The sequence below is a fragment of the Lepeophtheirus salmonis genome, chromosome 1 (genome assembly GCF_016086655.4).
Source record: "Lepeophtheirus salmonis chromosome 1, UVic_Lsal_1.4, whole genome shotgun sequence".
In the NCBI taxonomy this organism is placed as follows: Eukaryota; Metazoa; Arthropoda; class Copepoda; order Siphonostomatoida; family Caligidae; genus Lepeophtheirus; species Lepeophtheirus salmonis.
In genome coordinates, this window is record NC_052131.2 from 410,637 (window position 1) to 554,815 (window position 144,179).

The following is a 144,179-nucleotide window of genomic DNA, read 5'->3' on the forward strand; positions in this document are numbered from 1 at the left end:
AATATTTACAAAACTTATATCCTTAAAATAATAATTGCTCCACCGACCACATGGGTTATGAACACGTTTGTTCACGTTTAATTCTTTTCTTCCCAGTTTTTTTGGTGCATTTTCAAATCTACATTAAAAAAAACTTTGAGACTCTGGAAATCGATCTTGTTTTATGAAAAAAATCAATTAATAAAAAAACTTGCCCTCCAGAGCCCAGGAATTTGGTCTGGTCAGAATGAAACATAGACATACATACGTAACTCAGAATTCTGAACAATTTTTATAATGTTTAAAGTCTGTATCTGTCTCAGTTTTTTAAATAAATGCGTTTTTATCATTGTTTTCTAAGTGGGACGTAGATCACACACAGATACATAAAATATTTTAAATTTATAGGATTTCATAAAAGTATAATACTCAACTCATAAATTCATATGGTTGTTTTCGTATCATGAAGGATATATTTTATAATGTTTTTTCCATAACTTAGAAGAGTAATAAATAGTTAAATACCAGTAATAAATAAGAAGGCATAAGAAATCAGAATCATAAATTGAACATTATTTTTTTCCCCAGTACCAACGCCGATTCCGACTTATCGTCTCATCAGTAATTGTAATATAATAATTTTTTACCATAATTAGGTATATCAATTTCGAAGATGTCAATAGATTAATAAAGTATTTTTGAAAGATCACTTTATGAAGTGTATTAACATTTTATTCCAATTTTTAAATTTCAATATAATTTTTTTTGACTTTCAAAATATTAATGATGGATTTGGGAGATTGTTCAGACTATAATTTAATTTAAGAATTATTTATTCTTAAATTGAATAAGATTCGCGAGTATGCTCTGAACTTTGGTCCTTTGAATCTTCTCCCTGACACGTTTTCCCAAATGATATAATGTATGCCTTCATAACATTTTAAATAGATTTAATTAGTGTGAATGTCAGGTTTGATTTAGGAGATAAATCAAAGACATGATCATTAATAGATTGAAATACCTAATTTTTTTTAAACCAAAATTTTTTACACTGTTTATACTAATGCAGGTGCGCACGCAGGATTTTATTTTAGGGGGCTTGTTTTTTTTTTAATTTCTCCTTTTGGGAGGGGGGAGGACTACTCCCCTTTTTAATAAATGGTATTTATATATTTTTCACACAACCTTTAAAAGAAAGATCAACTTTTCCTATGATTTTTATGCCCTTTTTTTTAGAAAATAAATAATTTTCTTCTTAGTATATAGATAATCTAGGCAGCGCGGTCTCCCAATCGAGAGAAGGACCGGAACAGTATGTTGTCCTTAAAATCAGCCCTGGGTCTAGAACAGGATCCTCAATAGATCTCCTTTGATTCTACGAAAAAAAATTCCAAGATTTGTTTATGTAAAATTATGAGAATCTGGAGATCCCCATGAATGTCGGAACCAAAGTAGGTTTCCTGTCCAATAAGGCTTGAAAAACATCCAGTCTAGTCACACATGTCGGTCCCAAAAATAAGAGTAATATAACTAAATCTTAACTCTACTAACATATGTTTATTTATTTATACTGAGCATGTAACATAATTGATATCTGTTTTAAAACTTTGTTCTTAAGTTCCATATTTTATACAAAAAAAAATCCTGAAATTATGGAAAAGAAAATAATTTTGGTGTTCTTTTTTGAACCGTTTATAAAATACAAAAAAAAATAAAAATCAAAGGAAAGTTGAATTGTGTCGAAACTACAAAATATATGCTTCTATTACAATTGCTAGATTCGATGTATTAGTTTAGCTTACCAAATGGATTGTAATATTTTTCCAAATTAAATAAAATTTAAGATAGCTAGTCTTGGAAAAAAACAAAACATTTGAATTATGTGGCATTAATTAAGACAAATTAAATGAATATTTATTAATAAAATGTAAATGGGGTCAAAATTGCTAGTAAATTCTATCTACCAAAATGTTAAATTACACAAATCACCAAGACAAACATTTTATCTTTAATAACTATTTTTATTAGGCAGCGGCTGAGGCGTTGATTACGAATTTGTTATTCGTTTTTTCGTATCAAATCTGTTGTAAAATGATTTTTACGATGTTTGCTTTATTTTTTCTTGTATATAAATGAGTGACGGCAAACGAGTTGAGCTTTTCCGAAACACTGCGGCCTCAGCTATTAAGAGGGGTACGAATAATGTCCACAAGGAAACCAAGGACAATACTGTGAGGACGGGTGAGCTTGTAATGGCTGATGAGGCCTCAAATTTGGCAATAAGATAGTGCTAAAGTCCACAAGCCCCAAAATTACATCTAGGGTACTACTTTAGTTTTCTTTCATATGGATTATTGACCAGACTGATTACTAAATCTGTCTCCTCTAGACTTTTCTTTCTTTGGACTAATCAACAGGTAAAATCTCTATGGTTAATTTCATGTCCAAAGTTATGTTCAAATCAACCGTCTCCAAAGCATAATCTAATCTAGAGCTAGCCTCATCACGACCAGCTACTCGAAGTTTCATCCTAGATTGAAGTTTGTAATCAATGCCAATGGTGGATATTTTGAATGAAAATTGTCAGTCTATATATCTGAAATATATTTTAAATAATCTGAGCCAATATCATACTTTACTTATTGATCTTGATCATTTTAATTAATAATACATCGACCCTTGTAACATGTACCTCTCCACTTGCACGTTATTTAATTTGTTGACTTATGTTCCTCTAAAAATGAAAACCTGAAGAATTACTAATTCCTCAATAAAACACTTAAGAAAAACATTTTCACATCCACATTGTTTCTGATACCGCATGAAATATGCTGTCATATTTGAAATTTACATATAATTTTACGGGGTTTAATTCCTTGTAAAGAGTTGTTGTTCTCTCTGACGAGAAACTTTTTTTGATTAACAAACATTCTGAAAAACTCTAGGTTCAAATAACTTCATATAATAAATGTATTGTTTGCATAGTTTTTTCAAAGAACGGTATATTAGTTAATCAACTATAGAAACCCCTATTTAAGTATATTTTATCATTCTCAAAAATGGCATCAAACCTCCAAAATGAATAAAAAATGGAAGAAATACTAAAAATATTTATTTGAATGCCTAACTTAATACGATTAGTATTAACGCTTCAGCTGCTACGTAATGGAATCAAATATTCGATCTAAAGGCCTATGCAAGGGGTTCCCCCTGAATATTTTTTTCTTGTAACGACTATTTAATTTAAAAAAATGAAAATTGCAAAACTATAATGTGATATCGTACTTCAGAAATTACTCTAAAAATTATACAAAATTGATTAGTAAATATACGAATGAATATAATTAGTAACCCCATTAGTTTCATCTCTGTTCCTCATCGATTGATCATTTGATAAATGTATTTTGACATTTATTAGTAACAAAATATTTTTACAAGATGGACCATGAATAATATAATATCGAGTCAGCTCTAACATAAAATTATTTGATTTTTTTATTAGTTATTTAAAGGAAATTGTAAAGAGTCCAACTATTGTTTATGGACCTCAATAAGACATATATTGAGAAACTTATAAATCCAGTTTAATTGTAGCAATTTTATGGGGAAATTGTTAATTTAACTTATTTCGAAATACACAAGACTTTAAAAATATATATATAACAATTTATTCGATGCACACATGGAACTCATCATTCCTTAATAATCAATTATTTACTGAGGAAGATATTCAAAAGAAAAATCACTCTTTTAAAGCTATCCATCAATTTTTGAACTAATGACATTTTCTTCTTTTAAAAAAAGATGAAATCCTCATCTTTGATTTATCACGAGGTTAAGACAATATTAGTAATATATTTCGTTAAAAAGCATGACTCATATGTTTCTAAGAGGAAACTGCATTCCGAGGCATATAATAATTTGTATCTCTGAGCAAATCAGTAATAATACTTATAAGCATCTGTGATATCATTAACATATAAAACGGCCTTTCTCATGTAAGGAAATGCCGGTTTGTCATTATTATCATGATATTAGTACAAGTGGAAAGTAACAAGTCATTTGGAATAACTCCTCTGAAGTTGAATACACATTTTTGACATGTACAATTAAATGGGCAAAGCATCAAATATTATTATTCGCTGGGTTAGGAGATTGTGAAGAGTAATAAATAAGAATAATAATGTAAATACTAGTGATGGATAGTTAATAGCCTTATGATAAGGATGGGTGGGAGGGGCGCCTTCGACAAATTAAGAAATAGATGTTCATTGAGGCATCCTGATTAAGCTAAGAGGAAGGAGGGAGAACGACTTAGTCAAGAAAGGAAAAATATAAATAAAAAAGAAGAGGAATGAAAAAAGGGTGTATTTATTGATTCCCTTTAGTGAGTTGAGACGAGAGGGCAATCTAGAGAAAGAGAGAATAAAGAAGGAAGAGACAGGGATAGAAAGGGAATCTCAAGGAAAAACAATATTCGACCAAGAAGGGAGGATCGAGAGAAAAAAAAGAAAAAAAGAAGAGGACTAAAGAGGGAGTGAGCAGGGAACACTAAAACGAAATGACTATGAAAAGATATCTTCTTCTAGCGTGCGCTTATTTTGACTGAAGTGCAAAATAGTTTTTTTAGATTAATAAAGTAAATTAATCTAAGTACATTGGAACTTAAACACCTCATATCCCACCCATTTCAAAGATTTTTTTTATAGAAAATGTAACTATTAAAAATTATCATTTCATTGACATAGAAGATGTATTTTTAATTTGACCCAATTTTATAATGAAACATATGTCAACAGTACACTTTAACAGAGTAAATAAAATGGAGCTAATTCACAATTCAATAAAAACAAATTGTAATTGAATAATTTTTTGAAACACTTTTCTATTTTTTATTTGGTTCAGGGGAAAAATTTTTAGCTTTAGATATTTAGAAATTTTTATACCATTTGATTGAAAAAAGTGGTAAGTAGGTGTTAATTAGTTACAGCATGACGATTTTCGAACCCATGTCAGTTAGATGGAAAATTGATTAGATCTCGCTCATTTGCAGAAATGGACCAAGAGTCATATTGTGGATTGTACATAATATATGTGTTTCATTATAAAAATCGGGTTCAGTTAAAAATACATTTGTCATTGAAATGATAATTGTTTAATTTTTTTTTCTATTAAAAAAAACAAAAAGTTATTTTATTAAAGTTTGAGCATTTAGTTTATTAATATTATAAAATTATTTTGCACTTCCGTCAAGCACAAAAAAAGAGGGGGTTCCATATTCGTTTGAGTGTTCCCTGGAGTGAGACTCCAATTATAAAAAAAAGTAAATCAAGCTGAGAGAAAGAAGGAAGGAAAGAAAGAAAGAAAGAAAGAAAGAAAAGAAAAGAAGAAGAAGAGGAAGAAAAGAAAAAAAAGACTCGAGGAATTCTGAACGGAATTGCCATTGGAGTAACTAAGAAGGTGGAGAAGTGGAGTCTAAAGGGAGAAATATAAAATATCAAGGCTGGAACAGAAAGAGAAAGAATGTGAAGGATCCAGACGATGGATCCAAGGCGTTTGTGATTGTTTAGAAGAAGAAAGTGAGCCTTGTGATCCTATGAGGGTCTGACTCTGCGAGGGAGGCCACTGGGAACGTGGAAGTGGGAAGGGACTGGAAATGTGCAGTGATATTTGGAGGAACTCTTTGCTCCTGGTTTGGATTTTGTTCCTGTGTAGCCCTTGTAACTTGAAGGCCCAGGATGTAGTGGCTCGTTTCCAGGATGAAGGGAGTGGATTGGAGGGGAGTGAAGGTCCTGCCTTCAACCATTTAGTGGTGGACAAAGTAACGGGTCGTGTGTACGTAGGAGCCGTGAATCGGCTCTATCAGCTGAATCCGGATCTCTCCCGTCCTGTGACAGTTGTTACGGGCCCTCAAGAGGATACCCCTCAATGCTCCGTCCTCCCTAAATGCGCCTTTGCAACTCGGCTCACAGACAATGTTAACAAGGCCTTGGTGATTGACTACGCTGAATCCCGCCTCGTGTCCTGTGGCTCCTTATTCCAAGGGGCCTGTAGTGTGAGGAGTCTGAGAAACATCTCGCATGTGGAAAGAGAAGTACCAGAGTCGGTGGTTGCCAATAATGCGACTGCGTCCACAGTTGCTTTTATTGCACCAGGACCTCCGGATCCCCCTATATCTCGTGTGCTATATGTAGGAGTTTCATTTACTGTGAATGGGCCCTTTAGAACAGATTTACCCGCTATCGCAAGTAGAAGTCTTGATGGAGACAAACTCTTTCAAATTGCGGAAACGGCCGTGACAACGGGAACCCGCATGCTTGTCAACTCCTTAGCTAGACAAACTTATCCCATCAATTATATCTATGGATTTAGTTCTGAAGGGTTTTCCTACTTCCTTACTACTCAAATGAAACGCACTGGAGCTTCACCATTTCATTCTCGATTGGTTAGAGTTTGTCACGACGATCCAGATTATTATTCTTATACAGAAATTCCAATTGAGTGTATTAGCTCAGATCCATCAAAAAATTATAACCTTGCACAGGCCGCTTATGTAGGGAAACCAGGATCTGATCTCGCATCTAATTTAGGTATTACAGCTCAAGATGACGTTCTTTTTGCTGTGTTTTCTGAAAGTGACTCATCGGAAGGAGAAATCTCTTCTAAGCCTTCAAAAAACTCTGCTCTATGCGTTTATGCTTTGAAATCTGTTCGAAGAAAATTTATGCAAAATATTCAACGTTGTTTTAGTGGAACAGGATTCAGAGGACTTGATTTCATTTCTACGAGCTTAAAGTGTATCAATACTCGATTGTCACAAATTCGTGAAGACTTCTGTGGTTTAGACGTTAATACTCCTCTCGGCGGTGAACTACCAGTCATTGCTGAGCCTGTTCTCACCTTTGACAATTCTCTACTAACTGCTGTAACTGCTACATCTACCGGTGATTTTACTGTTGCATTCATTGGCACAGGAGATGGCTACCTTAAGAAAGTGGTCGTTTCTTCTGCAAACTCTGGCTTGGAATACTCGAGTATTCAAATCTCAGAAGAATCAAAAGTCAACTCTGATATAGTTTTTGACTTAAAACGCGATCATATTTATGTCATGACTGAAAAACAAGTTTCAAAAGTTCGAGTTCAAGATTGTTCCGTTTATACAACTTGTGGAGAGTGTTTGGGAGCAAAAGATCCATACTGTGGGTGGTGTTCATTAGAGAACAAGTGTTCTCTAAGAGGAGACTGCAGAGATGCTGCCATGGATCCCTTGTATTGGATTTCATACAAAAGTGGTCGCTGTACCACTATAACTCAAGTTCAACCTAACGAGCTTCAGCGAACAACTGCAAGAACTCTTACTCTAAGCATAGATAATCTTCCATCTCTCTCGGGTCAATTTCTTTGTGTTTTTGCTGCCTTGGGGAAAACACTTATCACTAATGCAACACTAACTTCAAACGGGGTTACATGCACAACTCCCCGTAATGACCTTCTACCTCTTATTCCAGCTAATGAGCATCATTTTACTTCCGTTCTCTCTGTCAGAATGTCAGAAGGCCCAGATTTTGTGTCAACTAATTTCACATTCTTTGACTGTAACACCTTTGATACATGCAGTTCGTGCGTCTCTTCTAATTTTCCATGTGATTGGTGTGTTGATGCTCATCGTTGTACTCACGACACGGCTGAATACTGCCGGAACGATATTCTTGTAACAGGAGTAAAGCGTGTTGGTCCATCAATTCGATCGGGGCCGGGTTTTTGTCCTTTAATAAATGTTACTAATGATGATGGAAGTTCTGAAATTCTTGTCTCAGCTGGAATTAGTAAAGCTATTCGTGTCAAAATATATAATATAGCCAATTTTATAAGTAATACTCGCTTTGTATGCCAATTCAATATTGAAGGAAGAGTTACTAGTGTCAATGCTCAAATGCTAGGAGATATTATTTACTGTGATGATATGGAATTTTCTTATACTTCTCGTGCTCCTAACATTACTGCCTCATTTGCTGTTATTTGGGGGAGGTTCAAAGCCTCTGGACAATCCGGATAACATCCATGTTTTGATTTATCGTTGCAAAGAAATGGCGGAAAATTGTGGAATGTGTTTGTCATTGGATGAAAAGTTTGAATGTGGATGGTGTCAGTCCTCTGGGAAGTGTGAAGTCAAGGACAAGTGTGGAAAGGATGCTACATCTTGGTTGGATCGTGAAAAAACGTGCCCAAATCCTATGGTAATTCCCTGGTTTAAGATATATTCATGATTCTTTTTTATAAAAAATCAAAAATAATTAGTGGGATTTGATTATGACTGTACTTTTTAAACTTTTTACAGGTCTTGGATTTTCATCCGACTACAGGTCCATGGGAAGGAGGAACTAACATTACAATTCACGGTATAAATCTTGGAAAACAATTTAATGATATCTATGGTGGCATTACGGTTGCCGGAATACAGTGTGATCCCTATGAACATTTATATCAAAGAACGGAAAAAATTGTATGCAAGGTTGATGGCCCTGGAACGAGGAAAAAAAAGGAATGGACCTGTGATTGTTAAAGTAGCAGACTTTAGAGGAGAGAGTAGCAAGGACTATGAATTCATAGATCCTAGATTAACAGCTATTCGACCTCGTAGAGGTCCTCAGTCAGGAGGGACTCGAATCAAGATAATAGGAAAATATATGAATGCTGGCTCACATATAGAGGCTTTCATTGGAGATTCGCCTTGTGAAATAGTAGAGACTCGACCAGACAAGGCCATCTGTATCACTTCAGCTTCCAAGTCACTTTCAAAAGAACCTGTGAAAATGATATTTGACAAAGGCACACGTGAGTTGGAAAATCGAAAATATGAATATGTGGAAGATCCTATTGTTGATTCGGCATATTCTGGGTCACTTGGGGGTGGAGTGCAAAAAGTTCCCAAAGGAATCGTTTCCGGAGGAATAAATGTAACAGTCGAAGGACAAAACTTCAATTATATTCAAGAGCCTATATTCTACGTGCATTATCAAGGAATGCGCTATAAATCAAATCCTTGTAATGTTGTCGATAATAAGAAAATGTTTTGCCTTAGTCCAAGAGTTGATTCCTTAGTATCAAAACCCTGGAGAAATATAGATCAACCAGAGCCTATCGATCTTAACTTTGGATTTGTGATGGATAATGTAGCTCGAGTGCAGAATCTCTCAAATGTTTTGAATTCTTACCTTCTTCTTTATCCTGACCCAGAGTTTAATAAGTTTGATGAAGAAGATGGTATCAAATATTACAAATCTGACTATTTAACACTAAATGGAAAAAATTTGAACCGAGCTTCCAAAGAGTCTGATATGAAAGTACGGATTGGTAAAAAGTTTTGTAACGTGACATCACTTTCGTTGTATCAACTCACTTGTAAACCTCCTGAAACACAGCCTGAACCTTTGACTGATATGCCTAATGATTTGCCTGAAGTCATTGTCATGATAGGGGATAATTTGGAGTATCGAATTGGTCGTCTAAGTTATTCAAGTGGAAATGATGCACATTTACCGAAGCCTGTCTTAGCTGGTGTTATTTTAGGTGCCTGTATACTTTTGCTAATTGTGATTGCCATTCTCATTCTGTATCGTCGCAAATCATCTGAAAGTACTCGAGTTCTAAAGAATATGCAAGAACAAATGGATGTTCTTGAATTGAGGGTGGCTGCCGAGTGTAAGGAAGCTTTTACTGAATTACAAACAGAGATTACGGAGTTAGGGACAGAATTGCAACAGGGTGGAATACCTTTCTTGAATTACAGGACATACTGCGTTCGCATATTATTTCCATCTGTTCAAGATCACCCAGTTCTGCAATGGGATCGCCCTGAGTTGCAAAGAAAAGAAAAGGGCTTGCGAATGTTTGGTCAACTGATAATGAACAAGACCTTTTTAGTTTTATTCATAAGGACTCTTGAATCTAATCGATATTTTTCCATGAGGGATAGAGTTAATGTAGCCTCTTTGATCATGGTAACTTTGCAAAGTCGTATGGAATATTGCACTGATATTTTGAAGACTCTACTTAGTGACTTGATTGAAAAGTGTATTGAAGGCAAGTCTCATCCAAAACTATTACTAAGGCGCACTGAGTCGGTTGCTGAAAAGATGCTCTCTTCCTGGTTCACGTTCCTGTTATACAAATTTCTGCATGAATGCGCGGGAGATCCTTTATATATGTTATACTGTGCAATTAAGCATCAGGTAGATAAAGGTCCTCTTGATATGATTACCCATGAGGCTCGTTACTCCCTTAGTGAAGAAAAACTAATTCGTCAACAGATTGATTATAATCAAATGACTGTGTATGTCTCAATGAGTCCTCAAACAATTTATATGTCCGGATTAGACCCCCAAGGGGAGAGTATGGATATATCAGTCAGAGTTTTAAATTGTGATTGTATTAGTCAAGTTAAGGATAAGGCCCTCGATACGATTTACAGGGCATTCCCCTATTCTCAAAGACCCAAAAGAGAGGATCTCGACTTGGAATGGAGAACAGGAACCTCAGGGAGGCTGATTTTGTATGATGAGGACTCAACGACCAAGACTGAAGGAGATTGGAAGCGAATTAACACTTTGAATCATTATCGTGTCCCTGAGGGAGCTCTCCTTACTCTAGTTCCCAAACAGAGTTCTATGTATAACATATCCACAATGTCCGATAAAAGTGATCGTCATTTGTATCATAAATACGAAACTCTAAATTTGGCCAAAAGCGGAGCTGGTAATGGAACTTCTCCGCCAATTAGTAGAGCAACTAGCCCCTTGAATCCAGACTACGATTCAAACGGATTAAAAATGTGGCATCTAGTTCGTCATGATTGGGGCGATGACAAGGATGGCGACAATCGACATAATAAAATGGTGTCTGAAATCTATTTGACACGACTTTTGTCTACGAAAGGCACTCTCCAGAAATTTGTAGACGATTTATTCGAAACCATATTTAGTACAGCACATCGAGGCTCCGCCTTGCCCTTGGCTATTAAGTATATGTTCGACTTTTTAGACGATCAGGCATTAGCTCATGGAATCAATGATATTGATGTAGTGCACACATGGAAGAGCAATTCATTGCCACTTCGCTTTTGGGTAAATTTAATTAAAAATCCCGATTTCGTTTTTGACATTGGGAAGTCAAACATCGTGGACAGTTGTCTTTCAGTCACGGCGCAAACTTTTATGGATGCTTGCTCAACTTCGGATCATGTTTTAGGCAAAGACTCTCCAAGTTCTAAACTCCTCTATGCCAAAGACATTCCGGTTTACAAAGATTGGGTGGATCGATATTATAGTGATATTAAAGCTATGCCAGTTATTAGTGATCAAGATATGAACGCCATGCTCGCAGAAGAGAGCCGACTTCACGCCAACGAGTTTAATCTCAACTCTGCTCTTCATGAGTTATATTCCTATGCTGTTAAATATAATGAACAATTAATATTAACTCTTGACGAAGATAAATTTGCGTGCAAACAAAGACTTGTGTATAAATTGGAACAAGTGCATAATGTTATGCAAGGTGATCCGTAATTTCAATACCTTAGAACTCTATCATCATGTCTTTTTTTTTTTTTACGGTAAACGAAACTAAAATATTATATACAAACCACCAATACCATTCTACTTGTTTAATATCGTTATTATCAATACATTTATTTCTCAAGATGATAAACTTTGTGACAATTTTTTTACAACAAATAAATAGTACAGCTTACAAGTCAACGTTTTTGATGATAATAATAATATTAGCTCTCAGGAATGAGAAAACAAAAAAGGATAATATAAGAAATCTCATTTAAAGAAAAGTTATTTATCATTGTTGTTAATATATCTACATATAATTAATAAAACAATTCAGAGTTGCATTTGTCTTACCCTCTCCCCATCTCTCTTCCTTTCCAAATATCCTCCTCTTATGTCTCTTACCTGTTCATTACAAATGAAGCTGTCAGGTATTTATTAATCCAGAGCGTGTTTATATATTATAAATAATATTATGATGACCCTTTGCCAACAATTCCTTTACAGATTAGAAAAACGCTCCATGAACACGACAAGGACAAACAGCCCCTCCCCCTCATTTGATCAAAGTTATTAATTATTACTTACTACTATTATAATTACGTAATTAATGTCTTTTTGTATCAAAGGAAAAGGCCAATTTCTTCAATTTGAATAATGATACAAAGAAAGAAAAATGAAAAGTAGAAATTGGACGCAATTTTATTTATTTATTTTTTTCTAATTGATTTTTTTATAGTTGTAAAAGAATGTCCTATTTATTTTAATGCATTTTTTTAATCGTGAGATATTTAAGTTAGAACTATTATATATTACAATTACTACTACATTTATTAATAATAAAACAAAGTTGTGAAACAGAATGAAAAGAAAGCATTTATTTATTATTTACAGGTTAAGACTTGATATGATAATAATGTGGGGAACTAGCACACACAAAAATCTCTTAAACGAAGAAAAATTCATATAATATTTATCGGTCAATTGTAGGCCTTGTTTTCAAATTCCTGGGATGAGTTGAGAGACTCTAGAATATTAAAATTTAATTTAATTATTAATTTATTTGCCCTCCGTCTGGCGTTTAAAATCAAATCTGATCAACCTAATTATTTCATTGTGACGATGAGAAATGCAATTTCCTACGCCTCCAAAGGATTGCTCTGAATGAATGAGAATATGCCCCTTTCTCAAATAATGTTCCCATGATCATTAATGTCGTGGACCTCCAGAGCCATGAAAGGCATGTTATTCTTAGCCAATTCCTTCATTCTGAAATGGAGTGAGTAAGAACGTCAGACAAAGTGTATGTAGTTACTGCCACAATCTTATATAATTTTCTTCCTACTTTTCGTTGTGTCTTTTTTAAGGGCTTCTTTATATTTAACCCTTTTATCTAGATTATCAGCTGTCGATATTTGGATTTTTAGAAAGGGGGTCGGGGGATCATCAATCATCCTCAAGCTACTACAAAAGAAAAATCATAAGGAAATTGAATTGGATCAGTGAATGTATCAATCCTCTGAGATCCATGAATCCACTTTGTCCTTCCCGGTTGAAGTCCTCACAATCATGTATTCACATCGATTAAAGAGTACCTGAAGTTTATGAACTCCCTTCCGCTTCATTGTCCCGGCCTAATCTAATTTATCAATTTGACAAATAAAGGACTCATTATTTTCAATTCAATCTATTCCAACTGTTTATCCTTCTGAGTACTCTAATCCCAGCCTAAACTCACTCAATGTATCGCTACTTTATATTAACAAATTTTTTCTATCTATGACGAGATATCGCGTCTGCCCCTAAAAAAGTAAAAATTGAAAACGAGATGTAGCGTGTAAAATCCGATGAAGAGTTAAAGTTGAAAGTCAATGACCTTTTAAGTAACACAACTTCACTTATCTGCACTATGTCCTACTTGGTATTCAATATAAAAAAGTCTCTAAAAATAATTATTATCACTAACAAGATGAATAAAATCGCAAAAAACTGTGGCAGTGGGAAATCCATCTAAACAGAGGTGATAATCAGGGCCTCATTCTTGAGGCTTAAGTCTTAGAAAGTCCGAGTCACAAATAAAATTTGACGTATTCCTTTCTCCTCCAAATGCAGAGCCTGTTTTACAGTGAGGAAAGATAAACGTGAGGGCCTTTTTCTTACCTATTTTTAAATTTGAATTTAATTTCGAATTAATTTAATTTGGAAAATTAATTTCCAATCTTGTTTTTAAATGCATAGTTTCGAATCCCCATTTTTCAAATGACCTTTTTTAGAAATCATAATTTTGATGTACTTTTAAAAAAAGTGTTTTTATGTCTTGTACTTTTAAAAAAATTAAACTTTTTATATTGTTGAAGCCATTATAATTTTTCCTTACAGTATAATATTTGTCTATAAAAGGATATGTTTTCAATTAAATCTATTGTTTACTATATATCTAAATGAAACTATGAATTACATGACTGTACTTAAAAAAAAGATTATATCTTCATATGGTAAAAATTTCAAAGCCATCAACCTTGAAATATTTAATGTCAAACTTATTTATTTATTTTACTAGACAGCTCATTTTTTACCCATTAAGTTAAGTAGTTCTTAAACTACTTAACAGATGGATACATTTAATATATCATTGAATAGCTATTTTGCAATGCAACCAACTTTTTTAAATTCTTTTTTAGTTCTGTTATAAGAAAGTATGGTTGACTTTGACCCTATTTTTTGACCTTAAATAACTTAATGATAATATCCTATTTAGCACTGGCCTTGTAACAATATTTCTATTTTTACAATTAATGGAAATTTGATAAAATTACGGCTTAACATTCGAATTTAATAACTATTTACAGTTAATCTCTGAAAATTTTACTTGAGAAGAAAAATATCGTGAATTGCGTATAAACTAGGTCAGAGCTAATTCACAAACGTAAAACCTCACTAAAATTATAGTATTCAAAATAACTATTTCTCTGCGATATGGAACATATAAGTTAGGATTGGAATAACTGTCTAATCGAGTCTCAAGTCCCAAACCCTTTGACAAGTCGAGTCATTTACGATCAATGACTCGAGTCTACATACACCTCTGTTGCATTCCCTAAACAAATTTTTACCGTGTGTTGTTGATATATTTTTTAACTTTTAGGACATTGATGGAGTTCTCCTTGTTCAGCCTCTTTTTTCTTTCCTCAAAAAACCTAAAAAAAGTTATGTCCATGGGGTAGGTATTGACGTCCTCATACTCTTCATCCCAGTTTTCAGTCTTGCCTTCCTAGAATCCCCATATGAGGATTAATTAATTATATTTTAAAAATTGATTTATCCTTACCTTCTTAACTATGCTTGCTTCCCGACTTTTCAAACCTGAGTCAAGAGATTCCTTTGGTTCATTCTTTGTCTATACAAAAAGAAGGATATTAAATTTGTCCATGAATACGATCTGGACTCTATAGTCAACCTTAATGGTAATAAAAGTAAAATAATCCCACCATGTAACCATAAACACATTAGACTGGGACGTTTCGGGATATATACAAAGGTTAAGCTGATCCCCAGTTGTTTTTTGATTCCACATTCCTGGGAAAAGGAGTTGAAGAGATTGTAAGCAATACCCATAATCTATATCCCAGACCTTGAGTATGACGTCCTTTGAGTAGGAAATCAAGTAATTGTACATTATCTTTAAACTTTTTATTGCGGATTTGTGACCAGATATAATGAGTTTTGGCTTCGATGTCACGAGTGCATTCCAAACTCGGATCAACTTGTCATTACTTCCTGTGATCAATAAGTCATCCGCATAATCGAAGCAAGATACTCCTGTACTGAGTTTGAAAATGTATGGTTCAAATTTATGATTCAAGTTTTGAATGAGAAGGGATATAGTTTTGCATTTACTAATGGTGATTATAGTTTTAGATGAGGGAATGTATCGTATTCCAGTTATTTCCTCACTATGAATGGATGAATAATAAGTGACGTTGACAAAATCGTTGGGTTGGAAGATATGTGAACAAAAAAAAAACATTTTTGGAAATTAGTTTTTTTTAAAAGAATTAAATTTTATTAGAAAGTCAGAAATGATCTCTCTTGATTAAATATTCTACTGACTTAGAAAGTTAAAGATAATGCCAACTACCATATTGTTTGGTTTGATAGTTTACATAGATTTTGTTCACTTATCTGGCCAAAATATGCATTGAACCGAGCTCACTTCATCTTTGAAAAATAGAGCATTTTTAGGTTGATGAAACTTTACAATTGTGAGCCCACCCGAGTCATCCCCAAAGAAAAGAATGTCATAACTATCCGGCCCATCGTCATTTTCTATAAATGTCATACAAGTGGGAATACTTTTTATTCCATATGCCCTATACTCCTCGTAATGAGTAGAAGCGGATGCGTCGAAAAAATGCATTGTTCTTAAAGAAGTGGAATAAACAATATGCTTAGAGGATCCCATCCATATTGCATCCGTTATCCAACCAGGATCTGTACTTCCAGCTGAGAAATTCGAGTCAGGATCACTATCAATATCAATTTTATACTTCTTTTGAAGTCTAAATTTTTCGTCATACAGTCCAGTACAGCCATGTTTACTTGTGATTATGTAAACACAAGTCTTTCCACTCTTTATGCAAATCATTTTTCTAATCATTTCGTGTCTAGTGTGTTGCTTCAAGTATCTTCCTCCGTGATGAATAGGCATAATCTTTAGGGTAAGGTGAAAAAAACCAATTAATTTATTAGACTGAAGTATTTTACACTTACATTCCTTTTCTTCATGGGTATATGAGCTATTAAACAATTCAGAAGATCCGTCCAAGTCATGTAGCTTTGGTCAGAGCTAACAGAATAAAATAAGTTGAGAAGTGTTCTCTCCAATTCTTCATCTTGTGCCATACTTTTCTCTCTATTCCCTTTTTCGATAAACTGTCTCCAGGATTCAAAATCAATTTGTTTCAAACATGACTTTTTCTTGGAATGATGTAACTGATAGGTATTGAAGAACAATTTTTTTAAGATCTTGTAGTTGATAAAATGACAAATAATTCCAAATTAGAGCGATTTTATCGTCACAAGAAGGATTCAATGACATATTATTTGATATTTATATCCTTTTTGTGGTCCTAAAATAAATAGTAATGTGAGCATTAGGGATCTATCAGTGTTCCTTGATCTATCGATTAAATAATACATGGCGCTCTCTACATTATGTTGGTAAGTATATAATATTTTCTCATCTGATAAGCATTTGAATAATTAATTTGATTCTCTGGAACCATTAGAAATTTTGATATAATTGACGTAGGAAATTACAAATAGGAACCAAAATTATATTTTTAGATTCGTTTAGAATTATTGCTACCTTTTCTTATTCAATTTACATGCTTTCAATTAGAACTAGAAAAACATATCTCGGAAAAGTAATGGGGCAATTTTTAATTAGTGATAATTTAGGAAGTAATAATTGAGAATATAATTACAAACTTGAAATAATAGTACAAACTATGATAAATAGTTTAATTTCCAATATAATTTCCATTTATGTTGACAATTACTTCCAAACAAGATTGGATTTTACGACATGTTTCAATAATTGATGATGCTTTGGAAAGTGAAGCAGTCAATGACTCATTGGATGACTAACAGATAGGGGCATACTGTCAAGACAGTTAATGGAAAAAAACGGTGTATACTTTGATAAATAAATTTGTGGTCCCCCTAGAGAGCTGGTTTGAGTATAAGATGCAAGAGCTGCAAGTCTCAGACTGAAAAGGTTTTTTTTTCAAGAATAAAGATAGTAAAAAATTGTATTAAAAGAAATTTCAAATTCAATTCATTTCTTTTTAAACCTTTTATGGTTCTCTCCCACTTTAAAAATCATTTCTGGGCCCCTGGTTGTCCACATCCACGCTCTCCAATAATGATTCAAAGAATTCAGATCAGGTGAAGAGGGAGACCATGGCTCTTTCTTCCAGAAGTTAATGAATTAACAAAACATAAACTCTGTATTTTTACAGTAGTATGTGAGGGATTAACATCGAATTAAAGAAAATTCTCTCAATTGCTTTAAGGATCTTCCAATCCCGTAACTACAAGAGGTACTAGGGAACCATAACTCTACTTCAAATGAAATAAATAAAAATATAATTTAAATTATATTCTACTAAAACAGTAGAATTGTGACCACATTTTAAATTCCTATACTTAACAATGTTTATTTTTAAATGTGTCATCCAGAGCTGTAAATACAGAGGATTATATTAATAACCTAAAAATGATTCAGTTGAAATAAATTGTATTTTCTTATAAATAAATCAAATCAATTTATTAGTTTGATAAAGATCTGATTACTGGACAACCTATATGTGTCAAAAATACAATAATAACAATTGCATTAATCAATGTTTCGATTATAGAAACAGCACGTGCTCATGGATAAAATAAAATACATAATACATTAATATATGCCTTAAACTTAAATCATAAGTGAAATTCTACAAATAAGTACTAGCATTTATCAACTTTTTGTTAGGCATGGAGTCATAAAATGAGAAAAAGGTAGAATAGTGAATTTTTTTAACTGTACAATAGGACTTGGTTGTCCAAATTCAGTCTATTGATTCCGGAATTCTTGTCAATAAGAAAACATTTTTGGTGGAAAATAATCAACAAATATTTATTTATAATAACTTAGACTCTTGGGGAAGCCTTTTTTTTTTATACTTTTTGGCTCTCTTTTATTGTTAAACTACCTTAACTGATCATCCAAATGGTAATAACTAAATAATAAGTCGTGAAAGGTTAACAACGGGATTCAAAATAATCCATAAGATGGAGCTCTATGTTTGAGGTCTGTTTAACTTCCTGCACAAACACAAAACTCGATAGGATTGACTGAAAACATTGTGAAATGTTAAAAATCAAATCTCCAAGCAAAGTTTATATTACAAGAAATGATGCCACAAAGTCATTTAAACTTCTCGAGGAAAATTCAAGTTCCTCTTAGGGCTTAAAATTTGAGATCATGTCGTGATTTTACAGGATACAGGGCCCTAGTGGCTATTCTTGTACATCAAATAGTCCATATGAGGCGTTTTCACTGACTTTATACAATGCATCATCATAATTGAAGGAAACCCAATCTTGGGGGCCCATAGTTTTACTACATAAAAGGAACAAATTTCGAATAGATCTTTATCAGAATGATTTATATTCTTATAAAACTAGGCTTTTAAATCCATTAAATGGCCGATATTAATAATCCTGATGTAAAATGACTCAAAAAAGAAAAAATAATTGACCAAAATATTCGAATTGTAATTTGTAATAGTTAAGTATATTTAAAACATAGATGGTGTTCCAAATATATATATATTTAGAGTATTTATTGTCATAATAATAATTTCTTACAAATAATTATTTGAATTTAGAGGTGTCAATAGATTAATCAATTATTTTTGAATAGATTACTTTATGAAGTATATTAATATTTTAATTTAAATATAATTTTATTTAGCCTTTCATAATATTAATGATGGATTTAAGAGATTATTCTGACTAGATTTCAATTCAAGAATCACTAATTATTTATTTTTAATTTGAATAAGGTTCCTGAGTATGCTCCGAGATTGGAACCCTTGAATTATCTCAATAATTCAAGTTTTCCGAAATAATATAATTTTATGCCTGTATAACATTTTAAATAGATTGAATTAGTGTGAATATATGGTTTTATTCAGTAGTCAATTCAAAGACATGACCATTAATGGACTGAAAGGTTTAATTATTATTCTTAAAACTGATATTTTTTGCTAAGACTGTAAAATAGTTGGAGCTTAATTATGGCGGGAAATACTGTGTTTTCGATTGTTTTGATCAACTATCTTTTTCCTTTCGTGTGCTGTCGTGACGTCAAAGAATTTCCCTTGCTATTGCTCAGTATCATCACTCAATATATTTTATCTCTATGGAAATGAGGCATGAGATATAAACTACGTGATTTATAGTAATCCCTGAGTAAAGAAGGGATCTGGGTAAAGAAAAAACTAAGTATCGCGATAAGAAAAGAAAAAACAGTTAATGCGTGTGCTCTTTTCTCTTTTGTGTTCCTTATAGAATAATGCGTGGGGTGATAACATCTCCCTCTAAAAGAAGAATTCTCGCTTATCTTTGGTGTAATTGTTTTAAAAATGCATAATAAAATAAACATTTATGAATTTAAATATCATTAGAATATTTTACCTGCACTAATGCTATTTTAAATATATAGAAAATCGTATAAAAGGCAGCTGATATAACAATAGTAATAGCATATGTCTCGCACACACCTTCTCCTCGCGTTCTTAGATAAATTCCATCTCTATTTATGAAATGGTGTTGTATGTTAGGGCCTGTTATAGAAAACTTGATAATGTCTGGAAATTTCTTCTTCAAGAATTTTTAAGTGTTATTTGTCAGAAAGTATTGCTCTATTAATTTCTTCCCGTTCAATATAATTTTGGATTGCAAAGATATCAACCAAGTAACCCATTTTGTGAATTTGGTTTCTGGCGCCCAAAAAATCATTAAACTGAGATTTAGATTTTTGATTCAGAAATTTTTTTAACTCATCACGAAGATCCAAAGCACATTTGAAATCTTTGCCTCTGGAAAATTATCAGACATTATTGTGAAATAAAACACCGAAGTTCTTTCTCATATCCGAGAACTACATAACATTAAAATTAAGAAAGGGACCAAAATGGCTCAGCTACAAACTGAAAAATGTCTCGCAACTATAGAGAAAACATATGTGCGGTATTCCATTAGATGATGAGGACAATAAACCAGTAAGAATCAACTATATTATTCCATAAATAATTATTAATATGTAAGTATAGGATTTGTAATCCAAATATCGTGTTATTGGAAATTATATTTAATTATTAACAAAAATAGCAAGGAAATAAAGAGATATATTTCAATAAATCATTAAATTGTTTCATGTAAAAAGGTATCCAAAAGTATGTAAAAATGTATAAAGAAGTTTGTAATCAGTAATTGATTATTGTAACAAAGTATTTCATAAACTGCTGATAACTAAATCATGAATATGTCCAATTTTTATTGATCCAATGGAATTTTATTCTTCAGCATCCATATTGGCTCAATTATGAAAATCTTGGAATGTGATTTTTATTTGGTAAATTGAACTTCAACTACTCATATAGCCACAAATCTAAAGCTCTTGCTTCAAGAACATATGGTACTTCTGATACAATAAAAAATGACTTCATTAAAACAGAATAAAGTTGATGATCTCCCCTCCCAAGATGATGATTTTGAGAGCCTCCATACGAATGTGTTAGAATACGGAAAGAGGAAATAATTTTTAATCAGTTCCATGGAGAAATCCATGGAATTGACAGTCTTTCACCTCATCGGTTACATTCTATTCATATAGTTCGTTTTAACGAAAACATGATTGAAATTTGTTTGCTGGATGTGAAATATGAACAAATGAAATAGCTTTTCTTGAATCATAACAGGTTTATAAGATAAATGTGAGTGGAAAGAGAGGTCGCTATCCTGCAACTTCTTCATAGGCTTACTAATACGAATTACTGAACATTCTGTAAAGTGGAGAAAATAAAATATAGGTTGTAGTTCTGTTCTCCATCATTTATAATAGTAATTCATCTGGACTCGAGTTCCAAATTTTGAACTGGACAGGGTGTTCATTCCGATTATTTTGAGGAATGTCCTTTTTCACATAATCCCCTTTCAAGTTTCCAGGGGACAAATCCATTCTACTCTAGGCATAAACTAATAGATGACTCAATTAGCATCAATTGATTCTTTAATTAGAGGATATTCACTTATGCAGATAACATATCAAGGACTAGACCAACGAAGAATCCTCCATAATCATGAAAAACAAAAGATTATTTTCTCCAATCCTGTAGTTGAAACCTGTCGACTATCATCCAGATTGTAATTATTTAGATTTCTCATTCAAGATCCTTCATTTTTCAAATTTTTCAAATAATATTTATTTCAAAAAGTTCGTCTGATGTGAATATCAGACTAACTTTTTGATATCTTTGTAAGAAAAGAAAAAAGTGCGAGGAGATGGCGGGAGCGATGGTTTGGAGATTTTAGGTAAAAGGAAAAACTAGAACTGACCTTTCGAAACGCGCACACAGTAGGTTTAAAGCCACAGTCCTTTCCATAAAATGTCTCAATTTTTGGCAATATATAAAAATACTGCTCAAATAAATGTATCCTTTCCATATTAGTTATTCAGAAATTTTTGATGATATTTCAGCAACCGTTGACTTTATTAGTCTTTTTTTTTTTATAGTTTGGGTAATTCATATGTACTAGTAAAAAATATGCAACGATCCCAGTCTATAGCTGCTCTAGAATATAATATAATTAAAAACATGATTGCAAAACAACCTGCTAAGAAGTATAAAGTTATAAGTGTTTTTTCGCTTTATTTTGACAATAAAATAAAAATAGTTATGAATATCTGATTTGGATCAAATATGCACCGTTTTGTTGGATAACTTTTAACAAGAGATGTTTACAAAAAATTTAAAAAAAAGTTGCAAAGAAAATTTCTAAAATTTAATTTCAAAAATAAGCTTATCTACATCTACAAAAAATGGTATGTTTAAACATAACTAACTTGTGTATCAAAATGTAGTTAAGAGGCTTTAAAAGAAGATAAGATGTAATTTGTTTCTCGAACATATCAATTTTTTTGTGTTATCTACGTAAAAGCCCTATTTGACTCCATATGTGGGAACAAATAGATGTATTTGACTTTTTTACATTAATTGAAATGTTCAAAATAATTTTTCTATTAATAACTAATTCTTTAAATGTAAAAATGATGGCTAAGACATGTAATGAAAAATCACCCAATTTCTTGGGACAAACCTCCAAAGGCAAAAATACAACAATAGCCCCACTACGCTACTTAACAGTTTCTGTAGTTCTCCAGAGGACTCTGTATTTGTAATTGAGTATATTATATATTTGTCCCATGCAACCGAGGACAATTTAGTTTTTTGAAACAAGTACAAAAAAATGGCAACTAGCTCCTGAACAGGTAGTTACATTCATTCCAAATTTAGAATGATAATAGCAGATTTCTTTTTTCTCCTTAGATTTAGTAAATTTGGACAGTAATTTAATTTCCTTGTCAATGAATATTCTGAGAGAATTTCCATCACTCCATCTCACTGAGCATTCCATTGACAAACACCATTCGAGCTTCTAAGTTTGAAGAATTTTTCTTTTGTCAAGCCTTTAGTCCTCATATCGGCAATCATCTCGGCAGTTTTTAAAATTTTGATTACCGTACTCGTTCTCAACCATATTTTTCCATTGCGCAAAATTGAAAGTATCCATCAACATCACTATGAATTAGTTCCTGCAATACTATTAGCTCTTCTAGAATATTTCTTTGGGAAGGATTTCCTCATCAGTTCCCCTTCCAAACACGGCTCACACAAGTATTGACATGGAACTTCCTACATATTCAAACCAATGACCATTTATTTCTGAATTAATCTTTTAATTCCATGAGATCCGAGATGTCCAAACCTTTCCCTCTATTTTCTAAATTCTTAAGGAATTTAGATTCTAGCCATCATTGCTTTATTAGAGTTCAATCTGCAATCAACTTGATACAATCAATGGACTTGAGTTGCCCTCATTAAAGATTTGTTTTCATTGTCTATAACAGTGCATTTTTTATCTTTGAAACTTAAAGTAGTTTTCTCTATGGTTCTGTTAGAGATACTCAATATAATATAGGGTAACCTGGTATATTTTGGAGCTATCACCCATGCTTACAGAGCCTTTTTCTTTATATGATAAAAAGTATTCAAAATCTTCTTCTTTGCCATATGACATGGTGCCCCAGAGTCTACAATCCATGTCATGTCTCTTTGGGCTGGATCCCACATCCTATATTGCCCCTATGGCGGCCGAAATTCATTCCATGGTTAGTATCGAATTCTTGGTTTCCTCTACTTCTAGATAAATTCACCGATTCCTTGTCTCTGACAACTTTAGCCAGATTTTTCCAACAGTCTTTGTTAATATGAAAAAAATTTCCACATTCAAAGTATTTACGTAGGACCATTTTTCTTTTTTCTATGAGAGATTGCAAGACCTCTTTCTTCAGCCTCTGCTGATTTCTTCATTTTTAGATCCTTCTTTCTTAATCGTTCAATGGCAATATCTCATTCTTGAACTTTTTCATGGGTTTCCAATGCAATAACCAGAAAATTGTATCTCTTCGAAAGGCATGCTAATAGGTAAACCACTGTGTCCTCAAATTCTAATGGACTTCCAGAAATAGCCAATTAATCGAAGATTTCAGTCGTCACTTTCATGTGTTCTTGAAGGTCACCTCATCAATTAATTTACAATTGAATAATTTTCTTTTGAATTTTAATTTGTTCTCTCAAATCTTCCGATGAAATTGTTTCTCATGAGTTTTACAAACCTCCTTTGGATCTACTGAATCGCCAATCCTATACAGTAATGAGGGAGTAATAGGCTGAACAACAATTGCCAGTCCCTTATCCTCTATGATTTTATACTTCGTCAAGTATTCCTCAGCAGTAGGTGCTTGCTTATTTTCGTTCACAACCAACCAGAGATTTTCCTTCATCAGAGTCATTCGAGAAATGGTAAACAAGTATAACTTCATCGACAATCAAATCTCCATGTCAATGAATATTCTGTGAGCATTTCCAACAAATGTATGTATTTATACATATTATTTATGTATTGACTATAATTCGCTAGATAATTCGGAGTTATCTCTACAAAGTTACTTCCAGACAGGTTATGGAAATCCTAATAATCTGGTCTAAGGGATCATGAGTGCGTTTAGTACGATATTTACTTTTCATTACATTGCATTGGTAACATTGCAAGATGTTCATCTCACCTGGATGAATTATCGACGTTGAACAAATATTGCCCATTATTCTATGTCCGTATTATCCACAGATTCATGAATAAAAATGAATAAGTTTTCAGATTTGTTCAGTTTTCCAATAAGAGTTACTCTTATGTACTCAACAAGTTTTTCAGTCCATCGTGTATTTCTTCAAGAGGGTTTGAGAGTAAACAAGGCTCTAGGTGAATCCACCAGATGACGTTATTTATAACAGCCATACATTTTTTCTACTTGCTTTCTAAAAAAAGTTATTACTCCTCTTATAAAATTTTATAATGACTATTTGGTTCTATACATATCAAAATATAGAATTAATTTTGCATTTTCGAATATTTATTTAGTTTATAGTTCTATATTAATTTTTTAAATACATAATATAACACTGTGCATTCTTCCGTCTTACTCTACAATCTACATATAGGTACATATAACAGTTAATATCGATGATGGTGCATAACGTGACCTCTCTTCACCAATTCCTTCAACTCCTTCTCATCACTGCCACACCTCACAATCCATGTCGTGTGGACTTACGTCATTGTGTCAGTTTGTATCAGACCTGACTAACTCCACGTTCCAAACTGTTTCATACTCAGCCAGGAATTCTCCTAGAAGTACAGCTCTTCTTTTGACAAGCAAGTCTGATATTCCAGACACTCTTACTTTCTTTACTCCCCCTTTTAAAGTCGTAAGCCATGAGTATAAAGTTTATAGAGTCGGTTTAATCGATATCCACCATCACCTCTTCCATTACACTATTAACCCTTCTGACAACTGCAATTAACTCTGTCAGGCTTATATTAGCGCCGTCTTCTTTCGTTCGGATCCACGCCCATCTTCAATTCTTTCTCCATCCTTTACAATTACCTGACCAAGTGCAATTGAACTAGCGTTACACCAAACTTCATACCTGTGAGTGCCTCTCACACTCCATGTGCTATGAGCTGGCTCGGACTCTATAATTATATCTTCGATATCACGAAGCATTCCAACAATTGGCTCCAGGACGTTTACTCCATGACCCTTCACCACATGATCTCTTCAAAAAAGTTACGACCACTCTGAGCCACTGGGAAGCGTCCTACCAGCTTCCTAAAGAACGAGAACACTTGCCTTCTTGTTGTATTCTCCCTCACCTCTGTATTCACCTCACCGAGTCTTCTCCATCTCAATTTATCATATTGATCCTTATACACCTAAAGTCCTTATCCTTAGGTACGTCTTATCAATTTTTTCGTGGCCATACTTCTTGTGAATATTTCTCACTTTCCCTGTTTCAATCTTGTCCAAGTTAATGATTATATATTCTACGTAGTGATCAGTTGCTTCCACCACTTCCTTATCCCTTGACAAAACATATCCCAAGACAGATTACTTAATTTGTGGAGCACAATTCAGCCTGAATCGAAGACGAGACATATTATACCATTCTCCCTTGTAATTCACCTTCGTTACTTATGAGTATTCCTTGTCAACCTTAATTGGCATTTAGTCATCATGCAAATCCAGAAGAACAGTATTATCTGAGAACAACCTCAACTCCCGTAGTTTTTCCCCACATACATCCGCGTCTGCCCACTGCAATAAAAATAGTCTTTCAACTCCCTGAAGTCCAAAACAGTTCTCACTTCCCTTTCCTTTTTTTTCCGCCGGCTATGAGAGGAATCACACCACCATCCTTGCTACTGCTGACTTCTAGCCAACCCTTTTGGATCCATTTATTTATCTCTTGGTCGAATTTTCCCTTAATCCTCTGAGGGATTGCATATTGCCCGACTATATTGTTGAGTCTCGGTTTCTTCTTCCAATCCCACTTCACGGTCCACTCCCCATCCTCGACTTTGACTAACATAGTTTTCCCCACGAACACTCTCCGACCTCTCTTCGCTCTTAACTGAAGTGACGCTCCGAGCACTACTCTTCCCGTGTCGACAATAACCATGTTCCTTCCCAAAATATTGTTGCACAACTTTTTTAACAAACTTTTAGGTCTAAGACCCTCCAACACGTGTATCTGGCCTCTAACTTATATTGGTACAATTACTTTGTCATCTAGTTCATAATGGATCCCTCCACCGCCGTTACTATTCTTTTAGATATGGTGCGCTCTCCATCCCAAGCACTCACCAATATAATTGTCTAAAACAGCCAGTGTCGATCAATCCCCAAACTTATTTTTTTTTCTATGGTCTTTGGAGTTATTGCACCTATTTGTCTCCTTGGGGTGATACTAGTACCGACAGAATCCCCCCTCATGACGTTTCCTTGTTTCCTTCTACATTTGTTTGCCAGGTGCCCTACGTCTCCACAAGAATAACATACCCCCTTTCCTTGCACTCTATCCCTGGCGAGGATTCATCTAGAGCGAAGGATTTCACTTGTCAGAGCCCGTGCCATAGTTGCAAGGTCGCTCTCACTCATCTACTCCAGGTGTTGCTCTCATACGCGAGTTGACATCTTCGGGCATCATTGACATTAATTCGGGATGAATTAGACCTGACGAATCCGAGACTCCCATCAGACTAATGAGGGTTTTGATTTCGGCCAAACGAACATTAACAGACTCCCTCAGTCTCCATTTCTTAGCCTTGAGGGTCTTGCAAGCCTCAAAAAGACTCATCGAGAATGCTTTCCTCAGCGCCTGTATGATTTCCCCTTCTTGTTTCTTATCCTCCTTTGTTAACTGATCGTATACACTGAATACCCTTCCATCCAAGAACAGAGGTTTGACTCTTGCCCTTTCCTCCAGTTCCAGCAATCCCTTAGGTAGTTCCACCTGACTACTCCAGACCATTATATCACTTGACCCGTCAAATCTGGAGTAAAGTTAACTCCTTCCTTGGGAAAGAGATACCAGGATCGAAACAATAAGGCGAGCTTTTCATGGCTGTGATAGCTTGTCTTCCCTTGTTTGCCCTAACCATGAACTGTAACAATAGACAATTTGGACTTCTATCGTCCTTTATTGATACTGATCTAAAATAACAACAAACAACGGGTACACTCTAATCATAAAGTAAAAAGAGGCTATCAGACAAGCAAGCCATGATTTATAGAAAAATAATACAGCTCCAATCAGCATCAAAGTAATATTTACATTAAATATATGGTTATTTATCTTGGAAATATTTATTGATGTCCTCTTATGTAAAGAAAAAAAAGTGGATCTTATTTGTTTAATAAATCAATATCAATGTTATAACAATTATTTCGAACAAGTTAAATAATATTATATGTATATATATATTAATGCTATTTTTAATAAATATACTGTATGATTTTATACTATATATGACAGTTTATGCGTGTTTCGGCCACTTTTTATGAAAGCGTATTTGTTCTTTCCTTTCCAGTAGACTCTAGTTTTCCTTGCGAAAACGTCACAAGGGAAAAGCGTTACAAGGCGAATCCTCCTGACACGGATAAATAGGTATTGTTCTTATATTATTAGTTTTATTTTGCTTATCACTTTTTTTATTTTGAATAAATTTAGAAAACGTTCTTATTCGTATAGTTATTTTTGAGACGCCAGTCGCTTTTTGATTTATAACTCAACCCCCTATCTAGTCTCTTTGAGCTTCAAAAAACAGTTATTGTATTTTGGGTACAGAATAAACGCCCCTTATAAGACCTGACCAGGTTTAAAAGAGGTACCATGTAAAGTAACAGCCTTCTAAGTCCAACGGTGTGGGCAACCATAAAGGACACACATAAAATACATTATAAAATACCAAGGTTAACAGAAATACAAGGTTAGACCATCATCTAATCGGCCTTGCTAGAATTTTCAATCTGATGTATTGTACCAACTGCTGGACCAGACAGACAGATTCTGACGAAACACGCAAGCACTTATATTCTATGACGTCACTATTACTATAATTTTCAATTTAATATATCGCAACGACTGCTGGCAGGAAAAACAGATTCTAACCAAACACGCAACCACTCATCTACTTTGACGTCAATATTAAAAGCGTGTTGGAAGTCAAACATCAGTCGTACACGCGCTATGGTATAACCTTGTATTTCTATTAACCTTGATATATACTAGCAAAGGGTTCTCCGGCGTTGTTCGGCCAAGGAGGGAGCGGAACATCACATTGACAATGATCAAAATAATTGAAAAATTATTCAGAAAATAATTCTATATACATAATTATTCTATTATACTAATAATTATAATATGAATGTTATGTTGTTATGGAGAAAATTCCTGATCATTCTAATTCTCTTGCTATGAGAATAACGATGTAAAGAGAAATGGACTATATTTTAATCTAGATATACTAATCTCAATATATCAATTCGGTCAAGTAAGGTAATCCACAAAGTATCACCATAGCAAAAATGGTTCTAGAAGGATTCACCTTGAACCTTTTTTGCCTTGTACGTATTTGCCTTGTCACATATTAGTCTCGTGATGCTTTTGTGCTTGGGACGTTTTCGCCTTGAGATTTTTTTGCCATGGATAATAATAGAGAGAATAGTTTTAGTTATATATTTGTTAGTTGATTTTTTACCCTTGTATTCCAGCTTTGAGGAATAAGAAACAAAAAAGGCAAAGAAGCTAGACGATCACGTTCCGTTGCAAATAATCATTGGCATTCATGGGCAGTCCATTTTCATTTCTTCAAAAAGCAATGAAAATATATTGAAATCTCTACTTATAAACTAGAGTTGTAGAGCAAGATAGGTCCATTCTCCATTAAAGTATTCATATATTAGTGAATATAATATATCAACACACTTTATTAACTTATCAGTTCTAAAAATCATAGATTTTGCAGTGCTATCTTCGAACCTGTACGTGTGCTTCCCTCTCTGTGCCTCGGGAGTAAATTATCTTGCAATCTTATCTGTTTATATATTTTTTTAATAATCATTGATAATATCATAAAATCTTTAAATCTGAAATGTTAATACCAAATTTTACTATAATTTTCTTTCTGTTTTTTTTTTCAACATATAAGATTTGTGAATATGTATTTATACTGTTCATGATAAATTAGATATATATTCCATAAATCAAGAAGTAATTTGTACTACAAGGTCCATGCCACTGATGGACCATATGAAGGTATACCCTCACTCATCCTGTTTTTCGATGAGTGTTTCAGGATGTAGTGGTAAAAAGAAAGAGAATATTACCTAGCACCGGTAGAAACAATCGATGCAAATTTTGTGGCAATTAATTCACCCCCTGTCAAGATTTTGGTAGTGCATGTCAGTGTTGACCTAAAAACACAATTTAGTCTAAGTATACCAACATCAAATGCATAAATTAAAGCAAATAATAAGTATGTAATTTTTTTTAGCTTTCAAATTTTTATTTTGTGGGTCGTATGAAGTATCATTGCGGGCTGGACTTTGTTTATAATTTTTTTGTTACTGCATAAGCTTTAATTATGGGTATTTTTTCATAATACCCGTATTAATTGGAAGGGGGGTGGAATTGATTGGTCCCATTAATATTAGAGGCTCCTGATATAACTTTTTATAGTTTAAATAGTGTACAATTGTGAGTTACTTACCATGCCCTAATTACGAATACTATTAATTAATAGAAAAGGGTGCAGGAACTGGCTGAATTGTATACCCTTAAACTTTTGGGATTTTCTCTCTCCATCTAGCAGGAGTATCGTTTTTGTTAGTGGGTATCAATTTTATGATAAATATTACGTTGTTTAAGCATATCAGTTGAGCGGATGTCAATATTGTCTTCATTTTTATTCATTACTGCGCTGATTTTTTTGGAATTATCATTATCTGTAAAAGCAGGAGTTATTACAATACTTCTAGCAGATTGAATTTGTAATACAATTTTTTTTTATCCTAGAGGGGGGAGATCCTATTAGCAATACTTATTTTGATTTTTTGTTTACCCTCTTCGTTGGGCTAGTTTCTCAAATTATCGCACAAGAGACATGTGATGATGAGTTTTTTTTGGGTAATTGTGAATATTTTATGTTATAGTGACAATTTGGGCTATAGGGTTTATCGTTTGAGCACACCACATTTCCACTTTGGGCTTCGACTCAAACACCTGCACTTATTTTACTTCTCCCAATATAGTAATGACAAAAGATTTATCAGAACAAGATTAAATAAATATCTCACTTTAAAGATAAAAGTTAAAAGTGATAGGTCAATGGGCTTGGAAAATATAACATGCTAAAGGTACGTGGACAAAACGTCGACCGTCAAAAAGTCGACCGACAGAACGTTGAATGGACAAAATGTCGAATAGACTAAACATCAAATCGACAAAACGTTGACCAGACAAAACGTCGACTGACAAAAGGTCGATTGTTGAATATAAAATATAGGGCTACTCCAAATGGTGTCGCGATATATCTGATTCTGACATTTCATGCCTGAAACATGACCCAGCAGCACCATACTACCATTAAGAGGCCCTCCCAATCCCCCTTATACATGTTCGGGCTGTTTTGAGTCACCGCTGTGTCCCAAAATGGGATGAAACCTACCACCAATATTTAAGCAATCACTAAATCCCCTTATCACCCACATGTACCCCCCCTCCCAATGTTTGGGCTGTTTTCGGGTATGGCCTGGCCCCAAAATGGGATGATACTCACCGTCACTATTTAAATTTATGCCACTTCTATTTAAACCTCGAAAGGGATCCACAATTTGAGACTGTGAGCCCCGATGGTACTCGAAATAGCCCCAAATTTTGAGGTATAAATGAGGGTTTTTGAGGTTTCCTTACTGTTAGTTTATGTAGGGGTGGCGAGGTAAATATCTCGGGCTGAAAATGTCTGAAGTGAAATGTCGTAAAAAAAGTTTTAAATATTTTAAAATGTAATATTTTCCGGTCCACGTTTTGTCCATTCGACATTTTGTGGGTCGACGTTCTGTCACACGACGTTTTGTCTGTCCACGTTTTGACCTACTACCCAAGATAAATTAGTCATATAAATAAAATCATATAATAAAATTTAACATTTAATTATTTTTACTGCTAGAATATCTATAAATTAATGCATTAACATTAATTGGCTATTTATCGAGAAGTGGCATAGTTTCATAGTTTTTATTAATACAATCAATGGTTTAGTTGAACAAAGGATAGATATGCTGTCTTATTTCAAAGAAGCACTACATATTTTAAGACATGATACCTAGAAAAGAGTCAAGATAATTTTTTTGTTTTGAAAATTCTATTTTGAATCTTTAACTACACTTACAACATTAATCAAAGCCTTCCTTTCTAACAAAAAAAAATGGATGATTGACACGGAATACGAGATAGATATCAATGGAGATGTGCAGACTCTCCATGATAAATCTTTTTTCAATTATTCTGATGTATATTCTATAATTAAAAATACATTTTCTTTTTGGCGTTAAAGATCCTCGAGTGTTTAAATATGGGAGTTACATATTGATGTTCACCGTAAAAATGATCAGATTTCATGTATCTTCAAATAGGATCTTAATCTTATCTTTTCTTTTACTTCGAAAAAACGTCTTTGTTGAAATAAAAGTTTCCCTCTCCGAGATACCAATACCACAAGAAGTGTTTTTCTATTCGATCTAATTAGATTTTTCAAATAAGAACTTAATCATATTATTTAGAATTACAAATGCTTGAGAGTAATTTTTATCACGAATTTTATTTTCTATTCAAGCTACTTTTTTTTAAGTGTGTGTTTTATTAAATGTAATATTACTTAACACTTCAATTAATAGGTCATTAATTCATATTTAAATAAATAACTTGATAACTGTTGTTATGATGGCAAATATTTTATCCTCAGTAAGTAACACAAAGTTCTTCATTAAACGTTGAAAAGTTTATCGACAATTTTAGGGAATACAAGTAGAGAAACAACAGTGACTAGATTTGCAAGTTGTTGATGGTATTTATCAGGATATTGGATAACATACAGGGTAAATACTCTGATAATTTTTTGGCTTTGTATGGATCAACTTGAACAAGTTGAATTGTGTCAAATAGGGAAAATATTTACGTTTAAGTTGTATCCTTTGGATATTTGTTAAACAAAACGTTTTCACTGAATTAAAACTAAGTATATTTACAAAATACTTTTGTTGGTGTGGGTAAAGAGGCTAAAAAGGAAAGACGAGACAAGATGGTTGAAATCAAAAGTAAACAAAAACTATGTAATGGTAGGCAGCAAAACGTGGACTGTAAATTAATGTTGATTACTCATTACTATGAAAAGGTTTAGTGATTATTTTTTTGATATTCTATTTCTGCCGTCCTTTTTATATAAACAAACTCTACTAATTATTTAGTTATTTCATCATCATGAGCGAGCAACAATCAAAAAGGCAGCGCATCTCAGATCTCCTAGATGCTGGAGTTGAAGTGGGGAAAATTACGGACATTGTTAAGTGTTCTATGATCCTGGTTTTTAAGTTGACCAAGATAAAAAAATGGGAAATACCTCTCTCGGATATCAAGGGAAGGGCATAATTTAAAGAGGGATAAGAAGTTTTTGTTAATTTTTGGGAATAGTATTAAGGAGGATCCGACTAAGTCGATGAATCACCTCGCCAACGACCTCTTTGTGACTCCTAAAATCCTCAGGAGGTCTATGAAGTCCAACTCAGGATTAGTTTCTTTCACAAAGACCCCATGCACACCTTCTGAATGAGGGCATGAAAGCCAGGAGGCTTGAGAGGTGCAAAAAAATCCACACATGGATCAAGGCAAATTGTTCAGTTGTAAATTTTTTTCAGAGAACAAGATTTTCAGTTGATCAATTCTACAAGCGCCGGAATGATCGCTGGCTTGTGGAAACAAAAGAAGATGTCCAATGGGGTTATCCACCAAATATATGGCATCGGCGTTGTGGTCTTTAATGGAAAGAAGATACCTCTGTTCTTTTTCAAGGTTGCACAGAAAATTGGCCAGGATGCCTACTATGAGGTGCTTAGGTACACCATCCCGCCATAGGCGAAGACCAACTACCTGTAGAGTTACTACATGGTGACTCAGAACGGCACCCCCTCTCACCCACGTCAGCCAAGTGCAAAAAGTTCTGCGTAGGTAACAACTCTCGATTCTAGTCCAAAGATATATGGCCCCCTTCCTCACCAGAAATGAACCCACTGGACTCTTCTATATGGAGCACACAAAAGTTTTATAGATAAGAAACTTTCCATAATGTTCTTCAATGACTACAATTTGCATATCATATTGATCTACTTTCAGGGATAAGTTTTATGTTCTTATCTTTTTTTTATAGATGGACTTAAAGATGTGAATTGTGTCAAATAAGCAAAAGATTTATGCTTAAGTAATATCCTTTAGATATTTGTTAAATAATTTTTTTTCACTGTAGTACAACTAAGTACATTCAATAAATTCATATTGTTAGTATGGGCAAATTGATAAGACGATGAATAATTCACTTATAGTTATTTTTTTTTTTTTTTGCAATAACTAGAATCTTGTTGTTATTTTAGAGACATGTATCCTTAATTGATGCATGTTCCATGCTCACTATTTCTTGGGGACTACTAATAAATCTCGTCGATCAAAAGTGTTGCATTTTATTATCTGGTCTTCCACGTCGTTACCTTTAATATATCACGCAACTTTTCATCCAAAAAGAAACAGAAAAAGGCCCAAAATCATCGGACAGTTAGCCAAACAAGTCAATCACACCAACTGCTATTTATTTCTTAAGTACTCTCAGAAAATCATTGCCATGTTATATCTCTACAATTTTTAAAAGAATTACATACATACATATCATCTTTATATTAAAATCCTACATAGTATTCTATTGGATTCTGTATTACCGGGCCGTCAGAAAGTCTTGAAACATAATGAACGTTGAACAATTAATTACACCTAGCGGCTTTAAATGAAATTTTAGATAGATTTTTTAAAAACTTGTTTATTATTCATTAGAGAATATTATTGATGAATCTGAGCTCCTTCAGCCTCAATCAAACGCTCCTCGCGACTCCGAAAGGCGTGGAGTAGTTTATAACGTAGCGCTTAAACATTGATGGCCACTCTTTCTCAACCGATTGCTTTAGGGACTCAATACTGCTATGATGTTGTGTACAGGCCTGACTTTCAATTTGCCACCAGATGCTGTAATCAAGGGGATTCAGGTCGGGGCTCCACAGTGGCCAGAGGTCCTTTGACTAGGACTTCATTTTTTTTCGCCATCCAATCATGCACAATTTTGCCGTACAGGAGCCCGTCCTGTTGAAAGCAATAATCGGCTTTCTTTTATTGCTTTGTGATCTTGCGAACCTAGGTAAGCACTATTGTTTGCAAAATAATCATGAAATCCTTGCTAGTCAATCCCTATCCAACAGTAAACCAAATTGGCTTCATCATTTTGTGACCTTCAGATGAAACAATGCCAAACATCATTAATGAGACCGGATGTTTGGTGGTGGACACTTCACAAAGGTTACATTTGACTTCCCCAAAACAAACGACGCAATAATTTTGGCGATTGTACAGGGCATCTTACAAGAAGAACAAAATTACAAATTGCTAATGTTCGCTAAATCAAATAGTCAAATAATAAGACAATTATTAAGAATTCAAGACTAAATAAGCTGCAATATATCACCAATATAATTTACATTAATTATTTCAAAAATAGATGCTCACACCAGAAGAATTAATGTTCATAACTTAAACATTACCAGATTGAAGTTTGGCAATCTTTCTAGATTTGAACTCGTTTTCAGATGATCTATTTAGCATAGAGTGTCAAGGGGAGAATCGTCAATAGCTAAAAATGATCTACATGACTCAAATTTAAATTTCTTCTTGAGAGAGAATGCAATATATCCCGCAACAAAGAACAATGCATTGCTTTCTCCTTTAGTGAACATTGCTTCAAGATCTGAAGGCCACTAATATGTAAAGATAGTATCGTGGAGGATTTTTTTTTCAAAAAATTAAAAAAAAAAATACAACTTTTTTTTGTTGGCTGAGAAAAAACCCACAACTATAATTGTTACGTCAGGATCTGCCAACACATCTTTGACCTCTCATATAGTCATGTTATTAAATTTCTCGAGAGATTTGATCCTGATCTTCTTTTCTGCCTTCAGAATTTGTCGAACACTGATATAATAGTTTGTTGCGCTAAGCTCTCTATACCAGTCAGGTCTTTCCTCGATCTCGTCAGACTGGAACATGGCAAGCAAGATGTACAAGAAATTCTCATCTTCTTTGATCAGTAAGTACTCGGCAAGATCTGCTACAGCAATATATGTGTATTTATTTGCAAGAAAAGTTTCTGCAGTAAGGCCCCTTTCTCTGCTTTCTTCCCATACAATTAGGAAGTCTTCAAACTCCTTGAGGAAGGACAATCCAAGTTGTTTTTCTTTTGTGACCGGTCTTCTGGTTGTATCTCTTTTCTTCTGTCCAACTTTTGGAGTTTTTACAGTTAAAACGTTCCATATAGTCCGAACAAATTCAGCAAACTCAGTTGTGTCTTTTATCTGCGTAGAATTTGAGAGCTCCAATGGTGGACTCAAGAACAACGGTATCCCCTAACTTTACAATTGTCTTCTCAAGAACTGTTGGATAGAAGGATTTGAGATAGAGTTTCTGCAATTTTGGCTGACTTTGTCTTATTTTCGGTCGAAAATTCAACTCTGGTCATTAATAAAAACAAGTTTCACGGAGCTGTATCTTAAGCTCAATTAGAAGCTTCAAAAGCCTTTGAAGGAGTTGTCAATAGAAGTATTTACTTTGAAGGACGAAAATAGAAAACTCAGATAAATAAGAAAATAGGGGACCGTCACCATCGCAAAGAAGTTATGGTAGATCACATATCAGTTTCATCAGAACCTGATTAATTTATTTGGGACACATAACGCCAATCCATGTTACAAGGAGGGCCATATTTACTTCGATCGTAAATTTATTAGAGGGACAACGTTGGAATTTAGATGGAATAATTTCTGTTGCATGTGACAGAACCGCAAACTAACACCGTTTGGAAAGGTGGCATGATTCAATATTTAGAGAACTATTTACTGAGATCATTACAATGGTACATTAGTATGCTTCATGCTAATGAGTCACCCCTTCCTGATTTATTTTTGAGTTTAGATAGTGGCAATTTGGGTCCTACATAATATTACGGACAATCGGAAAACGATTGGTTGGTTGAGAAAATGAAACTGTCGTTCCTTTTTCTACGGTGACTGGTAATTTGCCTAAATTGCTGAAGAATGTGGTCGATCAACTAAGTACAGATAAAAAAAGATGTGTATAAAATAGGTCAAGCCGTTTCAACTGGTTCCTGTACTCCTGAGCTGGCAAACTGTAAATCTGGAAAATTTGCACACTTAAGATAGCTTACTACTGATAATCGTTTAGTTAGACTTTACGTAAGTACTCCTAATCTATCAAAAAACTTGCAAGTGCTTGTCAACTACGTGTTTAAAGTCTACCTTCCAGTGTGTTTCCTAATCAAGCAGAAAACGTCTTTTAAGGATGTGTGTAAGAATTTTTGGAGCTGAATATTTGCTTTAGATTTTTAGCTAAAATCTTATGTCTGTCGTGGATCCTGTAATTGAATAACAGAGGTGGAGGTGGTGGCTGTAACAGCCACCACCTCCAACTTGACAACATATCGCTACAGCGTCTTGACAAGGAGTTTGCAGGTAGGAACGAAAAGAGGCACAAGATATTTGGTTTCCCAGACACAAATTTGCAAGACTAGAAAAGTAAAGCTGACTATATGTTTGTTTGTTGAGCTATGAATGTTCCTTAATTAAGTTTACCAACTTACTGCATGTCTCTATTATCTGATTAGCAACTGTTAATCAAGCTGTTTTGTTACTTTTGGTATATGAATGAAGCAACAACTTTTTTCTTTTCATCGAGACTACTTTTCAGATACAAACAGATTATATTACAGGTATATGATATTTATTTATTTATATACACTTTATTTTCTCAAGTCGGTTTTTATTAAAATATATGCGCTTCACTATATGACTATTGTTAAAATTATAATAGTAATATCAGGACTAACTGTTATACATTAACTTGCTGTTAAGCTTGCAGCAGCTACATCTTTTCTGTATTGTTAACTATTTATACATTTTCACTATTCTCACGAACGTTGACAACCCAGTCATCCCCCCAAGTGTACAAAGCTGTCTAAGCCACTGACTATCAGAATAAACTACCTGATGGGATGTCATTATATTTCAACCGCCTGTGGGTTTATACGACGGAATAGACAATATAAATACAAATTAGCGTTTCAATTATTTTATTAAAAAAATAAAGATTTGGAGGTTTAAAAGTGTTCCTTTTCATAAAAAAAAGATGATTGTCCAAGTTTATGAATATTTAGAGAACTAATGATCGACATCCGTGCAATGTCCTTGCTAGATACGGTTTGGGATTTGCGTTTATTTCCTTTCTTGCATCTAATCAGGAAGTATTAAATAAATGGAGAGTGCACGTCTGGTTTTTTTGGTTTTTAATTATTTATATACATACCAATGTGAAAATCCAGTGTGGAATGGGAAACCGAAAATTTAACAATTTGAAGAATGTTATGGAGGGAGAAAGAATAATGCTCATGACGTTTCATTAGATCAGCTACAATCAGCTGTTACAAGAGAGGAAGGATATAAACAAGGACATTTTCTAGTATTATGTACTCCGATGTCGATCCCCAATTCTATTCTGAGTCCAACAAGGACTTACAAATTTAAACTCTGCAACAAATCATCAGGGTTACGCTCCGTCTTTTATGAGCAAACACGAATGTTCAAACAGGCTATTAATATAATTGAATCTATTAAGGAAAGGATGTTCACTACTCCGGAATTAAATTATAATGATAACTGCTAATGAAAATAAAATTCTTTATTAATACTACAATTACAAATTAACAGTCCAGCTAAAAACAACCCGGATTTACATGTACGTTTATATAAGTTGACTTAACTTGCACTCATTTTTAAATCCATGAAAATGTGGGCGTAGGTAGAGCAAATTTCTGAATATATATATACTAAATATTATAGTCGAGTTTTTGCAATATAAAGGGAGCGGGGATCAAATTGTTGCCAAAATATTTTTCTACAAAAAACAACACAAAATATACATTTTTTAACTTTTTTATTGAAAATCAAAACTATGACGAGCATATAGGTATAGAGTAGCCATTCATTCGATATAATCACCGTTCGCATCAATAACGGCCTCAATACGAATCGGCTGCAGGCTCTTCTGACCATCTCATTGTCCATTTGCCGAATACCTCCTTGATGGAGTCCATCAGGCTAGCCTTGGTGCTATGGGGATGTCTGTTGGTATGTCTCTCGACATACCCCGAGACAAAATAGTCCAAAAAATTAAGGTCGGGAGAGTTAGGAGGCCACAAATCCTTGGTTACGACGTCATAACAGTTCTTGGTTAACCACTGCATGGAGATTTTGGACACATAGCAGGGTGCTGAGTCCTGTTGCCACACCCAGGGCCTGTCTCCGTCCTTCATGGATCTGGTAGGGTCATCCTCAACCATCTTCTTGACCTTGTCGACAAAGTCGGTGTCCCTGACCTTCCTGTCGGCGCCCTCCTCCTTGGGTGCCCTCTTTATGGTGGCATCAACATCCCAGGTGTCCTCTAGCTTCTTACGGATACGCTGAACAGTCCGTAAATTCACTCCTAAGGTTGAAGCAATTGTTGAATTGGAGATTTCCCTCCATTATTAACCAATGCCATGACTACGGCGGACCTCGAAAGCTCCTCGTTCCACTTATAGCTCTTTATCTCCTCATATGATGACAGCATGATGCTAACTGAACTACTTATCGTCAGCTGACGAGAATAGTTTTTCTATTTGGTAACCGGTTTTTTATTTGATAATGCCGTCTTCAAGTTATCAAGGTTTAAAGTAGGCGATAATTTGATCCCCGCTCCCTGTATATGCCTGGTTTTTAGCAGGTAGTAATTAGGTGGAATCGAATGCAATTCTAAAAACTTATTTTTTATGTTTATGATATACTCCAAAATAACATATAAAAGTTTGAGTTAAATTGAAAATGGGCAGGTCTGATTTTTTTGAAGTCAAAATGTCGTGGCCTTATGGGTAAAAACTCATTTCGTTGTCTTTTTTAATAAAATAAGACAAAAGGATAAAAGAATGATCTATTAAATGGTTGTAAAAGTAGATTGATATCTTCAAAAATATTCAAAATACAGCAATTTAAAAATAGGGTAGGTGGAGTCGAGGTTGAAACTTTAGAAGGCTCTAAATTCGGAATTGAAGGACAAAAAAGGCTGAAATTTGGGATTTTTGGCTTTTTAACTATTATTAAGATATGTCCCAAATTGAAAAAAAAAAATCAAAGATGGTGAGTGCAGTGGTTCCCAAGCTTTTTTGAGTTCAACCCTTAAAATATGTTACTAGACAATGTGCAACCCCTACACCCCTCATTGAGAGATGAATTTAACATTTGGAGTTCATTTAATTCAAAAAGATGACTCAAAGGTCATATATATACCCTATTAAGTTCAACCTAGAGATAAATAATATAAGTTATTTGACTATATTGATCAAAAATAAAATTTTAAATCTACATATATTATATTGAAAAACATAAGAAAAAAAAACAAGAAATACAACTAAGAATTAATAGAACATATTAAGAAATAAAATCAGGGCTATATGTGCAGCTTGGAATAATTTCTATAGTATCAATTCTCTTTTCTTTTATGTTGTATAAAGTTAAAATTTAGACTCACAAATAAATAACATTACAACCGGGGGATGTGCTAATAGGGATAATAGGTTTATAAACGAAGCAAGACGTATATGGACAGTGACGAAAATTCAGTGTAGAATGGAAAAGTAAAAAAAAAGAGAAAAAAAAAGGGAAATCAGCCTGACAAGTTAAGGAATGTTTTAGAGGAGATCAGCTGAGACAAGGGAGGAGGAGGAGAAGGAAATAAACAAGAACTTTGGCAAGAATTACTCCAATATTGATCTCCAATTCTACTCGGATTCCAACAGGGACTCACAATTATAACTCCACAAGAAATACTCAAGATTATTCTCCGTTTTTTATGATCACACACGAATGTTTTTATCAGGTTTTTAATATATTTAGGAAAGGATGTTCACAACTCAGGAATTAATTAATAATGACAACTAGTGATATGTCGTTGGCAAACAATTTGTTCTTTTCAATGACTCTTATTAGTGAATATACAGAACCGATTCAGTTTCATGACAAACGCACAAATGACTCATAGAGCATGGTTAATAGAAATACAAGGTACGATCCTCTTGTAATCGGGCTTGCTAGAATATTCAATCTGATGTATTGTGCAGGACAGGAGGATTTTGACAAAACACGCAACCACTCATCTACCATGACGTCAATTTTAACAGCGTGGGGAAGTCAAACATCAGTCGTACACGCGTTATGGTATAACCGTCTATTAACCTTGGAGTATGAGTGATTTGTTCATGTGTACTGTAAATTTTCCATATCCAAAATATTTCACTCTACCTTATTCTAATATTGTTATCTTCTTTGGCTATTTTGTTAAGTTATTCTATATATATACAGATGAAGGAGCATATATTTGTGTAACGCACGGTAGTGCATTTTCTTTGCTACTTTAAATGCGCTCTCATTCACGCCCAAAGTAATCAACCCAGCAAGGGAACTAATTCACCAAAAAAAACTGATTCACCAAAAGAGCTGATTCACTAAAAAGAACTCTACCACTAAAAGAACTGAATCACCAAAAGTACTGAATCATCAAAGTAACTAAATCCTTTATAGATTATTCGTGTTTCATACATTCAGGTAACAGTTCACTTGAGTCTAATTAAACTATTGAATAAAAAAATCACAACTAAGCTGCTTCCCTGAGCATCATGACTCCCATATAATATCCAAAAATATACCCCGTCCCACAGGTTGTACAGGTGAAGTTCTGGGCCTCAATGTAATTTAAACTCCACTACTGCCGCGTTTCTAAACATCAAGGACCTCTTCTAATATGATATCATGGACCCCGACATACGGATTGTGCAAGTGAACTTAACTAATGATAATTTATTAGCTAAAATGAACGCTTACATTAATAATGGGTTAATTAGAGTCAAATTAAAGATGTTATATCATTATTTATGTGATATGGAAGTTTTAGGATATAAGGAATGTTGAACTGACATCTGAACTTTTTCATTAAGTTATCTTGTTAGCCGGAGTGTATTATGGGAGATTACAAGGGATCCTTGATGCTCAGAGAAGAGGCTGTGCAAGAATTTAACCTGCATTGGGCGCTATAGTTCACCTGCACAACCTGTGGCCGGGGTGTGTTATAGTATATAAAATGGATTTTTTTTTATCGCTCACTAGTTTTTACGAGGCGATTATTTTACGGCACCCTTCTTAACAGAATAATTTTACCGTGCACCTTTTTTGGGGAGAGCCTCGTCACCCGTCTATTCAATAACATCCCTAATCCTTATGCTTCAAGAATTGCATAGCTATTAGAAAGTAACATAATGGCAATGTATAGTAATCTCAGGGGCGTCTGCAAGGGGTAGGGTGGGTTTGGGGAGCTGTAGCCCCCCCACACCCAAAAAAAATGAATTTTTGCATTTTGATAGAAAATTCAATTTTCGAAATCTAATTTAATTTCTGTAATATTTTTAGAAAAAAATGTAAGCTTTCTAATTAAACTCTAAAAATGTACCTTTTTGAGAATTGGTGTAGATTTTTGAAAAAAATTCCAAAAAATTAAATTTTTTATAAATATGTGTAGATTTTTGAATTTTTTTCCCAAAAAATTAAATTTTTCAGAATAGCGATGGATATTTGAAATTTGTTTCCAAAAATTTAATATGTTTTGAATAATTGGATTTTTTGAAAAAATTTAATATTTAAAAAAAAATTTATTTATTCAATTTCCCCCAAAAAAAAAAAATATATATATATATTATATATAAAAATCCTGTGGACGCTCCTGAACCTATATTAATTGTAACTCTCAACATTTGGTTCAAAAAAGAAAATAATAAAGTACTGAAATTTAATGATAATTGACTCACTCTTCTCAACTCCGGGGCTATTCTTCAGTATAACAACAACTAGTTAGAGCTGAACGAATCGGTGTTCTGAGCACAAATATTAAGGGAAGGAGAAGTAGAAAATCGACAGTTGTTGAGAATACCAGATAATTTCAGGCATTATTTTCTTTCTCACTTTCGAGGAAAGGTTGCTAGATTAATTTAGTACCAATCAATTTCCCTCACTATATGTATTGTCCATATATTATATAGTTTGTATCAAGGGCAAAGACCTATATGGCATCCCTAGATTTTCTCTCACAAAAAGTAATTGTACTTATTGAGATCATTTTTTTAAAATGTACTTATTAAACCAACATCCCTAATTATCTAAAGTACTTGTATGTACATATTAGATATTATGTACGACGATTTCCTTCTTATTTATCTCTTTCTACTCTTGAAAATGGTTCCTTCTTCTCCTTCCCCTAGCTACATGAAGCATGAGTCATTGAAGGTCTACATGGCTTTGTCTTGATAGTATCAATATAATAAAAATACCTAGAAGAATGTACATTGCACATACTCATTTATTTACCTATAAGTATACCAAACAGAAAATAATTCATTTATATTTGTATGAACCATCGCCTTCCTATTGTCAAATGTAAGGAAATTATTCGCTACAACCATACAGATCCTTTAATCACGTGATACAAATGACGTCTTATTTATACTTTATTGGAAGCTTTTATAATTGGCTAATCCATAATGGATAATAAAATATGAGTATTAAAAAAATTGGAGGGAGGGGGATGAATCAACATCGAGTGAGTGATGAAAATCTTTTCGTAAGGATTGGAGACTTCCTGGAATTTTATTATATTTAGTCCTGTTCCGTCAATCTCCTTCTTCTTTCCCATTATAGAAATTCAAAAAGAAAAAGGCATGATGAAAGAAAGTTTTTAAGGGGGAGAGAGAAATGGTTAGCTATATACTCCGCCACAAAAATCAATACTTTACTTGAGCCTATATACATATATATACTTGAGTATGTCCTTAGGAAAGCCATGGCTTCAGTGAAATTTATCAAATAAAGAACAGTCTCGTGAGTGAGGAGGAACGACAAAAATATTACATATTTATAACTGATATTAAAAGGACAAACAACTAAACATTAAACATACATATATTATAACATTTCCTGTAAATTTGTTGTCTTTAAGAAGTAAGTCGTCATTTATTATATATATTTATTTATTTCAAGACACTAACGAAAAATAAATTGATTTATTTTTCTTTCGGATTTTTCATTATATTTTATATCATTCCTACATAATTACAAAAATTGATTTAATAAGCATACTCGTCATTTGACGAGTATCCATGTTTTATGAATTGATGAGCATGTGGTTTACCATATTATTATTTTAATTATTTTTTATTATCATTTCACATCATTTGAATATGTTTGGTCAGTGATTAAACCATCATCCAAATTTGAAATTTGAGACAATTCCAATTTATTCAAAATCTTTTATTTCCTATTATTCCATTTTCCATTTTTCATCATTATTGTAGAATAACGACATGGAACCTTCAGATGAGACTCTAACTGAAGATGTTGTTTTTTAAAAAAAATTTATGACACTAATTAATAAATATATCCTTATATACTTACTTACATATCTATCAATATTCAAATCACGGTTGTTGATAACTTGGATGATTGGCTAATATACATATTTGTTGCAATTATCATTATAATTTATCTTTACATACATTACACATTAATTTTATAATTTATTTCTCTTTTTCCTTCTCTTCTTGCGGATTTTGTGTTGAAATTTAGGACACACACAAAATAATTCTAAAATTAAAAAGTATAAGTACATTTACAAGTACATAATAAAATATGTCTGAGCCAAGCAATCCACCGGCAACGGCACCTGACGGTCGTCCCCTGGGACCGGATGGCAAACCCCTTCCTGGCCCCCAGCAAATGCAACAAGTCATGGCACAACGACGCATGGCTCAGCAGCAAGCTCAGGTCGACGAAGTTGTAGGTATTATGCGGAACAACGTAGAGAAAGTATTGGATCGTGATGCTAAACTCTCAGAATTGGACGAGAGAGCGGATGCACTTCAAGACGGGGCCTCGCAATTTGAGAAGCAAGCAGGGAAGCTCAAGAATAAGTTCTGGCTTCAAAATATGAAGTTTCTCATCGCAGGAGGGATCGTGGGTCTCATTCTCCTCATTTTGTTGTACTTTAAATTCACTGAGGACACTCATCCCCAGTATGCCTATCCTCCCCCTCCTCCTCCTCCACCACCTCCACAACAAGGCATGCCACCTCAAGGCGCACCTCCACCTCCCCCTCAACAACAGATTCCTTCTAATTAGGAGTCTTAAGATATAAATAGTCCTTCTTTGTATCATCCTCTTCCTCAAGAGAAACGAGAAAAAAATAACTAACTAAATCAAAACATTAACAATAAATACCTAAATTACTAACAAGAAGGAATTATAAATCCAAAAAATGATTGAACAGTTATCAAATCAAGCTAATCACACATGTTAGCAAATTTTAATTTTAATTACATTTTTGGTAAGAACAAACAAAAGAAAAGGATTTTATCCTTCCTTCCTTCCTTTAGTTTCATGTGTGTGTGTCTATTCTTTTAGAACATCACATTGAAATCAAGTCAAAAAGGTCCTATCATCCCAAATAATATGTAATAATAATTAATTAATAATAACTCACTTTCATTTTCTAACAGGACAGAAAAGAAAAGGGTTCAAAAATAATTAGTCATTTGATGAGTGAAAATATTATTAAGTTTTTGTAGAAAGGGATTTGATATATGGGTCTGGAGAAATGAGATCAAAGTGATGTTTTTTTACCTTCAAACAAATCAATAACTTAATAACAATCTCGTTTCCTCAATCATATATATATATATTTATTTATTTGTTGAATATATATCAATTATATAATTATCATTAATTTTAATATTAATAACAAAATAATTAATACTCCTTCTTTTTTTCATTTTGTCAATTACAAACGATTTTTTTTTATCTGTATTCTCTAATCGTAATCATAAAACATAATATCCACATTCATTAGATATTTAATTAAATATAAATGCATTGTTTTCCTTTTCATATAAATAATAATATATACTTACATTCTTAATTTTGAAAAAAAAAATTGACTTTATCGACATCCTTAAAATTAATTATTTAATTAATTAATCACTCATTTTTAGATTTGTTACATCTTTATTTATTGTTACGTAATATTACTGCATATATTCAAGTACAGAAATAAATACAAAACAAAAAATACTAATTAAATTGTTTGTCAATAACATAAATCTCGGAACAGGACCTCGGAGTTTCACATTGATTCTAATATCTATATATATATTTCTCATTATGTTTATGTTCCTACGTTGTTAACGATCCTTTGATTTTGTTAGAGGTAAATAAATCCTCGAAATGGCAGACACTGAGAAAAAGGAAGATAAGAAGCCGGATCGACCTCTTGGTCCTGATGGAAAGCCAATACCTGGTCCGGAGCAAATGAGGCAAATCCAAGCTGCCCGTAAAATGGGTCAACAGCAAGCTCAGGTGGATGAGGTCATTAACATTATGCATACTAATGTTGAGCAAGTGTAAGTTAGTCGTTAGTTACTTCAATCTATATATGAAATGAAGAAACCTTTCAAGCCAACCCTTGTTTTAAGGCGCAATTCAATATCACATTTGACTGTAAATGCAATTTGATTAAATTATATTAATGCATAGATGTAATGTCCCTGAAAGATTGAATGTATTTAGAAATATGATGCAACTCAATGATGATACTCACTAGAGACTCAATTGAGTACACTTTTCATAATATTGTTACTTTTTATTATATCCTTCTAGACTGGAACGTGATAGCAAACTGGGTGCACTGGAAGAACGAGCGGATGCATTACAAGATGGATGTGCACAATTTGAAAAACAGGCTGCGGCAATGAAAAATAAGTTTTGGTTAGAGAATTTAAAATCCATGATAGCCATGGGCGTGGTCGGGGTCATACTCCTAGGGCTCCTCTATTGGAAATTCTTCGCCTCTCCCCCACCTCCACAATATCCTCCACCCTATGGGTATCCTCCTCCACCACCGCCACCACCACCCCCTTCAGTAGCACCAGGGCCTACCGAGTCTCCTGCTGGAGATACTGGATCATCAGGGGACAATTCAGGGGCGGATTCATTGACTTAAAACATAACTTACCTTTCTAATATAATTTTTATTATCATACCGTGAATCAAGAGGGTGAAGATCCTTGTTCCATGACAAAAATTGCTCTCCAAGACCCTGCATTTTTTAGCTCATTTAACCAATAACTAATATACTAGCATAATACATATAATTTAGGTACATTACCTACAAATTTCAATTCATGTTAATCAATTGTTATTCCTAAAAGTATATTATTATTAACGTCAAATTATGTATAAATCTATTTATTATAATATTCATTAGTTTTTTTCCCAAAATATATATACATAAATGCTATTGTACATTCAAAGTAGGCATTCATTGATTTTGTTTTTTAATTTACACATTCAAAAAGACAATGGGATCTATATTGTATAGTTATAAATATATTATTATGTTCCTTTCTCTTTCCATGAATAATTAATTCTTCCTCATAGATATATAGCGATCCTGATCTCTCGTAAAAAAACAAATGTAGTGTGTCAATGAGCAATTTATTTATTTCCCTCAAATATAAAATGAAAATAATATGTCAATACATACACAGTTTAAACTATGGATTAATACACCTTATCAACTTAGTTATTGAAAAAAAGGAACAAGGAAATGAATTTTGAGAAAAATATTGGCATTTATCTTAGATATTATCATAATAAACGGTTATAATTATGAAGCAGCATAGAGAAGATCATTGATAAATATAATCTAGATCTAGGTTTCCCAATCTTTATCTTACCATGTACCCCTTTACCATTTTGACTCATAACTCGTACTCCAACATTTTTTAAACTAAAAAAGCTAAGTAAAATTACAAAATTCCGTTCAATTTATACTTATCCCTTATGAATTATAAGGAGACATTCCATTTTTACGTCTCCAAATTAATTATATATCTATATAAAAAATAATATACATACAATCAACCTAGATAATAGGATTTTTTTTTCGTTCTAATAAGAACCCTGACTTTGCTTTTGATTTGCATGTCAAGGCCTACACTCTAATAGTGGATTTTCACCGACGTCATAAATTGCATCATAATTGAAGAAAACGCCTTTTTTTTGGGGGTTGATATTGATGCTACATAATATGGACAATTTCAATATATCTTGAATAAACTAAAAGGCTATAAGAATTTAAAAAATAATCAACACTTGCATTGAATACTACTTGATGCTATGATATACAGTGTAATTGAATTAAATAAAAAGTAATATGTATCGAAAATCCCTATGAAATATCTAAATTTGTACTTTTTTATTTTGATGATGATAAAAGTTGAAGTATGATTAGAGAAAAATATCTTATTAAATACATTGTAATTGTTAATTTTTAACTATAACATGGAAATAAGATTATATACCGATGTAATAACATATTTTTAATGCATTCTATGGTCAAATTTATATATATTAAAATTCAGCATTAAGGTGATAGATTTATGATAGGCAGTAAGGTTTATGTCCTTTTATTTTTTGGTCCTATTTTGATATCAAATAAGCATATATTAAATATAATTTTACTCATGGTATCCCGTTTGACCCCACGTTAGAAAAATTAATTGAGCTAATTGAGGAGAGGAGAAAAAAAAAATCTATATAGCTTCTGAAACATTGTGCTTACATGTATTGAGTAAGTCTACATAAGAAGTTCTACCTAATTTTTTCTTAGATTTCAGGAACTTTTATTTTGGTGATTTTTTTCAGTTAATATTTTTTAAAGCATAGATTGGCCAAAAATACAAACACGGAATATAAATTTAATAGGCCATATGGCCTACATTTTAATATTTAATAGAAATATAATATACGAAACGGAGGAGTTATGAGCCAAAAACTAAAATACACCCATTTGACCCAACCCAATGACATTTTGGAAAAATAAAGATTATAAATTTATTATTGTTTTATTTTACGGAAACCTTAAATGTAGCCCTATGAGAAAGACAAATGTACCTCAGGGGTACATGTATCCCAGGTTGGAAAACCATGGTCTAGATGAATCGTACATTCTTTATGTATCAGTATTCAGTCGTAGTATATTATTTTTGTAATCTTACTAATAGAAGTAGAAAAAGAGAAGGGTATAGATACTAGATGGCGTCGCTGTTCCTTCTTTTTGGCAGGAGAAGAATAAGAAAGAAAAAGAGGAAAGAAAGAAAGAGCTATAATAAGGAGCAATAGAAGGAGGGAGCTGATCGAGAGAATATAAAAAGAACATGAATGAATCCCTTATCACTGAACCTCGAGCCCAACTCTTCTTTTTAAGCTGCTGCTGCTGCTACAGAAACGACTAATTCCTCAATTCAATATTCTTAAATACATCTATGTTTTAAAAAAAGAAGGAAGATATTATTGTCACATTTAAGAGGGTCCTTAAGCTAGAAATATAATCACGTTAGCATTGATATACACCACCTTGTAACATATTTCCCTGTGTGTGTGAGTGTAATTCAGTAAAATGAATGTCGTGAAGAAGTGTGCAAAATGCGAAAAAACCGTATATCCAATCGAAGAAGTCAAGTGCTTAGAAAAGGTAATTAGAAATTAAATACTTTGGTATTTACATACATAGTTCGTTGCTCCAGTGGTTTTGAAGAAATTATGATTATGCATTCATCCATTTGTTAATTCATTTATGGTAATGACTGACACAAAAACCCAAGACCAAAGTCGCGTAGATTTCCTCATCCTCAACATCAACCTATTAATAGAGATTGGAGTCATGCCAGGAAGCTTCTAATGAGAAGAGCTTCCAAAATAAGGAAAAATATCTTTGAACAAATAATTAAAATATTTTTTTGTCAAACAGGATTTGTAAAAAAAAAAATATATATATATACAACCAAGGATTTACATACAGCATAATCATTTCTTCAATGTTAAAAATATGTTTTACCCATCAAACTTTGCATTACTATATAATCATATAATTAATAAGAAAAGCTTTACATAACAAATTATGACATTTCAAAATTTCAACACCTTGAATCAATTAACTTTAGAATAAGAAATATTCTGCCTTCCCATAAATAGTTACTTATACATAATATGTAACTGTTGAAGTGTTTTATCATTTGTTTTATACTAAAACAAATACCACTTAAAATGTCATTATCTACAACTTTTATTTCAGAGTCTATCATGTAGCATACATATGAATTTAACAATTTAGCTATAAGGTAAGCTACTGCTTTTCAGGCTTGTCAAAAATACAAAAATGTGTCTAGAGTTATTGCATCTGTTCAGAGAGTCACTCTTGTAATTTTTTTTTTTTTTTGATGATACATATTTATATATAAAAGTTTTAAAATTATGTTATCACCTGAATGATTTTTTTTTTCCATAATGTCACTAGTATCCAGTTTTATACAATGTTGTTCCTGCCCCCTTCTGCTTCTTCTTATATATACTTGAATTGTTTATGTGTTTCTTAATATGTTCTAATTTACCTTATATTTCTAATTAAGGTAATTAGAGGCAATTATCTTTATATTATTAATACATCTTTATCTCTACATAATATATAAGCCTCTATTATCCCTTAGAAGATTGATAATATTGCTAATGACATGATATATTGTCTTATGAGTTAAACTAAATTTGAGATTGCTCTCATTTGGAGAGCGTTATTTGCGATTATACACGAACAGATTATACTTTTATGATTTAAAACAATTAAGAAATTTACTTCATTATTTATGATTTTTATATTGAAAAAAAAAAAAAAAACACATTTGTAATTACACACTGTGTACCAAATTAATTACGTTGTGAATGTAAATTTGTTGAATTTTTGTTCATTCGTTTTCTCGTCAACATTTATGACAACATATATATTTAAGAAAAATCTCCTAATAGTTTCTAGAGAAATCACTATGTGAAAATGGTTTCGGCTAACAATAAGAAGAAAAGTCAATACTAATGAACTTTGTTTGGTAACATTTTTTTAGTAAAATGAATCTAAGACGATCATTTATTAAAAATTGTTGTGTTTTAATGTTTAAAAGAAAGAAAAAAAGCATGTACATTTTTTTTTTCTTTACAACTAATTTTGCTGTATCTTTTTAAACAATTAGGTATGGCACAAGGCATGCTTCAAGTGCCAAACATGCAACATGACGTTGAGTATGAAAAACTATAAGGGATTTGAGAAATTACCATATTGTAATGCGTAAGTATTTATTATTTTATACACGTTTGTAACATGTATGGTTGTTAATTGCCGACCTTGTTCACCAGTACATACATAACTGGTGATTTATTGTTAAATTCCTACTTTGGTTCATGATATATTTAAAAATATATATATATATTCTTTTTGATTGAGTGAAGCCTTGAGAAGAATAAATCATTTATATATTTTGTGAGAATATGTATTTACATATGATTTCATTGATTACAAGGTTGTGCAAATTCAAATGAATATATCTGGTCCGTCAACACATAAACAAATAAGGATGCCTTTCTCAAAAATATATCTATATTAGACTTGTATTCTTTAAATAATTATTATTTTCCATTTCTATTGATAAATTATTCTGATAAGGCTTCGAAGAGGGCCATGGAAAAACTTGCAAATATTCCTGATTTCAATTTAAAAATGAGAATATGATAAATGTTATTTGTATTGGAGTCAAATAAAGTATTTTCAATCAAATAAAATTATCCAGACCAGCAGTTCTTAACCTTTCTTCCTTCATTACCCAATTTCAGAATCTCAATATAGTCATTCTCATTTTTCTCCAGATTTTCATTTTAATTACCAACTACTAATTGAGATGCAACCATTTTAGTTTGATCTGTTAAAATTAGACATTTATGAAGTATTTAGGAATGTGGGGATTTTAACTTTATAATGCACCAAAGAATATATATGGGCAATTCTTAGAATATTCAATTTCTACATTACCCTCACCAGAAGTACTGTAAATTCTTCATTTAAAAATTTTCATTTCATTTTTGCGTTCCAACAACAACAACATATATAGTGATTTCTAATGGAAGTCTTTAACAAGATCTAACTCTGTCTTCAATTAGGAATCACTGATATAGCTTATATTCCTGTGTATCCACACCCATCTCAGAAATTTGAGTATAAAACCTAGTGACAAAAGGATAATACTTTACCTATTTTAAGTAGTTAAGTTTAAGTAATATTGAATAAATAAACGTAGGTATACAATTGAAATATGCATTGGGTCGTTAATATTGATTATGAAGTTTTAAAATAAAATTGGAATTTTTCATTATTTATTTATTTTGAAATTGTTTTTCTGTTGACTCACCACATTTGTAGGTTCATGTCAATTTTATCTCTATAACATGCAATTTAATTCAATTTATTTCTTAAATAATTAATGTCAATAATAATTTTTATCTCCCGCAAATCCCTGCAAATTAATTAATTAATTCCCTACACGAAAAAAAAACAAGTCATGTCTTGAGAAAAGAGATTTGAATTAAAATAAGATGATAATGATTAGTTATTACTCACACTAACTTCTCAACGTTTTTAGGCATATTCCCAAAGCAAAGGCTACCATTGTGGCAGATACTCCAGAAATGAAACGTCTCGCAGAAAACTCGAAGAATCAATCTAACGTAAGTATATTGAAATGTGATAAGAAAAATATGTTGAAGTTTTATTTGTATAAATAGGTAAAATATCATGCAGAGTTTGAGGCATCTAAAGGAAAGTTCACAGCCATCGCTGATGATCCCGAAATTCAGCGGATTAAAGCAAACACACAGACAATAAGGTATGTTATAATAAATTATCATTTTCTGTTGAGTTGGTTCTTGTAAAGATCTTTACTTTTATAGCAATATATCCTATCATGGCATTGTAGAGCAGAAAGCAGCACAAGAAAGGATGAGGAATCTGAATGAGGAAAACTGTGCTCCACCACCATTAAACCGAGGTATTTCACTTTTTTTTAATTCTCAGAATAATATTATTTTCATGCCGAATTACGTATATCCTTTTGTAAATTTTATCTTCCAGCAGATAATGTTCAAAATAATAACGCAAAATCAAGTTACACAACTCCAGAGGTCTATACACAGGAGCAACAAGACTCCAAATCCGTTCCTCAACAAACTAAAATGCATCCGACAACAATTCATCAAGCAGCTATCAAAAAGGTAGACACATCACGTAGTAGTCATGGAAGGCAGACGCCAAAGGAACAAGATGCTTATACCACTGGTGGAAGGAGAGGAGTTCAACAACAACAACAACCTCACCAGCAGCCCCATCAAGTCATCTATGATAACAACAGAAGGCCAGCAGCTCATTTGCCTAATCATTCGCATCATCAACAGCAACAGCAGTCTTTATATGGAATACATGCAGAAGATCCTTATCAGCAAAGGCAAAGTGATGCTAAGCAAAAGTCGAATGTAAGTTGTCTTGAGCCATTCTCTAATTATTATATTATGACCAATCAAGTCATTCTTCTTTTTTGTTTCTTACATATATGTTATAGAAATGTTATCAAGCGTTGTATGACTACGATGCACAGGATCTTGACGAAGTCTCATTTGTAGACGGTGATTTAATTATTAACTGTTCTCACGTGGACGAAGGGTGGATGACTGGAACAGTTCATAGGACAGGGAAATCAGGAATGCTTCCAGCAAACTATGTTCAAAGAGTTAATTTGTAATGTAAATCTCGTGTCTTTTTTTTTAAAGAAAAAAAAAATTAATTTATGAGCGAACATATTATATTTTATATATACTTAGAAAGGGAAAAAAAGAGATTTTATATATTATATTATATTGTATACAACTATGCTTAACATATATGACTAACTCTTTATTCATTGTATGCTATTGAGGTGATCCAATAAAAAAGTTATACATAAATATCAGTAGATAGATCTTTCATCCTTAGTTGGAATCTTTATCTCTCTATGAAGTTTACATATTATTAAATATTATCATGATTATTAATATATATATTTTTAAAAAGCTTGAATCAAACATTTTGCATAGATTTATTGAATATTAAATAAAGAAAAAAGATACAGATATTGATATATATATACACTAATAAGCTGTCATTAGACTTGCTTGTACTTTATTTACCAATATTTTTTTAGCCAATGAAAACCTGGTTCGAAATACTAACATATTTAGCTAAAGACTTGATTTAATATCTTAGTACCACATACATGCACTAAGGACGACTCAGAACTTGGAACTGTTCCCTAACTTAAATGTGAAGAAAATAAATATTCTATCTAACACATCCGTGTATATAGTATCTGTATATGTTCAATATGATAGATATTTGACTTCATTATATTGCACCAAATGAGAGTTAATGAATAAGGAAATATATATGCAGAATTAATCAGAACTAAATTTGTTTGTTCATTGAAACAGTATTTCAACATCTATAAATACATAATTTACTCATGACACAAATTAAATACGATAGTTTACATATGATGTAACTTCTAAAAGAGTTATAAACAGTATAAATATATCCCTAATTCTATATGATGAATCATTACAACAATTTTTAAAAAAGTAATACCATATTATGACCTTGTTCAAAAGTTTCCTCATTCAAGAAATGTATTTGTTTTGAGGATATTTGCACACAGGTAGGGTGCAAATAACCTTGTTTTAGAAGCAAATTATTATTATACTATCTATCGAAGAAATGAGAGTAGTTAAAAAATAATAGGACCAAAATGATTTAATGTCAGGCAAATATTATTAATAATAATTATTATCTGTTCACTTCCTACAAGTATTTTTTTTTTTAAATTGCACTTACATATTTTAATACTATTATCTTATTTAAATTCATTAGTTAATGAGGAAGGCCTTCTTTATCGTTAAGTTATTTTTCTCAATTAACAGTTTATCAGTTCTCTGGTACTCATACAAAATTATTTTATTATATTTACTATCTAGTAGAGAAAAAAACTTGTATTAAAATGCAAATAACTATGGAAAGAACGTCATTTATTTTAATCTAAAAAACCCAAAAGAACAAAGAAAAAATATTTTCCTCTGAATTTATGTTTTGTCTAAAATGTGTTAATTCATAAAAAAATGCCTATAAATATCTGGACAAGTAAAAAAAAATCATTCTTTTCCAAATGATACAGGATAAATTAAATATCAAATGTGTTAATGAATGAAAAATTATAATTAGCTACATAGTTACAATGCACTGGATTTCATTATTACATGTTCTTTGATATCATTACATAAAACGAACAATAAAAAAAGTTACATAACAAAAAATAATTCAAAATAATATCAAATTAAAAGAAAGGATTAAAATCTTCCGATGCCTTTGTGTTGCTCCATCCAGACTGATTTTGAAGAAGTTCATTCATGGCTGGTTTTGAAGATTTCCCAGCATGAAAAGGATTTGGTGGATTTTGTTCGAAGGGATTGAGGACTGAAATAATATAAAAAACATATTTTATAAATGAGAACTTTAGAATGTTTGTCAGTGTTGACTTACCAACCGATTTTCCACCAGAAACGAGATTATCCAAATTCACAAGATTTGAGTGTTCGTTGAGAAGGGATTCAACTGTTTTCTTAGGTTTATTTGTTATAGGCTCAGACTCTAGTCTACTTTCAACATTTTGTAATAATTCCGATTCTTTATTCTCATTATTAGTATAAATAATTAAGTTATCTCCACCTAATAAAAAAAAGTTCCAATCAAGCATAGGCGAACTTTTATATATACTTTGAACATACTTGGAGCATCCTCAATTGAAGGATTTGTTGGATTTCTAAGTAAGTCAAATGCAGAAAGCGGATTTTCTGCCACTTTATCTGTTTCAATTGCAAGGGTTGGAGCCCAAGGGTCATTTTTCTTTGTGGACATGGAGGTTTCTGTTGAGCTCCAAGGATCTTGATTCTCTATAATAAATTTTAAAAAATATATAGTGAGAGATATTCAAACAGTGAAGACATTCTAATAAATATAATTTACCGTTTACACCATTATCTGACAATGGTTTTTGAAGCTGCAATTGCTGTGGGGACCACGGATCATTAAACGGAACTATGCTGTTGGCCACAGGTTCTTGAGTTTCTGATTGAGTCTCTGCTGTTGTAGAAAATCCCCATGGATCTAAAGAAGCAGCCGTCCTTGCTGGTGGAGGTGGCTGTGGAGGCTGATTACTATCAAAATTAATATCAACCAAATCGAGTAAAGCCGAATTTGTAGCACTACTGGTTTGTGCAGACGTTTTCTTGGATGCCTCAGATTCAACTCCATCTCTGAATATATATTTTTTTTATAATAACAAATTATCTTAAACATAATAATTACAATAGCTAAAGAAATATTACTTAATCTTAGATTTCTGAAGAGCAATGGCCAGCCTCATGTCATCAGATTTTGATTTTGTTTCCTCCTTTTCTGCTTCTTCGCGAGACATGGCTAAGGCTAACTGTAATTGTAATTCCTCTTCACCTAACGTGAAAAATCAATAATTCAAGATTATAAATACCCCATGATATTATAAAACATAAATAATATAATATTTATTTTACATTATACTGACTAATATCTAATCGATTTAATTTATGTCAAATTGGAGCAATTCAAATTCAAATTTAACTGTACCTGCAGTTTGAGGACGAGCTGACTCCAATTCTGATGAAGCAATCTCTTGAGAGGGAGATGGCCCTTGTCTATAGTTTTGCCCTTCAAAGCGATCTCTAGGTGTATTATACTGAAATATTATCTACAATAAGTTTTGAGGTTACACATGAATGGGGATGGGGGGATGGACTGGGATTGAATTGGAGTAGTTATTTTTAATATTTAAGAAGGATGGGATTGCAAAAATAATTATATAAATATAAAAGAAAGCATTCAAATTGTGTAATACGATATACATTTAAGGACAATTAATATCTGATCAAAATTAGCTCACTTGTTCTAAAAGAGGACTAATTTGAATTATGTTTCATTTAACTTGTACATGTATTGTACGTATAAAAAAAAAGTAACTGTAAAAAGATACAAGAATATATAAAACAAGTTTTTTCATATATTTAATTTCAAGGGAGATTCATGGATAGTAGCTGACACATTTAATTATTTATAATTGCTAAATAATATTTACTTACAATAGTATCGTTTCCAATTCCAGCAGTAGATTGCGTAAAGCGTTCCTTCGCTTTTAAGGCTCGGATCCTTTCATTTTTAAGTCTTTCGTCATCTTTCAAAAGTGAAACAAGTGCTTTTGCCTTTTCTCTTACATTGATTCCTTGATCCTTATTATCCTCAAAATACTGGAAATCTTTTAATGTTTGTATCGCAAAAATATTTTCCTTGCATTGTTGAGCAACCTGAAAGAAACAGGGATATCATCGATTTATCAATTGATTGATTGATTCAAGCACATAAAACATTCGAAAAATGATCTTCAACAAGGAAGGCACTCACACACCTTATCACTTCCAGTTTTGATCAGATATTCTAGAAGAACAAGGGCTTTATAAACATGTCTCCAATTCTTTCCATGGTCATTCAGCCTTTTCCATACCATTTGCATGATTTCAGAGAAGGCAATAGCATTGTATGTCAGATCCGCGATCTCTGACATAACAGTGGAGGATGGACCCCATGGATCATTAGATGTGGCTTCACGTACTTTTACCTATAAATAAAAGAAAATAATAAAGTAGTAGTTGTTGAAATTGTCCCCTATAGACATTAAAACTTTTTATTTTTATTATTATTATTATCATCATTATTATTATTCAATGGTTGGAAATACAATAAAAGAAGGGGAAGAGGGATGATATCGTTTTTGTCCTAACATGTTATTTGTCCTTTTTTTTTTTTTTTTTTTTTTCAAGGAAAATATTTTTGGAACTTTTTTGTTTCTTAAATGAGGGAGAAAATAGGAAGAGAAAAGGGGAGCCTAAGGAATGACCTTGATATGCAAGTTTGATTTAATCTTATCCCTAGGGTTTGCTTTAATTTTCAATAAATTTAAATAAACATATAGATCAATTAAAGGAAAAAACCGTCCCTTATGTTTAATACATATAAAAATGAAGAGGTTAAGTGCCTAATTAGAATGAGATAATATTTAGGCGGACAGAGTGGATACGTTAATATGCATATAACGTAGATAATTGAATTGAAGAATAAATATATTCACTTAACTCACTCTTTTATTTCTCTATAGAGATTGAGTGACGTGAAAGCAGAGGTATAAAATTCAAGAATATGAAAATTATGACGTAGCCCTATTTGATATTTCAAATGAGAATGGACTCATTCCCTCAACCCGACCCCATTCATTATTTGGACATTGGATGTGTGAAACTGAAACTGACTTAGGGTTTTTGTAAGGGGTTAAATAAAAAGAGATATCGTATATTGCATTAGAGAATGGATTTATGAGGTCTATTCGAATATTAGTAAAGCGCATCCATGAATCAAGAAAGGCTGAGTAAGAGAAGCTTAAAGGAATGCACAAGGCGTCCATGGCCATTGACTTTTTCATATTTCTGTTCTTTGTTGTCTATTTTTAGTGAGTTTGACAGTTCCCAAGAACAAAGCAACTGCCAACATGATTCATTCAGGGAAATGCACACCCAAACGGCAAAAGTGCAGTCGGATTAAGACTATGACGTCATTGCCATTGCTAATGGAGCCCCAACTCAACTCAATGCGAGAGAGAGATTCCAACCATGACGCCACTTGAAAGGAAAAGGTCGAGAATGACATGGACTCGGTCAGAAATTCCTTACTTGAGCATCCGTGTAATTGTGAGCTACATTCTTCAAATTCCTCCTGATACCGGATATATTGACGGCCATTCTCCGAAGCCTCTCCTTCTCCTTCCTTATTAAAATGAAACTGTAAATACTCAATCGATGAAACACAGTCCACTTCAGTCTTCAACAGTCTTCAACCCTCACTCACTCCATTGAGAGCCAAGAAACAGAAAAGAGAAAAGAAGAATTTAATTAAAAAAAAAAAAAAAAAAAAAATAGCTAGAAAGAGAAAAAGGGAAAAGAAGAAGTAGATCAGAATATTAAGAAAAAGAGGAGGGCAAGAGCGAAGATGAGCTGAGGAAGGCAGTGGTGGTGAGTGGTTGTAGTGAAGGAGGAAGAGGAGGAGGAGTCGGTCCTGCTAGTGACTGCTGAGTACTGTCGACACTACTAGTTACTACAGCTACTGCACAATACAGTTACATGGACTTTAAAAGCCAAAGGAAAAAGATTCCTCACTCATCTCACGCTATAAAGACAGAAAAAGAAAAGGGTCTTTAATAGGGGGTATGCAAGTTAATATAACTTGTAAAGTAAGGTACATTCTGCAATAGCTACTTTGTACAGACTTACATGTCCCCGCATTCTTTAGTATCTACTATATTTCTTGGAATTATGTATTAATATTTACTATTCATGTTCGGTAACTAGATGGAATCTGGGCTAAAAGGGAAGGGATTGCCGTTTCTTATTTGCTCCGTCATGGGCGGAGCTGTCATTGTCAACATCATATTTCTTTAAAGTCACACAACTAGTGTTGGATCGGTCCTAGGACTGATTGCCTAATCATTCTCCCCTCCCACAATTTTTATTTTTCGGTCCGATCCTTTTTTATAATCCAACGGTCCTAAGGACGAAAACATTGGTCCTTCAGCCCTAGCTAGCTAGCTATCTTTTTAATTTCTTCATTCCTAGCTAGGATATAAGTACTAATACAATAATGGATGTTAGCTAGAACATATCATAATTCATAATACGCTCTAGTCACACTCTTCCTACTTTTAACTTCTAGTATCTTTTTTGAAAGAGGTTATGAATTATGATGAAACTTGAGAGACTCAAATGACGTAGCTAGTAGTAACTACGTCATTTTAGCTGTTGTAGTTTCCATAATTAAAAGACCGAAAAGGACCAACAAATTTTATTAGGCTAAGACTGACAGGACTGCAGTCTTTTTAGGGTCTTTTAGACCCATCTAACACTATACACATCCCTTTTAAGTTCCACTCAATCCTAGCTTAGGACTACATAAAAGGGGAGTCTCCTTGTCATACTTAACGCGTGTAGGTATAGAAAAAAGGCGAATATCTTATATATCTACTAAAGCTGTGGTTCTTAACCTGGGTTCCATCGAATCCTTGGAGTTCGGTGAGTCAGTCTCAGGGATTCGGCGGAGATCAAAACACACATGATTCATGATAACACGTTCCACATGACCAATTAAGAAGGGTTCGGTGAATATTAATATAAAATTGGCGGGGTTCCGTAACTCCCAACAAGATTAAGAACCAGTTTACTAAAGAGTCCTTAAATATCTACAAATTTTTATTACGCTATACTACTATTAGGTAGTAATTACCATTTCATTTATGAATTATGAGTATTTTTAAATATATTTTTTCAGATAGGGAAAATGCATCATTGTTTTAATATTGCTTAGATTTTTGTTATAAAAAACCATCAAACAATAAGATTTTAATCAGTCACTTTTATTGCTTAAGCCTCTTTTGCCTTGTGATTTTGACCATCTTTCTAGAGATCCATATATTATAGCGAATACTTAAATGATTCTCGTGAAATCAAATTTTTTAAACCATACCTACTTTCATATTGCCTGAATAGGTAGTAATACAGACCAATAAATAATAGTTCTACAACTGATAGTATGAAGGATTTTGAAAATTATACTGGCTGAAATTTTTTTAGAATAATGCATTTCCATGTCCAAAATAGACCTAAAGAGAGAAATAAATAGAGAAAACCCACATAAATAGGCCATTCAAATTTTGAAAAAATCCCATTTAGGTTCTTGTTTTTTTATTTGTTCTATTGTATTAATATTTTGCTATATTTTAACTATGGTCTTCAATCAAACAACTTATAATAAGCTCTTACGGTAAAAATTTAGTAATTACCTATAATTGATTTATTTATGTGGAGATCCCAGGTCTTTATGGGAGTAATATTCCCATATGTTGACAAACAATTTAGTATAAAAAAAAGATTCAAACTCATTAAGTTTTGAAATTGTAACAAAATTCAGATATTTTAATAGAAGTATACAGAAGTTATGAGGTCACATATATTTTTTTGAAATACATGATCACTCAACAGTTCCCAATAACTATTTATTTGTAATAGCATAATAGAGTTATACTTCGCATACAAAAATGTCGAGAAAAGAGGTATGGAATCATCAGAGACGCATAAGTAATAAGGAAATCAGGGGTGAGCTCCTAAGTACTTATAGAAGACATACGATGATTTTGTGGTAGATATATAGAAATTTATGTATACTTGGGAATAGAGACAATGATTCACAAGGTTAGAAGTAACAATCATAGACCTTGATGTGAGGTGCGTATACACAATCCATCTATTAAAGGAGATGTTCTCCGCAGAGTGAGAAACAAAGAGGCAAGATCTCTTGAATAGAGTATGACGTTAAAGAGAAGATCAGAAAGTGTGTCACAAGGATATCCAAGTGGAATAATGTGAAAGACCCATCCAAACGATCAAATCCATGTAGTCTATTATCTCACCTCCCATCTTTGAATAATATGTAAATTGAGCTGAAATTGATACTTACACGCGTCCAAAGGTTTTGTGAATCAAAAAGAAGTTCTAAACGCTCATTCGAGTTTTCTAAAGTATGACGTCATGGTTCAGAACTGACGTCAGTTTGCCGTTTAAAACATTACATAAATCAGTTAAAAAGCATACTTTACTTAATACTAACACTAATAGATAATTTAATTAAAATAGAATATTAATAATTCAATAATAAAGATGTTGAGGTCCATAGGAAGACTCTTATCTGTTAATGGACCCATGCGTGCAGAGGCACGGTCCATGTCAGGCCTCGTACCCATAGTAGTGGAGCAGACGGGCCGAGGTGAGAGATCCTACGACATTTATTCGCGTCTTCTCAAGGATCGAATAATTTGCTTAATGGGACAGGTGGATGATGTCATCTCTGGACTCATGGTGGCACAGTTGCTGTTCCTCCAAGCCGAGAGTGGAAAGAAGCCCATTCATATGTACATCAATAGCCCTGGAGGTAGTGTGACGGCGGGTCTTGCCATCTACGACACCATGCAGTATATTCAGCCTCCCATTGCCACTTGGTGTGTGGGTCAGGCCTGTAGCATGGGAAGTCTCTTACTCACTGCAGGAACTAAGGGCATGCGGCATTCTCTACCCAACTCCAGAATCATGGTACATCAACCCTCAGGGCAATCACATGGCCAGGCATCGGATATTCAAATTCAAGTAAGTTAAGCCCTCATTACTAATTGTTCATTCACCATCTTTATATTCATTTATAACTCTACTTTATTATTATCTCTTAAAGGCTCAAGAAATCCTGAATCTCAGAGCAAGACTCAACAACATCTATGTGAAGCATACGGGTCAACCTTTGGATATAGTCGAAAAAAGTATGGATAGGGATAACTTTATGAGTGCTGATGATGCATTAAAGTTTGGCTTAATTGATAAGGTCTTAGAGACGCCGCCCAAGCCAGGCCATGAGTTATAAGATTTTTTTAATGACATCAGACATTTTGTACATCATTTTAAATACCTCCTGTAAACCGCGTTTCATTTGTTTATTGCTATTATAAAAATCACATCGGAAAGTCGTCCCAATCTTTTTCTCATTTTTGTTATAAATTATCCTGTTTTTGCCTTTCGTCTACTCAAGTTTAAGCAACCAACATGATTGTTATGAGGGGATTTTCCTTGAAAATTGACTATAATGATTTTGCATCCCACCCAATAATTTAAAATGTGTCTTTAATTAATGTATGATGTGAATGAAGTTTCCCGTTCATTTCACTGTTACTTCTTCTTTTACGTTTCCCAGCCTTAAAAATGTCCAAAATATTTTAAATACCAAAAATTGAACTTATAGTACTTACATTGAATGTTCAAGGGTATAATTTATTTTTCAGGTTACAAATTGAATTTAAATTATTTAAATATAAATATCATTTTAAGATAGTCAACAGATAAATAGAAATCCTAGTCACGCCGTTGGCCCCTCCCTGCCGACGCCCCTGGTACCAGAAAATAAATATACCACTTCAAAGAAACGCGGAGGTCAAAATTTACTTATCTAATGAGATATAAAGGCATTAGGGTCTTAATAATATAAATGTTACTGCGAACTGTTATGAAGCTACTCACCTGTAATAGCGATATTGAAGCGGTGGCCTTCAGCTCTCCTTCGAACCAATAAAAACAACAGCCCATAAACGTAGTAATACCTCATAATATCCCAATCCAGCTGTAGACTGGTTATTATAGGAATCGTCATTGCTATTTTAGATATTTCAAGTATACCTACAAATAGATTACACGTTTTAAACAATTTATCAAATCTTCCCTCTTTCAAAAAAATTCGTCAGGTTCCTGATAAGAATATAGAGCTTTTTCGATTATTGAAAAAACTGATGAAGTTCAAGATGTATTCAGGAAGCAAGGGGCTCTATAGCTAACATAGGTAAATGTTATGTAATTCGATTTATATTTATCAACAAGTATTCTCGGAATATCATAAAAAATATGAAAAAACCACGTGAGAACATTCTAAAAGAGCTGACCAATAAATGGAATAAGCTAGGTTTTAGTACTTACGTATTTCCTAGGACATAACTGATCGACAAAAAAAGGGTATATTATGAAAACGATATTTTTTAGACTTAAATGTCAACTATGAGATCTCACTCTAGGTCAACCTAAGATTGTACAACGTCGAGCACTGGTCATTACTTGACTACTTTCAGTTACTCATAAACTTATTATGTCGCAATAAAGTGATGAACCTCGTTGATTGGACTTTGTCTCTTAATAATCTTAATTACAAAAGAATCCAGCTCCTGGGATTGGCATCTCTGTATCTCAATTATAAATTAAAGATTATTATTTTCTCCATGAATTATTGACATGATCAAACTGTATCGAAATGCACTTGAAATAACATTTTTTTTTGCATTAGAAAAAGAACTACTACAACTTCATAATATTAATGTCTATGGTGACTTTTATGAGCCGACTAATTCTTTCAACAAGAGCCTCAGAGGACTCAGACTTCAAGGAAATGGTTATCTGTATCATATAATTCTAGAATTCCATGTCTGTATACATAAATATAAAACACTAAATTAATTCTATTAACCTTGTATGAAATATATTTTGTATTTGTGGGTCCTTTATGTGTTTCTACACGTTTCCTGGTCTTCCGTTTTTTTTTGGTCATATTAGAGGTGCTTATACTACACTCAAACCACAAAAACCGTTTTTTGGAGCTCAAGGAGACTAGGTAGGGGATTGAGTTATTAATTAAAAAGTGATTGGCATCTCAAAAAACAACTATACGAATAACTACAGTTTCTAGATTTATTCAAAATCTAAAAAGTTATTGGTAAAAAAATAAATTGGTGAAAATTGCAATTTCACTTTTTACATTATGAACTTTGACCTCGTGGATCAAGTTTTATCTTACTCAAATTGAATTCATCTTTTATCTTTAAATATCTTGAAAATGTATTTAAATGTGCTGAGGATAAAAATCTTTTTTCGGAGATATTTCGATTTGAATTACAAATAAAAGGCTGTCCATTTTATAAATATTTAATTTTAAGTTAACTTTTTTTATAATATGATGAAATAATAAAATATTTATAAATTAATTATATGATTTTGTGTGTTGACGGTAGACTTTATTTTATTTCGAATTCAAATCAAAATACATAACCAAAACAATTTTTTTAAATTATATTAATAAAACGAGCATTTCTGGTTAAACCCTCAAATTAAAATGGTAATCCTAACAATTTGGGGAAATATTTTAGAAGAGAGAAGCTGACGTGTAGTGCAAATCCTCAACAAACTCTCCGTCATTCATGAGCACATGTTCTTTCCTCCAGAATAAAATGATAATTAGGGATGGTCGAAACGCAAATAAAAATAACAGTTTTACGATTAGAAAAGAAAAAAAGGATTGGTACTTTTGTTCTTTTTTCCATTCTTTAATAGATCATCATGCTGTTAAAATCTCTCTTTGAATAATGAATTCATACCTATTTTTGGACTAAATTTTTACAAATGGATATTAAAATAATAATAGTTTAAATATAATTTTACTATATTAACAGCTTAAAAAATTTAAAACTCTGCCTTTGTTTCTCATAACAAGAAAACTCACCCAATAAATAAGGCTTAGGATTTACAGTCCTATTTATAATGTAGGTATTATTTAATAATATTTCATTCCTCCATAGCTCTCTCCGTAGTCACGGGCCTAGCTTTAGAGATATTTGTAACATATTGAAATCTTAATATAAATCCAAGGCTAAGGCATTAAATCCCTTAAATATACTTAAAAAATAGATAACATAGTTGGTAAATATGGAAATAAAATCAGGGAGTAATGAAGGGTAATAGTATTTATTCCTCTCTAGCTAGCAATTAATTACTCGTATAATTGGAGAGCATTTTCCCCCATTAAAAACTTATTATAAAATAACTACAAGAATGATTTTAATTACAGGTAACATATGATTCCTAAATACATTTTCAACATTCCCTCCATTCAGTATTTTGAAATGTTCCAGAGAGTCAAAATATAGTCATTTTTACTTCTTTCAACATGAAATTCATTTTATAATTTAAGCAATGGACACTCTCCATATTTGCTTACTCATTTTTCCATCTAGATCCCTTTCAAAGAATGGTTTTATTCCTATGAATATCCCCCCCTTAATCAAGAAGCATATGTTAACTCCATCTATTAATGAATATAGATGTTAAAAAATGGTTTAGGACTCCTTTCAGACGGTTGGTAAGTATGTATATAACAATATGTATACCATACATATTGTTATATACATACACAGTTTGTGAAAAATTACTATATATACAACAGTTAAAATTCCTCTGCGTATTGAGTAATATCTGAACAAGAAAATAAAATATATAAGGTGGTTTATGTTTTTTTATGTACTTATAGGATTTTATGTATAATGACATACGTATGTTTTCAGTAAAAAGACTGAAAACCATTGGGGTTTCTACTTTTTTTAACGGAAATAAAATAAAATTACATACTTACATATATTTTGACGAAAATAAATATTAAAACGAAACCGTTTTAATTATTATCATTACAATTACAATATATATATATACAACATTTTGAATGGCGCAGACATCCGAATCACCTCTATCACAAATTCGAAGGAATTCAGCATTATAGGTTTCTTGGTATTAGAAAGATAAGTCTAATTGGTCTTAACTTTCTTAATCACCTGTATCCATTTCTCTCTATCCTTGAGATTTTATAAGAACTTATATTCTTTGTTTTTTATATCCCAGATGACCTGCTTTAAATCCCGGGTCACTCAGATGGACTGGCATTAAAATTAAAATCTATATTTAATAAATTTTAAGAGTGAAGCAGTTCTTACAAATAATATATTAACTTTCCCACTCACCTTAACGTATATTCAAGAGAGCAAGTATATTAAGTTGTACAAAATAAGAAAATTCACTTTGACGACTAATGTATAGGACACAGAAAATATTTTCTCTTGCTCCTATCCTTTTCTTGTTGAAACCATCCTACTTTTTTAAATGTTTCCTTATCGTCAGTGTGATGTTATTTATTTCGAATGGTATCTATTGAGCTAATGAATAAGAGATCAATTAGCAGTTATAAAAAAATATAATCATGGAAGAGTTTTTTTTGTATTTACAACCTGAATTATTTTGTTTTATTTCCCTAAACTGTTATTCCTTTATTTTGAAAAGAGTACAATAAGTATAAAGTTATTACCAGTGCTTGAAATACAAAGAGTAAGCCGGTGGATTTGTTGTGAAGGGATGAGTATAAGTACTTGTTGGACTCAGAGTAAAATTAAGGATCGGTATCAGAGTAATTCCTGCCTATATCATTGCTAGAAACTACGCTTCTAGCAATCTGTGTGTGCTCATTTCGCTTGCAGGTAATTTGATAAAAGATCATGAAAGCTAAGCTGCTCTATTCAAAAGCATTATCCAAATTGTGAGGGGGACCTCCTTAATTTTGGGTTTCTTAAATAATAATATAGTTTAATTAATTTTATAATAATTAATTGTTATAATGAGTAGAGAGATGGACAAATGGATCTAAGAAATTAATTTAATTTTGTAACTAAATATAAATTTAATTATTATGTCACGTACAAACTACAAACAAACATGTATGTGGTACTAGCATAATATCTATTCATGGTGCCCTATTAGAAGCAGATGCATGATCCTTTAACAATGGGTCTAACAGGGATACTTAAATATTCTCCTCGTGTATTTTGGGAACAATGAGTTCTTAAATATTTTTGTACAAGTCTTTGACCAACTTCCACTTTTAGACAAAAAAATAAAAATAAAAAAAATAACGAAAATATTGAACATTATTCATTATACATACATTGACTTTTTAGGTTCAAATGGCATTAATTCTACAGAACTTCGTTATAATTCACGAAACCTATCAAGTACATATTTTTCTTTTAAAAATGTGCCAAATAAAGTTATTAGTTTATAAAAAATGTTTTTTTTGTTTAACAAAGTATGGGGTAGGAGGAGAGAGATTGAAAAAATGTGTAGGAAATGCAAACATGGAGAATGGGAGCAAAAAATATCAAAAAATGGTGTAGATCCCCTATGCTTGTAATTTATAGAGTCACGTTAGTAAAGCTTCAAAAAATTATACTCTTCAAATAAGAGGGGGGTAAGTATTTAAGCCCTGGATTAAATTGTTATGAGTGGAAAATGTTTTTCTTGAAGGATGCACGATATTCCTTCCGGATTTCAAATCGATTAAAAACACTAATCGTAAGCAGAATGAAAAAAAACCTGCCTTTAAATATCAAAAGTCCTTTAATACAGGGATTCCCTTAAGTGGGAGTTGCAAGACACAGATGCTGGGTTGCGAAATGCATTCCAAAAACAGATACAATTTTTGTTTATATTTATTAAAAAAAAAAAAAAATGGTATAATATATACATATGGGTTGATATTAGAATGAAACCATGCAATTGTGGTCGAGCGTTTAGCTATTGTATTGAATACGCCTCAGCTAGAAAAGACATAGCAGTACTTAAGTAAAGAAAATCCTTCCTGTATAACCCTTTTTCAAAATAAGAGTCACTAAACAAAATAGCTTACACATTTCTCATTAGTTTTTTCTTTTTTTCCTCCACAAAAAATAAAAATAAATAACATCACCAGTAGCACTGTAACTAGGTAAAACTCTTTTGGCAACAGCTGAACCAAAACCAAATCGCGAGGGTTATAGGAACAGGACAGGCTAGTGGATAATGAGAGACCAGTGGAGCTTTAGATGTAAGCAGAAGTAGAGATGCAAACAGGAGAAGTCAGAGGAGGTAGACGGCAGACAAGAATCCCCGTCCTCAAGTAAGTCTATCTTCGGCAGAGGTGGATACCTCCATGGCAATATTCATCACAGTCTGTACAGCACGCCAAGGATTGAAAATATTAAGAGGAATTTATCCAGTATGGATTTACGTGTTTCCTAATCAACGAACGACAACATCCCCAATGTGTGATATGCATTGAGGTACTGATACATAAGAGCCTCAAGCCGGCAAAAATGCCCCGACAGTTGAAAACCAAGCATCCGTCACTCGCTGATAAACCATCCAAATTTTACACAGAAAGAAAAGAGTGGTTAAAGGCTAAAAGCAAGTCCTTACCGACTAAATAAGAATCCCAGCCAAAGCTCAAAGGGCATCATATGAGGTGGTATATTTAATTGTGCAGGCTAAAAAGCCAACCAAAATTGGTGAAACCTTAATTAAACTTGGTGGTATAGGTATGAGTCGGGTCATAATGGTAATGCTGATAAATTAGCCCGTGAGCTGGAGTCATTGCTGCTGTCAAACTTGACTATTGGCCGGGGTATAACAGACTTAACCCAGAATAAAAGGAGGAAAATATGCTTCAGAACTAGATGAATCACCGTTATAATGTGCAACATTATAAACCACCTCCAGGTTCGCTGCGGATCGCAGGTTGAAAAGTTTGGGAACCCCTGCTTTAATATATGTATAACAAATTCCAAATCCATATTGTTGAATATATAGGGCAATGATGGCCCCAAAGCAAAAAAAAAACATTTTTTTTTGTATTTTGTTGTGGGATGTTGACATTCTTCCCCTCTGCTAATTATGTACGCTGATTGGTTGAACTGTAAATAACTTTGTTAACCTGTGCAGATATTTTATAGCATAAAGAATTATATAAAATAGGAGAGAATGACGTAATTGACTAGGAACCCTATAATTTCGGACCTTTTCTCTCTTGCTCTCTCTTTTATGAGATGAAAGGTTGAGAGATGCAATCAAGTCACAGAATGAAGATTTTGATATAAAGTCCCTTAGGACAGTAATAAAAGTAATTTGATGAAATATTTTTTTAATATAAGTCCAACATTTGAAACTACTTTCAGTTTCTTTAAAGAAATATTTTAGTCTAAATAAACTACATAATAAAATTCAGCTTTTGAAATGAATTACATCGTCGTAAAAATAGGTTTTTTATTATTTGATTATTGAGTCAATGTGTTGCATTTAAGTTTCTCCAAAATATTATAGATTTCTCCTTCTTTTTGTTATGTTGGTGGTGATCACCCTATCTGCATTCAGTATAGTTATATAACGGTTCTTGGATAATTGGGAGAAAATATTTTTGCAGAAGGACAATTTGCCGAACGGGCAATTCGCCGAAGAACAATTTGCCAAATGCCAATTTACCGAAGAGACATTTCGCCAAAGGATTATTTGGGACATTTGGCCAAAAAATCATATTTAATAAATACTATATCAATATGTGGGATTGCTTATTTTAATTCAATTAAAAAAGATTGTATGATAAATTGCCCGATTGTTATTGTTCAATTGCTATATATGTCATATAAGTAAATTAATTAGTGTTCTTATCTAGAAAATATTTTTTACTAATTAGGTATATTCATCATTGATTATTGTTGGTTGTGGTGAGGCTCACCACTGAAAAAATTTGGTCGAGGCACTCAAAGGTGGGGTCCTAGGAGAGCACAAGAAAATGAGTCACGTAAAACATTGTAAAGCTCAGTACAGTTGGAGCAATCTGGAATCTGAATAAAAACTAGTTATAGAAGCAAGATTCCGATTACAGGTAATGAGAAGAAGGGGAAATTGATTGTTGAATACTTCCACTGGAATCTTGTTATAAAGGAGAAACACTTTTGTTCCTCATTTCCCTAATTTGAGTCCTGAAAAATTGATATAAATAGCGCTACAGTACTAAATTTTCAAATTACTTAAATTTCTATCTTATAAATGTCCAAAATCTCTACGAATGAAATGGATTAGTGATTTTAATGCAAATATAGAACTTACTTTTGTTCTCACTGCGGCCCCTGAAGGCTATTTGTTGTCATTCTTGTGTAAAAAGAATCGAAGCTGATAATAAATGCAACCTACAAAGACATTTGTACACCGTCAAGCACAAAAACATCCTTCAACTTAAGAGAAATTTAACCTCCGGCATTCACTGAAATCCTTATATTCCATTTTTTAAAAAGGTTGGACTTATAATCAGTGGTCTTGAAAATACTGGAACAAAAGTGCCTTGAAAAAATGAGCACTGCATTTGAGAGAGAGAAAGGAAATGGACCATGCAAAATTATACGGATAAGTAATGATATAAGCCCATTCTGGTACAAAAATGAAGCAATTAATGGGGAATTGACGGAAAAAGTTTTAGAAAGAAACGAATGGCAGAAAACAGTTTCAGAGAATAGCAGATTTACATATATATCGGATACACCAATCAAAAGGAAGATATCGTTCTTGGGATAGTTTAAAAAAAATAAAAATAGTGAATTTACGGCAAATGAGATTTTGGAAAGAGAAAGAATTTTAAAGAGAGTGGTTTTTAAGAGAAGAGAAATTGGCCCTAGGGATATAATGGACCAAGTGATTGAGTGTTGTTGTTTTTTATCAATTTTAAGTTGCATTATGTGCATAAAGATTTTTCTTATATGGACACCGGCCCATATCAAGCGGAAATTAATTATAACTGCAAAAGTTTAAGTTCTGTTATATAAATTTAGATGCACAAGAACACCATTGCCTAAGGATTTTACTGTAATATTGAAGAATATTGTATTTAATTTGTTATAAAACCAAAACGAATGTTTTTTTATTATATAATAATAAGTTAAAATATAGTTGTACCAAGGTACCGAAAACAAAAATATATCATAAATATAAAACAACCCTTACAATTTTAAATTATCCTTGTAAAACTGTATTTTTGTTTCATTTCAAAAAACTCAATTTTCAAAATTTTAGGGCGTTTTTTGCTCATTTTGGCCAAAAAATCGCCCTAAAATCTTAAATCTAATAATGCCACACCACGTGGAGTGGTGTTTGCATCTCGTTCAAGAGATCATGGAGCTGGAAAAGGTTGAAGGCCCATGACGTAAAATAAAAGGTGTACTACCTTTTACTTTTTTACACAAATATTTGATATATATTAATAAAAATTTAGGATATTTAAAGAAAAGCCTATTCCGGATTGTATAGAGCTCCAAATCAAATGTAGGGTTGTATTTGTGTGTGTGGAAGGGGGAGTCAATTTGAATCCCCTTCTATGGATTTGAGAAGAACGTGACTTGATATTCCATGGACTACGTTTCATAGGTCATGTGGGGCATACTCATTCATATAACAAACAATAGATCCGTAAAACAATAGAGGCTCAACAACAATAGAGAGGCTAAAGGGGGAAGGGGGGTCATGTGTCCAAAGATTAAAATAAATAACTGAAATAAACAATAGAGACTCAATACATAATACACAGATGGATGGCACAGGGTTTTTGCTCTCTCCTACACACTCATCATTAGAATGATGATCAATTTTATACGCATAAATAAACCTTTTTGAAAGAGTAAAATCCGCGTGCGTCTGAGTTGATTTTTGTTTCAACTTTGTTTTTAATAAAAAATTGAGCGTCTTAAAAAGATTTTTTTTTGTAAAAAAAGAAAAAAAATCCTCAACTCATGAAAGAAAAAATATATGGAATGACTCATTTTGAGATTGAAGAGAAAGAGAGAGACAGATTTTTATTTTTTTTTGAAATTCCGTTGAGAAGGTGGAGTTTTTTACCCCCCTCTTTTTGTAAGGGAGAGGGATGGTTCAAAAGGAAAACGATTGGTGTAGCTATTAACTCACGTCCCTACCCTCAAGGGATAAAATATTTCTATTGGCATACATATTTTTTTTTTCTTCATTCAATGAAAGCTTTCTACTGTATCACCCATATCTAGGGTTGAATGAATTTCTACGTAGCAGGATGTTCATATTGGTCAAACAATATCCCACTTTTTGCTCAGATTCATATGAAGTATAATTTTCATTTTAATCAACTACTTTAAGGGACTAGTCACAAACAATTCCGAGAAATGACATAGTTAAGGAATGAATATCTTGACTTTGAAAACTTTCATCGTTGATATCTCAAAATTATAATATACTTTTGCATTAGATCCACGATGTGTTAAGTATTGCATGTATGTACCTAAATCTCAACCTATCCTTTAAAAAGAAGAAGAAGAAATGGGCAAAATGATATATTAACTACTAGTTAGTCAATAAAGCCAATCTGCCAAATAGTTAAACTATTCTTTGAATATTTACTTCTTAATGATAACTATACAGATAAAACGAACAGATAATCTGAAACACTTGAAAAGTTGATTGTGGTATACAGTGAAACTGTACTAAGTAAAAAAAACAATACAAGTGGTACAAACTCTTCCAAGACGGCTGGGAAGATGCCAGACAACAGATGAAAACGTTGAAGCAGTGAAGAAAATTGTTTTTGAAAACCGTCGAATCACTATTAGAGAAGTTGCAGAGGATGTTGACATGAACATTGGGCATGAGACGAGTGTTTGCAAAGTTTGTTCCAGAACTGCTAATTTTGAAAAAAAGAATCGTTGCATGAGCATCGCTCATGAGCTATTGACAAGCGTCAATGATGATCCTGATTTTCTCAAAAGGGTCATAACTGTTAACAAATCATGGACATATGGTTATGATATCAAAATCAAGGCTTGATCGTCTCAATGGAAGACTGTACAAAAATTGCCAAACATGCAAAATACTTCGAACCATTATCCCTCTCCCAAACAAATTAAATATAGGTATCATATAGCTAAAACAGTAAATGTATATTCGTGGGGAGTGTGTACTAACATAAAAAAAATCAAGCATACCAAATGTACCTTACCCGCGAAATTTGAAAAGTCACCTTACTTTTTGAATACACCTCGTAAATTACTCGTCTATTTATAAATAACAATGATTCCGAATCACTAGAAATTAAATTATATAACTTCTACTAATAGGACTATCCTTTATTTATATAATTAATACTTATCTAAATTATTACAAGATCTCATGATCCTCGTAAAAGTTAGAGTATCCCTTACACTACCCTCAATTTTATCATTTAATATCCGAATATACAACATAATTGTTTTGTTTTTTTACAATTATGGATGGGAAATTGCGGTGAGCTTACTTTTTCATTAAAGACAAGATGTACTGTTTTTGTCAGTAAAATGAAGTCATTTCAGGTAAGATTGTCTTCAAGCGTTTGTCAAATATGGAATCCTTCTGAAATTGCAACAGAGGCTCAATATTTTATACTGAGTTATACAAATGCCGTGAATGCTCTGAGGAGAGGAACTAATGATTGTGTTTTTTGTTTGTTTGAGGTGGAGAGAGAAAAAAACTTAATTCCTCTGCTCGATGAGAAGAAAAATTGTAGAATTAGACAAGAAAATGACAAAATTGAGAATCATACGAATCCAAGGTTTTTAACATTGCGTCTACATGCAAAACCTCCTCAATAAAAGTTGAAACTTAATATTGTTAGTTTAAAATATAAATCAATAATTATGTTAGTTGACTTGTTAGGTAGATTTAAGATTTTAATTGTCGAGGACAATTATTTTAGTTTATTCCTTATTTTTGTATATATATCCTCTTAATGTCTTAAATGTCCCACTAAAATCTACTAATATAACTAAATAAAAGTTAATTAAAGAAAACAAAAATAGTTACATTTTAAATGAACCTAGCCGAGTACTTTTTATGATAATCTCCTTTTCAGAGCTTTCTTCAAAAGCATTTTCTTATAAAAAATATCATAAAAGTTAAAATAACGACCTAATTATGTCAAAATTAATTCATAGGTAAAAACTTTCGTAAGAAAATATTCTGAAAAAAGTTTTAATAATTTAAGCCTTAATTCAAATTCGTGACTCAAATAGATAAATCAATTTTCTTTATACATATTACGAGCATGAAGATTGGATAATTCTTTAGTACTCACTGTTTTGATCCACAGATTCCTGACTCTTGTAAAATGATTCCAATGACCAGAGAAGACTTTGAAGCTAAATTTACATGAGCATCTTTTCACCAATTTTAGCAAATATAAAAAAAGTCTTCTTGCATTTTTTTAAAATAAAGTTTTTCTTCCTATGATACTCGTGTTGGATTCGACCGAGATTAGTAGCCTCCCTCTTTCCCCAGCTTGCACACCCACTTCTCCATCCACCCCCATCTGCAATCCATTGTGTGGATAAACTTTACTTATTATCATACGTTAGTTTGTAGTCAGCTTTCAGATTACTCATTTATCAATTGAAATTAAAGTGATTTTGATTTCCCCACTTATAAAGAAAAGTTTTTATTCATTATTAGCTGTGTGGACGACGTACGTTTATGGTATTGAAACAGAGAGTGAACAATTACTTTGCAAAAAAAAAAAAAAAAAAAAAAAATAGCCTTGAAATAGTCGACAGATTCGCTTCATTTGTAATTGAAAAGATTTTTAGTGTATTTACAAGATAGAAACTTAGAAGGGAAAAGGGGAATTTATGTTATTCATCTATTCCTTTCTAATTTTTGCCAACCCAATGGATTCTTTAGAAGATGAGACGCCTACAGTTTTTATTTAAAAAAATCTCAAATAAGAAAGGTTTTCAAATATATTTATATGAAAAAAGTGTGGATTAGTTTTTTTGGGGGTGGTTTATAAGGGCTCAAACATTATGGTAGAAAGTAGTACGTTGTGAGTGTATATATATGTGTAATAATATTCAGATAGTAACCCCTCTGCCAATCCTGCCACATTGATAGACAGTATACAAAAAATCTCATTTTTTTTTTTAAGGAAATAAATGAAATAAAAAAAAATACGATTCTTTGAACCAAGAGAAGCAGAACGAAAAAAAAGAAGAAAAAAAGGAGAAAAACAGATTCAAAAGCGGGGGTAGAAGGGGGTGGAGAAAAGTTGTTGTCGTTATTCACCCCCAGTTTTGTGATTTATTTAAAAAATGGAATAAATAAAATACTTTTCGGATCATTCTTTATAAATGATAAGAGGTTGGACTATGAATACGTCCTCTTCCACAGGAAATTTACAGCCATCAAGCTTTCATCGTGTTCATCAGTATTCTCAAGGATCCTTTTGGCCCAACTATGATCAATCTGGAACGACAGGAGATTCCAATCCTTCCTCATCTCAGAGAACGACGACTAAAATGATGTCGGATCTTCAGGTGAGAGTTTTTGTTGTATAACTTTATCCCAAACCCTGGGATTGATGAAACACTTTGATCCCATGGAAAAAAGAGACTATATTAATTGTAATAAAATCTCCTACAAATTTATATTTCAAGTAATCAAATACAGAGAGATCTTACATTAAAGTGAGACTAAGATCTTGAGATTTATATTTATTATTGCAAGTTTTCTTCTGAGCGTTATAGCAAATAAAACAATTCCCTATTTCTTGAGTCATATTTCATTTATATCAAAGTTTTTTTTCCAAGAAAAACTTTGTACTGCATTTCAAATGATCAAACGATCTCACTTTTGATAAAACCTCATATGGTTATTTTTTTATATATATTTATTTATCATTCGACTAGGGGATATGTATCTCCAATACTCTTCTTATGATTTAAAAAAAAATAATTATAATTTTTTTAAAACTGAAATAGTATATTAAAAAAGCAAAAAAAAAATCAATCTATAAACCAAAGAAAGACACAATCAGAAGCATGAAAGGAACATTTAAAAAAAATTCTTTAACATTCTTGAGGGAATTAGATTCTCTCGCTTGAACAGGAACAAGATTCCAATTGTGAACAATCCTAATAAAAAAGCTAAACTTGATATGGTTGCTATTTGCAAGTGGCTGTATAAGGTAATTCTTGGAGGATAACTTTGTACTATAATGGTTATTAACGAATTGTGGCATGTTTTTTCTAAATTCCAATGTGAAAAAGCTACCTTTCTGCACAGCATTTTACAATATACGACTAAAAATACCTTCTAAAAGGCATCATTTTGACTAATATTATTCACAATTGAAGTAGTTGTGTTAAACTTTAAGTACAAGTATTTTTTATGTTGTATATATTTTTTGCCTTTTGTAATATGGTAAGATTTTTAATCTATATATGTATATCAAAAAGTTCCTCTGAAACAACTAGTATGAAATCATTAAATCGATTAAATCGTGCCAAAGAATCTATATTTATCGAGGGGACACTGTGTAAAATTATAGAGGGTCATTCAAAAGTACATCATGGAGCATAAGCGCTTTTGATCCTTTCACACCCTATGCAACACAGCCTCATACTGTTTCCATCCCTTTCCTCTCTACAAAAAGTACAAATAATACACAAGTGATTGAAAAATTACTGATTTTTACAACTTATAAATAAATAAGTTAGGAGAGATACTTAAAAATAGTTGTATATTCTTTTTTTTAGAAAATAAAATGTAGAGCCTTTTCCTTTTTTTTCAAATAACCTTTTTAAGGGAGAAAAATATTATTGAGTGCCCTTTTTTAATAAATGGTCAACATATTTTTTTAGCAAAAATATTACATCTTATTTTTAGAATTTTAAATGTTGAAGGTTATCCTTTATCTTATATGTGGGGCAATATGATAAAAAAAAAGCTGTAATACTTTTTCTCAATATTCCGACAGTATAATAAATGTATCCGTTGATATAATTCTTATAATTTATATTAATTAATAAAACTGATAAAATCCTTAGAAGCCACGGATTTTAAGGGTAGCTGAACCTGATAAAAATCGGGTTATTTGGAAACACTGATAATAAAAGATATTGAGACGTCATGACGTTAAAATAAATTTTAAAGAAGAGTGTATAGGTATTCATGTTGCATGAATACCTAAAATAAGAAAGGGATTAGCTTGTTAAGAACATGCCCCACCAACTCAAATTGATTATATTGATGATATCAAAATTCGATTTTTAGTTGAAATACCGCACGATCAAATTGACTGAGCCTGTAAATAATATTTTCATGTAAAACTCTGGTTAGACAGTTTTTCAGTGGTTTAATATTGTATTTGACTCTCTAAAAAATCCTCTTTGGGTTTTCATTGAAGTAAAGAACTGCGTTTTTCTCTGTTTCATCTAAAAAAAATTCCAACCTTCTTTAATGTTATTGCCACACTTATATACAAGAATAAACTTTTGAATCTACCTCCTCCTCCGTTTTTTCTGCCTAGCAACATTTTTTATTTGACACCCTACTATTAAAAATTAGAAGAGATGGATTACATTAACCAGTGTTGATTTGTCTGGTATAGCTTCAATTCAAATGAACACATATGATAATTCAATCTGTTTAATAAAGCCAAATAATGAAGTTGTATAACTAATTTGACATATTACTTTGGTAATATTTCTTCTTGATTACTTAAGACAACATCATCTTTCTACATTGGATATATACATTTCGAAACAAACATCACATCACACTTTCATTATCATTATTATCCCCATGCGTCCGTGGAATGGACAGTCCCATACTAGTAGCAGTAATATATTTTCTACCTCTAAAATCATATAACATCCAGGTGATGTTAACAAGGATCTTCATTCAGTAGTACCATAAGTAATGCTCACGCTATCTTCTTGTGCTCTTCGAAATACTGTCCCTATTCATGATCTGGTGTGTACTCAATTGGCTTTTCAGGAGAATTATCTTTTTGTCAATATACATATATTTTATTTGTTTTTCAAAAAGTATTTGGTTTTCCCGAAATTACAAACCTGATTGTCCGAATCTTGGTATACAAACTGGAGGTGCCATTGCCTTCTAGATCATGAAAGTGTATAAAAAGTTGAGATATTATGCTTAGATTACAAAATTTTCTATCTCTTTCTAGTTTTTAATGACCAAAACAGCTTCACAGATGCAAAACAATCCAATGAGAGTCTCCAAGTACCACACCTGTCCTCAATGCCTAAAATCCTTTACTTCCAATCATCAATTGGTTCAACATACACGAGTTCATACGGGAGAGAAGCCTTACAAATGCTCTTATTGTGACAAGAAATTCAAGCAACTGTCTCATGTTCAGCAGCACACTCGTCTTCATACCGGTTAAATGAGTGCACTTTATTTGAACACTAATTAATATTAAATAATGAATCCCTTTTAATCTCTTTTACCCATATCCTTTCCTCTTTCTCTCCCTTACTTCATTAATAGGTGAAAGGCCCTATGAATGCTACTTCCAAGGCTGTAGAAAAGTCTTTATTCAACTCTCAAATCTTCAACAGCACATTCGAAACCACGAAACTCAACTGAATCGCCACAAGACGAAGCCCTTTTATTGTACTCTATGTGGTAAGGGATTTACCTCACAGAATTCTCTAAGAGCTCATTCCCTTAAGGTAAATCCTTCTTCTATTGTCCCTCATTTGATCACATCACGTAATTACTTATTTTCCCCCCATTCCAAACAGAACTGCCCTCACCAGCAAGGCCCAAGATCTGCAGGGTCCGTACCTCTCTATTGCTCAATTTGCCAAAAACTCTGCCCCTCAGCTGAGGCTCTTATGGAACATTTAAAGTCTGTTCACAAGGATCCCAATGCATCTGGTGTCCCTGGTAAAGCTTTGATTCATACATCCATTACATTTTTTTGCAAAAAAGCAAACATGAAAAAAACATCCCTTTTTTCCAGTTAAGAGACGTAATCCCAATCATCAATGCCCGGTGTGTGGTAAGTTTTACGTCAATGAGGGAAGCCTCCGACGGCATCTCCCTACTCACGCTGAATTTAATAAGTTGGACATATCCAGCAAGTGGAATGCAGCCTTTGCTGTTCAGCCCTATTTTCATATGAAAGTGGTAAGATTCTAAAGGATCGTTTCCACATGTTTCAAGATCCTGTAATCATAGTATTTGTCAAAGGGGGATATTATTTTATGTTTAACATTTTAATATTTAGTGATGCTCCACTTCCTTTTCACAAAAAGAGGACATGTGATTACTAATGTTATCTGAGCATAAAAAAAGAAATTTGTGACGTAAATTTACATTTATACAAGTTTAACAAGTAACTTTATTTGTCAAAAAAACTCATCTTTTTGATCAGGAGAAATGTCATTGTTAGGGTTTAAATTCTAAGCATTTTTATACGTGTGAGTTTGTTGGAAATTCGAATAGTGTTTTTTTTTAAATTTATTGAGATGAGAACACAAAAAATACTATATAGAGATACCACGAGAAGGTGTTCTCAGGAATTAAGGAGTATTACGCTGATGATTTCTTGAGGAGATATAAGGGTAAGTCTGTTTTGGACTCGGAATAGAATTGAAGATCGAAAACGTAGTATTTCCGCCATATGTTCTTGCTTTGTGTTTATAGGCCCTCCTCCCATAGTTACTTGCAGCTAATCTAATGAAACGTCACGATAGCTAATCTGCTCTTCTTCAAAACATTATCCAAATTATGAGGGTTACCACTTTAATTTTGCTTTCTTTTTTTACATACCGAAAATGCTTACGATTTAAAACCCTGACGACCCCAGTACAAGGAATGTTATTTCTCTTAATCAACGTTGAAATAGGTGGAAACGAGGCTCAGTAGTCAATCAAGATAAGTATATCAATAAGTATATTTTTCATTCCAGATGGACACAAAACATCAATTTAATCCTCAATAACTCATTCTTCCAAAATTGTATTTTTTCTATATATGTAGTATCTTTATTTTGTTTTATAACAATATCTTTAAAAAAAAAAAAAAAAACTTTGATAAACTATACTTAATAATTAATTAATTATTTTTGACACAATGTAATAATTGATCATGTCATATTAGGATTTCTGTTTGATTTGTGTAGTTAATATATTTTTACACTTATTTTCTAATTAAAATACATAAAACTGTCTTTTTCTTTTGTAATAAGTTAAAATGATTTGGACCTTAGAGTATTCCCTGACTGTAAGAAAAATGGATTAAAATTACACTTTATATAGGTACATATGTGCTGGTGGAAATATTACAATTTTTTTTTTGCTTCCTAGAGAAGGTCACTTGCTCTAATTTGAAGAAAAGAAAAAAGTTAGTCATAAAGTATAAGAATATTCAATTTTCATGGGTATGCTTTACGAAAGTGCTTTCCTTAACACAAAGTAGAACTATTTACATATAATTATATTCAAACTTAGATGGAGTTAATCTCATTGCTTTAAAATTGAATTCCTACAAAAATTATAGTTGGAAGTGTGTTAAGTGTAATTAGAATTGCCCTTAATGAAGTTATTTGATTAATATGTGGCCATGATCAAATTTCATTAAAAGAGTATCCTTAAATACTTTTATTGGAATCTTTTAATGTCTTTTGAAGATATCACGAATTGATTGATTCTAAAGGATTTTGTAGAAAGTATCGGTACAAAACGCTCACCTAAACCTTCTAACCAGAATTTAACAATCATTGTGTATAAATAAACTAATTCATTTTTAGTCAGAGATATCAATGTGCTCAATACTTCATTGCAGGTATTTGATCTCTCTTAAATATATATTTATTAATAGATTGAAAAAATATATATTGTAGGTACTGAAATTTTTTTGATTCAATTTTCAACAATTAGATAGATTGTGCGGTGTTTTACCAACATGGAAAGGTTATATAAGGACATGATAAAGTATTTAATTTTCTATGCCCCATAAAAAAGGGATATTTAAGTATATTAGTGCTTCTCAAGATAATTTTTGAGAACATGGTGAATTGAAGAAATTAGTAAACCCGTCTTTAAACGTTTTACTTACTCATATATAGTTATGAAAACAAAAATTTCGTTTTGTGCAGTTTGCGAAACACTGTTTTTATATAAAAATAAATATATATCCTTACAATTTTTTGACAAATTTTTAGAAAAAAAATTGATCAAAAGGCTAGTTTTTACAATGATAACATATTTCATTTTATGTCGAATAAACTATCATTACTATTAACGAAAATCTTATTATTATTGTTCGCTACTTACAACATACTTAATCGAGGCATGGGGTATAATATGTGTGTATTTTTTTTTCTTGTTTGGCAATGACTTAACATCCTTAACAAAACAAGAGGCAAAAGTGATAATCACTAATACTATAAATAGTGAGATATGATTTTGCTCAGAATATTACTCAATACACACATATAACTACTCAAACTAAAAGTTTCTGTAGCGTGGGCAGGTTAAATATAAAGAAAAAAAAAGTAACAAAAGATATCAACATATGAGAGATATGTATGCCTGTAAAGGAAAAAAAAAAAGAGTGGAAAAATAACTGTGTTTTTCATTAAAAGATGGTGCTAGAATCAGATTGCTTTTAAAAGCAAAATAACTGTGAAAGAAAGCAAAGTTTTTTTATATAATTTTAATATTTATAATATTAGGGATCCTTTGCTGATTAAATTATTTGTATGGTAGATTTGGATTATGATGAATAGGTTTGTGATCTCTAAAAATCTCATTCAACTTGAAAATTCTACAAGTCAAGTGTGTACTCATTAAAAAAAAACGAAGACTCAATTCATTTTATAGATAATTACTTAATGCTAGGACTTTTTTCTTGATAAGAATACGAATCTTCGTATTTATTATCTAATAATATTAATATTAAATTGAACTAAAATGATCGTCTGATCTAAATCGGGTGGGATATCAGTCGACGAATTTGATGTAATAATAGCCAAATTTGTTGTCAAAAAAATAAGAATAATTTTTTCAAAATTTAAAATATTTGAAAACAGGAAAAAATGGTCATCCAGAAACAAAAAATTAAAATTTTTTGAGAAAAAGTATCCTAGACATGATCCTCCCGGAACAAATTTATAATTGGAGTGTTTTATACAAATGATGTCACATATTCATGAATTTTAAAATTTTTGTTTCTGGATGATCATTTTTTCTGCTTTCAAATATTTTAAATTTTGAAAAAATTATTTTTATTTTTTTGACAACAAATTTGGCTAATATTACATCAAATTTGTCGACTGATATCCCATTTTCAAAGAGTTTCAATACCCCCAGTGTATAAAAAAAATAATAACCCATCTAATAGACTCAATTTTGTATAACACTTATTCCTTCATCAGTGAAATATGTGATTCTTAAATATGAAGTATTTTAGCATTAATAGAAATCTAAGAAAATTTTCTATCAATTGGAATGGGCTCTATCAATTAGACTACTTTTCATTGATTAATTATAATATTAATATTAATTATTGTTGATGGAATGTATGGATTTCTATGGAGGCAATGACTACCTTCTGCAAATATAGTTAAAATTTTTGGATATTAATCTTTGAATAAATAATTAGTTCATCGCAAACTAGAGATAAATTAATCCTGATCAACTTTAAGTTCCCTTTATAACAAAGACAGAATCAACACCTTTATACTTTCTAAGTGTTTGTTCAACATCATAGGCTTATAAAATCCTTTACTCAATCAAGTAATACTCCATAACACATTTTTGGCAGTGAATTTTACACATTACATCATTAATAGTTAAATAGCTCTTTTATTGACTGATATAAGATCTATTACAACATTTCCTCCATCTTTTGTTCATATTTTCATTTACGAGTATTTATTGTCATGAAATATCCCTCTACCTGGATTCTTAAAAACTAAATCTGTATTTATGTGTACATACATGAACATTAATGGGTATCACAGGTGAAACAGGCTGTACCTGTTTTATTTTCTTTGAATAAACGGTACATAATATGTAACTTCATTCCCGATTATTGATTTAATCCATTCAAATCATATTTGAAAAGTAACCCACAATAATATTTATATTATTTATTCAATGTAAAATACATTTGAATATTACAAAAATAATTATGATCTGTATTGAAGAGATAATACATTTAAATCCACGCTGAAGTATGTTTCTCTCCATTACAATTGTTTTATTTCAAATGAATAATAAAGTTTTGTTTCATTTAAAAAATACATTATTTTTCTATTGATTCCGATTTGGTGAATAGAATTTAATTAAAAGTCATACAGAGTTTCTTTGGAAATTTTACTGTTAATCATCAAAACATATTTATTATATAACAGTGATATATTAGTGTATACCATTAGCAGTGTATTTAATTTTACCAAATCTTATTTAATTTATAATTGAAAACTAAGCATTTAAATTAATACATTAATAGATGATTAATACATGGTAATTTATAAATTAATTTTCCCACCACGTGACGCTCATTTTGGGCTATGTAAACACTTAAATAAATGACGAAAACAATTTCACCTATTATCAAGCAAATAACAAATGAGCTACATTCAAATTCCAGCTAAAGCTATTTGTAGATAAATGTTGTCTATTAAAACTAATTATTGTACAAAAATTTATGAGTTGTTGTCAGGGCACAAACAATACCTATTCTTAAGTTATCACTCGGCAGTCAGACTACACTCTCTTTTTTTCAATTTTATATATGTACTAAACATGGGTTGATATCAAAATATTTTCCAATTCTATATCAATAAAATTATTTCCAATTGATCCAATATACGCGTATCCCCTAAATCTTTTTTTTTTTTTTGTCACATTTGGTTTTTATCTTGGTGGTTAATGCTTTATTAGATCAAAAAATTGACTCGTGAGGAACAAATTTATTTGAACGGAAAGTAACCCGATGTTAGCAAGATGACCGTCTAAAAAAAGAGATCAATTGATATGGAAGACAAACTAAACAAGCCTTGATAATGAATAGAGTATAGTAGCTTGTAATGAAAAAAAAAAAGAGTGAGAGAGGAAGGTGAGAGCGAGTCATATGGTACCCCTGAATTAAGAACCTTGTTAATATAAGCTGCCTGTTAAATTATTTTGGAAGGAGAGAATGAATTACTACTATAAAGAACCTTCTACATTTAAAACAGCATTAGAACAGGGACGATATTACAATTATACTTAAATTCATTCATGTGTATTTTATTTTGAATTTTTAAAACAATTATCAGCAAAAATAGGTAATAATGCATACTTGAGTGGGATTAGTTAACACCACAACGACTGACTAAATAATGAGCAAAAAAGAACAAAAAGAACACGCAACAACCGTTTTTCCTTTTCTAATTTTTAAAAGGTAGTTTTTTTATTACAAACTACAGAACTCTAGTAATGAACATATCTTACATGGGATTGTTTAGCTAATGCAATATCTAGGGAAGTAAGCCTTGTTTTGCACTTCTTTTAAGAAGTGCATAAGTAGAGATGGAATTTTTGTAAGAGTGGGAGAAAAAGGTGGGAGGGAGGCTTATGGTATCACAAATTAAAGCCATTATCAGCTGCCTATTATATGATTTTGGAGGGAGAAAATGAATTATTGCTAAAAAAAAAGGAGAATCCTCGATATTTAACATAGCATTAGTGCAGAGAAAATATTATAATGCATAAATGCAAACACTGAAGAATCACAGGCTGCACAATCGGTTATATAATAGTGTGTTCTATTAGAAACAGAGTTTTTTTCTGAAAGAATGGCTTTTTTGGAGATCGTAACTGTTTACCAGAGCCGCTGGCTCACCACGGCTAACATACAATAAAAAATCTGGGTAACAAAGCAAGGGTGGAAGGGAAAAAATCTAAGACTCATAGTTGAGTTTATAATTGGTGTGTATTATCAATGTTGGTTCAATACCAAAGTGAAGTTGGATAAAATTAGATTGAAAAACAGGTTAAAAAGTGCATATTTTGTTTGAAAAAATATAACGTAATATTTGTTCCTAATTAGCGTTTAAATAATTAAAAATACCATTTTGTACAGGTTTTAAACTATGTTACGAAAGAAAATACTGTATTTGTACCATGTTTTATAATTGGAAAATAAACATTTTAAAAATTATATATATAAATTTGAGCACGCTTAAAATATGTTACGAATGAAAGTACTGCATTTAAAACTTTTTCGGTATAATTAAGTTAAAAAAAGGTATATTATGTTCAAAAAATAAATAATAAATTTTAGTTGGAAGTTTGTAAGTTGATAATTGAATATACCATTTTGAACACGTTTTGAAATATGCTAACAAAGAAAAAAAAATAAAGCTTATGTGGCAGAATTAGTGTCAAAAACTGCTAGAAAAAACATATTAAAAAAAATGCAAAATGCATGTTTTCAGTTGGAAATTAGTGTTTAAAGTATATTACTTAAACAAAATATGAAAAATATATTTTTTTTGTTTAAAATTAGTATTTAAATCATTGAAAATACAATTTTAAGCAGGTTTCGAGACACTTGACTGACTTCAAAACGGAAATTTATTTTTACATGCTTTTTTGGGAGAAAGAGGTCTAAAAAAATTATTAGAAAGAGCATTTAAAAAAATGCTAAATACATTTTGAAAAAAAATGTAAAATTAGTAATTTAATCATTGATGATATCCTTTTAAGCACATTTTAAACTATGCTACTAAAGTAAGTACCAGATTTAAAACCTTTTTAGCAGAATAAAGTTAAAAAACTCTCTTCAGAAGGGCATATTTTGGTTAAAAACATGCAAAATACATGTTACAAAAAACATGTTTCAAGCTAAAATAAATGTTTTACAAATTGAATTTATTTTTGAATTTTGTTTTTTTTTGTTTAAAAAAAGTAAGATTAAATATTTTTATTGCAAATTAACGTTTAAATTATTAGGGATACTATTTTGTGTAGAATTTGACCTTAGTTACGAAGTAAAATACCAGATATTTAGTTTTTTTTCTCAGAATAAGGTTGAAAAACATAAAAACGCATATTTTGTTAAAAAATGTAAAATTTTCAGCTTTTAATCAAAAAAAAAAAAAAAAAAAAAAAAAAAAAAAAAAAAAGGCTATTTTAACTGCAAATTAGTTTAAATCATTTAATTTGTTATTGTAAGAAGGTTTTGAACCATGTTATTTAAAAAAATAACGAATTTGATGCATTTTTGGCAAAAATAGGTTAAATTTTTTAGAAAGGCGTAGTTTTTTCCAAAAATGCATAGTACATGTTTTTAAATTACAATTACGGGTTACCTCATAGAATATACCATTTTAAGGACGTATAAAATTTGGTTTTTATGAAAAAGCAGGATTTTAAACTTTTTTAAGAGAATTCGAACCGGTTGAAAGGGGCATATTTTGTTCCAAAAATGGAAAATGAATGCTTTTAAATTGGAAATTAGTGTTATATTAATTGAATATACAAATTTAAGCATGTTTGAACTTTGTTAGGGAAAAAACCCCCCAGGATTTGAAGGATTTTGCAGAATTAAGTCTAAAAATGGTTTAATAAGAACAAATTCTCTTTTGAAAATGCATAATATATGTTTTTACTTGGAAATTAATAATTCAATAATTGAATATACATTGAATTTTTGCATTCTAGATTTATGATCTTTGTAGTTTTGCATGATTCTAGAGTTTTCATCATCTTCGTACGTGACAATAACTTTATTTATCAATTCTTCAGATCTTGAACTTTTCTTTGGTATTCAGAAAGTGGAACACCCTTTTCTTTAAGATATCTAGCTCTTCTTTCAACATACTCTGTGCAGTCAAACAAAGCTTTCATTTCTGCTAAATGTCCATGACTGGAGAGCTATAGTTAGAATTTTCATTTTTTCTGCGTAAGTAAATATGTCGAATTTAGCTTTAAGGGAAGGCATAAGACGACTGTTCATTTTTCCATTTTAAGATGCTGGTATTTGATATGTCATTTCCTGTTAGTACAATATCTTCAGTAGGAAGTCCAGACATTTTAGTCACAGCCATGCTAAGTGTACACTTTACTTAGTCATCTTTTATTCTTCATTTTGATTGTTTTTGCTATTTATTCAAGCTGTGAAACTTTACTGGAGATTTTCCAAATTTATTAAAGATTGTGTTTATTGAGGTTGATAGTGTATCTCTTTAATAGTGGGATTTCACATTCATCATGTCGGAGTCATCCGATGATTCCAGTATTTCTGACTTTTCTTCACTTTCAAAGGTCGTTACATTGAAGGGTACGCTTGCTTCAGTCAACTCATTCACAGAAAGCAGCTTGTAACAAAGACAAAATTTATTTCCAGGAATGCAATCAGGATGTATTTTTTGCAATGAACGATGTATCAATATTGTTGACTTTTCTCATACGTTTTAAGGAATACAGCTTCATGATAATTTTCTTTTGTTTCCAGAGACACACTATACAACTTTGATCTTCTAAAAATAAGTTCAAGTTCTTCTTCAGTACAAGATGAAAATATCTTACTAGCTTGCTTTTGCTTATTTCTGCTGGTGTAACATAGGAGATGGCCCTCAGCTTTTGATACATTTCCAATGTAATATTTATCTCATAATTCTATCCTAATATTAAAATCTAGGAAAACAAACATAGAACCAACCAATCAACTAAGAATACTCTCAGTTGATTCCCGGGAATTATCTTATTGATAATTTTGAGTATAATTCATATTATAATCTAATGCACGTAGTGGTAATATACAAGCTTAAACAGTTTTATCTTGTTTTTATTTAACCTCATCAGGGCTTAGTTCTAAAAAACATATGAGACTTTAGGATGTGCGCATTATTCATTCAATACTAAACAATCGGAAGTACTTCTTAAAATCGCGCTCACTTTTTCCCACGCACAAAGGCTATCACTCTTCCTTTGGGTAATTCCACGCCAAATCGATCAAAAAAGGGACATTTTTTACGGCTCCTAAAGTTCTAGCCTCGAGGCCAGCACCCATGTTTTTAAACAGCTAAATCTCTTGTGTTTTTAATGATATCGATCGACTTTAAACGTGGTTGGATAGATATTTATACATTGATTATTCTATTTGTTATACTTTTATCCAATAAAATGTCTCTTTGCCCTTGAGGTCACGAGGTCAAATCTTTGACCTTAAATTTTATAAACATGGTATACTTCAATTTTTCATGAAATTTTATGCTTCTGAGGTATTAAAATATACCATGTTTGAAATTTTTAAGAACAGAGATTTTTCCTTGTAACCTCAAGGAATAATTAATGTGTAAATATCTATCTAATCACGTTTAAATAAGATCGATATCATTAAAAAAACAGAATATAGCTGTTTAAAAACATGGGTGCTGGCCTCGAGCCTTGAACTTTAGGAGCCTCTAACTCCTGATATGGAGGTCAAAGAAAACTAAAGTTTTAGATTTTTGAGTTTCTATTCAATATTAAGCTATGTATATGCAAAATTTCAAAAAATTGGAGATGGTGCTCTCTGACGAGTGATCGATTTGACGTGGAATGACCCCTTTGTTTTATAAATTATAAGAAAGAAAAACGTGGTTCACAATAGTTAATTAATCAGTTTAGTTATTACTTAATTAATAATTAATCATGGTGTACAAGTATTCTACTTCTGAATTCAGGCAGGACCCTGATGGAATTACAAAGGCTCCGGATGTGAGCTTTCACAGATTCCCCATGAAAGACTCCCAAAACCTTTACAAATGGCTTAGGGTCTAGCCAAGAGATACGATTGACTAGACACCAATAGAATATTTAAGATTATGCAGTCTGCATTTTAAAGTGACTGATTTTAAAACTGAATCTGCCGATAAATCCCGTAATAAAGGGAAATTATGTCAACTTAGGTAAGCAATGCTCTCCAATACAATAAATATTGCTTTTGAATCTCTGAGACGGTTCGTTTTTTGCTTAGTTTCATTTAAAATGTTTGTTTAAGCACTGTCTAATTCTTGTAAGCTGTCTGAATAACAAAATTATAGCATAGTTCAGATGCATTTCCTTCAAATTCTAAATTATGCTTCTTAATATTGAAATGTCTACGCTTTTTATTTTAATGGATGATGAGGAACACATTGAAGACCCTCAGGTTCATTCGTCATTTGTTTTTATTCTTTGTTGTTTAGCCCACAAGTCCCAGATGTGGCTGTCCAAGAACTTTGAAGACTACATCTGGCCTCCCAATAGCACCGATTGCATTCACTGTGGGCGCATGTGAACGGGATACCAACCGAACCTCGTGCAACAAGTTAGCTGAGTTAAAGCATCGCAACGAGGATTTTTTTGGACATATTTAACGAGTTTATTTTTACATTTGATAAAAAAAATTTCATCAATAATTATTATTTATAATTTATCATATATTTTCCTTCCTGTATACTTCAGATGGCTATCTTCATACGATTTTAGGGTGAAGATTATAACCAATGAGCTTAATGTCATCAAATATAAAACTCTCAATGCTTTTTACATTTCGTATGAATTTTTGTTACTTTAATTTGCAACGCTTTCAAAAGATGAAGAAGAACAATTTGTTTATAGAAATTGACGAAAACTATAATTTGACTGATAAATTAATATTATCCACACTCAATTTTGCGAAAAAATATTTTAGCTGCTATTGTGTGGGGGGATAAATATTTTTAATTGATTAATATGCTAGCATCAATTAATAGTTTGTAATTAAATTGACGGATGTTGTAATTAAATATAGTGTAATGAGACATAGAAATGATATGTTGCACACAACAAATCACGTTGTTGCCTTTATCATATCAAACAATTTTTTTGTAAAAATAAACACAAATTACGCACAAAATTAGTTGGTTGGTGGCCAATTCTTCACAACTATGGAATCATTATTGAATAATTGTTGGGAATTGATCACAGTAGTTTACCAAAAGCTCGTTCAAATTTAATCAATCGATGTTCAGAACACTGATTAGGAAAAAATAAGTAAAATAATCGAACGCTGACAACAAATGCAGTGTGACATTTTATGTTAGTGAGTTAACAGCTTTATAAAATGTATGGGTATTTGTTCATCAGACGTAAGATCTTGCAGCAATCAATGTTTTGTTAGTTTGTTCATACCTAATACATGAATATTATAAATAAAGCCAAACCTATTCTAAGGGTCACATGATTTAGGTATGTACTAAGAGGCCATATTTAGATTAAGTGCAAGAATTTCATAAGATAAAAAACCTGTATTATATGTGCCCCTACAATCCCGGGCAAGCGGTTACACAAATTTTTACAAAGCTACCGAGGTTAATAGAAATAAGAGGTTATACCATAAAGCGTGTACTATTGATGCTGTACTTCCACCACGCTTTTATTATTGACGTCATAGTATATGAGTGGTTCCATGTTTTCTAAATATCTGTTTTTCCTGCCCAACAGTCTGTACGATACATTAAATTGAAAATTATAGCAATAGTGACGTCATAGACTATGAGTAGTTGCGTGTTTTTGTTTCAAAATCTGCCGGTCTTGCCCAGCAGTCGGTAGAATACATCAGATTAAAAATTGTAGCAAGCCAGATTACATGATGGTTCTAACTTTGTCGATGAACCTTGAAAGCTACTAGATAGGTTCATAGATGAATCCGTTTTTAACGGTCTGTTTTCAAGGCAGTCTGCAATCAGATCATATTTATATAATTAAATTTTTTGGAAAAAAAATTTCAAACATTAAATTTTTTCGAAACAAATTTCAAAAATCCATAGCTTCTCAAAAAAAAAATCAAAAATTCAAAGCTACTCACAAAAATTAAATTGTTTGGAAAAAAATTCAAAAATTAAATTTTTTGTAAAAATTAGAAAAATTAAATTTTCGGAAATAAATGTAATTTAATTTAAAAAAAATCTTTATTTTGTTTAAAATTTTTTCCTTTTGAACAACAAAAAAATTCTAGTAAAAAGCAAAAATTCCTTAATTGAGGGGGAGGGGCATCAGGAAATGGAAAATGGAAATTTTCCCTATGTAATAATGATAATTATATAAAAAATACTAGATATGATAAATATTTTAAAACACTCGTGTACAGCTTTACAATGTTTAAAACTCCTCTTGTGTCTTTCTCTTTCCTTGTCCTTAGGGCGTACAAAATATGATGCGGTTTTGTAAGAGCATCATTAATTTTTTGACTGTCTGTCCGCTAAAAGAGGTTAAAAATTCATCACTCTGGATCTTGCACTCAAAAGAGTTATCTAAAAATGAATCAACGTCTCCATATAGATTATATTTAAAATAGGACATTCTTACAAAATAAATGATTGGTCATCTCCATTCAACAGTAAAAAGGGCATTCTTCACGTTTGTCTTTATAAGATTTAGTTCCAGCTTCCAGGGTACCGTTTTTCTGCCAAAGTCAGAAGTAAAGGCTCCGATAACTTTGTGTATGTATCTTTTGGTTTTTCTTTGTTTCAGATATTCAATAAAAGGGTTTAGTGTAAGGGATTGAGTACACTTTCTCAACAATGATACTGAAATCGTAGCTAACCTCAATTTGAATGGCCCAATTGGTATTTGAACTTCAATTTTCTTAGAGAATATAGATTTATAGTGTCCTAAAACTATTTTGTTCACAAATGATGGGAATCTAGCAGTAACAATATACATGTAATGGGTTCTAATTTATATTGGATATAAAGATTCCTTCCCCGGCATCTCCCATTCCAAGGATAGTTCATAAGACTGGACAATTTCTTTTGAGCCTTCGTAGAATGATATAAACTCCAAAACCTTTCTTGTGAAAGGATCATATATTTGTGAGACAGGGTATCAAATGCTTTAGAGAAATCAATTGCCATGAGTGAAACATTATTTTCAGACTCTAATAGGGTGTGTATGGTAAAAAGGCTCATTCTCCATTATTTTGCCTTTAAAGAATCCATAGTGTGTGCTATGAAACCAACTTCAACCAAACCAAAATCCGAACTGATCACGACATGAATTTAGGTATAAGTAAGAATACTCTGCAATACTTTTTTTTGTCCGACCATAATTCGAAGGGCTGCTTCCGGTCAAAGCTTCCGGCTAGTTATAGAACTTCCCCAAAAATGATCAAAAATGGATGAAAAAAACATTTATTTCTACAAGTTTGTATGAAAAGAAAAACTTATTTCATTAAAAAAATCGATTGTTTTCTCTCCTGTTATTTTATAATGTTTATAATACCACCTTTGTGCCCTGTATTAACTCCTGCCCCATCACTACCAATTGCTCTGATTGAATCAAAACTTCCAGATCCGGCTATTCATGAACCAATTCATTTGCAATATGCTCTGCATTTCTAGAAATAGGTGAGAAAGGATTAATATATTTTACTCCAGGTTCAACAATCACGGTTATATTGCCTTCCATAACTTGAGGCTTTCCAGATCCCGGTAGACATTTCGTAAGATCTTTGCGCCCATCAAACTGGATACATACAAATTCTTTTTTCTTTAAACTTTTGCTGAATTTTAATTCCATATTTTTGTACTTGCTTGCTAACCTTCGTAACTGAAAGCCAATTCCGGGGTGTGGGAAGATTCAGATCTCTTAATAATACATTGCCATATGCTGCAGCCGAACAAATTGAAAGTCCACTATATCTGACTTGAATTGGACTTGATTCTTGAACTCACAGGCTCACTTACTTCAATACTTCAGGACTCACATAATCCGAATACAATTACAATCGGGGACGAATGCCCATGGGATAAAAGGAGGCAAACCAAAAACCATCGCAGGCCTGAGCCCCAGTTAATTCATCTTCAGTGAAGCCAAAATAAGAACTGTATTGTACACTTTAATAGGCTTGAAGTTAACATTGTTAAGTGCACTATTATTATCTGATTCTGTTAAATAGATAACAAATGTTTCCCATCTAAATGTTGAGTTTATATTTTTTTTTTAACAGCTTAGTTTACATTTTTCTCTTTCCTCGAAAGAGTATTTGCATAAAACATTTTCTTCACATTAGATAGTATTTCAGGAGGTCAATTTTCATTTGGATTTTCATTCGTAATTCTATCATTGTGAATGACTGGCTATAGACTTATAAAACCTTTCTTGCTGAATCAGTACATAAAATATGCATGTTGCATACGCATAATGAATTACTGCCATTCGTACATTTTATCCTTTATTGCATTCATCTATCCACTAGTTTCAACTTTTGAATTATTCCAAAATACCAAACCTGGTTTCAGAGGTCCCTTGCACAAAGTGGTCACTTTTTCTCTTTTCCTTCCCTCTCTGTTTAATAGCCGTTTGATTGTAATTAACTCAGGATTTCAAAGTTCATTGAAAGAAGGAAATCTGTAAAATACTATTTGATACGTAATTAACTTAAATATTTTAAATTATTTTTACCAATATGATTTATATTCTCTTCTTTACCTTACAATGAAAGACACCTAATTTTTGTATACATAAATAATTAATCCCAACGAGCAAAATATGTCAAAATATATCAATTCTGTTTTCAATAAACTTACCTAGTTACTATTGACAGGTAGATACAATCATAAAATAAAATTGTTAGATCTAAAAATAATGATTAGTATTAGATATGAGTTATAACTGTCGAATTCGAGCTTATGAGCCTTGAATCAACTCGTGTTCGAGTAAAGGCATCTAGGGAAATAATATTTTGATTAAATTGATAGAATCTATCTTCTACAATTAAGTGAGTTTGACTAGACCCCAATAAGGCAGGCAATTATTAATCAAATATTTATTTGCTTAATAAGAAATTATTTAAAAAAGTTGTATCTATATAAAAAAATCTATAAAAAAAGTTGTACCATTGGCATTGCTAGCCTCTTTTTGGGGAGGAGGGGGCTCAAACCCCCTTAAAGTTTATTAAGTCCCCTCTTCCAAATTTTTATCATATATATATACTCTGTGTTCGAAAAGTCTTTGACAACTTTGATTGTTCTACAACTAACCATGCGCATGAGATCAAAGTGGGGTTGTACAGGAAAATATTAAAAATTATTTTTTATTTACACGTTATAAATCTTATTATTGATCATACCATCATTAATTTTTTGAATTACAGGGTCTACGGAAAGTTCTGTTAAATTTTTATTAAAGTACTAATGATATAACTAATTACATAATTTGAATATAATTATAAACATAAGTTCCAAAAACATTCGATATAACTTTCATTCAAAATGTTGACCCTTAACCTTGACCACAGCCCGAAGTCTCTCTGAAGAGGACTTGCAAGCTGCACATACCATGTTCATGAGAATGGAGTCCCAGGCAGCCATCAGTTTGGCCTTGAGGTCCTCCAAATTCTTGCTGGGGGTCACACAGGCTCTGTTCTTAAGAATGGACACCATGGAGTAATCCCTGACGTTTCGGTCGGGACTAGAAAAGTGACAGACTTTCTTGGCCCAGAGGCCACTCAAATTGGACTCACACCACCGCTGCATCTATCCGTTTGTCTGGGAGGGGGCATCATACTGTTGGAAGATTTATGTCTCATTCTGGAAGTGCTGTTGGGACCAGGGAACAAAACCTTCCTCCAGGATGGTGCTGATGTACTCCTTGGTGTTAATCTTCACCTTGGCCGGTACAAACACCAAGGGGGACTTCCCCTTTCTGAGGCACAGCCTCCTAAACTATCCTAGACTGTGGCTTCTACCCTCTATTGACTCCATGGTTACCCAAATCATTTTTTTTGGCCAGAATACTATCATTTTTGTTGTTAAAAGCTTGTTCCAAAGTGTAAATCTTCTCATTCAGTACACAATGCTGTAAGCTGTGCCAGTCTCAGCTTTTGAAGAATGGCATTGCTTCTCTCAAGTCTTTTAGCCTTTACCTTGCTTCACAGGTGCTGTTGCCTCTTCAATTTGTAGGGATACATCCTAAGGTCATATCGGATAAGGTTTCTCATTGTTGTTTCACCCATGTTGAAATCCTTGGCCATTAAAGTTCCTCCTGGAGTTTTGAATGGTTCTCTTGATGAGCATTGGATTTACTTCCAGGCTCTTCAGGTTCCTAAGATGGCTGGTTGAGATTTGTCCTTCAGGTACTTCTTGATTCCTTGGCCCAATATTCTCAAACTACTCAAAAAAATTATCTGGCCAGTCGATATATTGATCAGGGCCTAGTATATATGTAACCATATTTTGTAAAGATGAAGTGTGGTAATCACGGGTTTGTTATTGGGAGGGGAGGTAGCTGGTTAGAGTGACTATGGATAACTTATAATTTATACAATATTTATGAAATCTAAAGTGCTATTTCTATAATTCCATATTTTAGCATGAATATGTGTTTAGCAATCAATGGGTAGAAAAATAATTTCAAATTCATCTTTTACGTGTATTATACTATTGTACAATGCATATATTCAGTTTTTATATAACATGACCATTGTACAGAGGATTTTCATAAATAATCTTATGTAATCAAAATAATTGATGTGTCTGTCTGATGTTCGTACCGCTTAAAAAAAGAATGATCCAAACGCATTTATTTCAAAAACGGAGACAGATATAGACTTTAAACAATTAAATTTGTTCAGAATTCTGAGTTACGTACTTAGGAATATGTTTCATTCTAATCAGACTTGATTCCTGGCCTCTGGAGGGCAAGTTTATTTTCTCACTAATAAGTTGACTTTTTTCATAAAACTAGGTCGATTCCCCGTGTCTCAAAATCCAAAAACGGAATTATAGTCCTAACGGAAAAAAGGGAGAACGTATATTAAATACGAATTAAAAAAGGGAAGAAGAGGATTAGCGAGTTAGTCTTAGTATTATAGATGAAGAAGGAACATTTTATATAATAATTGTACTTAGACCAAGGATCAACCTTAGTTCTAGTGGCGATGAGTTTCCATTTTCACCTATAAGAAAACAGTTCCTAATTAAGTTAGGAATGCCAATGACAATATATAAATTACAAGGCCAAACATTTGAAAAAATTTACCAAAATCAATATTATCACATTGCCCATAATATGTTGCCCTTTTAAGAGTGTCAAAAGGGATTTGATTATATTTACATCAAATAGAAGAAAACAAAGTTGTATACAAGGAGGTTTTACACTAGAAATTTACTTATTATATATCTATAGTTTATAGTAGATCGTTTTAGTTTATAATTTTAATATAAAAAACTAAATATAAATATAATCTTTTCAATTTTTCATTGGCTATCATTGTTTTTTCTTTCATTTCCGGTAGACTCTATTATTCCATGGCAATATGTAATGATGAAAATCCAGTGTAGAATTGGCATGTTAAAAAAAAAGAAACCTAAAAATAATATGGTAACCCTGCCAATATGAAAAATGAAGGAGATAATGAATAATGGTCATGACGATTCATTAGATCAGCTACAATCAGTTGTGACAAGGGAGCAAGGAGAAAAAGATATAAACAAGTATATTTTCTAGAATTACACCGACGTCGATCCCCAATTCTACTTTGAGCCAAAAAGGACTTACATTTTTAACTCAGCAACTCCGATGTTCACTACTTAGGAATTAAATAATAATGATAACTGCTAAAGAAAAGAGAATTCATTCAGGAGACTACTAATTCCAAAAAAAGAAAAAACGGGCCAGCTAAAAGACACGCCGAATTTACATCATTAAAAATACGCATAACTTCCTTATTCAATTAGCGCTCCCGGTAGATAAATAAGAAAGAAAGAAGCGAAAAAACGTTGACCTCATTTTCTTCTTTGTTTGTTTTACATACAGCCTGCACATATTTTTTAGTACTCACAAGTATAGAAGGGAGTAATTTAGAGAGCTCCCTGCCTTTTGTCAATAAAGTTATTTCCGTTTTCTTATTGGTTGTAATTTGAAAAAATACATGACAGGGACAGCAAATAAAAAAATTAAGTAAATCAAAAAAATATTCAGCAATAGCAGGCTACGAACTGATATTATTATTATCATTATTTACACACCGATAAAAAGTTTTTATTTATGTTCCTAGTCATGACTAGAGTTGAGTAGCTTATAATGTAAAAAAACTACCTTTAAAAATTAGAAAAGGAAAAACGGTTCTTGCGTGTGCTCTTTTTTTCTTTTTTTGCTCATTATTTAATAGATCATCGTGGTCTTAGCATCTTCCTTTGAAATAAGAATTATTACGTATTTTTGGTGTAATTTTGTTTTAAATCAATAATAAAAGAAATATGTATGAATTTAAATATTTTTCCTGTACTAATGCTAATTTAAATGTTGAAGGTTCCCTTTTTAAAAGCAGCAATTCATCCCCCCCCCCTATCATATATAAGAGCCAGTTTATATTAATAAGGGTCTAAATTTAGTAATATCACATATCCCATTCCGTATAAAGATATTAACTTAAGCTTTGACGTTTAATTACATTAGCTTCAAGCAACTATGAGATAAAGGAAGTGAACATAAGTCCCACTCCTTACCAAACAAGGACGTTGATTACTTTTTTGAACCTCAATTCTACTCTGAGTCCGGTTACACTTCATACTTATATGTTCTCTCCTCAATGACTAAGCAATAAATATTATTGATTAAGGAAATAAAAATATTGAAGAAACTTGCATGCTTAAAATTACTTATGATGTACAACTCTAATAATATGATTTAAATTCGATTGTTATTCTTTTTTACAATTGCTTTATTAAAAAATAATTTAAAAACCAAAGTATGGGTTATTTATGTAAAATAAGTTAATTGCTTAAAAATTAAAGTATCAAATTTTTCAAAGATGAAAAAATATGATTTAAATAATAAATAAATATCCAACCATTGAATCCTTGTATTCAGAGTATCGCTCTTGAGACAACTATAGTTAAAAGAAATAACAGTTTTGTATCGAAATTATAAATTATTCTCAAAACATTTATTTAATTTACCTATTTTTTTAAACATGTTGTCATTTTTAATTGGAGGCTTTGGAGTCTTGACTAGAGAAATAATAGATATAATTAGATAATATCTACAGTGTAAAATAAAATTAGAATCATTTTAGTTCTAACCCTGAATAACAATTAAAAATTCGCAATGGAAAATATTTTTGTTAGAAATCAAAATTTAAAAAGGGTAGACAGAAAAGAGAAAATATCATTGCTCACTTACTTGTGGCCTTTTGTATAGGCCCACCAAAAGCGAAGGCGATGATGAGAAGGAAAAGGTAAAGGCCTCTTAATATGTGATTCATTTTCGTGGAACTCTAAACGTGAAGTGATGATATCAAGTTCAGAAGTTCGGATTTTTAAATACCTACCTAAATATGTACTAACATACATAAATTAAATAATTAATTAATGAATAAAGGATGATTTTTAATTACTATACTACTAATGTTAAATAGGTCATATTTAAGATTCAATTAACATCCTTCATTTCCTATGATTGAGGCATTGAAAGTTGACATGTCTTTTACATATCAATTCAATTAATTGATGTAAAATAGATTATTGTAAGTTTGTCAATAATGAATACTTTTGATAGTCAGGGTCAGTACGTTTGACTTTAAGAATATAATTTATATTTCTATACATATATCTATGTGTGGCCTGTCAACACAAAAGCAAGCTACAATAATTTTCCTCAATATTGAGTCTGGGTTAAATTTATGTTCTTTTACAAATTATCATCCATTTCTAATCCTTTGGCAGCGCCAAAATAAAGGAATGAGAAATTGAGAGATTATATGTGATAGCCCATATCAGAGCCAATTTAAGCATTGGAAATCAAATAATGTTTTAAACTATAACTAATATTCTTGGATATCTCAAATGATCCCATAAATAAAGCCCATAATTGTAAAAATTTGTCTGTAAGTATGAGTAAAAATGGAGTGAAAATTATATAATGATTTTTCTCCTTTATTTGATTTTTGTTCAAGATTATTTTTATGTTGACTCACCAATAATAGAGTTGGATTCCATTATTACTTGGACTCCAAATATTATTTGCAATATGCTACCCGGATCAATACATTTGAGCAGAGATTAATCTCATCTCAAACCATGAAATACTTATCCATTCCATCAATTTTTGTGACGAACAAGTGGGTATTTTTTATTGCTGAGAAAATTATATTGAAAAGAGTAAATAGAATTAGCAGCGATACCAATGAAATGCTTATAACTACACAACATGGGAACCTAAATTAATTTAATGATTGCTTTATCGTAAATATATATAAATAATTTATAAAAATAATTTTATAAAGCAAAATTATTTTTTTCTAAATGTAACTAAATTATTGTATTTATAATTAATTTTGATAGTCAAACTGACTTAATTGTAAGGCTCAAATTTGATCAATTCAATGAAAAAAATATTTGAGAAAAAGTGTTAAAACGCTGGACCATTGTATATCCTCAGGCTAAGGGTCGCGTTTAGTTATTTAGAAATGTATTAATCGTGAGATATAGCTCAATAAAGACATCTAGCAAAAACCAGTCAGAACTATTTACTTGACCTAATATTCTTTGTAGAATTTTTTTGGCAAAAACAACAACTCAATTACTAAACTATCCTTTGTTTCTATGTAAAGTAACATTATGTTGTAACATATTAATCAAAGTTGTCCTAAAACAAATATTACAACAAATTATTGCAGTAAAAATGATAAACGTCTTACTATACTATTTTTGCCCTTTATTTTCTTCTGCGGGAAATACTTTTGACACACATAGGAACTTATTGATAATGATATATTATATATGGACTAATACATACTTTATGTTTATTCACATGTTTCTTGAACAAAGAGTAGCTGGATCGAAAAAATATATCAGTAGTGGTGAAGAAAATATTAAAGTAGGTCTTACCCATATTTTTAATTTCAAGCTTCTTTTTATTTGTACATAAATACATATAAAGTAAAAGTATCAGCTAGGGAAAGGGCCTCAGAAACATGCCTTTCCTTTATCTATTTTGATCAGTTTTTTTCTTTTAAATAGATGTCATATTTTGTTCATTAAACCCTTACACGTTAAACATAACTCAATCTTTTTTTCCACCTTGATATATGTGCCCTATTAACAAAAAAAAACCACCCAGGATTACATGGGTATTTTGAATATAATTACCTTAAATATCTATAAATAAACTATTTATAAACATGTTCTTAAAGATAAAAAAATATCAATCAGTTATTGAAAGATCAAATAGATTATACTCGTATTTGAAGGGACATATTGGAACTAAACAAAGTATCATGTATCAATACTATTACTTGGTATCTGTACCCATTCTACAAATTATAGTATGAATCCCATTATTGAGCTCAAATAGTCAATTAAATAATGGGCTATTTATATTTAGGAAGGAGAGCAATAAATTGAGATTTTTTTTTTTTTTTTGATTAAGATTGTTTTTATGTTGACGAATTACACGTGTACAGGATATGTCTATCTATGATTAATTATGTAATCATAGAAGCTAATGTGCTCAACATGGACATTGAAATAAGGGGAGAATCCCTGAGAAGGTCTAGGCTAAAGAAAAATGTACAAGGCTCTTTTCTATATTTGTTTTAAAATTTTTAATAGTTTTAATATGACCTTTTTTCAGAAAATATATTTTAAATTGAATTAATGACTCTTTTTTTTATAATACCCATATTAATTAAATAAATTGTACGAATCCCTTATTTGTTAAAATCAAATGAAGGCTGCTTCGAATGATCTAAATTGATCCTAGCGACCAATGATATTATGCTCTCTTTTTAGGTCAAGATGAAAAATTCTATAACTGCACTTTCTGGAAGGTCATTTCAAAATTACCCCTCCAATATTTAAACAAGTGGGTTTTAAACTTTTCATAGTAGGTACCGTGACTACGATACATCCCCCGGACTAAAATCTTGTTGCCAAATTTATAGAAAATATAAAGTTTTTCGAAAGGTCGAAACTTTAATAAATAATAAAATTATTTATTCTTTGATTTTTTTTCAAAAAACTTTTTGTCAAAGTTGTATTTTGTCATTTTTTTATTTTATTCTATTTGTCAAATTTGACATTTATGTGGAAAATTATTCTGTCAAATTGTCAAAGACCCTTCAAAAAGCCCCTCCCTTATAAATAAAAAAATTTAGTAACGGTTTTCAGTACCAATTGAGAAAATATCAGGATATACAAGGACTGTGATAGAGGGGATTCCCCAATCAAGGTCATTTTGTCAAATTCAGGCCCAACCCAAAAAATAAAGCCTCCCTCCCCCAAATAAAATCCTATGGACGCTCCTAATGACTGATTATGATACAATAGCGAAAGATAATCAATTTATGACGTTCCTTCATCATGCATGGCCGTGACTGGGTATTTTCCTTTTTTTTTTTTTTTGGGGGGGGGGTACTTTTAAAAAAAACTTCTAAAATTTGACATTTCTTGACAGTATGGTACATAAGATTTTCTTGATGTCCTGTTTGTAATAAAAGACATACTTTACAACGAAAGTATAACTTGCAATTTCCTTAAACTTTAATTTATAAACTAAATCCTGGAAGGCAATATACTTTATTGGAATATACTCTCTTTCATCTTAGTGAAGACATTTACTTCAATGGGAGGTTCACTTCCCGCCATTTATTATAATCCTGAAACTGGATCGTTTGATTCTATTACCCATGAAATGGATAATTTTTTGAATTATTTTATTTTTCTTAATTGTTTCAAGAGCGTACCTAGGCCATCCCCATCATGAACCTGCCTCCTCCATGGGTGACTTCATGGACCTATTCTACCCCCGATTTGAGACCACTGTTATATACCTTTTGAGTTCCAACTCTCCTGTGACCTTCGAAACGACATAAAAAAATTAAATGTACATAAATGAAGTATTGAAATTTCAAAAAATGAATAAGAATGATTAAATGGAAACTTGATTGGAGAGCGAATTTTTTGGGGGTTAGTATATTTCTAAGCCGATATTTTTCGGTCCGGATGTGTTCTGAAAATTTGGACCAAAATTTTAAATCAAGTGAAATTTCATTTTCAAATATCAATTAATGTTATTTTTTATTTTTGATTAAGACGAATTTTTGTGTTGACAGATTTAACGACAATACTTTTCCATACTGAGCTTGGAGTGAATTAGTTCGGTCTTTCAAAAAATATAATGGTATAAGACCGGTCTAAGGATTTTCAGACCAATACGGAAGACGAGAATCATACACCATATAAAACATATTTAACTATGTTTTATATCAACTTTATGGATACATTATTCCTCCAAAAGGAATCCTTTAAGGCTCAGAATATGTAGACAATCATAAAAACTATTCGTACGTTTATTTGAATAAAAAATAATCACTTGCTTTAATGATCATACTCGTAGTTAAAGTATAACTGCTAGTACTATTTGCAAGCATTGCATTGAGCAATGTGATACATACTCGTACATATGTATATTGGTTTTTTATGGATTCAAAAATATACAACTCCATTATGTACAAACCAAATAGAGCATAAATAACTTTTAAAACAAATTGAAACTCTTCACATTTTTAGTTTTATTGTATCTCGCAACCTTTTATACAAAAAAAACTAGGGGGTAAATAGCCCAAAACATTGAATTATACTAGTTAAGTACGTTTAAAAACATAGAGGGCGCTTCAAAAATTTTTATTTCTTAATGCTTATAATAATAATTTAGCACCATAACTATATGAAATTAAAGATGTTAATAGATTAATAAAGTTTTTTTGAAGTATAATAATATTTTGTTTCAATTTTTAAATTTATGAGTATGCTCCAAACTATTCCCTTAAGTTCTTTGACTTTCTCGTTTTCCCAAATAATATTATTTGATGCTTGCATAATATTTTAAAATAGATATAAATTTTTGAGAATATATGGTTTGATTCAGGAGATGAATCAAATAAATTAATAAATTGAAAGGCCTAATTTTTTTTCTTAAAACCGACATTTTGGGAAAGGGTACAGTTCAAGTCAGCATATTTAACGTTGAACTACGGGCAATGCGCAAAATGCCCAGGCTATCTATAAAATTTCCAATACGTACAAACATTGAAAAATATTTGACGGTATTTTGTATTTTCTGAGACTCTTACAGGATTGCAAGGTTAGCTTTTTTAAGCAGTTTGGCCATGAAAAATTAGATTGACCCTTTTTTTATAATTGGTAGAAAAATTGAAATAAAATTGTATTTAAGAGTTTTGTTTAATATATCGATTTTTTCAAGAAATTTAACTTAATAGGTTTGTGGCCCATTAAAATATTTCAAGAGGCAATGTAAACCATTATATTAAAAGGCTAGACTTCCCTGATCTAGTGCATTTTTATTAAAATTTATATTGTACTCAGACAATCCAACTATTGTATGATAAGAAATTCTCACAAGAGGCTCCATTTTATTTTGCAAAATATAGATTGTGGTGGAAAAAACTACTTTTATTAGAGTTTTGTGTAGTTTGTTGGCCCGTCAAAAGTAAAACAAAATAGGCAATTGTTATAGTTTTTCTTTGATAGTAGCAAAAACAAAAGCCTAGTGGCTAAAAATGAATGTAATGTTTATGTTTTTGACACTGCAATTTAGGTTTCGTCCATGCAGTTCCGGTAATTTTGATGTCAAAGATGCACCACGCTCTGGAAGATCCAATTCTCGAAAATGTGGATGGAATAATGGAAATTGTTGAGTCAAACAGTCAATTAAACACTGTTTTGATTGGCAAAGAGATAAATATGAATGGGGAAAAATCCATTTTAAAGTAGTAAATTTCCATTTACTACACCAATAATAGCAAAATGTTACTTGGGAATTCACATGTACTTGCAGGCATGTCCACATGATTTTTGTGTAAGTATGGGGTAGCTAAGAAATTTAATGCCAGTTTTTATTTTCCTTTTATTATCATCAAAGAATCATTTTTTATTACGTAATCACATTAAAAGTACCCGTTCCAATAAGAGTTTACTACACTAGTATCTAAATGTAGCAGTACCAATATATTGCAGGTATACCTAACAATAATTCCCCATAGCTGTGGGATACTATTGTCGCCAATAAGAAAATTATTATCATGCATATTGATTATAAGTTTATTATAAATCATTAATATTTATATAGTATGAATACATATACATATATTCAAATTATATTTTCCAAATAAATTCAAAAACGAGAATATGCTTTTTTTTTTTTAAATGTTAGTCACAAATATGTACAACATTATTTGAATGCTCCCCCGTCCCGAAAATGTAATCATATGCTACAATCCAACTTAAATCTTGCGTCAAATTTGTCAAAATACAACATTTTTGTGAGTGTTTTACTTTTACAATTTTGGAATTAACAATATTCATCTTTAGCAAATTAAAAAAAAAGGTTAATTGTTAAATTTGCCTTTTCTAAGAAAAAAATATTTAAAAAGAAAAAATTTAAAAAAATCGTCAAAAAGCGCTCCCTTCTCAAAGAAAAATCCTAGTAAGGACTCATTATACTCATGGTCCAAAACTTAACAAGATCTAATTCTAATTCAACCAATCAATGTTTGAACACTGATAAGGAGAAAAGAAGCAGAAAAATCAACAGTTGACAACAAAATACTCTGTTTTACGAGATGTGTTCGAATAGTAAGTTGACTTTTCAAATTTATTTGGTATACTATTTTTTTTTTTTTTAATTTTTATGTTAGTGCATTTGAAAAAAATAAATATTTATTGGTTAATGCTATAAAATATATGTATAGTTTGTTTGTGAGAAGCATAATGGTTAAAAGTAATTTGTGTGTTCGGCGATTTTTTGCTATTGAAGAACATTGATCAAAGAATTTGCATGAAATTTTATGTAAAAAATGAAATTAAGTGCTTCAAAACACTTGAAATGTTGACAATGGAAAACGGGGGAAACTGTAATGAGTTAAAAAATGTGTAAAGTTGCGCAAACTCTTCCTAGATGGCGGGAAGATGCAAATGACGAGCTCTGGACGCCCAAGCATGTTGAATACATTCAAAAAATAGAGAAAATTGTTTTTGAACATAATTGAATGACTATCAGGGAAGTTGTAGAGGATATTGACATATCGGTTGGCTCGTACCATGAATTTGTTTCGAATGTTTTGGGCATTAGACGAGTGTCAGAGAAGTTTGTTCCGAAACTGTTCCATTTTGAAAAAAAAGAATAGTCAGATGAGCTGTTGAAAGACGTCAATGATAATCCTGATTTGCTCTAAAGGGTCATACCTGGTGACGAATCATGTGGTTCTCATATCGAAACCAAACCACATTCCTCCAAATGGCAAAAAATCGCACAACACGGAAAATACATCTGACCATTATGCATGTGAGAAACAAATGAAACATATTATAGAAATCAATATATGTTTTTTTTTCGAATGTACTTACATAAAAAATTATAAAAATTAGCATAACAAATATACGTTGCCAGTAAAATTTGAAAAGTAACCTTACTTTTTGATCACACCTCCTCGTATTATTGTATGAGTGAGCCTTATCTTTTCAAAAGCTCAAAAGTATTCAGCAAGTTATTTACTATAAACCCAAGTACAATTTATATGAACTATTTTTATAGAGTTATTACTATTGCAATGTACTTAAATAATATTCTACAGCGCCAAGATATAAATACTTATTATCCATGAATACTTACACGAATCTACATACATTTAAAAGACAAATACTCGTACATTTGCTTAACAACGAATCACTTTACAACAACGACGGTCTGTTACAATTTGGAGGTACAAATATATACAAGAGGACTTTCTACAAACCCCTACGTAAATTTCCCTGGTGGACTCGATTGTAAAGCCCGTTATTAGTATCACCACTACTGAATCATTTGATTAAACAACCACGTTGGTTACACATATGTTATTAATCTAAAATAACTTTTAATGGATTGGAAATTAAAGGGTTTTTATATTATTATACATTTATGAAAAGAGCAAAAATTGTGTTGGTGGTAAATAGGTTTTTTGCATTGAGAATCAAAATGATTTGGAATATGGATGTTGTACATGTATGAAAATGAGTTGTAATTAACTTCAAGGATATTAATGGTATGTATTAGTGATATTATTATTAATAATATTGTTTTTTTTATAAAGTAATGACATCAATAAAAGGATATTTCAATGTATTCTTTCAAATCAATTTATACCTATCATTTTTACATGATTTTGTTTAAACAACATTTAGAGTTTTCGATGAAGGGACTAACTTTGAACGAATAACCTTTTCTTTTTTTATCAAAGGTAAATACGATAATTTTATATAATGTTAACGATAAAAATTTCTGAATTAAAGGGGGGGCGGGGGATGTTTTCACCCTGCTACTATTTTAACACAGCCATAACAACTCAAAAGTTGATATTCATTGGCTTGAATTTGTTGTGTCTTCATCATTAGAATAAAATAATTTACAAATATCTAAAACTACATAATTTTAGGATTTATTTTGAAATAGGTTGAAGTTCCTTTCAGCATTTTGAAATGCACAGTTTTATAGACATATCTTGAGGATTTTGTATCTAGAACTCCATTCTAATCAATGTGTGAATCCTTTATTCAGGGGTTCTCAACTGGTCTACATTTGTCTTCATATTTTGTCCTAAGGTCATCATGATGAGAGCAGGGGACTGCCTAGGATTTGATTTTTTTTTTTTGGGGGGGGAAGGGCTATTGATTTACTTTTTGACAACAAAATACACATTTTTTGAATGACCTTTTTTCATTTATAGTTGTCATAATATGACAACTTAAATTTGCCTTAATTATTATAAAAGAAAAAAATTACAGCAATTAATTATTTATAATAATGACAAAGAATTATATGTTTTGACAGCAAAATTTTAGTTGGGGGTGTATACCCCCTTCGCACACATACATACCCTTAGTAACAGGCCTACATGCCCTTTTTTATTGTCATGTAGGCTAAGCAAATAATATATAATAAAAATTTTATTCAGGGATCTGTATTTTTTACATCTATTGATATCAACCAATTGTATATTCTAAATGTCGTTGCAACCCACCTAAAATAGCTCTGTGTTCCAACCTACCTGCTTAGAAAAGCTACTTTAGATGGTAATTGGAAAGTTATTTCAATCTATTTCACAATATATATAGTACTTTACACATATTATTTAATTGTTAGTTATCTGTTGTTCCAATTTATTATCAGGTAAAAGTGTAGAAGAATGACACTTCAATGTCTTTTAAAAACGCATTCATTTCAGATTTTAAATGACGAAGTATATGTATATCCACATATTATTATGAGAGATATAAAACCAATTTATATGCTATATTTGTACAAGTTGTAAGGGTTTTAAAACTAGAGTGACTTATTTTTTTTTTTCTAAAGCATTTGGTAATTATACGCTTTAAAAAATAAAAGATTTGTCATAAAATTATCAATCCTTGTTCATTTCTGAGCGCCTGAATGGAAAAAAACATTCATTTCTTTTCTCGTTTTTTATTGTTCTACAAAGACATTTTTTACTTAAGACATAAACTAAAACCAAGTGGCGAAATGATTACTTTATGATCCTGTTTTCCAAATGTAATCGGATACAAGGGAAAAAGTTTTTTTCTACCCTAATAAATTTGGCCAAAAATGGATCACGTGGTAGTCGTTTTGTATTTTAAAAAAATGAACAAATGAACGGAAATAAATTAACAATTGGGCGCCTGAACAAAATTTTATCAGTAATCAACGGGTCCAAACCTTTTTTGTAATATATAAAAAAATAGCATCTAATTAATTAAATTTATAAATCACTGCCCAAGAATTTTAATTTAAAATCACCTTTTTTGAACAAACATATATTTCCATTTTTTTTTTCTTTTCTTTAACGTTATAATAGCTTATTTTCGACATTTTTATATATATTCATATCATATTTATTAATCGTTTAGTATTTAAGCATATCTTATATATGGACCTACAATAACGGAAATATTTAAGAAATATAAATTGTTCTTCAATACATACATTCATAGAGTTGTTTAGTCTTGACATATTTATTTCCTAACATTTTCAATTCTGTCAGTTTTAGATTGTATTTTCAATTTAATCTATTGTGAGACTTACTTCCTTGTCTAGTCCATATATATTAAATATCTACATACTATATCAAAAACAACAAAATGGCTTCAATCAGTATTACAAAAATGAATTTATCCTAATGCAAAGGTCATTAGGAAAATAGGAAATGATAGGTATACTGATTATATAAATAAATTTCTATAATATACATCAAGGCTATTCAATAGCTATTTTTTTTTTTTGAAAAAAGGCCAAAGGAAGTCTTGACCTTTAAAAAAGGATATTCTTTTTAAAAAACACTATAACATTATTTTTGAAGAAAAATGGCATTTGATAAATACTAAAAAAATATTAATCTAAAGAGACCGTTCAAAATTTTTCTTCTAAAAGAGAAGGTACTACATAATATTTTTTTATTTAAAATCAAATTTCAAAAAAGAAACGGCCCGACTGTTGAGGGATTTAGTTGGACTCGAAGCCTGTGGAAGACCTATGAATACATTGGAACTTTTCTAACTGGACTTTTATTCATAATAGTTGTCTAACCTAATCAAGGAATTACTCTAGAAATAGAAAAGTTATGAATTAAAAGAGGAAATTGAATTAGTTTAGTCGTTTAATGAATGTCTGAATATTTTTGGTTGGTCTATTTATTTATGGCATCCGAATAGTAGTAAAAAGCATTGGATTTGAATTATAGCTACCATCTTCACTCGAGCTCGAGTAATTGAATATTGAGCTGAGTTTGAGTTGTTGAGCATTGAGAAGTCAAGAAAAGGGATCAGGTAAACACATTATGGCTATATTTGGCCCACAGATCCTAGTTTCAAAAATCTTTATCTACAACAACATATTATGAAAGATAAAAATGAAAAGGATATTTAAAAAATAGATGGGTACAAAATTATAAGGAATTATTCAATGAAAATCAGTGAGGTCGAGTAATTTAAAAAAAAATGTCGACCCCTTAGTGAAGTGAGTTTTTATACGAGTTGGTTTTCGAATCCTCAAGTAATAATTAATAATAAAAGTTATTTTAATTTACTAAGACATTCATTTCAAGATTGTTTTAATTCCAGTCTCTGTCATTTTATAACTATAGTTGTAAAAAAAATATGACTTTATACAAGCGCGATACTTTTAGTAGTAGCAATCTGAAATGTGTTTTTTTATTTTTTAAAGCTGTTATTGTTATATGTTAAGTCTTGTGGAGATAACAACTAAGCATAAAGTAACTACTAGTTGGTGTGCTCGAAATACTCTGGATTTTCTCAGGAGTTATAAGTCTAAGTCCTTCTTGGCCCAGATTAGGATTGAGTATCGTAATGGGAGTATTTTCTGCCAATGTCTTTGCTAGATACAGAATGTGATTCGTGTTAATTTTCTTCCCTTCACAGCTGCTCTAAACTAATTTAATGAAATGTCAACATTCTTCAAACCATCAGGGTTACCACTTGAATTTATATTGGTTTTTTTTTATCATACAGGTAAGTTATGTTTCCTACAACTCAATTCATAAATACTGTTATTGTTGTAAATTGAAAGCATTTTGATATGTAAAAAAATCCTGAAAATTAGCAAGGTGAATAAAAATCTTCTTGGACAACGAATATATTTCAAGTTGATTACATGCTAAAATAGATTTATAATTAAACATTACTCACCATTAATTAAATAATCAGTCCGCTTATTAATAATAAAATATATCATTATGCGAACAAAGCCTCTACAAGGCATCTCTTTTAAAAATATGTAGAACTCAACTCCTATGAGGATCTTTCCTCCTCTGCTAAATCAAATAACCTGTAAGGCTCCAAGATAAAGTTATATAATTCTTCACATGGTAATCCTGATATTTTGAAAAAAGTTTGAGAGAAGGTCAGCTTAGCTGTCATGATGTTTCATTAGAATAGTAGCGAGAAGCTATGAGATAAGGAAATAAAATAAGTACAATTTCGTATCAAGCCAGGGCATAGACAGGGATTACTGCGTTTTTATTCTTAATTCTACTCTGAGTCTGAAAAGGATTTACACTTATACCCTTTACACTCTTCTCAAAAATGCAGGATTAATGACAACAGCTTTAAAAAATTAAAAGAAACTGTTCATATTACCAACTCGCTCACTAAAAGATGCTTCGGATATAGACCTCTACTTTTAGAAAAATATGTACCTTGTTGATTCGGCAACCAAGACTTCTACGCACAAACCGAGGGCATGAAACTATTTCTTGGTATTAGAGGGGTTTCAAGAATGTATGTGATGCATCAGTTTTTAAGGATCCAGGGGTACCTTTAAGGTACTCACGCAACCTAAAGGTTTGGAACTATATTTTGAAATTAGAGGTTTTTTTTAAAAATCTATGTTATACTATGACGGTGGTTTTTAACTATCCAACCCCACGGTTTTGAACTAGTTTGTGGTGTTAGAAGAGTTATTTGGATGTATTGGATGGATTAAACGGTGGTTTAATAACAATCCACCGGGACACTGGTCAATCCGAGGGCAGAAAATATTCAATCATATTTTAAGAGGCCCAAAGCTGTTTATTTACATAAAAGATATGTTTAATTACTTTCTCTAATTCATGTTTATATAAATCTGCCGTATCATTATATTTATTTACCATACCTGAATACAGCTGAAATGATAAAATCACCTTTATCTAATTGATCTTCTTTTACAACTCTCAGATCAATTTGTGTCTTTACAAAGTACTGGAAGATGGATCAGTACTAGTTTTAAAAGATGTTCGTGTCGTTTTATGAGCCAAGTTGACCGTTTTCAACTTTAAACAACGAAAAATAACTGTTATGGATATTTTTCAGACTTTGAATTTCTTTACTTTATCTAAATACTTCTCAAAATCAGGGAAGGGGAAAATTATCAATTGGTATCATTAAATTATGGCTAAAAATGACTTTTGTACACATTGTTTTATGAGTCAATATGCATCATTTATTACAAATTATATTTTATGTTATAAAAATTAAAGATACACTAATAATCTTTATAAAATATTGATAGATATTCTCTCGTAGACTAAATATGACCATTTTATGTAGACATGGATCAAGAATAAGAGCACTGTAACTTAAGAAACACTTGATTTAGAGCTATGAAGATATATCAAACGCAATAACTATTTCCATGAACGTGAACCAAAGCTATTGTGAACCATATGCATTAATGTAAATCTACATAATTTCAAAATATGTATACGTTTTTGGTCATGATAAAATATATGAATAGTAAGTTATTGAGGATACAAATTGAATTCAAAGGTAATTTGCTAAAATATTCTTCATAAGGATAATTTAGGCTAAGAATTCGACAAGAATCTCGATGAAAAATGCAGCTCAGGATTTTATTCATCTTCAAAAGGAAAATACATTTTTCTTTATGAAACTGGCTATCAAATAATTTTTTGTTTATTTTCGGTTACATTTTTTTTTTAAAGAAATTTTTGAATTTCTTTTATCTATTTAAATACAAAGTTCAAACCTTTTTGACGAAATGTTTGAATTAATCTTAATTTATTAATTCTATAATTTTTAATTTTTTTAAATAAACTTTTTTGATATTAGTCCTTTAAACTGATTAAATTGATTTATGTTTGTGAACGCTCCTCTTTTGTACAATATAGTATTTTTATATTAATATGGTAGGAAAAATGATCATGCTAAAACTGGCATTGGCTCAGTCAAAAAAAGATACAGTTATATATTGTTTTGTACCCAACCTCTCATTCATCAATCCGTAACCAATTAAAAATGGGCTTGAGATGAGGCAGATTAATAGTTTCGTAAAAAGGACGTCATAATATTCATGGCAAGATAGTTGTACAACTTTTCATTTTATTGTCTTTCAAAAATGAGGGGCTGATGGTCTCCTCCTGTTGTAGTACCTATGTTCATCACTCATCAGTAATTTAGTTGCAATATTTAGGTTATATAATAGAGTCCTTCACCACAATAGGGCATATAAGCATTGTCTACTTGTATTAGTTTGTAAACAAAGCAACAGAGAGTGGCGCCGCCTTGAGGTTAAATCATACAACTCCCTTAATTAAAATATTATTTAATATAAAGTATTGGTGTATGCTATGATTTTTATTTTTTTTCAACATGCGCCATTTTTAAAAAACCAATAGTTTACTACAGAATGTCGAACCACCTTGAAGATAATACATCTTTTTTAGTTTCCTCATGCCCTATTGAACATACTTTGACCTCATCCAGATCCCGCATGACTGCAATACAAGCTTAAACAAGAGGTTATGTTACGAATAAATAACATTTCTGTTTATTATAAATTTTGAGTCAGTTGTCGAGATGGAACGGATTAGAAGAAACGCAATCGTCGAATTACTCCATGCGGCCACAAAGCAAAAACAATCACCAAACTCACTGGCTACCCAAGAAATACAGTCTAGAGGTTCATTAAGAGGCAGGAGACCTGGAAACATTAGGGGCCACGCAACAGGGAAGCCATGGCCACACACTTTTTAAGAAATTAACAATTATTATATAGGCAAGGTGTCTATAATTTGATTTTCAAAAATTGTGTCGGTTTTAGGGGATAGAGGGTAGATATTTTAAAAATAGTAACATTTTGATTCTTTTTTATTATGTTAGATTTTTTAAATAATAAAAATTTGATTTTGATCTCTCCTTGTTTTTAAAATGATATTTTTTTAAATTTTTTTTTTTTTTTTAATTACAGAAAATAACAATTATACTAAATTGAATGAAGGATACCAACTGTCCTCTTCAGCACGACACTGTTCTCTTTTCACATCCTGAAAATAGGATTAACCCATGAAACCCCGGATATTTAATAAATTTATAAAAATCCCCCCGAATACACTGGACAAAATGTAAAAAGAGGCCAATTCTGGGGAAATGAAGACGGTTGGCCAGCCAACATATAGCAATATTTAAAAAAAATCAGTGATTGTCCTTTCCAACTTATATACAGAACTTATTACTCGGGGCTATTAAAATTCAGTTTTTTTTCTTCTTAAACGAAGTTCATCCCTAATATCAATTATAAATAAATGGCGTACTTTTTTTATACTGATAGAAATCTACATTAATATAAATGTTACTCATAAGTATACATATAATATATATCTCAATGTTCGATCCATCAATGTATTGATCTATGTACTTCTATACATATATCATATGAATTGATCATTTGTATAACTAATTAAAACTGCGTAATAAAATTTTGAGTCCTTTGTATAGAGGAATTATGAAGCATAGTTCATTGAATAGAAGCTAAGCCTTTTTCAAAAACAAAAAGTTATTTTTTGATTAATTAATTATTCATGATAATATGACTTTTCACCACTAGGGAAAATACAGGCTATTAAATATTGTTTGTAATCTATTGTTATTGCTGTTGTTGTTGTTAGATCAATGAAACAACTTTATTTTTACGAGTATCATTAAACCCTTCATATATTTTTAATGTATGGTTTCATATTCAAAATATCCTTTATATCACATAACATATTGATCGTGACCATTGGCGAGGGGTTATATTTTTTCAATGTTGCACCAATATTAATAACTAATGCAATATATTTCAATTTTTTATATTTATCGGGGTAACATTTTGATATTAGTTTTTTAAGGACAGAAAGATTTTGAATGATTTTTTTAAATGTTATTTAAATTATTAATCAGATACAGTTGACACTCCATATGACTTAGGAATTGTCTTTGAAGTCCATATACATAATTTTTAATTCATTTTCGTGGAGCAACCCCCTGAATCTAACCTACACACATTGAGTTCAAGAGAATAATTGCTTCTGAGCGGGTTGTCTACAGAGCTCTATGTCACTTTGTTTTAAATTTGAGGATACTTTTTAACAAAAACAGGGGTTTCTTGAAACTTTTGTTATACAAGATTTTTTTTTCTCTTTTTTAAATACTCGTAGATAAATTTCAAAAGATAAAATATATGAAAACTTGACAAAAGTCACTATTAGGGGCGTACGTAGGGGGAGGGCTAAAGGAGCTGTTTTTCAAAAAAAAAAATCATTTTTTGTGAACAGCTCTGAATTTTAAAACTTTTTAACAAAAAAATTAATTTTTTGAGAATACCTTTGGATTTTTTTTTTCCAAAAATTTTTTTTTTGAGAGTAGCTATGGATTTTGATTTTATTCACAGAAAATTTCATTTTTGGGAATAGCTATAGATTTTTCTAATTTTTTTCCAATAAATTTAATTTTCTGTGAATAACTATGAATTTTTGAAATTTTTTTTTAACAACTCTGGATTTTGAAAAAAAATTTCGAGGAAATTTAATTTTTTGAGAATACTTATGGTTTTTTGAATTTTTTTGTGAATAACTATGAATTTTTGAAGTTTTCCACGGAAAAACGTTATATTTGAAATATTTTTCTCAAAAAAATTATATTTGAAATTTAATTTTTGAATTTTTTTTCAAAAAAAAATCATATCTTGAGAATAGCTATAGATTTTTCAAATTGTTTTCTAATAAATTTAGTTTTCTATGTATAGCTATGAATTTTTTCAAATTTTACTCCAAAAAATTTAATGTTTGAATTTTTTTTTCAAAACATTTTATGTTTGAATTTTTTTAACATTTTATGTTTGAATTTTTTTTTCAAAACATTTTATGTTTGAAAATTAATTCTTTATTTTTTTTTTTTCATACAATGTCATTTTTTGTGAACATCTCTGGTTTTTAGAAATTTAATTACCCCTATGCCACAAATTTATGAAATAGGTATATTTTTTAATTTTGTCTTTGTTACGGGAAATAACAAGATCCTCATTTGATGTGGTGCTCCTCCATTTTTTTTTATTTGTAATATTTTTGTTTTTTTTAGACTACTAATTTTTATAAAATAAATTTAAGGCCTTTTTCAACTTTTTTGAAAGAGGTTTAAAATTTATAAATTGTATTTATAATTCATTGAATAATATATTTTCTTAGAAAATAAAATTTCTATAAATACTTTTTATAATGACATTTTATTAGAAAGTTCAATCCTTATTAATATTTATTTGATGATCTTTTCAAAATGGATCACCTTTTTTTTTAATAATACTCATTTCGGGAGGTGAGTTTAAATTCTTGTAGATATCCCATTATATCTCACTTAACACCTTTTTTATGACTCATACTCCAACTTCATCAATTATTTAAAAAGTTCACGTTAAAATACATTATGCGGGGGAAGAAAACCACTTTTATTTTCCTGCAAAAAATATTATGTTAAAAGAATGATATAATTGTGAGAGTAACGGTGGTATATTTTTCAATTTATTCCCCAATATGTACTTTATTCATTAAAATTTTTGCACTTATAAATCATGTGCGAAGTAAGGATACATTTTGAATCTAATCTGAATAAAAAATTAAAAATGTTATCTAATAACTGTTTAATTATTTTTATAAACTATGAATCGGGAAATTGGAAATATGAAAAATGATTTATAAATTGACTTTTTTTGATAACATTTAGTAAACAATAGTTTCGAGTCTTTGAGCTCCAGTCTTCAAAATACAAATAAACATCTCAATTCGTTTTTAAATATCTATTGGTATATATATTTTTTTTTTTAAATGGAGAAAAACAGATTTTGATTGCTTTTGTAGTCATTTTTAAAAGTAAGAAGTATATTTGAAATATAACTCGTTAAGCTACCAAAAGTAGATATATTGCATATATTGCAAGTCCTAGAAGATATAGATGGTAACGAGTCTAGTGTTTATCTTATCATAAAAAGTCCTAAAATATTTTTAAGGAGACCTCAGATTCAAAATCTCACCTTTGACATCTACAAACTACACAAGAGATTCCCAATTTGGAAAATTTAAACTTTCTTGTTAAAACTACTGTAAATAAAATCCTAACTAATCAAGCTGGCAGGTGGCTATAGACTGATGTGGCGGTGCGTTGTAATTAAGGAAAGTTACCTTGTGCTGCCTGTCTTTCTATTTTGGGTATTTTTGGCGTATATCATGGTTCAAATCGACTTTCTAACGGTCCGACGTTCGACACCCAATTGTTTTGCAAGCTGTTCTTTTGTTTGGCCATTATCTTCATCGAGCAATGCTTCCAATTCGGCGTCTTCAAACTTTTTTGGTGCCTGGCTGCGCTCTTCATTTATCACGTCAAAATAACCACTTTGGAATTTTTCAAACTACCTGAAGCACTGTGCTCTGCTTAGAACATGTCAAAAGTGTCCGCCGTAAGCTTCCACAAGCATTTGATGGGCTTGAGAAGCGTTTTTCTTCAATTGATAACAGAAAATGAATGATGTCCGGACATTTTAGTCTGTAGGCACACAATTAAACATTTTTACGAGCGAAAAAAGTACGTTATTGAATGAAACTATACAAGCAATGAATTAAATATTGTTGACACTTTTTAAAAATAAGCTTTTAGATTTTTGGACGGTTTATAATGTCTAACTGGCGAGACCTAGGGACCAATTGCCGAAAGTCTCATTTCATAGGTGCATACCTAGTATACTCAATGTTTTTAATCAACTAATTTTATAAATTGTTTATTAAAAAAGTTATGTACAATTGTTTTTTTTTAGAAATTCCACGATTTATGGAAATATTTTTATTTCAAAAATCTCAAAAAGCCTCAAAAATGGTAATTTCTTAGTATTTACACGTTTAATTATGTTAACAGTTGAAAACCGATCCCTGTAATTAAATCATTGGTTAAACGAGGCTAAAAAATTTATTCTTCGTTAAGACCATCTATTACATAGTTTGAGTCACATTGTTCAGGTAAATCTCGAAAAATTCATTTAAACTTTACCAATGCACCGAGTTTATATAGAAAGGTTATGATGCTCAAAACTGGCTTTTCAAAATCTGGATATTCGTACGTGAATGAATGAAATAGGAAGTCGTTTCCATTTTGTTACTTTTCATAAATCCACTTCTATTCGATATTACATAATGAGCAAACACAAAAAACAAAACAATATTCGCTAGATGGTGCATTTGTACTAATCTGTATTAATAAACAAACAAGTAACCAAACAACTAATAACCAATAATTAACCCATGACAACGTCACTATAAGCGACTACGTTTAAACGAAACCATGAATAAGTAGTGTTGTGGTGGTCCTTATTAATTTAGTCAAGTATAGTCTTAGGAACAGTCCGATCAGTCTTTGGTACTGGTTCTTAGGACTCTCAGTACTAAAACAGATTTTAAAAAAGTTGGGTGACGTCATCAAGGACCGAACTTTATAAGTTTTTATGGCTGATATGGAGGATTGAACTAGACCAGACCGCGAAACTGAACTGCAAGGGACTGCATTCTTTAGTCCCAAATAAATACCGACACAACACTACTAGTAAGTAAACATTGTCCATGCCTCCATTGAAGTGCTAATTTAAACACTGAAACAGACGCATTTCTAGAGCAAAGAAATAGTTCAAAGACCATATTTGTATTTTCAAAAAAAAAAAAAAAAAAGAAGAGAACTTTTGGTGTAGATTGGTGTATATTTACAAATAAAGTATTACATATTAACGTTTTTATTTATTTTTTTTTGTAAATATATTTCGAATTTTTCTTTTTTACATAAATATTTTGGATTTTTTTCTCCTTGTAATTTAAATTTTATTTTCAGTAAGTTGATTTTAACATATTTCATAAAACCGGATATTTCAAATGTATATAAATAAGTCCCCGGACACTCTGGACAGTATGCACAAAGAGGACATTTCCAGAGAAAAAATGACGGTGGGTAACCCTAGTAAAGGCTTTAATAAGTTTTTTTGGGTATTCAATATGATTTCACCAATTTTTTCAATTTGTTAATATTTTAAAAATTATGGGGGACGTTTACAAAAATCTACCATCACCACTTTCTCTTGCTAATTATTCTTCCTATTTTTTTTTCTCTCTCTCTCTCAATAACTTTTTTCCCTAGACTCAACTAAATATTTTTTTAAATTGAATATATTTTCCTACAAGATACCCGAGAACATCTATACCAGGGGATGCCTGCACACAATACTTCCGTACAACTTCTATCACGAACGATGGAAGGAGTCATCGGGCTTGAAGCCCCCCAATCGCAACTTCTTCGGATGCAAGACCATTGAAGATATCACGAATAGAATGGGACTATGGGGAATTATGAGTATAGTAATGCCCATTGGTGTACTTTGAACGATCCAGATTATCATATTAATAATTATCATGGTAGTGTATTTATTTATTGTATGATGTATTTTAATATATTAGGTTACTGTAGGCTTAATATCTATTTGAGTCTAGGGGAAAAAGTTCTTGGTATAGAAAGAGAGAGAGAGAAAAAAAGAAGAATAATTAGAAAGAAAAAGTGGTGATGGTAGATTTTAGTAAACGTACCCAAATTAGGATTATGAGGGTTTAAGCCTTCTCTCTCCTGAATGTAAGAAGTTGAAATATTATATGTTGAATTAAAATGAAGGTAACACCACTGAAGGAGGAAAAGAAGAACCTTTAGTGAGAAGTGAGGTTCTCCAGATAGTTCTGACAAATAACCGTTAGTAAACACTCTATATTCATATTGTGTTTAACTTATCCGTATTTCCTTCGATGGAGAGGGAGCCCAGGGTTCTAATGGTTTCATAGACGTAATCACAGAGGCAAGAAGTCCTTAAAATCATTATTGGATATAAAGCAATATCTAATGTGAAGGAATGATTTGTGTTTTAACAGACTTCTTTAGAGTAGGATTCATTATTGCTATTCCTACTATGAAATATCTTAGACATACTATATGACTTGACTTGACATTTCGTTTTTATAATAATATGTTGGTAGCTTTGTGGCCTGAGTGGTGGTGTGTAAATTAAACTAATATATAATAATGTAAAATGTTGTCAACGTTTGCAGTTTACTCCTCTCAAAACCTTTCTTTTCTTTTTATTTCTAATCTGGTAATCATATTAGAATGCCAGTTATTAGCATGACTTTGAATTATGTCATTATTCAATAACATATCTATGCATACAAATTTACACTTGAAGTAATTGAATATTGATAGAAAGCAAGAGAGTTCTTGGAAAAAGGGAACTTGGACACAATAATAACCTCTCAACTCTCTTAAACCAGAACAGAAAACAACCTTGAACATTAATATAAAAATTGTTTATGTCAAAAATTAACAACCTTTTATTCCTTCATTAGTAAGTTTTTTTTTAGTTTTTTTTTACGGAGAATACATTATTAATGAGCAAAGTAACCTATTTGTTACTCACGAGATTAACTATTAAAAGAGGGTCTTGTATGTATTTGATTGCTACTAATAATATTAAAAAAATTCAATGGCTAACTTGATATACAGTATTTATTGTTGGATCAATCCTAAGACTGATTGCTAATTCAGTAACCCCCCTCCCCGCCTTTTAGTATATTATTTCTCTAAAAATTTTAAAATGAAAGACATATATATATTTAATAGTATTCAAATCCTAAATAGCATTTTATCCGATACTGTATTAAAACATTTTATTTTCTATATGATAGGCAAAAATTCTTCATCGAAATAATAAGATAACTAATAACCAAGGTTAATAGAAATCCAAGGTTATACCAGAACGCGTTTACAACTGATACGTCTAATTGAACATTCTAGCAAGCCCGATTAGATGACGGTCTAACCTTGTATTTCCATTAACCTTGACCAATATACATGTCACAGAGAGATTGAAATCCAGTAGAATCGTTGATTCTCCTAGAAGAGATCATGATCGTAATCCGTCTTAGGACATATTACGATTACTACACTAGTTAGTAGTTTATATGTTGGAGTGTAGAGGGGAGGACTTGGCAGTGGGCAGTCGGAACTGGAGCCTAGTGATGGATGAAAGACGGATACGAATGATTTATGGTGTTTATGGATTAGAAATGACGTCATGATAAATCTTTAATAGTGAGTAAAAATGGAATCCCAATCCGTTTTAAAATTGTAATTTGTTCTTGGAGAGAATAGGATTGTAATCTCTACTAGGAGAATCAACGATTCTACTGGATTTAATTTTTTGGACCGATCCAACACTAGGAGCATTATATAAAATATTAATTATAATTTTCCCCTACAAAAGGTGTGTTTTTATTGAGCCTTAACTTTCCTGCATTAACGCGTTTTTCATAATACATTAATGATAAAAATGTATACATATTTCATGGTTATTACAAGATTAATTTGATATGTATAAGCCGTATGAACCTAAGGGTCAATTGTCCCTCGTACCCCAAATAATTAAGCATTATATGAAAAATTTTACTCTTACACATTTATTCTTCTGAAATTCCAGCACCTTCATGCTAAAAATTGCTCCATATCAGCGTTGATTCCCAGGGATTATCCAGTCAATAATTCCCAGTGATTCCAAAAAATTTGCATTATCGATTGTCTGGTATTTTTTTAACCATTTCTGAGGAACAATGCATTTAATTTTATAGTGCTAATGAATGTCTAGCATATTTCTACATATTAAAACAAGCTTTTAATGGAAGATTAATATATAAAAAAAGAGTCAATTCTGAACCTTGATAAATCGCATTCAATATTTGCGTTACGGAGTATTTGAGTGAAATTAAAGTCCAAGTACATTTGAGAGAGGATCCTCTTACAATTTTACCCACATCAACTGAATCAGATCGTAGTTTTTCAAGTCTGTGAATCTTTTTAAAGGGGAGACAGGTACCACGTCTATTCTCGTTGGGGAGGGGGTGGTTAAACTTAAAACGATGTAATCTTGAATAATATATGAAGATGGAATAAATGACGTCATAGGGAACAGGTGACAAAAATTTGAAAAAATTCAGAAGGAATTGACGTTGTTTTTTTTTTTTTGGGGGGCAAACAACACGAGGTTCTATGGGGGGGTGTTACTGAACTGAAAGAACCACGTTGATTATGAATGACCTTTTCTTCTTGTTACGAACAAATTAAAAATTTTAATAAGAAAGAAAAACTGAAATATACATAGTCGATAATTTTCTTGGAAATTTTCGATAATTAATTTAGAGTTAGTTGAATGATCATCGATTCCCAGAATTCCTAAAAACAAGAATAATTATTTTTCAACCATGCTTCTAATGCCCCAGTATATTTTAAGTTGAATTTATTTTTTTGTTTGTCTATATATCTCTAGGTTATAAAGATTTAATGTCCATCAAAATATAATGGGGAAACGTTCAATTTGGACAAGCATTTTCCTTTTTCTTCTCGTGTATTTTAAGTGAGATATTTTTTACTTACAAAATCCCTATATTTGTTATGTTATTAAAAATGTTCCTTTATAGCTCAACAGCCCTCCAAAATAGACGAGATAAGATAGATTATCGTTTGAAGGAAAAACAAATCCTAGACCATGTTTTAGGGCCACTCCGATATGACAAAAGGATTCGACCACCTGGATCCAGCAATTTGACAGGTTATTTACTATAAAATTGTCTTTGTTATTGATTAAATGTAGGGTGATCATATTTTGTTTTCTAAAAAAGAGGACACGTGGCGGGATATCAGTGTCGAGTTCTGTGTTTTTTCAAATATTTTTGAAATGAATCAAATTGAAGAATCAATTTTGAGTATGTACATTATGATTCTTATTTTATTTTTGGAAAATATGTTTAGAATCTTCTATTTCTATTTCTTCAATGGATTTTTTTTTTGGGGGGGGGATTTTAAACTTTTTTATATATCTTTTTACTTTTATTAAAAAAACATAAAATCTTCGGCAATTTGTCCGACAAAACGCTGTACATTTCATGAATTTATAAAAAAAAAGTCCCGGATACTCCGTATAAAATATAAAAGTGTATATGTCCCGGGGAAACGGAGATTTGGTCCTTATGTGACAAATTAAAGCAATACTTAAATATGAAACATTTTATTACTTAATTTATGTTTCCAGTTAGTGTGGGACGAACATGGGCGTTCAAATAAGATTTTACTTTATTTCTCATTTAATTAATTTTTTTTGATATTTATCATATTAGGCCCATCTCCTACAGTTGTCTCAATAAACACGTATCTCCGTGCTATAGATCGCATAGATGATTATAAAATGGTAAAGTACCTCTTTCAATCCAGCTTTTCCTCATTTACCTACAGGGCCGGTTATAAAGAGCATTTGGTGTTTATTTCGCTCGACCACAATCTTGATTATAAAAAATAGAGGCTCTGCAAACTTTTCATAAATTCAATAAATATTTTCTAAAAAAAAAGTCATTTGAATAAATAAAAATGTGAAAAGGTTTCCCACAATTTATTTTCAAAGAAAATGAGGATTCAAAATTTATTTTCTCAAAACCAAACCATTTCAAAATAAAATTCAAATTTAAAAAAAGGAAAGAAAAGTGCCTCAAATATTTATCTTTGCTCTATGCCCCGCTCAAGACAAAACCAGCCCTGTGATATACAATGCACAAAATAATTTGTATTCTTTTATACCAGGAGTACAGTGTACAATTAACATTCAGAGAAAATTGGATGGATTCGCGTTTAATGTTTAACGATTTGAACGGTAAGAATGGATATTAAATGGATAACAGTGTCGTAAATCGTAATCACAGTTTTTTTTTATTGCGGGCGGGGGTTAATGTAATCCAAGGTTAATAGAAATACAAGGTTAAACCATCATGTAATCGGGATTGCATAGAATTGTCAATTTGATGTATCGTACCGACTGCTCGGCAAGATAGAGATATTTTGACAAAACACGCAACCACTCATAGTCTATGACGTCACTATTCACAGAATTTTCAATTTAATGTATCGTACAGACTGTTGGACAAGAAAAACAGATTTTGAGAAAACACAGGACCACTATTACACTATGACGTCAATATTAAAAGGCGCGGTGGAAGTCAAACATCAGTCGTACACGCATTATGGTATAACCTTCTATTTCTATTAACCTTAGTGTAATGTATCATAAATTTTTGAATATTAACTGAGAAAAAAGAATTTTAATTCGGTAGATTATATATAAATAGGGTAGATTTCCCTGGCGTTGCCCGAGACATTAAGCAATTAAAATTAATTCTGAACTCTTCTGCTTTATATAAAACAAAAAATTACGACCGTAAAATTCGAAGAGTTATACTTGCAGCATATTACTTTGGTATCTTTGCACACTTTCTTCTAAACGGAGATTATAAGGTTTAGAGGGGGGAATATTCAAGTTGAACCGTCATTCGCTCAATCAAAGAGTTCTAATTGGCTATATTTAATATTATAATGCAATATGAAAATTGAATTGTCAAATCCATGCTTAGGTATACTTTAAGGTATATTATAAAGTTTATTTTAACTTGTTAGAAAAAAACAATTATTTACTTTTTAACTTATCTTTAAACTTTTTATTTATTATATATTAAATTGAAAAAAAATATTGGTATCTATATTTATAGCTAGCTATTGAAGCTCATCATTCCACTTTGGATAATCAAAAAAATTTAATTTTTATTTTTCCATTTAGTTTCATATTGAATTGGTGTTAATTTATTTTTAATATCGATACCAAAATAAAAATATTTTAACATCACTACTCTGAAGGAAAAGAAAACTGAATACTGTTAATGCTTCAACACTGCCCATGAAAAAATGTTTGAACAGCTTATTGTGAGCTGAGATAGAGATTGCAAAATCATCAAACCATTTGACAAAATAAAACATATTTTGAAATAAAAAATAAATCATAGTCTTATGATGAAGATATCCCACATCAAAGAATGTGGAAAGTGTGAGAAGTAGATAATCTTCGCACATTGCTTATTTTGATAGAAAGCCTAACTAAAAAATTACTATTTTGATTAAATATGTATGAACATAAAATAAAGATGGGGGGAGTAAAAATTCATAATTTATCATCATAGGTAAAATAAAATACTTAACATTGACGGATGCTGAAAAAGTTTGGATGCCTGACACTTTTTTTCAAAATGAGAAACTTGGACATTTCCATAACATTATTGTACCCAATGTTTATGTCCGAATATTTCCAACAGGAAGTGTTTTATATAGTATAAGGTAATCATATATTTTCAAGACAAGATCAAACACAAAGCTTTTTATTTAGGATTTCCTTGACATTAGCTTGTCCAATGGATCTGAAGCTATATCCTTTAGATCGTCAAGTCTGTGAGATGAGAATAGCTAGTTGTAAGTATTTATTTAATAAATAATTGAACATTTTGATCTAAATCTCTTTGAAAATCATTTTAGATGGATGGACAACGGATGACTTAATCTATAGATGGAAAAGCAAGGATCCAGTGCAATTCGTTCAGGATTTAAATCTTCCTCGATTCAAACTCGAGAGCTTTAGTACATCGTATTGTAATTCAAAAACTAACACAGGTTCAGTTATCCTCTATCCCGAATTTCCTATCGTTAAATTAGTTTTTTTTTAATTCAGGGGAGTACAGCTGTTTGAAAATCAATCTAGTTTTCAAAAGAGAATTTTCCTACTATCTACTGACCATTTATGTACCTTCCTGTATGCTTGTTATCATTTCATGGGTGAGTTTCTGGTTAGACTCGAAATCGGTTCCTGCACGGGTAGCTTTAGGTGTAACAACACTTCTTACTATGTCTACTCAAACAGCTGGTGTAAATAGATCACTACCTCCAGTAGCTTACACAAAAGCAATAGATGTGTGGAGTGGTGCATGTGTTATTTTTGTATTTAGTGCCTTATTAGAATTTGCATTTGTTAACTATGCTTCACGACATGATCGAAGAAAGGGAAGGAAATCTAGATCTGCAATGAATTATAACATGGATGACGATGAAATAGATTATGATCAAGGTCTTGATGTAAGTTCGATTTCTATAAAATTGTGAGGGAAAAAAAGATCAGAGGATAATTAATTTACAAATATAGAGAACATACGTAAATATATATATTATTAAGACAATAAAAAGAAATCTATAGTTAATTATTCCCTTTAAAGAATAATTTTTGAATATAATACTTATATTTATTTCAGTGCACCTCACGAATTCGTTCTCATTATGGCAAGTTTGAGTAATAAATAATACATATAGGTATATTATTTAACAGAGTGTCTTTTTATAAATAGGAAAACGAGGATCCTTTAACTACGGAGAGAACGGTAATATCCTTCTGAGCTATATTGCTGGAGAGGGCGTGACGACGACTAAAAAAAAGTCCTGGCTTGCTGAAAGATTTCCAAGGAGATCAAAAAGAATTGATGTAGTAGCTCGTATTTTATTTCCGGGCATATTTGCCATCTTTAATTTTAGCTATTGGTTGTATTATTTGTCCGCAGAACGTGAATCAAGGATTTACAAATAATAGTTGATAAACTGGATGAATTATAATTGCAAACTTTTTTTTCTCAAGATTTGAAAAGTACCAACACAATAAATATATGATGGATCCATCCATCTTGTGTGTATACCAAGAAGTTTGTTTTATTTTAAGAGAGTTCTATGAAATCATCATTTTAGCTTTGTTCAGACAATCCTGGCAGAGCCTCCAAAGGGATTTGTATTTGCACAATTGGTGGATGATTGTTAATGTTTTGAGATAAATTTGTTGTCACGATTGAATGAGGATTAGAATTTTGCGAAGCATTAAAAACTGGTTCGTGAATAGCTTTAATATGTTTTTGAAGGTTTCCCTTTTCGGCAAACTCCTTGCCACAGAAAGCACAGCGAAAATCCTTCTTCCCGTGATGAACGGCTTTTACGTGTCTGAAAAAAATAAAATTTGATAAGATTAGAAAATATATGATTATATGATGAGGCTATCCATATTATAATGAGATGTATGCCTTCTTTGGCATACCAGAAATAAGAATTATAATTTTTTTTCTAATCTTTATATGTATGGATAGACAAGGGGAACAATGTCATTGACAAATTAGAATACATGACTTAGTGTTTGATTGGACACATTTTTTATTTTTTTTGCTGTTTCATAAGATCTAAAACCTCTTTTTGCCTTTTAAATGATATACTTTAGTGAACATATGTAACAAAAGGGTTAAAAATGAGTTATTAGCCACTTTTTCTGTCTCGAACATGGTATTTTATATTTGTAATCATCCTGGAAAATAATAATTATAGTATGAATATTGTAAAAAAAAATATATATATGATGAGAAAAAGTTGAAAGATCCACTATGAGGAAGGAAAAGAACAACTTAATAATTGACAATATTAATAATTATATTAATTGAAAGTTAATGATAAAATAGACTGAAATTATGATATATCAATTTTCAATTTGGAGTTTTCACCTTTGTAAATTCCCTTTTTCTCCAAATGTTTTTTCACATATAACACATTGAAATGCTTTACGTCTCTCATGTACGGTTTTGACATGTTTAGTCAAATTTCCTTTTTCTCCAAATCTCTTGGGACACATGCGGCACTCAAAGTTTCTTTGTCCTTGATGAACAATTTTCATATGTTTTAAGACGGCTCCCTTCTCATTAAAACATTTGTAACACGTTTCACAGCGGAATTGCCCCACCATTGTTCCTTGTCTCTCATTCCACAACGGGATGTTAGGTTGTTTATTAAGTCAGTGTCGAATCCTCAATAAATAATAACTTAATAAGTAAATAGCTGATAGAGGGAGCTATAGCCAAATATCCTCTACTACCTTTTCATTATTTATAAGAAAATTCTCCTTCGTCAGCTTCCATCTGCAGCCCCAGTAAAATGAATTCCAATAGAAATAAATAATAGTCTAATAATTTATATCCACCCTACAGCAGCGACATCTATTTCTCATATTCTGCTCAACATTATGTTGCTATTATATACTACTAGTTACAAACTTACTACTCTCCAGACAGATGTTTGCCAGAAATTTGGTTTAATAGTGTGATTGATCATGTATCAAACTTGAAAACTTAAACTGATAACCAGATTACTCAATAATATTCAATTACACTCATTTAAGACTTTGAAATATATCTTCAAGGGAGCATAGACACGTTTAAAAAACGGAATTAGATGTGTATTATTTATATTATGAGATTCGTGCATTAAAAATGCAATCAAATAATTCACAATGTACACAATTGTGGCACTATACAAAACATTTTTTGAATAATATCTGGCCAATGGAATATGTTCTAAAGGATGTCTAATTTCAGAAAATGTCCTTACGTTATACATTATATATAAATCGAATGCATACAGAGTATTTCTAGAAAAAGCGTTCTACTCTTCAAAAATGTTTACATATATTTCTTAATACTGTATAATAGACATACATACAATGAAGGATTTCAATTCAATTAATATAGTTAAAAATAAAATAAAATCTATAAAATCTGCGTGTGAATGATTAATGGTAAGATATTGAATTGGTTTTTGTGATTATCTGTGGGACAGATCCATACATTTTAAATATTTAAATATTCTATTATAGGATGTAACTGTTTAGGATCCTTACTCCTCATTATTAAGCTTTTTAAAGGTAAAATCAAAGATTATTTTTTCTACAAGTGAAGTATTATTACACAAATTATATAGCCAGGATACTTCCAGATGAATATCCATGAGACAATGACTATACTTTTTCCAAAACTCAACTCCTTGTTAATGATTGATAAAAAAATAATATCAAGATTGTCACTCTTTTATAAATAAATACTTTATTATCTGAACACCCCCATCTGCCCAGAAACTCAAATTATAAAAAACTGCAAATTTTTAAATGTCAAATTAAAAAAAAAAATTCGGACTTGATAAGGGGTTGAAGTAGAATAAGAGGAGGAGGAATAGCTGGAGCAGCCTTCAGGTCCACTTGGAAGAATTATGAAAAGACGCTTGTAGCTAAAGCTTAAAACAAAGTAGCGAAACGAGCCTGTTAGCGTGAGGAGAGGTCGTAGTCTTATCTTTTTCCCCCACGAGATGTCACTTTTAATACTACCACAGAATACGTCACTTTTATCATTTTCTGTCATTTCCACCTATGTCATATGCAACTTTTTCGTCCCTTTGCAGAGTTTACCTTGTTCCTTTAGTAAAAAGGGTTAGTTGATAGAGGCTACGTATTTAGTTATGAAGTAATATTCAACCCCTCCCTAGCGGAAAGAAAAGAGCGACTAAGAACACTATCTTGTACAAATATGGGTCTCGTGGTCTTTGTTTCGTTAATTTATTTTAATGCTTATTAATGAGAGCCAAGATGGGCAGACAGGTAAAGGCAGTGTGGGTGCTAGTGGGGGGAGAGAAGTACTATTGAAGGCGGATAAGTTGAGGTGACGTCATTAGTCAGCCGTGGAAGTGTGGGCTAGTTCGTAGCTAGTTAGAGAGGAAGAAAGAGAGAAAAAAAGATTTTCCCCCATGGCAGCTAGTGGAGTTGAGAGCTAGAAAGAAAGAGAGAGAAAAAGACAAGAAAAGAAGAAGGAGAGGATTCGACTCCAAATGCAAATTCGTTGCCAAAATCGCTGAAACGATGTCCGTGATCTCCTTTTGAGTCGTGTGAAAGTGAATCCAGGGACTTTTAGTGTGATTAGAATCGCATTGGATAGGGTTTCGAAGATGGAGGAAGAGTCCGAGACGAAAGAGAAGAAGAAGAATGAGAAAAGAAATCCGGATTTCCAGGAGCTTCTTTTGGCTGCTTCTCAGCAGCAACAGCAAAAGCAGCAGCAGCAACAACAACAACAACAGCAACAACATCAATTAGCGAGAGCTTCTCAAATAGCGATGCTCATGCCGGGATATACGAAAGTCCTAAGCTCCATGGCGCTATTTCAACAAGCCATTGCAGCTGCTGCTTCTCAAGTGAGCCCCAGCCCCAGCAGCACTAGCCCCAGCCCAAACACTTCTTCTTGTAGCTCCAACCCATCCAAATCCAAACTCAGTCCTTCCCCTAGTCGAAGTCGGCCCCGTAAAAGACCTTCTGAGTGGACTGGCAGCAGCCCGCTCGAGCCCACTCTGGAGCCCCTCACACACTATTTAGATGAACAAAGCTTTACAGAAAACAATCCGGGGAAAAGATGTGCCTTTTGTAATCTGAGTGAGCGGAGTGTTCTGGGCCAAGGAGAGCTCCTCAAGTGTAAAATCCTTTCTTCGGACTTTCCTAAAATCGAGCACCTCCAAAAAGAGACGAGAGAAGAATCTGTGTCCAAAAGTACGATCGTCAAGAAAAAGAATAAGAAAGGCGTGGATGACGAGGATCTGGAAAGTGTTGGGTTTTCCGAAGAACCAGAATTGAGTCGCATTTTTGAGACAAGCACGGGTGGGTGGCTTTCAAAATAAATCATAATTTATTATTTTTATCCTGACAACTTTGTAATTTTTTATATAGGACATTTTTACTGTCATTTGAACTGCGCCCTATGGACTTCAGGAGTGCATCGTTCCAAAAAAAAGGATGATGAAAGTAAAGAAAATAAAGGTCTTCTTGGAATTGATTCTGCACTTTTAATTGCTATTTCTACAAAATGTACCTTTTGTAAACGATTTGGAGCATCTTTAAAATGTGCTAGCGGAGCTGGATCGTTTTATCACTGGCCATGTGCTGTTGCTAGTGGGTGTTATATGGATAAGGCGAAATTACTTATTGTAGGTACAGATAACTTAGAAGAAGTTGCAAAGTTGGGTAAGGATACTTTCCTTTGGAGTGATATGATGAAATTTATTAATTGAATTTCTCAACGTTATTATTTTAGCTGAGAATCAAACATATCTATATCACAACGGAGAAACTTGGAAATATGGAAAAGTTTCAGAACTCAAAGTTGACAAGTTTGAAAACTTACTCTGTTGTACCGTTTGCGGACAACATTATTTTTATACTGGAAAGCATGTCCTTATTACTGCTGCTATTAGAGGTGGTTGGCAATGTCAAAAATGCAAATGGTGTCAAAATTGTAGACAAAGTAATCAAGAAGATAGATATATTCTATGTGATGTGTGTGATGGTGCCTTTCATGCTCATTGTCTTCGGCCCACTGTCCCTGTTTTGCCAAAAAATGGATGGAAATGTAAAAAATGTAGAAAGTGTACAGATTGTGGGATGAGATCATCTGGATCTCGATGGCATGGAAATTATTCAATCTGTGATTCTTGCTACCAGCTGAGAAACAAGGGACTCACATGTCCTATTTGTAAAAGAGCTTATAGGAACACTCCTCAAAAGGACTTGATTCAGTGTTCAAGATGTCGGAGGTAAAAATCTTTTGAATTTATTATTTCGTTATTGATATATGTGTATTGTGTATCTATGTAAATATTTATGTATTATTATTTTTGTGGGGGAGAAGTATTAATAATAATAATTTAGTTTTTCCCTCTTGCTAAAAATGGCTTTAAATTAAGTGTAGAAAGCATTATGGAGAGGTGTGCGCTTTTTCTCGTCCTCCCCCTTTCCCCCCCCCCTTCTCCCTGTTTAATTCAATTCCATGTTGAAATAACAAAATTACTTGTTTTCAAGGCAAGTGCATGTCCAATGCGACCAAGAAGGGACAGATCAGAATTCAATAGAGAAGAAAGGGTTCTATGCCTGTAAGGTATGTAAAAGTGGACATCGTTCATCTAGCCTTGGTAGTTCAAATACCTCCTCTATATCTGGAGGATCTTCTCCAATTTCTGAAGAGTTTTTGGACGATGACTTTTTTGACGTTAATAGTCGTACAAATCAAGGTAAAGGAAAACCCTTGTCTGCCTTGTCGAGTAGTAAAAAAAGAAAATTCGGATTGTCCACCTCCACGTCAGGATTAGCAACACCATTCAATCACTCCTATAATAATCGTTCTGCACCTACCGTCAGCAGTCTTTTAAAAGGCAAACTGTCCCCTTGGAAGACCCCCTCAGTCTCAGTGGGTCTTACAGGATCCATTTCAACTATGTCTATTAATACTGAAACTAAAAAAAGAAGCATATCAAGTGAGGCATTAAGAAAAGGAAGACAACCTCCTAAAATCAGAGGAATAGTTGGACTTCAAGTAAGTTATAGTTCAATGCATATCTATTTTCTTATTGAAATGAGTGTCTATTTACAATTGATTATATCATTCTGTTTCTATATTTGACTTTCAGCGACCGATACCTGAGCCTGGAGTCAAAGCTGAAGATGTGGAAGAAGAAAATAAAATGATATGTACTAATGTGAAGGATAATTTTGTTCTTAAGCAGGACATCTGTGTCATGTGTGGAAGTCTAGGTAATGATTCTGAGGGAAGATTAATCGTTTGTTCTCAGTGTGGACAGTGTTATCATCCTCATTGTGTTAATGTTCGACTTACCAAAGTCATTCTGGAAAAAGGATGGCGATGTTTGGACTGTACTGTATGTGAAGGTTGCGGTCGCAAACATGATGAGGGAAATTTAATCCTTTGTGATGAGTGTGATATTTCTTATCATATTTATTGTATGAACCCTCCATTAGATCGAGTTCCATCTGGAACTTGGAAATGCAAATGGTGTGCAATTTGTATAGCATGTGGGAGTAATGACCCAGGTATCAATTCCTCATGGTATGAAAATTATTCATTGTGCGGACCTTGCCACTCTTTGCAAGAGTGTATATTTTGTGAGGAAGGATATGAAGAAGACGAACTTATTATGAAATGCTCTAATTGCCAAAGATGGTCACATGGGGAATGTGATTCAATACAAAATGAAACAGATGCTGAAAAGTGTGCCGATGAAGGGTATAATTGCCAACTTTGTAGGCCTCCAGATGTATTACCTCCTCATTTGGCAATTCAAACTCCAGTAATAGAACAAACTATTGATGTAAAACCATTTATGTCACCCTCAGAATCTGTAAGTCCAGACTTTTCTTCCTTTTCCACTGCATCTTTTGTAATAGATGGTATAGTACTATCAGAGAGAGGAATGAGTGCCCTTAAAGCTCAAACAGTAGAAAAGGAGAAAATCAAGAGAAGACGAAGAGGTGATAGAACTACTTTTGAGAATGTAGAATCCGTTGGTGGTACTCCAGGTGGAGAATACGACGACGACGATGATGATTTAATGCCAGCTCCTCCGACTCCTGCTACTGGTGGTAACCATAAAGATGGGGATCGTGTATACCCTTTGCCTAATGGAAATCCTCCTCCTGCTCCTGAAGGATTCAGTGTTGTAGTAAAAGAAAATGGTGTCATGGTTTTAAGGAAACGTCGACATAGGGATCTTAAGAAAGTCGGTATTGGAGGATTTCTGGTTAAATCAAGATCCTCAAAGTGCAATAAATCAAAAGAAGAGGTGAGTGAAACTACAGAAGGAACAAATGGTGATAAACCAAAAAGGCGACCTCCATGGAAACCAAAGAAAAATAAAATATTGGTTCAGTATCCTGATTACATTCAAGACTCTTTTTTTGGCAAAGATTTTATTTCAAGTAAAAATGAAGTTGATTTGGATCATCCATGTGAATTAATGAATGACAGTTCCATTGATGAGGATGAAGAAGATAATGTTAATGATTTTTTCTTTGAAAAACAACGAATCACAGAATCTACACTGACATTAGGGAAAGAAGTTATTGCAGCTATGAAAGAGTTAAAAGTTCGAGAAGAGGAAGAGGCTCAAAGGCTAATTGAAGAAGAGCAGGAACACATTTCCAAGGAAAATGTTGCTGAAGAAGAAATAGAAGAGGGAACTGAAAAAATAAAGAAAGAACCAAATATCGAAGGCGATAGTTTAATTGATAAAGGGGGGAGTGAAGAAAGTAATGAAAAGAACGACTCTGATAAAAAAGTAGAGGAGGCTCAAGAAATACCCAAGGATGAAGTTGGTGAAATTGATCATGAAGTATTTAATGGGGACTTCAATTTAGATGATACAGACTTACTTCCAAATGATCTTTTCCCTGATGAAATGTTCAGCAGTTTGATGGATGATGACGACGATCCAAACGCTGCAGAAGGGACCCATGGAAATGGCAAAAGAGAAGATGACAAAAAAATAAAAGATGAAGAAAATGACTCCAAAAAAAGGTGACGCTGCCCTTGCAGCTGCACTTCAAGATACATTGGGTCCAGGATTTAAGCTAGACTCGCGAGATATGGACGATATATTCAAAGACATGATCGACGAAGGCGATTCTAAAGATGAAAATCCTGCTGACGATCATTTAAAGCAAGAGTCGAATGCTCCATCTCAAAATAGTAAAACTCCTAATCCTCTGAAAACTACTGAAGAATTGAAACCTCAAGTTGAATCTAATTCTGTGATCACATCTGGAAGTTCTTTAGAGACTTCTGAATGTACAACTATTCCGTCCAATATATGCTCTCAATCTCTTCCTAATCAGAAACCTGTTCAATCCAACATGCAACAACATATAAATCATGAAAAAATCCTCACAAATATAGATCCAAGTCAACAACCACCAATAGTGCATCAACAAACAGGACTGAATGTTATTGCTCAAAGACAACCTCCTTCAATAGGTCAACAACATCCACAACTTATGCAACAACCGAGCCAACAAATCGTACAACAACAAAATCTTCAGCCTCAGCAGTTGATGATGTTGCAACAAAACCGTCCACAAATTATATCTCAGCGTCCATTAATTTCATCAAACACTCAACAACAGCAACAACAACAACAATTGCTACAACAACAGCAGCTTCATCGACAACAATTATTGCAGCAACAACAACAACAGCAGCAGCAACAACAACAACAACAACAGCAGCAGCAACAACAACAACAACAAATTCGTCTTCAGCAGCAGCAAATTCAAACTCAAATAGTCCGAACTCCATCCTTTTCTCACTCTCAACAACAATTACCAGTTCAAACATCACCTAGATTTCCATCAACGCCGTCTTCCTATCACCAGACTGAATACACGGCCAATTCTCCCCAATTATCAAGTCCAGGTTTTCCATCCGACTCTCAAAGTTCATGGGGGAATTCCAATCCCAGTGTGATGAATCCATCACAGTCCGCTCAAATGCCCGTTAGAACTATACCATCTCAACAGCAGCCCCCTCCACCTGGGGCTATTCCTCAACCACAGGCTGAGATTCCTCCACCACAATCAACTCAGAAAGCTCAATTAATGAAGTGGGAGAGCGATGAACCACTGGGTGATCAAGCCACGATAGCCATGATTTTGTACGCCAATAAAAATCATCCAAACCTTAAAGTTGAATATCCGCAATGGAGTGATCGTATAAAACAAATCGCCAAAATTTGGAAAAATCTGCCAAATGAGAAGAGGCATCACTATGTTCAGGCAGCTAGAGAAAATCGAACTGCTAATAGGATGAATAGATCGGTAAGATTTTTTTTCCTTGATGTCACGATTGCTTGTTTTTTATTTTTAGATCTAAACTATGACATGTCATTTCATAAATCAATGTGTACTCTTTTTTTTCTTAAGAATTAGTGCAATTTCGTAAGAACGATAGAAAAACAAAATTTTAATTACCCATTTCCTATAATTTTAATTTAATTATTTAAAATGAATTGGTAACTTTTCTATTAGTGCAAAAAGAATGTGACCTCTAATCGTGTTCCTTCATCTCCAAATACACCTTCTACTTTGGGCTCTTCGGCATCGTCTCCAACACCATCTATTGTTAGTTCTGCAAATCTTACGGTTAGTTGGTTTTTATGAGCACAAATTAAGGCGATTCGTCTTGGCGGAATGGATAGTTTACTTTCTACAATGATCTAACACATTTCCACTAGATTAATGATTAATTTATTCATCTTTTTCGTACTGATCTATTTAACACATTCTACACGATCAAAACATTCTAATTAATTATTTATTAACATATAACCAATATCTTTCATTTAACTAATATCTGCGTGTGTGTTTATAAAGATATTCATTGAACATAAAATGAAGGCTCTTCCCTAATCTTTATTTGTTTTTCTATTTATTTTAGGGACCTCTTCAGCTTCCAAAAGCACCTACGCCTCCTACTAACCAAGATATGCATTGGAAAAAAATACAACAACAAAGACAACAAATGGACCATCAAAAAGTTGAAGATCAACAAAGGCTTCAAGGTATGTTGCGGCATAGCCTTATTTTAATTTATGATTGAAGTAGTTATGAACTGAAATAATTTAGCTACATAATATGCTAGTCAAATTCTGATATGATGAGTCTCACGAATTTTTATTTATTTATATGATTGAATTTTAGTGCAACTATGAAATGAAGCATTAGGAACTAATGCTTCATTTCAATTAAAAGTCGTCCTTTGCTTCAATAATTAATCAATCTTGGATGATATACCCTTGGTTTTACATTGTCTTTCTAAATGAACATATAACATATAATATGTTTTGAAGCTGAAATTCTGAGGAGTTTAATTTGGTCAATTTTGAACTCTTTAATTTTTTAAAATTTTGAAATTTGTTCAACCATACATTTCTGTTAGTTCCCTTTAGAATTTTCTAATTTTATATGTATATTGACATTGTACAAAAATACTCTACACTTTCCAATAGTTAACGGGAATCACGGACCTGACATAATTGGAGATTCATCGCTTGTTCCAACTTCTACTCCCATATCTCAATCTGTGACAGTGTCAGCAAAAGTTCACTTTTCAAACTCTTCTACTTCTCAAGAATCCAATAATGTTACTTCAACAAATGTGACTCAAGTTGTCACAGCTTCTCCTAGTCAATTACAGGCTCGACTTTTACAGCAGCCCGAGAATTCTTCTATTGCAAATAGCGAGCAACTTCGCTATTTACTCCAAAGGGAAAAATCTCCTGCTACAGGCGTTACAACATCTCGAGTTTGGGTTCCAGGTGATTTCATGATGCTCTGGATAGAGTCATATTGTATAGGGTTATAAGGCTTGCTTTTTCATTAACTCATTTGTTCTGCAACAAATCATCAATAACTTCTCGATTTGTGTATTAATTTTTCCATTTTACTCTCTTCCCACGTATCATTTTGGTATGACATTAATCGAGACATTTGGGCATTGTACATTCATATTTCACATTTTTGGATATATTTTAGTACGCTTTCAGTATAGGCGAGATTTAATATTATATGTAAAAGCTAGAATTTATCTTGGTGCACCTCTAGTTTGGAGTTGGATTTTAGAATTCACTAATTAACTATAACTTTTTTTAGAATTGACTAAATAACTCTGAAAATATTGGACATTTAAGAGGATTATGGACTGGTGCTTGAATTAACATTTATTTTATATTATCAATTCTTGATTTAATTTATTTTTTTCTCATTTAGAACCTGGTTTACCTCCCTCGAGCAATCATTCCAATATCCAGTTTCGTCAACCCCTTCCTCCTCGACCGGGAATGCGGGTAATAACGCCTCATCACTTTTATCCTAATGTTCAACAGGTAGTATTATATCCATGTATATTTATAATCTCACATTTTTAAATGTTAATAAAATTTCAGATTGAACAAAGAACAAGGATGGTTGCTTCTCAACAACCTATGCAGCATATGAACACTAGTCAATCTCCAATGCAATCTCAACAAGTAGGAAACAATCCGGAATTTCTAAATCAACAACAAAAGTTGATATTACAAACACATCAACCCCTTCAGAAGCCCACCGCAAATAACTCTCCTGTGGGTCAATCTTCTCCTTTATTAGCACAACAATTAGCAGGAACACCCCCTTCCTCAGCACCACCTCTACCTTCCCCGACGGGTCTTAGTTCAGTTGCACCTGCACCAAAGACAACATCCTCTTCAGATTCCTGTGATTCAGTCAAAATTAAAAAGTCGGATGATCCAAATAAAATCGAGCCTCTGGACAGAATAGATCAGGAAGAATTAGGAGATTTTGGTGTAGGAGAGGATGATTTGCTTGGAATGGGTGATGATTTCAATATCCTTGAATTTGCTGATGCCTTAGAGGAGGGTGACAATAATCAAACTACAATTTGGGACACAATAAAAGAAGATGAAGAATCCAAGGAAGCCGCAGCTATTGCGTCAGCCTCTTCTCCTCCAGAAGCAGATCCCCCTTCCTCCACTGAGGTTAATTTAAATTCTCTATCCTCTCAGTCAAACAAACCCCACTCTGAGCCTCCGCCGTATAGAGGACCACCTCCACCCTATCCAGGAAAATTGGCAGCATCAACTGCACCTAAGGTAGGCATATTAATACATTCTCAATTGTTATATATATTTGTTTAAGCTAAAGAAATGCTGAAATATATTTTATTTCAATGCAGCAGCTCTCTCCATTTTGCCCTAGCAGACCAATTTGTAATATTAATCCCCAAACAGTGCCTTCATGTTTTCCTTTGCCACACATTAACCATTCTAAAAGAACTCTTTTGGTACAGGTGAGCTGATGGATCGAGATTGTTATTTGTTAAATATGACGTTTACATACCACATATATCACTACTTATGTTACACATTAAATTCACTTTATGCTTGAATATTTTCACATTGAAGAAATATTTTCACTAGATTAGTATCATCTACATATTACATTGTGTTTGCTGTATAGTTTTTTTTGCTAGCACAATTTTTCACATCACCAATGAATAATAATATCTACTACATATATTTTCAAGTTAAATGTTTTGAGTATTTTCTTCTTATGTTATTTTGCATCCAAATTATTTCGATTCATCTTGCGTTTTAACTTCTTTATATACATATATTTCCTACATTATTTAGCAATAGCTAAATGGACTCAAATTTGATATTATTCACTGTAGTGCGTGCGTTAATGTTCTTTACATCAGACATGAATGATATAATTATGTCTTTAAACAAATAGATAGATATCTTTATCGATAATTTTGTTTGAACTGATATCAATAAACTAAACATTTTGTTATTTGATGCAAAGACTCATTTCAACAATATTTTTTACTTCTTTAATAAAGACTAAAACCTGCAAATTCCCCCCCTAACGATGAACATCATTTCTGGGCTAAAAAAGATATAGTGTGTTGGTACTTCTTTCAAAAGTATTACTGCAATCTCGATTAGCTCTCTTGAAATAAGTGGTAAGTGAATTCCCAACATTCATTGAACGACTGATTCCGTTTGAATACATATTTAAGTATTAATTAACTATTAGTTCTTAAATGTGCTTATTATCAACGAGCAAATTAAATGAATATCTTATTAATTTAGCTCAATGGACAACGCACTCTGGAGAAATAATTCTCTTAAACTCAATGTGCGTAGTTTCTCAGAGAAGGAAATATACAGAGTGATTCAGATAAATTACGAAAATCTTTAAACGAATAACGAACCAACCAGATGTTGTAGAACCATAATTGTATTATTATTTGCAAGCTACATTTAATCACATTCAATTATTTATAATGAGATCCACTTCTGTTGATAACCTCGACCGGAAGCTTTGGCAGGCCTGGGGGACCTCTGCGGATCCAGTTTTGCCATTGTACAGGTAATGGACTTATTCAAGACCTTCACAGACCATTGATACATGGCACATGCCTCATACTCGACTCTCCCCAAGAGATAGAAATCGCATGGGTTCAGGTCTGGGTTGTTTCCAAAAGTGAGGACATTATGTGGCCAATACATCTGCACTTTTTGCCCTTGTGGGACGGTGCAATGTCTAGATAGAAGGTTTAATTTTTTCCTTGGTCTACTCCATCCATTCAGGGAGTGGAAATTAAAAGTGCAACATCAGAACTAGTAGAATTGCAAAGCTGGATCCGCACGAGGTCGCCCGGTCTGCCAAAGCTTCCGGTCCATGTGGTCGAAGTTATCAAGAGAAAGGATGAATCCCTTTATAAATATTTGAATTTCATTAAATGTAGCTTTAATAATAAAATAATAATAAAAAATATGGTTCTAATCCATCTAGTTCGTTCATTATAAGCCTTGAACGATTTTCCCAATCTATCCTTACCATCATGTACTTTATGTATATGGGCTTCAAAGATAATTCCTAGGTCAGATGGAGTAAATTTAGCATTACAATATTTACTTATACTTAAAGTACATTTAAAAAAAAAAGAATATCTTATTATAATTTAAAATAATAGTTATAATAAAACTACGTTGAATATAATTTTTTTTTTATAGAGTAATATCACTCTAAATACATATTTGTGTGAATCATAGTTAGTAGTATCAAAATTTAAAAACGATAGTGGGGTGGGGGGAGAATATGGAGTCCTTCCTCTGTTTAATGTATGTACAATATACTTACTACTTATATGTGTGAATATTTAGATATTTCTTAATTAGCCGTTTTGGTGGATATTATATATTTAGTACTTATGCTCTTAAAATTTCTATAAAAAAAATCAAAAAAATCGAGCAATTATATATTCAAAAATTGTCTTTGAGATAAGTTTTTGTTCATGTACGTATCTGATTTCTTGTACAAGTAACAGATGGGTCATATTTTAAATTAAATTTAAATATGAACGCCGAACCTTTTGATTATATTTTGAAAGTAATATATGCATCAACATATTTATTAATGAGAGTTATTAACAAATATTATCTACTATTAGGAACAGCCACTTTTACTGGAAGATCTTTTAGAGCAAGAAAAGCGTGAACAACTTCAGCAACAACCTCAAAAGTCTGAAAGTGGTCTACCTTTCTCTTCGGGTGAAATGAATCAGGGAAATAATATTCCCAGAATGTTATCTCCTTCGCAACCACAGAAACCCCCACAACAACAGCAAATGATGAGACCCCAGCAGATACCTAACAATGTAGTAGGAGGAAAAGTAACTCCAAATTTTAGGGGAATGAGACCTCCACGCCCCCAAAAACCTCCAAATTCTCTTCAACAGCCCATGGCAGGTGTACAAAGATGGCCTATTCGACATCCTCAGGAAGTTACTCTTCAACAAAGATCAGTGTCTGGGCAAATAGTACAAGAGCAGCAACCGAGAGTTGTTGAAACTGGACCCCATCCAGCCATAATTAATCCAGATATTCACACTCCTGCACCTCCTCCGTCAATTAATTTAACTCCTCCTCCACAACCTCCTGACGATCCAAAAACGGAAGAAGAAAGACAAAAGGTATTAATTTGTATTCTCATATTCCATACCAATCTTAATTATTTGTATATCCTTAAGGCTGCGAGATATGAACAATGGCTCGTTCAACAGGAACAGTCCATAAATCAACAACTAAAATATTATGACACAGAAATAACTAAACTTAGGAAACAGAGAAAGGTAATTAGTATAACTCATATTTTGATCTCATTCTAAGTAACTACTGCTCTTCCTCACTCTCGTTCAAGTCTCTATTAATGTTCTTAGAATCACTCTTTAGTTATCTGATCGTCATTTTTCTTTTGTTTTAGTCCCTTAATTCTAAGCAACGTACAATGCGGAAAAATGGAAATTCTTTAAATGTTTCTGACCAAGGGGAATTGGATCGTGTAAGTCAAGGTGCTGCAGAAATCCAAAAGACTTTAGAAAGAATTCGTAAACAATCTCGTCAACATTCCACAATTATGAACGACTATAAAAGTAGGAAGCAAAGGGTCTTGCAACAACATCAACAACAGCAGCAACAACAAATATCCATGCAGCAACAACAACAACCTCTGTCTTTGGGTCAACAGTTAGTGCAAGGACCCAATTCACAAATGATGGGGACTGAGCAACAGTCTATAATTGTTCAGCAACATCCTCAACAAAGAGTGCATTTACAACAACAACAACAACAACCTACCATGGTGCATATTCAACGTCCCAATATGGTGAATACCACCCAATTAAGACTACAGGGACAAGTTGTATCACCACAACTTCAACAAAGAATGGCTCTTATGCAACAGCAGCAGCAACAACAACAACGTCACCGTGGTGTACTTCAACAGCAGCAACCACATATAATGCGTGTGCAAAGCCAACATTTACCTAGTCCCCAATCAGGAGAAATGAGCCCTGCTGTCTCATCAAATGGTGGCCAGAGTCCACGAACAAGCCAACCTAGTCCACATTCCCTTACAGGACAACCCAGTCCTCAATCTTATGGTGCGCCTTCTCCTGGACAGTCAGTAAGACCTGGCATGACGTCTCCTGGTCCAGGAGGAATGTCTCCTATGAGAGTTCCATCACAATCACCTCAGCCCTCAATGCCTGCTTCTCCTGCATATCATCATAGTGGGTATCCTAGCTCTCAATCACCTCATGGACCTTCCCCAAGACCTACAGGGCATGTAAGTTGAAATGATATACAATGATATAGTAGCGTTGCTGAGATCGTTATAATTTTATATAATTTGTTTCTTCTTCCGTCTAAAAAAAAATTACTTTTTTATGTAAAAGAAATTCCGGTTTATGATTTTTTATTTTTCTGTGCACGGTCTGAATTTACTACCTCGAATCTACTTATGTTATTCAATTCATGAAATGTATTAATTTTTATTAATTTTCTTTATTACAGGAGGAAAATCCTTTCAGTCCAAATACTATGCAACGTCCATTGAATACAATATCCCCTGTCTCAATTACTAGCTCTCCTAGTCCAGTATCAGCAAATGGAATATCTCCTCAAAATGTAGTTCGTATTGGTTCACCTCAACCTGTAATGAGGCCACCAACGATGGAACAAAGACTTCGTTTTGTTAGACCTGTTGGTCTTGGAAAAGATATGAGACCCCCAATGAGAGGAACTATTCCTGTTTCTTATCAGCAACAACAACGAATGATAATGCGTCAACCTGTCTCCCCTAGTCACCAACCAGTCCGAAGTCCTCAGCCAATGATGACTCAACAAAGGCGACCATCAAGCAATACGTCAATTCCAAGTCCTGTTCTTGATCGCCCTGTCACACCTCTAACACCGTCTCGTACACCTGTTCATACTCCTTCTCCACAGCATGAAATGCTCTCAGATCAATATCAAATGCAGCAACATCAACTTATTCAGCAGCAGCAGCAACAACAACAACAACAAATGTTGTTAGCTCAACAAAATAGTAATAATTTGAATAATACTCACCAGTCTGGATGGCCTGGTGACAACAATATGGGCTTAAAGGGAGGTAATAATTCTCTTACCTTACGTTATAAAAAAGGATGGGGTTCATTTATTGGCTTAAAGGGAGGAAGTCCCATTTTTACACAATGTAGTGACGCTAATACTGTTACGACTGCCAGTTCTACTGTTGCCATCAGTGAACCTCAAAAAGTGATTGTCATGACCTCTTCTGGGGCTCAGAGAATAGTCGTACCAGATCCATCCTCCTCACAAGTTCCTACTTTACAAATATTGACTTCAGGGAATTTCGTAAACGCGTCTTCAGTTAGTTCGAGTCATCCATCCTCGTCTTCCGTTATTTCACCAAGTCAACAATCTATTCAAAGATTACCCTCCTCAAATTTACATCAAACTGCTACTGTTGGAACTCCTGGATCTTTTATTCCAAGAAGTACTAATAATATTCTTATCAGTTCAGCTAATAAATCAAATTCCATACAAACTTTAGTTATTAATGGCCCTTCAAAATTTCAATCAGTGCAGGATGGAAAGACAACCATAACGGATGCATCTTCTTCCTCTTTTAAAAATGAAAATGATCAATCTCGGGCCTCTTTTGTTATATCCCCGTCACTAAAGAACAATTCGACGACGATATCACTAACAGGCTCTTCTAATGTGGATTTTCAAAATGCTGTTCGTGATGTTAAGGCTACACTAAACCTCCCCTGCCCTGTAACTGTTACTGATGTTTTGACCAAACCTTCTACCTCAATAAGTATCAGTGGAACTCCCCTAACCATCATAAATCCGAATACTTCATCAAGTGTACAAACTTTTACGACTTCTAACTGTTCAACTTCATCTCTAAATGCATTATCTGGAAATCAATCTGTTATGTCTACTAGTGTCTTACAAGGTGATCCTCCAAGGATGGCCCATAGTACAACCACAACACCTTCTTTACTTTCAACTGTGTTATCCACTAATAAGTCTATTCGCTCTTCAGCTGATATTTCAGCGATAAAAAGCGCCGAAGACACTTTGCCTCGTGTTTCTTCTCCAACAAATACATTGCAATCAGTTGCTGCAAGACCTAATGCGTTACTTAAACAACTACTAAGTTCCAACTCTCTTCCTGGAGGAAGTTCTCAACAGGTACAAGAACCTTCCTCGCCTACAATTCCATCTCGGGTGAAAATTAGTTCTTCGAGTCAAAGTGTCAAATCTTCAAATGCCCTTGAAGCTCAGCTTGACAAACCAACCGTTGATTCTAAATTTTCTCAACTTCCTATTCCTAAGAGAAGTTTATCATCTTTAGCATCTCAAATCCCTCAACCAACTCCAATTTCTACATCTTTAATTTCTGAGCCCAAAACAGTTCCCTCAACTGTTATTCAGCTACAAAAGAATACCAATACTTCGCCTGTCACTCCTTTAAATCTTCCCACTCATCCCGTGCCTCAAGCCTCATTATCTCAAAGCAATCCTGGATCTCAAAGTAAGACTCAAATCATATCCTCCCAACAATCACAGCAAAAAGGATTTGCAATGGCTAATTCAACTAAGTCTCCCAATGTTACCATCATTCAAACCCAACAACCAAATACTTCAGTTATTTCAATAACTCAACAGCAGAAACCCATTGTGTCTGAACCTTCAAATTCCCAGACCTTGCAGCAACGTTTACTACAAAAACAAGTTCTCGTACCTCATAATGAGCTAAGTCTTTCTCATTCAACTAGTGTTTCGGTCATTTCGTCCATGAATCAAACGACGACATCTTCAGTCTCTAAAGGCCTTGATCATAGTAGTAATCAAAATGTAATTCGTCCAGTTTCTCAGCAACATATGATTAAGCCTTTAAGTAGGCCCCAAGTGATAGAAGCAAATAATTTACAATTGAATTCTCCAAGACCTCAAGTAATGAACTTCCAATCTAGGCAACAAGCAGCACCTATTCCTCTTTCCAACCTTCAAAATCAAATTAGTACTGGACAGAGGCATGTAAGACCCAATATGGTTTTGTCACAGCAACAAATAAGGCATGCCGTTACTGGTTCTACAGAAACTGATTCTATGAGACCTGAAGTACCAAATTCACAGACAGTAGTAAATCGATCGCCTGCCCCTATGCTACATCAGCAACAGCGAGTTCAAATGTCCCAAAATTTTATTGCTCAAAAACCTCCAAGACCAC

General features: G+C 32.1%; 10 protein-coding genes and 5 long non-coding RNA genes across 23 annotated transcripts in view; 8 read left to right on the plus strand and 7 right to left on the minus strand.

Moving 5' to 3' along the window:
- The first annotated feature begins 5,352 nt into the window (after positions 1 to 5,352).
- Positions 5,353 to 12,407, plus strand: LOC121132123 (plexin-A2). The gene is given in 4 exon segments (XM_040727566.2): positions 5,353 to 8,002; positions 8,004 to 8,216; positions 8,318 to 8,512; positions 8,514 to 12,407. Coding segments are annotated over 4 exon segments (5,805 nt in total). The 5' UTR covers positions 5,353 to 5,635; the 3' UTR covers positions 11,544 to 12,407.
- Positions 12,398 to 16,677, minus strand: LOC121121120 (uncharacterized). 2 transcript variants are annotated; one of them, XR_011779013.1, is made up of 6 exons: positions 16,305 to 16,677; positions 14,992 to 16,245; positions 14,863 to 14,931; positions 14,648 to 14,805; positions 12,637 to 12,803; positions 12,424 to 12,561 (listed from the first exon to the last, which is right to left on the minus strand). XR_011779013.1 is itself a non-coding variant. In XM_040716008.2 (5 exons), the coding sequence occupies exons 2-5, from the start codon at positions 15,559 to 15,561 to the stop codon at positions 12,722 to 12,724; spliced, it is 879 nt and encodes a 292-aa protein (XP_040571942.1). In that variant the 5' UTR covers positions 15,562 to 16,245; positions 16,305 to 16,677; the 3' UTR covers positions 12,398 to 12,721. The 2 variants fall into 2 exon arrangements, 1 of the variants encoding a protein (XP_040571942.1); XM_040716008.2 differs by having other exon boundaries at positions 12,398 to 12,803.
- An 8,145-nt stretch (positions 16,678 to 24,822) lies between these two features.
- Positions 24,823 to 29,239, minus strand: LOC139904800 (uncharacterized). The gene is made up of 2 exons (XR_011779014.1): positions 29,031 to 29,239; positions 24,823 to 28,957 (listed from the first exon to the last, which is right to left on the minus strand). It is a non-coding gene; the product is annotated as an uncharacterized lncRNA (long non-coding RNA).
- Positions 29,240 to 43,600: 14,361 nt separating this feature from the next.
- Positions 43,601 to 47,141, plus strand: LOC121132139 (vesicle-associated membrane protein 3). 2 transcript variants are annotated; one of them, XM_040727567.2, is made up of 3 exons: positions 43,601 to 43,779; positions 46,038 to 46,232; positions 46,489 to 47,141. In XM_040727567.2, the coding sequence occupies exons 2-3, from the start codon at positions 46,057 to 46,059 to the stop codon at positions 46,829 to 46,831; spliced, it is 519 nt and encodes a 172-aa protein (XP_040583501.1). In that variant the 5' UTR covers positions 43,601 to 43,779; positions 46,038 to 46,056; the 3' UTR covers positions 46,832 to 47,141. The 2 variants fall into 2 exon arrangements, with proteins under 2 accessions (XP_040583501.1, XP_040583505.1); XM_040727571.2 differs by lacking the exons at positions 46,038 to 46,232; positions 46,489 to 47,141 and adding an exon at positions 44,404 to 45,549 and having other exon boundaries at positions 43,632 to 43,779.
- LOC139904807 (uncharacterized) lies at positions 44,028 to 44,441 on the minus strand. Its single transcript, XR_011779024.1, has 3 exons — positions 44,334 to 44,441; positions 44,237 to 44,284; positions 44,028 to 44,166 (listed from the first exon to the last, which is right to left on the minus strand). It is a non-coding gene; the product is annotated as an uncharacterized lncRNA (long non-coding RNA).
- A 1,788-nt stretch (positions 47,142 to 48,929) lies between the features above and the next one.
- On the plus strand, positions 48,930 to 53,870 carry Lasp (LIM and SH3 domain protein Lasp). Of its 5 annotated transcripts, none has more exons than XM_040727600.2 (8): positions 49,148 to 49,366; positions 49,967 to 50,012; positions 50,910 to 51,004; positions 52,350 to 52,434; positions 52,492 to 52,592; positions 52,657 to 52,754; positions 52,838 to 53,235; positions 53,322 to 53,870. In XM_040727600.2, the coding sequence occupies exons 3-8, from the start codon at positions 50,949 to 50,951 to the stop codon at positions 53,499 to 53,501; spliced, it is 918 nt and encodes a 305-aa protein (XP_040583534.1). In that variant the 5' UTR covers positions 49,148 to 49,366; positions 49,967 to 50,012; positions 50,910 to 50,948; the 3' UTR covers positions 53,502 to 53,870. The 5 variants fall into 5 exon arrangements, with proteins under 5 accessions (XP_040583528.1, XP_040583522.1, XP_040583534.1 ...); XM_071886748.1 differs by having other exon boundaries at positions 49,158 to 49,366; positions 49,419 to 50,012; XM_071886749.1 differs by having other exon boundaries at positions 49,225 to 49,366; positions 52,841 to 53,235.
- Positions 53,871 to 54,799: 929 nt separating this feature from the next.
- On the minus strand, positions 54,800 to 59,052 carry lqf (epsin homolog lqf). 2 transcript variants are annotated; one of them, XM_071886734.1, is made up of 10 exons: positions 58,597 to 59,000; positions 58,011 to 58,545; positions 57,282 to 57,491; positions 56,959 to 57,180; positions 56,450 to 56,558; positions 56,173 to 56,296; positions 55,811 to 56,100; positions 55,573 to 55,737; positions 55,328 to 55,513; positions 54,800 to 55,261 (listed from the first exon to the last, which is right to left on the minus strand). In XM_071886734.1, the coding sequence occupies exons 3-10, from the start codon at positions 57,435 to 57,437 to the stop codon at positions 55,122 to 55,124; spliced, it is 1,392 nt and encodes a 463-aa protein (XP_071742835.1). In that variant the 5' UTR covers positions 57,438 to 57,491; positions 58,011 to 58,545; positions 58,597 to 59,000; the 3' UTR covers positions 54,800 to 55,121. The 2 variants fall into 2 exon arrangements, with proteins under 2 accessions (XP_071742835.1, XP_040583513.1); XM_040727579.2 differs by lacking the exon at positions 58,011 to 58,545 and having other exon boundaries at positions 58,597 to 59,052.
- A 2,463-nt stretch (positions 59,053 to 61,515) lies between these two features.
- ClpP (Caseinolytic protease proteolytic subunit) lies at positions 61,516 to 62,483 on the plus strand. The gene is made up of 2 exons (XM_040727609.2): positions 61,516 to 62,112; positions 62,195 to 62,483. The coding sequence occupies exons 1-2, from the start codon at positions 61,630 to 61,632 to the stop codon at positions 62,378 to 62,380; spliced, it is 669 nt and encodes a 222-aa protein (XP_040583543.1). The 5' UTR covers positions 61,516 to 61,629; the 3' UTR covers positions 62,381 to 62,483.
- A 280-nt stretch (positions 62,484 to 62,763) lies between these two features.
- Positions 62,764 to 63,615, minus strand: LOC121132223 (uncharacterized). Its single transcript, XR_005869268.2, has 3 exons — positions 63,481 to 63,615; positions 63,031 to 63,186; positions 62,764 to 62,959 (listed from the first exon to the last, which is right to left on the minus strand). It is a non-coding gene; the product is annotated as an uncharacterized lncRNA (long non-coding RNA).
- On the plus strand, positions 63,252 to 64,053 carry LOC139904809 (uncharacterized). Its single transcript, XR_011779026.1, has 2 exons — positions 63,252 to 63,516; positions 63,576 to 64,053. It is a non-coding gene; the product is annotated as an uncharacterized lncRNA (long non-coding RNA).
- An 11,283-nt stretch (positions 64,054 to 75,336) lies between these two features.
- LOC121132236 (zinc finger and BTB domain-containing protein 41) lies at positions 75,337 to 80,205 on the plus strand. Its single transcript, XM_040727622.2, has 6 exons — positions 75,337 to 75,533; positions 78,191 to 78,407; positions 78,517 to 78,701; positions 78,774 to 78,918; positions 78,995 to 79,161; positions 79,946 to 80,205. Exons 1-6 carry the CDS (start codon positions 75,348 to 75,350, stop codon positions 79,976 to 79,978), a joined length of 933 nt encoding a protein of 310 aa, XP_040583556.1. The 5' UTR covers positions 75,337 to 75,347; the 3' UTR covers positions 79,979 to 80,205.
- A 17,487-nt stretch (positions 80,206 to 97,692) lies between these two features.
- On the minus strand, positions 97,693 to 98,330 carry LOC121120754 (uncharacterized). Its single transcript, XR_005865197.2, has 3 exons — positions 98,166 to 98,330; positions 97,943 to 97,993; positions 97,693 to 97,872 (listed from the first exon to the last, which is right to left on the minus strand). It is a non-coding gene; the product is annotated as an uncharacterized lncRNA (long non-coding RNA).
- A 6,197-nt stretch (positions 98,331 to 104,527) lies between these two features.
- Positions 104,528 to 125,538, plus strand: LOC121132275 (glutamate-gated chloride channel). Of its 2 annotated transcripts, XM_040727644.2 has the most exons (11): positions 104,528 to 106,086; positions 121,254 to 121,340; positions 121,405 to 121,535; positions 122,101 to 122,171; positions 122,558 to 122,627; positions 123,982 to 124,135; positions 124,185 to 124,267; positions 124,331 to 124,465; positions 124,524 to 124,924; positions 125,098 to 125,125; positions 125,191 to 125,538. In XM_040727644.2, the coding sequence occupies exons 2-11, from the start codon at positions 121,285 to 121,287 to the stop codon at positions 125,424 to 125,426; spliced, it is 1,365 nt and encodes a 454-aa protein (XP_040583578.1). In that variant the 5' UTR covers positions 104,528 to 106,086; positions 121,254 to 121,284; the 3' UTR covers positions 125,427 to 125,538. The 2 variants fall into 2 exon arrangements, with proteins under 2 accessions (XP_040583578.1, XP_071742871.1); XM_071886770.1 differs by lacking the exons at positions 104,528 to 106,086; positions 121,254 to 121,340; positions 121,405 to 121,535 and adding an exon at positions 121,604 to 121,689.
- Positions 124,989 to 127,911, minus strand: LOC121132291 (uncharacterized). The gene is made up of 3 exons (XM_040727664.2): positions 126,744 to 127,911; positions 126,376 to 126,675; positions 124,989 to 125,827 (listed from the first exon to the last, which is right to left on the minus strand). Exons 2-3 carry the CDS (start codon positions 126,612 to 126,614, stop codon positions 125,578 to 125,580), a joined length of 489 nt encoding a protein of 162 aa, XP_040583598.1. The 5' UTR covers positions 126,615 to 126,675; positions 126,744 to 127,911; the 3' UTR covers positions 124,989 to 125,577.
- A 160-nt stretch (positions 127,912 to 128,071) lies between these two features.
- LOC121132249 (uncharacterized) overlaps positions 128,072 to 144,179 on the plus strand; it is a 19,784-nt gene continuing 3,676 nt past the window's right edge. The window contains 15 exon segments of the mRNA XM_040727624.2: positions 128,072 to 129,338; positions 129,408 to 129,701; positions 129,772 to 130,270; positions 130,536 to 131,046; positions 131,141 to 133,022; positions 133,024 to 134,339; positions 134,550 to 134,663; positions 134,959 to 135,082; positions 135,530 to 135,838; positions 136,290 to 136,405; positions 136,466 to 137,170; positions 139,540 to 140,061; positions 140,119 to 140,220; positions 140,352 to 141,215; positions 141,443 to 144,179. The exon segment at positions 141,443 to 144,179 is cut by the window's right edge and continues 3,676 nt beyond it. Coding sequence (XP_040583558.2) covers positions 128,639 to 129,338; positions 129,408 to 129,701; positions 129,772 to 130,270; positions 130,536 to 131,046; positions 131,141 to 133,022; positions 133,024 to 134,339; positions 134,550 to 134,663; positions 134,959 to 135,082; positions 135,530 to 135,838; positions 136,290 to 136,405; positions 136,466 to 137,170; positions 139,540 to 140,061; positions 140,119 to 140,220; positions 140,352 to 141,215; positions 141,443 to 144,179 — 10,795 coding nt within the window. The 5' untranslated portion in view covers positions 128,072 to 128,638.

Bases quoted from the DNA above. Each gene is read 5' to 3' on its own strand.
- LOC121121120 (XM_040716008.2), bottom strand. From the start codon at position 15,561: ATGTTTTTTTTTTGTTCACATATCTTCCAACCCAACGATTTTGTCAAC. The intron at 14,932-14,991 runs GTTGACTATAGA...CTTTTTGTATAG, and splicing joins TTACTTTTATTACCATTAAG to ACAAAGAATGAACCAAAGGA. The intron at 14,806-14,862 runs GTAAGGATAAAT...TGGGGATTCTAG, and splicing joins AAGCAAGCATAGTTAAGAAG to GAAGGCAAGACTGAAAACTG.
- LOC121132139 (XM_040727567.2), top strand. From the start codon at position 46,057: ATGGCAGACACTGAGAAAAAGGAAGATAAGAAGCCGGATCGACCTCTT. The intron at 46,233-46,488 runs GTAAGTTAGTCG...ATATCCTTCTAG, and splicing joins CATACTAATGTTGAGCAAGT to ACTGGAACGTGATAGCAAAC.
- Lasp (XM_040727588.2), top strand. From the start codon at position 49,292: ATGAATGTCGTGAAGAAGTGTGCAAAATGCGAAAAAACCGTATATCCA. The intron at 49,367-50,909 runs GTAATTAGAAAT...TTAAACAATTAG, and splicing joins AAGTCAAGTGCTTAGAAAAG to GTATGGCACAAGGCATGCTT. The intron at 52,435-52,491 runs GTAAGTATATTG...TTGTATAAATAG, and splicing joins ACTCGAAGAATCAATCTAAC to GTAAAATATCATGCAGAGTT.
- lqf (XM_040727579.2), bottom strand. From the start codon at position 58,665: ATGGCCGTCAATATATCCGGTATCAGGAGGAATTTGAAGAATGTAGCT. The intron at 55,738-55,810 runs GTAAATTATATT...AATTTATTATAG, and splicing joins GTCAGATAATGGTGTAAACG to AGAATCAAGATCCTTGGAGC. The intron at 55,262-55,327 runs GTAAGTCAACAC...ATATTATTTCAG, and splicing joins TTCTGGTGGAAAATCGGTTG to TCCTCAATCCCTTCGAACAA.
- ClpP (XM_040727609.2), top strand. From the start codon at position 61,630: ATGTTGAGGTCCATAGGAAGACTCTTATCTGTTAATGGACCCATGCGT. The intron at 62,113-62,194 runs GTAAGTTAAGCC...TATCTCTTAAAG, and splicing joins CATCGGATATTCAAATTCAA to GCTCAAGAAATCCTGAATCT.
- LOC121132236 (XM_040727622.2), top strand. From the start codon at position 75,348: ATGATAAGAGGTTGGACTATGAATACGTCCTCTTCCACAGGAAATTTA. The intron at 78,408-78,516 runs GTTAAATGAGTG...CTTCATTAATAG, and splicing joins GCACACTCGTCTTCATACCG to GTGAAAGGCCCTATGAATGC. The intron at 79,162-79,945 runs GTAAGATTCTAA...TTTTCATTCCAG, and splicing joins CCTATTTTCATATGAAAGTG to ATGGACACAAAACATCAATT.
- LOC121132275 (XM_040727644.2), top strand. From the start codon at position 121,285: ATGGGGAAACGTTCAATTTGGACAAGCATTTTCCTTTTTCTTCTCGTG. The intron at 124,268-124,330 runs GTAAGTATTTAT...AAATCATTTTAG, and splicing joins TGAGATGAGAATAGCTAGTT to ATGGATGGACAACGGATGAC. The intron at 125,126-125,190 runs GCAAGTTTGAGT...TTTTATAAATAG, and splicing joins ACGAATTCGTTCTCATTATG to GAAAACGAGGATCCTTTAAC.
- LOC121132291 (XM_040727664.2), bottom strand. From the start codon at position 126,614: ATGGTGGGGCAATTCCGCTGTGAAACGTGTTACAAATGTTTTAATGAG. The intron at 125,828-126,375 runs GTGAAAACTCCA...TATTTTTTTCAG, and splicing joins GAAAAAGGGAATTTACAAAG to ACACGTAAAAGCCGTTCATC.